This window comes from Abrus precatorius, unplaced genomic scaffold (assembly GCF_003935025.1).
Source record: "Abrus precatorius isolate BTA unplaced genomic scaffold, Abrus_2018 Scaffold3, whole genome shotgun sequence".
NCBI lineage: Eukaryota > Viridiplantae > Streptophyta > Magnoliopsida > Fabales > Fabaceae > Abrus > Abrus precatorius.
Window position 1 is genome coordinate 29,262,056 of NW_020874373.1, and position 118,228 is coordinate 29,380,283.

General features: G+C 31.0%; 12 protein-coding genes and 1 pseudogene across 20 annotated transcripts; 6 read left to right on the top strand and 7 right to left on the bottom strand.

Moving 5' to 3' along the window:
• Positions 1 to 410: 410 nt before the first annotated feature.
• On the top strand, positions 411 to 5,886 carry LOC113861818 (acyl-coenzyme A oxidase 4, peroxisomal). Of its 2 annotated transcripts, none has more exons than XM_027494862.1 (13): positions 411 to 603; positions 735 to 836; positions 981 to 1,087; positions 2,124 to 2,201; positions 2,294 to 2,417; positions 2,523 to 2,596; positions 2,681 to 2,740; positions 2,877 to 2,986; positions 3,342 to 3,501; positions 4,404 to 4,480; positions 4,563 to 4,734; positions 4,875 to 4,967; positions 5,613 to 5,886. In XM_027494862.1, exons 1-13 carry the CDS (start codon positions 585 to 587, stop codon positions 5,736 to 5,738), a joined length of 1,302 nt encoding a protein of 433 aa, XP_027350663.1. In that variant the 5' UTR covers positions 411 to 584; the 3' UTR covers positions 5,739 to 5,886. The 2 variants fall into 2 exon arrangements, with proteins under 2 accessions (XP_027350663.1, XP_027350664.1); XM_027494863.1 differs by having other exon boundaries at positions 536 to 593; positions 724 to 836; positions 5,613 to 5,807.
• A 656-nt stretch (positions 5,887 to 6,542) lies between these two features.
• On the bottom strand, positions 6,543 to 7,819 carry LOC113861820 (protein DOG1-like 4). The gene has a single exon (XM_027494864.1). It carries the CDS (start codon positions 7,293 to 7,295, stop codon positions 6,594 to 6,596), a length of 702 nt encoding a protein of 233 aa, XP_027350665.1. The 5' UTR covers positions 7,296 to 7,819; the 3' UTR covers positions 6,543 to 6,593.
• A 2,565-nt stretch (positions 7,820 to 10,384) lies between these two features.
• On the bottom strand, positions 10,385 to 16,814 carry LOC113861284 (phosphoinositide phosphatase SAC8). Of its 2 annotated transcripts, none has more exons than XM_027493997.1 (20): positions 16,485 to 16,814; positions 15,931 to 16,005; positions 15,520 to 15,647; positions 15,337 to 15,428; positions 15,177 to 15,234; positions 14,722 to 14,778; positions 14,502 to 14,533; positions 14,230 to 14,312; positions 14,040 to 14,146; positions 13,470 to 13,556; positions 13,288 to 13,365; positions 12,841 to 12,905; positions 12,579 to 12,689; positions 12,366 to 12,465; positions 12,120 to 12,228; positions 11,968 to 12,040; positions 11,793 to 11,886; positions 11,615 to 11,701; positions 10,793 to 10,859; positions 10,385 to 10,692 (listed from the first exon to the last, which is right to left on the bottom strand). In XM_027493997.1, exons 1-20 carry the CDS (start codon positions 16,642 to 16,644, stop codon positions 10,565 to 10,567), a joined length of 1,791 nt encoding a protein of 596 aa, XP_027349798.1. In that variant the 5' UTR covers positions 16,645 to 16,814; the 3' UTR covers positions 10,385 to 10,564. The 2 variants fall into 2 exon arrangements, with proteins under 2 accessions (XP_027349798.1, XP_027349799.1); XM_027493998.1 differs by having other exon boundaries at positions 12,579 to 12,677; positions 14,230 to 14,309; positions 14,490 to 14,533; positions 16,485 to 16,813.
• A 2,392-nt stretch (positions 16,815 to 19,206) lies between these two features.
• On the bottom strand, positions 19,207 to 24,027 carry LOC113860778 (beta-glucosidase 11-like). Its single transcript, XM_027493286.1, has 13 exons — positions 23,804 to 24,027; positions 23,604 to 23,673; positions 23,443 to 23,498; positions 23,183 to 23,258; positions 22,916 to 22,987; positions 22,715 to 22,802; positions 22,323 to 22,578; positions 22,060 to 22,175; positions 21,414 to 21,634; positions 20,757 to 20,788; positions 20,171 to 20,258; positions 19,940 to 20,030; positions 19,207 to 19,603 (listed from the first exon to the last, which is right to left on the bottom strand). Exons 1-13 carry the CDS (start codon positions 23,936 to 23,938, stop codon positions 19,384 to 19,386), a joined length of 1,521 nt encoding a protein of 506 aa, XP_027349087.1. The 5' UTR covers positions 23,939 to 24,027; the 3' UTR covers positions 19,207 to 19,383.
• A 1,333-nt stretch (positions 24,028 to 25,360) lies between these two features.
• LOC113862016 (beta-glucosidase 11-like) lies at positions 25,361 to 30,446 on the bottom strand. Its single transcript, XM_027495164.1, has 13 exons — positions 30,399 to 30,446; positions 29,262 to 29,349; positions 29,109 to 29,140; positions 28,736 to 28,811; positions 28,555 to 28,626; positions 28,361 to 28,448; positions 27,970 to 28,225; positions 27,460 to 27,575; positions 26,987 to 27,207; positions 26,289 to 26,320; positions 26,094 to 26,181; positions 25,874 to 25,964; positions 25,361 to 25,738 (listed from the first exon to the last, which is right to left on the bottom strand). Exons 4-13 carry the CDS (start codon positions 28,794 to 28,796, stop codon positions 25,483 to 25,485), a joined length of 1,281 nt encoding a protein of 426 aa, XP_027350965.1. The 5' UTR covers positions 28,797 to 28,811; positions 29,109 to 29,140; positions 29,262 to 29,349; positions 30,399 to 30,446; the 3' UTR covers positions 25,361 to 25,482.
• A 2,056-nt stretch (positions 30,447 to 32,502) lies between these two features.
• LOC113861917 lies at positions 32,503 to 37,385 on the bottom strand (annotated as a pseudogene).
• A 5,381-nt stretch (positions 37,386 to 42,766) lies between these two features.
• LOC113863049 (protein trichome birefringence-like 3) lies at positions 42,767 to 45,300 on the top strand. 3 transcript variants are annotated; one of them, XM_027496433.1, is made up of 7 exons: positions 42,904 to 43,026; positions 43,149 to 43,209; positions 43,311 to 43,398; positions 43,523 to 43,694; positions 43,904 to 44,103; positions 44,243 to 44,401; positions 44,698 to 45,300. In XM_027496433.1, the coding sequence occupies exons 2-7, from the start codon at positions 43,188 to 43,190 to the stop codon at positions 45,026 to 45,028; spliced, it is 972 nt and encodes a 323-aa protein (XP_027352234.1). In that variant the 5' UTR covers positions 42,904 to 43,026; positions 43,149 to 43,187; the 3' UTR covers positions 45,029 to 45,300. The 3 variants fall into 3 exon arrangements, with proteins under 3 accessions (XP_027352232.1, XP_027352233.1, XP_027352234.1); XM_027496431.1 differs by having other exon boundaries at positions 42,767 to 43,026; positions 43,149 to 43,398; XM_027496432.1 differs by having other exon boundaries at positions 42,767 to 43,026; positions 43,158 to 43,398.
• A 2,065-nt stretch (positions 45,301 to 47,365) lies between these two features.
• On the top strand, positions 47,366 to 50,854 carry LOC113863573. 2 transcript variants are annotated; one of them, XM_027497203.1, is made up of 5 exons: positions 47,366 to 47,463; positions 47,696 to 47,795; positions 50,223 to 50,284; positions 50,369 to 50,427; positions 50,518 to 50,854. In XM_027497203.1, the coding sequence occupies exons 2-5, from the start codon at positions 47,716 to 47,718 to the stop codon at positions 50,533 to 50,535; spliced, it is 219 nt and encodes a 72-aa protein (XP_027353004.1). In that variant the 5' UTR covers positions 47,366 to 47,463; positions 47,696 to 47,715; the 3' UTR covers positions 50,536 to 50,854. The 2 variants fall into 2 exon arrangements, with proteins under 2 accessions (XP_027353004.1, XP_027353005.1); XM_027497204.1 differs by having other exon boundaries at positions 47,383 to 47,795.
• Positions 50,855 to 53,815: 2,961 nt separating this feature from the next.
• LOC113863425 (protein SCO1 homolog 1, mitochondrial) lies at positions 53,816 to 57,117 on the top strand. Its single transcript, XM_027496997.1, has 7 exons — positions 53,816 to 53,954; positions 54,135 to 54,329; positions 54,448 to 54,538; positions 54,918 to 55,130; positions 55,607 to 55,696; positions 55,838 to 55,970; positions 56,753 to 57,117. The coding sequence occupies exons 1-7, from the start codon at positions 53,844 to 53,846 to the stop codon at positions 56,859 to 56,861; spliced, it is 942 nt and encodes a 313-aa protein (XP_027352798.1). The 5' UTR covers positions 53,816 to 53,843; the 3' UTR covers positions 56,862 to 57,117.
• Positions 57,118 to 66,967: 9,850 nt separating this feature from the next.
• Positions 66,968 to 73,427, top strand: LOC113861494 (chlorophyll synthase, chloroplastic). Its single transcript, XM_027494339.1, has 15 exons — positions 66,968 to 67,153; positions 67,382 to 67,426; positions 67,553 to 67,641; positions 68,725 to 68,812; positions 69,018 to 69,103; positions 69,198 to 69,284; positions 69,377 to 69,442; positions 69,530 to 69,613; positions 69,701 to 69,762; positions 70,346 to 70,421; positions 70,513 to 70,575; positions 70,701 to 70,782; positions 72,609 to 72,685; positions 72,826 to 72,873; positions 72,990 to 73,427. Exons 1-15 carry the CDS (start codon positions 67,036 to 67,038, stop codon positions 73,050 to 73,052), a joined length of 1,134 nt encoding a protein of 377 aa, XP_027350140.1. The 5' UTR covers positions 66,968 to 67,035; the 3' UTR covers positions 73,053 to 73,427.
• Positions 73,428 to 74,015: 588 nt separating this feature from the next.
• LOC113863465 (protein SLE1) lies at positions 74,016 to 74,488 on the bottom strand. Its single transcript, XM_027497057.1, has 2 exons — positions 74,371 to 74,488; positions 74,016 to 74,236 (listed from the first exon to the last, which is right to left on the bottom strand). Exons 1-2 carry the CDS (start codon positions 74,486 to 74,488, stop codon positions 74,016 to 74,018), a joined length of 339 nt encoding a protein of 112 aa, XP_027352858.1.
• A 10,976-nt stretch (positions 74,489 to 85,464) lies between these two features.
• On the top strand, positions 85,465 to 89,648 carry LOC113861834 (ERBB-3 BINDING PROTEIN 1). Of its 2 annotated transcripts, none has more exons than XM_027494896.1 (10): positions 85,465 to 85,642; positions 85,798 to 85,918; positions 86,107 to 86,191; positions 86,338 to 86,487; positions 86,592 to 86,745; positions 88,295 to 88,510; positions 88,590 to 88,726; positions 88,829 to 88,920; positions 89,023 to 89,202; positions 89,357 to 89,648. In XM_027494896.1, the coding sequence occupies exons 2-10, from the start codon at positions 85,828 to 85,830 to the stop codon at positions 89,434 to 89,436; spliced, it is 1,185 nt and encodes a 394-aa protein (XP_027350697.1). In that variant the 5' UTR covers positions 85,465 to 85,642; positions 85,798 to 85,827; the 3' UTR covers positions 89,437 to 89,648. The 2 variants fall into 2 exon arrangements, with proteins under 2 accessions (XP_027350697.1, XP_027350696.1); XM_027494895.1 differs by having other exon boundaries at positions 85,480 to 85,642; positions 85,801 to 85,918.
• A 2,786-nt stretch (positions 89,649 to 92,434) lies between these two features.
• LOC113860594 (importin-11) lies at positions 92,435 to 115,649 on the bottom strand. 3 transcript variants are annotated; one of them, XR_003503977.1, is made up of 24 exons: positions 115,338 to 115,649; positions 115,133 to 115,242; positions 114,894 to 114,966; positions 114,386 to 114,447; positions 113,826 to 113,967; positions 111,242 to 111,457; positions 111,041 to 111,107; positions 108,489 to 108,888; positions 105,025 to 105,172; positions 104,760 to 104,920; positions 103,743 to 103,842; positions 103,407 to 103,481; positions 103,159 to 103,293; positions 101,036 to 101,125; positions 98,676 to 98,858; positions 98,484 to 98,588; positions 97,651 to 97,809; positions 95,085 to 95,129; positions 94,749 to 94,970; positions 94,233 to 94,339; positions 94,100 to 94,156; positions 93,661 to 93,730; positions 93,321 to 93,565; positions 92,435 to 92,775 (listed from the first exon to the last, which is right to left on the bottom strand). XR_003503977.1 is itself a non-coding variant. In XM_027493014.1 (24 exons), exons 1-23 carry the CDS (start codon positions 115,476 to 115,478, stop codon positions 93,404 to 93,406), a joined length of 3,030 nt encoding a protein of 1,009 aa, XP_027348815.1. In that variant the 5' UTR covers positions 115,479 to 115,649; the 3' UTR covers positions 92,435 to 92,775; positions 93,400 to 93,403. The 3 variants fall into 3 exon arrangements, 1 of the variants encoding a protein (XP_027348815.1); XM_027493014.1 differs by having other exon boundaries at positions 93,400 to 93,565; XR_003503978.1 differs by lacking the exons at positions 114,386 to 114,447; positions 114,894 to 114,966; positions 115,133 to 115,242; positions 115,338 to 115,649 and having other exon boundaries at positions 111,242 to 111,431; positions 113,826 to 113,849.
• Between the last annotated feature and the right edge of the window lie 2,579 nt (positions 115,650 to 118,228).

Sequence of the window (118,228 nt, forward strand, 5' to 3'; positions counted from 1 at the left end):
GAAATTTCTTGATATTTTAATGATTGAATTTAGATATTTGAAATAGTGTATTTTGTGAAAAAAAAAAGTTTAAAATATTTTAATTCATTAAGAATTTTAGTAAAATAATTAAAGTGTATTTAGATGAATATTTTTAAAATTTGAGTTTATTTAATTTGATTTTATAGAATTAAATTTATTTTAAATTTATGTGACTTATATTTACTTTTTTTTCTTTAAAATAATTTTTAGTATAATTTTTTCAATACAATGCATAAATTATAATTTATTATATTTAATCAGACGTAAATTTAGAGTGAAAATTAATTTCAATTCAAACCTATAAAATGTATTAAAAAAAAATCACACTTCTACCAAATTAAAAGGACAAAAAATTGGAGTTAAATTAAAAAAAATTATTAATCTGTCATATCTTGGTGTAAGAAAAAACTGAAATGATGACCTGGGAAAGATAGATACAACTTTGGGTTGCGTTCATGTTTCCACTTCTTACTTTGATTTGATTTCTTCACACATCAAAACTGAAAACTGAAGTACTTGAGATTCTACCTCCAAACTTCAGGGTTTACCATTTCGCTTCCACCATGACTCGTCATATTCAAGGTCACTTCCTAATATCCAATTTTATTTTTGAGTTTCATTTTCAGATTCATCAAATAAATAATTCGATTTTGTCATATGATTTGAAAATGTTGTTACACTTTTATTTCTAACCTTTGATTCTCTCGTCACAGATAATAGCAATACCAAAATGCCTTCGTATTTTCATTTACCAGCACTCGATGTTTCTGTTGCATTTCCCCAAGCCACTCCAGCATCCATTTTTCCTCCTTGTGGTAAATAATTGACATTCATATTTATCACACATATTTAGCTTGTTAGAAACTCATTCAATTTTTAATCGATTCATTTTCATCTTATATTATTATTAGTAAGTAGTAGTCTTTTTAACTAGACGTGTGTTGAATTGGAAAGTGCAGCTTCCGATTATTTTCAATTCGATGATTTATTGACACCGGAGGAGCAGGCCATTAGGAGCAAAGTGAGAGAGTGCATGGAGAAAGAAATTGCTCCCATAATGACCCAGGCATTTCTTTTCTTCTTTTTTTTTATTGGTTTTTTTATAAAGAAATATTGGATATTGATCCTCCAACAATAAATATATGAACAAATGTACAATTTGATTTATGGAAGTTCTTATGTTGCTTTGATCCTTGAAAGCTTTATCCTTACAAATTCAATTATTTTAGATTTTAGTAGAATTAATTTTACATTGAAACACTAGTCATGGTGTGTAAAGGTGATTTTCATAGATTGACAATCAAATACTAAGAGGGTATTTGGAATAGTTTATGTACAACTTATAAAAATAGCTTGTGATTTTGAAGTTCTTATGTTGCTTTGATCCTTGAAAGTTTTTGTCCTTACAAATTCAATTGTTTTAGATTTTGGTAGAATTAATTTTACATTGAAACACTAGTCATGGTGTGAAAAGTTTATTTTGATATATTGTCAATCAAATACTAAGAGGGTATTTGGAAGAGTTTATGGACAACTTATAAAAAAAGCATGTGATTTTGAAGTTCTTATGTTGCTTTGATACTTGAAGGTTTTTATCCTTACAAATTCAATTGTTTTAGATTATAGTAGAATTAATTTTACATAGAAACACTAGTCATGGTGTAAAAAGTTGACAACGATGTATTGTCAATCAAATACTTAGAAGGTATTTGGAAGAGTTTATAGACAACTCATAAAAATAACTTGTGAATTTCACAAGCTCATTTTAGGTTATTTTAATAAATTTCATGATCAAATTTATGACATAAGCCCTGGTACAAAATGAGCTTATTGAATAAGCATTTAATTAAGCCTTATACCAAAATGTGTCCGTTCAAAGCAATACAAGATTTTTCAGAAAACAAATTGAATATTTACTCATATAATTAACATTGAAAGATCAATCTGATGTACAAGATTATGTAATCGTACATTGAGATGATCAAATATGATGTCTGATCTGTAATGGTACAAGATTAGTATATATAAAATGAAAAGATTCTCTAATGATGTTATCTTTTTCTTTTATTCTCTTGACACCCAATCTGATACCATTTTAGCAGTACTGGGAGAAGGCTGAATTCCCATTTCATGTTATTCCAAAGCTTGCAGCATTGCGTATTGCTGGTGGCACGATCAAGGTTATCTATTTACATATTTCCCTTAAATTTTGTTTTAGTTAGGCGTAAGGCATTGCAAATGAAGTTCTTAGCTAGCACTCACTGATTTTCAGGGTTATGGTTGTCCTGGTCTTTCTATAACTGCAAATGCTGTTGCTGCAGCAGAAGTTGCTAGAGTTGATGCTAGCTGTTCAACTTTCATTTTGGTCCATTCATCTTTGGCAATGCTCACTATTGGTAATCCTTTTATTGTTAATAATGAATATCTGAATGGTAATCGTTTTGCTAGTAGTTATTCATAGTTCTTGATATTTTATATTTTTTATTGGTCATCAAGTATAGCTTTATGTGGCTCTGAAGCTCAGAAGCAAAAGTATCTCCCTTCTTTGGCTCAGCTACAAACTATAGCATGTTGGGTAAATTGCCTTCCTTAGATTTGAAGGGCTTTTATCATTTTGCTGAAGTTCCACTTCTCAAAGAGGTTATTTTCCTTGCCTTAGGCTTTGACTGAACCTGACTATGGAAGTGATGCCAGTGGTTTGAAGACCACAGCAACAAAGGTTCTGTGCCTTATGTCTCCTATCTACCATTTGCTTTTGTAGCAATTAGCATTTTGCTTCTTTTTTACTTATTTTCACTCTGCTCAATTGTTCCATTGTTCAATAATGTATTCTTGCTTTACATTAAAAAGATCAGGTGGAAGGTGGTTGGATCCTTGAGGGCCAAAAGCGGTGGATAGGAAACAGTACATTTGCTGATGTGTTGGTTATCTTTGCTAGGAATACCACAACTAATCAAATAAATGGGTAAGCAATATGTGTACTTAGTGCTGTTACTGTTAAATACTTATATATAAGATGCCTATATGTGAACTATTAGCATTCCATCTGATCTAAGGTCCGTGGAGATCCAAACATCCATAAATTTCATTGACTGTCTCATACTCGGAAAGAAAATAGAAAGGGAATGAATGCAAAGGTTAACATCATTGACATAACACAAAAGTGAAGAATATAGGCTAGAAAACATTATGTTGAGACATTTAAAATTTTAGATTGTTTTTCGCATATATATTTTCTCATGTTTTATATTTTCTTGCTGCTCGTGTTCTGTTTCACAAGTACTCTATTTGTTTACACTTTTTTCCACCTATCATTTCAGATATATTGTTAAAAAGGATGCGCCTGGTTTAACAGTCACAAAAATAGAGAATAAAATTGGACTTAGGATCGTACAAAATGGAGACATAGTTTTGAGGAAAGTTTTTGTCCCTGATGATGACAGAATAGCAGGAGTCAATTCCTTTCAGGACACAAACAAGGTAAAATTAGTATGGTTCTTTCCTCTTCTATTCTTTCAATAATGAAATTTAATCTTTTCATTTCAAATGATAAATAAATGGTGCCATAAGTCTTGGTTGCTTATATAACTTCTATCACCTGATGAAGTGGATTTACATCTTCTACAGTCAGTTTTTCACTGCACCAAATCCAGTTTCAATCATAACCATCCATTATTATATTTATTATTTTTTAAATAAAAATTATTAATTTCAATGATTAAAATCCTCTTCGGTGATCATGTCATTGCATAGGATCCTTTTATTGGAGTAGAGCATTTGTCAATCTTGGTTCCTGTGTGCTTTCAGGGCCTGCTGCTGTGCTGTGCCTATGTACTAATCTGCATGCTTAGGTTATGAGAGATCAGCATTTGTCTCGTTCTACGGCTACCCATTTGTTACCAATGCATTAAAGCAAATGCTGTTCCATCTTGTTTAATATATCACTTTAATGCATGTTACATTTACGTGATCTTCCTTTACGGTAACATTTTCAAGTAAATATTGTCGTGTTTTGCTTTTGAAAACCAGAACAGTCTAATTTTTTTCTCCTTCACTTTGCTTTAGTGTATGTTAGTATGTTTTAGTTTTACTTATTTTGAAGAAATTACTGCTTAATCTTGCCAGCTTTTTGAAAGAGATTGTGAAAAATTAGTGAATATTTCTTAGAATTAATCTCCAACGAAACATGCACTTAGTCTATTATTCTCTTCCTACTCAAATTCTTGCTCTGATTTGAAGTGTTGGAGAGAGATTATATGGATGGTTTGATTTTTGTGATGTACATCAGACTGGTCAGAGATAAATTAAGTTTGCTATAACTTCTTTCTGTCTATACTCTATAATGTACATGTTCCTTATTTGTTTTAGTCATCTCAAAACAGGTACTTGCTGTTTCGCGTGTAATGGTTGCTTGGCAACCTATTGGTATATCAATGGGCATCTATGATATGTGTCATAGGTATTCTTAAATTACATGCTAGTAATATACTTTCAGTGTAAGCTTTCACTGCAAATCTTTCTGAATTGTGTGTGATTAAAAGGTATCTAAAAGAGAGGAAACAGTTTGGAGCACCATTAGCAGCTTTTCAAATAAGTCAACAGAAACTTGTTCAAATGCTCAGCAATGTTCAAGCAATGGTTCTTGTTGGTTGGCGCTTGTGCAAGTTGTATGAGACTGGTAAACTGACTCATGGTCATGCTAGCTTGGGGAAGGTTATTTCCTAACCTATTCATAAAATAAACAAAAAATAATCTCACCAAGTAATAAATGCTTTATGTAGGCTAATTTGTTATTATTATTATTGATTGTTGTAAGTAACTGATTGTAAAATAAATTGTCAATAATTTTTCAGTCATGGATCACCTTAAGGGCAAGAGAAACAGCTGCCTTGGGGCGAGAATTGCTTGGTGGCAACGGAATTTTGGGTGATTTTCTAGTGGCAAAGGTTCTCATGCCTATATCCTTATTTAAGATTTATTTTGTTGATCTTCCGATCTGGTCTAGATTGAAATGGGATAATTTTTAAATTGTTGTTTTTAGCACATATTATATTTACAAGGGATTCACCCAAAAATATAAAATTCCCAGGCCGAAAAATGAATGTTGTTACAATTAGTGAAGGATGTTGATGATGTGTACCCTTACTTCTAATAAAATATAGACCCAGCTAAACATGAAATCTATCACGATAATTGGAGATTTTGGATGGAGATGGAAATGGAAGGCCAATTGTACATATTAATGTTTCATTGATTTTTTGACACCATATAATTATTAAGATTTAGATCATGATCTCATGCAGATGGCTGCCCAAATCCTCAATTATGTCATGACATCATGCATCTACTGGTCCTTGTTGCTTTACTTGATTTTTTAGTGAAGGCTTTTGGTAGTTTATAACTAAATTAAAATATGAACATGCCGAATATAATTATTATTATTGTTACTATGTACAAAAAATATGTTTAATTATTACTAGACACCCGATTAACACCCTTTTTCTTGTTGTTGATATTGATACATAAATTGAGCTCAGTTTGGGCAATTTTGTTTTCTCTCATGTTTTCTGCTTTTCTTATCTAATTTGCAGGCATTCTGTGACTTGGAACCTATCTATACCTACGAAGGCACGTATGACATCAACACCTTGGTCACAGGCAGGGAAGTTACTGGTTTTGCCAGCTTTAAGGCGGTTACTCAAAGAAGCAGAATGTGAAAGTGTAAAATTTGTTTCTCTATAACCTATAAAGACTCGAATGGTTTATGTGTTTATATTATAATTAAGTAATAATCCCGAAGCATTCAATAATTATACAAATGTTGGCGTAGATAACAAGACAGTGAAATGAAATAATGATCTTTGGATAATCTTCTAGTCCACATGCACACTTTTTCTTTGTTGGATTACCTGTTTTCCACTTTGGATAACTTGTATATTCTGAATGTTTGAAACTGCTGCTTTAGCATTAGGCATTCTCCTGTTCTTGCTGTGTGAATGAACCGTTTGTGTGTGTTTTGGTAAGGACCAAAAAGAACCCATAGGGAGAAATTTCTTTGATGCAATGGCAAAGTGCTTGGGATATTGAAATAGTGATTTTAAGGTTCCACATTCTTGTACATCCAAGTTCTCTTCACTCATAAACATATATCACAAAAGAAAACAAAAAATAATTCTTAGGTATCTAATATAGCAACCAATTGAGATCTGAGGTAGCTGCTTGAATGGATATCATGGGGTGCTTGCCTCTATCTCACAGGTAGTGGTCTACTAAGAGTGATAAGAGCATGCATTGCATTATCTATAGATAAATAAAAGCATGCATTGCATGGCTTGATCTTGTTCAGCAATGCTCAACATGCTCATCAAAGAAACTTCAAGTGGAGATAAAATTACTGGCACACAATCAACAACCTTACCATCAAATCCTGAATATGAACATTGCCCAACTCACACCATCATCCATCGTCGTCAAGGCGAAGGCCTATCTATGTATACCATAACTCAAATCAGTTCCCAAAAAAGACAAACGAAAACCACCTTACATAAAAAGCCTTTAGATTCCCATGATTATTATTCACCCTGGCCTCCACTTTCAGCATCTTTATCCAAACCCCAAGACCTGATCCTGAGCTGAAGCTCAGCCACAGCAATCAAGACTGTGACAATCTGAGCTGGTCTCAGAATCTGCACAACTTTCAATGCTGTGTTTCTCCTCAAAGCATCTGCATTTGTCACCAGTCTCTCCAGTGTCTCCTTAAAAGAGCTTGGTAGTACTGCATCATCTTCTGCCATGAAGGACCTACTTAAACACACCCTTCCATAGTTTCTAGCCATGTCTACAAGCGGTGGAGCTGCAAAACTCTCATGAAGCTTAGCCAACTCATCATTGAGGGCTCTCTCTTTCACCTTTGTCTCATTGTTGAGCTGTCTCAACCTCTGCCTCTGCTCTTCTGACAAGTCCTCCAGAGCTGTGTTCACAACCTCAAATGCCATTCCAGGCTTGAACCCCCCCACCCAAAAAAACGTTCTTTCCAATGAACTGAACCATGTAGGTGAGAAAACAAGCAGAATATTTTGGTGGGCAATCCTTGATTTTTCTTCATAGTATTGACCATAGTGGCAGAGGACCCTGTTGATCAATTGTCTTATCTCAGCATCTTGATGCTCCTCAAGGTGTTGCTGAGCTGAGATAAGCTCATTAAGGTGGTCTCTTTGGCGCACCATCCACCCTTGGAGAAATGCTTCAAATGAAGCAACATTTGCATCAGTCATCTATGTATTCAGGGGTGAGTGACAGAGAGAGAATGTGTGTGGAGAGAATATGGTTGGTGATGGTGATTCTTATAGCATTTGCTTCAAAATGGTTATTAGGAAAATGGGTTTCTTGCAATTGGGTATGAGAAGTTTTTGGCTTTCTTAGGGTGGAAGCATTGGTGGGATAGTGCTTGGAAGTGAAGCCTAATGGGGAAAACAGAGTCATTTGGAGCAAAAACAGAGTGAGTTAAGGAAACAGAGATAATAGAAATAGTGGTGTGGGGACTTGTTTCGGTGCAATTTGTCGCCACATGCTTGGGTTTGAGGTAGGCGTCAATGCTAAAATTGTTGTAAAATGGAAAATGAGGGTAGAGGAGATGAACTGTGGTTGAGGATTTTGATGAGTTGTGGGGTTGGTTGTTCATGTGAAGGTGCTCAATTATGGTGGGGTGTTGGTATTTGGGATTTGGGCTTTGGATTCATACTTGTGTGAGATTAATCAATTGACATGGTGACACATGCAAACTCCATGCTACCTTATGATGCCGACTTTGTATACACTATTGGTTTCATGCCAAGTAAGACAGAGAAATTCTGAAATGGAGCCAAGTAAGATAGAGAATGAGAGAGGGAACCCTGCTTCGTTGTAATATATAGATTTATATCTCGCAAGTTGTGTGATATGAATAACTCATCTCACACTACTATACCACCAAGCAATTCACAATTTTTACTTTATGGAAATTTCAATCTGACACAGTTAAAAGTGAAATGTATTATCATTTTTCACATATTAAAAAATAAGAAAAATATCTTTATGGATCCAAAATTAGAGTAAAATTGGTAATATCATAAAATATCTTACATACGTTTTAAGCTTTTATATTTTTTACAAGATTTTAATTTAAAATTTTATACATTCGTCATTTTTGCTTCTTCTTATTAATGTAATATAATAAAAAAAATACATGACAATTTGTTAAATGTATCATTATTAAGAATTAAAAGTATTAAATTAAAACTAAAAAATTAAGATACTAAAATTAAAGTTTTATAATAATATAGAGACAATATAAGTGTACATCATTCAATGATTATGACTTTAACGATTGTTTTGTATGTTAATTCTGTATTTTGTTGGTGCACATCAGTTATGTGTTCGCATCACTGGAAAGCTCCAATACAGTTATAGCAGGGGAAGCAGTTTGGTGTTAGTGTTATATATCACAAGACATTCAAACTTTTTTGTTCAGCTAAAGTTACGATTCTAGTTACTTCCTTGGCGGTGACGCATGAAAATAATTAGTGGAGTAGAGCATTTCAAATGAAAATTTAGTAATAGTATAAAACTTTGTGCTTGTAGCCAGCTCTACGTCCCTTTTATCACATTCACAAGGACCATCTAATCAACTAAGATTCTCTGAAGAAAGTCTGTTTTATACTTTTCTCTGTGGCTAAGCATTGGTATAGGCGGTTGTCTCCCTCTTTCTCTTTTCCTTGTACAGTTACCGCCAGTTATAATCATAAAAAAATTAATAAACTCTCAAGTTAGTCTTTAAAATTAAATGAGTTAGATATTTCAATCTTTAGAATTTTTAGGAAAAGTTGAGTTTTTATTTTTTTAAAAAACCCATTCATTTTAATTAATTAATTTTATTTTTTACTGCATTTTATGTTAAAAAAAAAAAACTAAAGTAAATATTGTTTAATAAAATCAGATATTCATTTCATATAATTTTGAGGACTAGTTTAAAAGCTTATACATGGCTTTGTAGTGGAACAGCAAAAGTTTAGCACACTCTATACTGTATACAGTATCATCTTGCATTTGTAATAGGTTGATTCCACTCTTTGAACTTGTGATCCACTTAAGGCCTATTTGTATTACTTCCAAACTCCGTTTCTTGAAAGCAAAAATTATTCACTTCTTTCGCTTCCACCGAATGTGCATCATGAGCATGCATGAAATGATTTTCACCATAGATCTTACTTTGAAAAGTGTGCTGCATTGTCTCAATGGTAATCCAAACAAGTACTCGAACAGCAATTTAATTGCTGGACCCATGCATTGCGTAAATAATGGCATTCAGTAGATATTGAAGTCAAATGGCGTTACTAGTATCCTTCCAAGTCCTAATATGCGCAAAAGATAGACACGGAATTCACACCAATCAAGGAGTAGACATAAATGCAAGGGAGAAAAATGAAGAGAAAGGATGAAAATATTTGGCACTTACTGGCATATGGAGAGATAGTTAAGACTTACGAGATAAGATCAAAATATGCAAAGGCAGGAGTCAGTGAACATCTTCTATTTCTTCATTTTGGAGCCTCTTTTTATCTGTTGGCTTAATGTGGTTTGAGACTGGGCTATTCATGTTGGCTATTAGGTGGACAATTTGCATGATTGAGTATAAATGTCCTTTGTTCTCTGTTTTCCTTCTGTCCTTCCAGTTATTAAATTTTGAGAATGGTCATTTGCGATAAGATGTAGAATATAACTTATTTTATAATTAGAGAGCCTTTTGAAGAAATTATGAAATTATCATTTTTAGTTTATTTCTCTAAGTTTCTTGATGTAAGTTAATCAAAATAAGCTTTTTTTAAATCTCATTCTAACTAGCTTCATGATTAAATGTATACTATAAATCCCTATCTGATAAGAGTTCATTAAAATAAACAATTAATTAAACTATTTACTTAAATGTACCCTCATGCAAATCTGTGGACATTTAAAATGTAGCCAAACTCATTCATGCCTCATCCACACTATTTGATCATGACTATTGTATCGATTGAGTTGAAACGTTGAAGTAAATCTTTTACCAAAAAGATATTGTTAACCTCTTCCGTAGCCTCAGTTTAAGCACATAAAATAGTAAATTTTTATTTTTAAAAAAGTATTTTTCACACTTTTATAACTTTAATGTCATTAATAATTAAATATGTTCTTTCCCAATAAAACTTTACTAATTTTTAGTACTTAAACTCAAACTCTAAGCTGAAATTAACAAAACTCAAGAATACTACACACTTCATCATAGCCCCTTTGATCTTTGCAACTTTGAGAAATCATAATTTTTTATTATTTTTGCCAACAGCTGGCTAATTCAATAGACAGCTGAAATGCCATGGATTCCCCAACTGATATCAAGTTCATTGAAAACAACTACTTATCCGAAAACAAAATATTTAACATAAGCATCATATTTACAATCTCTACGGTGAGACCACACAAATTTATACGTTTTGTTCAAAGGGGTAATGAAAATTCATTGGTACTTGTGTCACAATAGACCACACAAACGGGGCCTTGAACAGAACTGCCTTCCATTAGCTTTAACTACTGCCATGACCCCAGCAGTTATTCCAGCAGAGAGTACAGAAGACACATAATGTTGCGCATTTCGTCCTGCTATAAAATAAACAAGAAAATTAAAATTTGAGGAACAAAAATAAAACAAAGCAAAGCATCAAGGACCCTGTATTCAGATGGGAGAAACACAATTATATACCTTGCTGAAGAGTGAAGGTTGTTGCTGTCAAACCTCCAATTATCAAAGCTGATGCCACAGGGAGGTACTGCATATTTACAGTTTTCCATAAGACAAGTCAATACCACTGAAAAGTTGTTTTATAAGCCATTTTAAAAGATGAAGAGTAATGTAATTTTCTGTCCACAAACAGCATTTAAAATTACATGTGCTAAATGGCTTATTAAGAATTGGTTTGGTGTTGGACATGTGTTAGGATCCAATTGCAAGGTATAGAACTTGAATTCCACATTAGATGTACGGGATTCTAGTGTGGAGTTTATAAGGCCTTGGACCGTCTACAATAGCTGGCTTTTGTAATGTGGTTTTCCTAAGCTTCTTGTCTTTATATGTATTCTTTCTATAGTTAATTATATACCAGGATGCATAATGCAACAGTTTTTGTTGTCATCAAATTAGAACTGCTCCCAAAAGATAAATGACCATCCCATTTATGCCAACCGTACAACAGAAACAATCATGCCTTTTCCAACTAGGTAGGACCAGCACATGAATCAAATGGTGTCATGATAACCATGATCTTCAGACTAAAACAACTTTTACATTAGTCCATCCTCCCCTCTCTGTATAGGTACTAAGGGAGAATAACTTGTCATCCTAGATGACAAGTTATCATTGGAAGCCAACCTATATATGATAGGACTTATTGATGAATTGGGGGTGGCTTGGCTCCCTTTTCTCTTAACCAAACCAAGGTTGGCTCATTTTGTTTTTTCAATTCAATACATGAATCAAATTGGGGGTTGGTAGAATATAGAAGGACTAGGCACTGATGCTACTCACCGTTAATGGTTCAAAGGTATTCAACTGGAGAGGAGAAGGAATGTTTCTGCTGACAGTATAGTTACCACTTATCAGATCCAGGGCATCCTGCAAAAGACATGAAACTTTTTAAGCACTTTGAGATTGAGCGCCCTTTATATAAATGAGTGGTAAGAATAGTGCACATAAATGAACTTGCCTGCCGAATCCCATCATGGAAGTTATTCAAGTAATATCGTGACATTGCACTCACCCCATCTTTGATTATTCCAGATATTGTTTGTTTTCCATATCTGCACCATATTTCCAAAATATACCAGCATCAAAGAAGGGAAACATAGGAACATAGGACTGCAGGACAAAAAATTTCACACCTAACTAAGTCCCCTTTGAGTGCATTAGTCCCAGCATACTCCATGCTTAACTCATCACCCTGCTCTGCCCACACTAAATAAAATAAATAGAGCTCAAATAAGCAGGGGAATAATTCATAAAGAGTGGAAGAAATTATCAAGAAATTTCATACATATTCTAAATTTTCCATATTCCTCTCCAAACATTGAAATGCACTCAGAGGAAGTAAGCACTCCAATCCTCTGCAACTGAAGATCTATTGACTTCTGGGCCAGATAACACTACAAACAGAGTAAAGATGGTCAAAACAAGTAGTCATGTAACAGGATATCTTCCATGTTTGTAAACAGTAGCATGATCAAACAAGGATTAAGAAAAGAACAAGTCCTAGCATTCAATTAAACCCTTCTCAACAAACCTGAGTAACATTTGTTCGATCAAGGGAATCAATGCAGTTTACTCTGATAACTCCTCTCTGCTCCTCTATTACATTTCCTTTTCTATCTATCAAGAAGTATCTGCTCAACTGAAACAGCAATGATTAAAAATCTGAATTATGGATATGCCAGCATACCTGGATTGTGGCAACTAGCTATTGAATTTGTATACAATACTTATATTTTTTAATTACCTTTGTTTTTCAAAATCCTCTGAGATTTGATCATAGAGGATTTTCAGATTATCAAAGTTTGAGCTCCCACAGTGATGATGGAAATCAAAAGGCACATATCTGCCATAATCCCTTTTATGTTGTAAGTTAAAAGAAAGAGGAAACATATGTCACAGAATAATCATATCAAACACACTGAAGCAGTTTAAGCTATGATACAACCAAAGCAAACTTCATGATTACATGGTTGTAAATAAGTGTACAAGGAAGTTTAAATTATCACCTCACATTTTCCTGATTTTTCATTTCAGCTGCATATGCTGCACTTAATTGACCTTCTTCACCATGCTACAAGAGTAAAATTAACAAGAAATTTCTCAAAATAATACAGACAAAATAACAAGCGCTTAAAAGGGGACATTGGTTTAGAGACTGGCTGATGATTAGAATATCCTCAAGGACATGCTAACTCAATTTCCCAACTAAAAATTTTAAGGATAAAAAAGGGGCGCTGGAAAAGAAAAAAATATTTAAACATGATCAGATGTAAAAATGACTCCAAAGCATCCAGCTTTTGAGGCCAAACTGAACCAAACACATTTTTACTCCATTATGAATCTCCAAAGCATCAAGAAGATGCTATGTATCTTTGGACTGGCAATAAACCTGAGAAATAAATTTGTGATAAATTCATTGCTAAAAGTAGGAAGAGAGCAGATAGAAACGTTACTTTATTAGTAAGATCAAGTGCTACTATCTCTCCATATCTTTGCATGAGATCATGGAAATGACGCTCCACAATCTTCGGCTGAAGTGGAAGGAGTGAGGGGGGAAAGTAGAAGAAACATCTATTAATATAAATCTCAAGATACACCATCAAAGAGCTAGCAGAATTGAGAGATAGAAGTATACTGTTTGCGCATGACTAATAACCCTAAGGTGCGGTTTATAGCTTAGATCAACAATCTGCTCCCACAGAAGAGGAATTGAACCTCGAACCTGCAAAACAATCAATTGGAGCACAAATCACAAACTGGGAGACCAAAATGTTGACATTTGCAGATAAAAGATGTTCTTGGAACTAGGATATCAAATGTTCATTAACCTCTCTCTCTCTCTTTATATAACCCTAAACGAGTTAAATTCCAGTTATTGCTTCATATTAAATCCATTGGATCACAAAACGTAGAGGAAGTAAGGAATAATTATCTCTAATTGAAACTAAGAGAAAATTAGTCAAATCTCCAAATACATAACTGTACTTTAAAAAAAAAAAGGTAGTGAATCTATATATCCTGCACACTATATATTATCTATGTTTGAAATTTAAAACTTGAGGAAAATACAGTAATCACAGTCCTTCAGCATGTTTGTCAACAGTACAAATTCTCAGAAACACAGACAACATGCTAGCAGAAACTGTGAGGAGAAACTATTGTAAGGAATTACTGGAAGATAATACTCATTAATGTATGATAGTACCTGTAATAATGAGGACCTGAACTCTTCAGTTTCAAGCAACTGTTCAGTCTCAATGAAATTAGCAGTGTCACCTTCAAGGTTAGCACCTCTTCTCCACATTCTTGTTCCTATATCACCATATTACCACATTTTAATGAGCTATTAGAAGCTTCTAAACTCTTGTTATAAGAAGCATCTATTGAAATTATACCTAGACGTCGTGTACATCTTCTTGAAAGTAAAGTTACTGTAGCATTTGAGTCTTTTAGCTTCAGCTCAGCTACTTGGAAGCTTACGCCCAGTTAAGGGAGAACATAAATGGCTTCTTAAAGTGAACACATACTTCATTTTCATAATTTTTTTTACTGACATTATATGGAGAGCATATGCACACACACACACACACACACACACACAAACAGATAAGGAGCACGGAGGGGGTGGGAGCAGAGGTAATTTAAAGTTTTAAACTTTAGGATATTGCCTTGCATGAGGGGCATGATGAACTGGTCAAGCTGCAACCATAAATATAGGTGTTAAGGAGAAAACCTCATGATTATATAAGAATGACAAGATGATGTTCATTAAATATTTGAAAAATACTTCCTTTTCTTTTCTATTTTTTTTTATAAGCATCCTTGTTTAAGTGAAATTAAAAGCATTTTTTCTTCGGCAAACAGGAAGAGCTTCCAAATTATCTAACCTTAAACTCAATAAGCTCCTCCAAAAGATGTTTGTTCCAGACAAATCGAGGGTCAGCCTGAAATACAAATGGAACAAGGAAATCTAAAACTTTTATCAAGTTTTTACTAATAATTGCACGAAATGGTGTCAACAGGATCAAGACTCAAGAGGCCTTTATTTGACCCTTCCCACTCTAGAAATAAAAGCATCAGAGAAATGGTCCAGAAAGGACTGAATATGACACACTGCAATGACAACATGGCAGAACTAATAAATAAAATAATGTATCAAAACATAGTAGTATATACATAGAGAGTGAAAGAAAATATACACGAGATTTTAGCTGAAATATATTCAATCCAGAATGTTGACAGAAGAATGCTTCAATCTCAATGAAGAAGTAAATTTCACATCACTTAACAATTGGATTTGATGACAATTATTCCTAGAAGATTAAGCGTTTTGTCAACTAACCTGCTTCCAGATTGGCTTATTCGTCCAGCCTTCTACTAATTTGCTTCTTCTTTGCAAGCTGGTGAACATGTAGAATTTATGAATGTCAACCTTGGAATGATATTAATATGATGTGACTATGATGATAATAAATCATCAGTTTAAAGACAGGGATTCTTACTTTAATGTAATATCTGTTTCATATGAATAGTACAAGCCTGGCGTTGACTCCACTGCTTTTAACAGAGTCATGAAGTAAGTCTCATCTTTTTTCTACAGAGAGTACACAGAAGATGTATTAAATGTGAATCACGTGTAGAATTTTAATGATACCTCAATGACTTCTGACTACATAAGTACTTACTTCTTGAGCAGTTGAAAACTTCAAAGCCTGATTACAGGCAAGTACTCTCATAGACATCAAGCGATATACTGGAAAACCAAGGAAACTTCCAACTTCTTTCCGAGAAGTTATTACAATAGCATAAGTTCCTGCACCAATGAACATATCATTGAGCCTCAACGAATATAAAGAAAGTCATGTTGTTAGAATAGGTGGTTACTAAAATGAAAAGAAAAAAAGAAGGTAACCGGTGCAAATGCATGGAAAAAAAAAAGCTATTCTCCAATTCAAAATACCAATGTTTTGCAAGAAATATACAGTAGTGCCATAGGGGAGGAAAATTTGTCACAAAACCGCAACGCATGAAAAGATCTTGGACAGTTTTATCATATGTGTAGACCACTTAAGATAAAAGCACATAAGCATATCTACCTACAACCAATCTTATTGTTCCCACCACACCATAAATTGTAGATTTCCTGGATGGACTTTCAGAGAATGTGTCACCTGCATAGAAAAATAATCATAAAAATATTTGTTACAATAAAATAGTCAATTTCGAATATGATGATAAAATTTGCAATACATGGAGCTGAAAATAAATAACCAAAGAAGAGCCAAACAAACCGCAGAATGTAAGAAACAGTAACTTTTGGCCATAACTGATTCATAGATATGTAAATGAACATATTCAGTATATAATATAACACACGATCTTCCCTTGCTTCCCAAAATACCATCCAACCAAAACTGACATCCACCAACACATTACACAGCACTAAATAACATCATGTTTGCAAATAAATGATCTCTTAAGATTTTGAAAATTCCCAGACCCAAAAAAATATTTCCACTTAAAAAAAAAACTAACTTTTCAATTCATTTGCTCTGAATAACAACAACAACATCAAGTTACAAACTTCACAGAAACTTCTTGCATTTTTCTATGCAACCAATCACAAAATAAAAAAAATAAAGGAAATTACCATCAAGTAAATTGATGCTGCCATCAAGACGGTTAATCCAGAAGCCTTGGTTGGGGGATTGATGGGATTTAATCACAAACTTGTCCTGAAACTCTTGCAGTTCCAGCTCATCGTAAAGTTTGAATCTTTCATGCGAACCCGAAGAGGATTCAATGTCCATTAACAAAGAATAGCAAAAACAAGACACCTCGTAAGAATTTAACAGGACAATACTAAAACCCAGATTTTCGCTATTGATAAGAAGATGAAGCCAAAGCAACGATGAGGAGGTCACAGGTAACAACACGCAAACACAATTTTGGTGACGCTTTTGAATTAAATTACCTCCATACCCCTCTACTACTAGCATAACCAAATCAACACTCAAATATTATAAACCAAAATTAAATATGTGCTTATAATAATAATGACAAAACTTTCGGGTATAACCGAACATAATAATGCAGAAAGAATAATTCTATCATATGGGAAATATTGTATATAAAGTTCAGACCTATTATTAATGAATAGGAAAGAAAAACAGAGGATTTTTTTTTTTTCTTTTTAGTTGAAGTTAATGGTTTTAAACACTTCAGCTTAAGTTAGAAAACTTTTACTATGTATAAAGATAAAAATGATAGTGTAACTTATGATGAGAAGCTTACTACAAAATTTTTTATTTTAATTGTTTAGTAGTTCATGCATAATTTTGCAGTTAGAATAGGAGTTTGAGTTTTTTCAGCTCATAGATTGTTCTCTTGTAGTATTGTTTGGGTTTGATTAGTTAATTATGTAACTCTGTTTTGGTGACGTGATTTTATTTTGTTTTTTTGACATTATCCATTATGTTTTATATGTAGTGTTTGTTTGATTTAAACCGTTGATTTTATCTTGTTATTCGCACTCCATTTAAAGTATGATAAGTCAAAATAGGCTTTTGAATGTTGACAAAATTAATCAATACATTCTTTAGTGATGTTGCCCGTATTTAATAAATACTTTATTTTATTCTAAAACTGTGTTTAAAATATTAACCAAAAAAAAAAAAACAGTGTTTAAAATCGTAGAGTACATTGTATTGTTTTTTTTCGAAAAAAAAAAACTTTATATTGTTCAGGCCTCTATTTTTTTATGACATATTAAACATATGTTAAATAAATAAATTTAAATTAACTTCATTATATTATGTCTTTAAATGCTCAATTATTGTTACCAAATTTGCGAATCAAGCAAAGAAACGTGAATATTATTTATTCAAAAACATATTAATAATTTTGATAAAAGTATCCTCCTGTCATTTAATTTGAAATTGATAATTAACATACCAAGAACCTAAAATGTTTGATTTGTTCATTTATTTTCACTTTCAATAAAAATCGAAAGTAAAAAAGAAAATATGTTAGGTTAGGTTTAAAAAAAATTCTTGAAAATATTTTTAAAATTCAACTTAAATTTGAAAATAAAAAAATCTTGTTTTCAACTTTTTATTTGAAAATAAGAAAAATAAAAATATGATTATATTATTGTAAATATTATTATTTTTAATTAGAATTTGTTATATTTATTGACTCACTTAGTTGCACAAATTCCTTTATCTTATTTGTAGTAAATAATTCTCTTCTTCTTCTTTTTTTATCTCTTCTTTATATTTGTTTCTCTTTATTCCTTCATTTCTCTCATTTTTCTTTTTTTGTTAAAATACACTGATAAAGTTTCTTAGAGTATGATTATTTATATTTAAAAAAAATCATTGTAAAATAAAAAATATACTTATTTCCAAAACTTATTTTCAAAAAATGAAAATAAAAAATAGAATAAAAATTACGAGCAATAATTATACTCTAAGAAACTTTATCAAGGAGAAAATCATAGCGTAATTAATTATTTTAATTTAATTCATTTAGGAAAAAAATTGTATCCAAACTCATTTATTTTAATTTTTTCGTTCAAGCGAAGCCATGAACATTCATCATTTTATAGTAATACAATCGTTTTGGTAAAAAAAATGTTATAATTAAGACTTCTATTAAAAGTACTTTTTACTAATCATGCAAAATAGACTTACTTAACTAGAAATACTAAAAAAAAAGATTTAAACATTTGAATTAAAATTCTCAATAAATTCAAGTTTTGTTATTTCAATCTATAATGTGTATTTTAAATTAAAATTGTTATTTATAAAATTTATTAATATAATCAAGATTTTATTTTAAACTACAATGATGAGAATGATGTAAATTAAAAGAAAAACATTGTAATTGAAGATACAATTTTTTTTAAAAAAATTCAAATAATTGATAGACTAATTAGAATTTTTATTTCAAATATTTAAAATAATTAGAAAAATTATTTTAATTTTGTTGAATAAATATTTGATATTTGATATTTTAGTGTTTTTTAAAAAAATATTAATTCAATATTTTATTTTAACACAATTTAATCATATCGTTACTTACAAAAGCTAAACTTCCATTATAATTTTTAAAGTGTAAATTATTTTAAATATATTTTTTAACTTGACTCGTATTAACCTGCTATTGATGTAAGTCAAACGGAGATTAAATTGGATTAGTCCAAACTGAAAACTCTATTAAAAATGAATGAGAACCACGGATATAAGTGCCATAATTAAAGTACATTAGATTCAATAGTTTATTGCAGTAAATTATATGAAAAATAATATTAAAATAAACTAAAACAAATTCATGAGAATAAGTTCTACAAAACGCAGTAATATAATTTTCAATTATGAGAATTTGTATGAAAGATTTCATACTCAACAATTTATAGTAGGGGCAGTTCAATAATTTGACTTTTGACATCTATGTGCTGTTATTCACATGTGTGGTAGCACAAAGTTGCAAATTATGACCCCCCCAAACAAGAAAAGGATCCAGAATTTCAACTTGTTCTGATTCCTTTATATGGCACTCTTCTCAATTTCTTTGGTGATCTTAGGGTTCAGGGGTTTCCTCTTTAGGAAATTTGAGTACCATTTGGCAGATAGTTTAGGCTGTCTCCTCAAGCTTGGATCTTTCATATCTACGTAATATAGGCCATAACTCGATTCATAGCCACCCATTAACTCGAATGCATCCAAGAAGGACCATACAAAATAGCCTTTTACATTTGATCCACTCCTTTCAGAAAAAAATGGGATGGGGAAAAGAGATCAAAGAAAAATCAAATATCATTCATGGAGCAATTGACACTTATTTTAAGGAAAATATTGACATCTGTCAAGAGGGTTAATTTAAAACAATTAAAAGCAGTAAATTTTTGCCCCCAAAAAATATATTTATTATATTTTGATTTCAGAAAAAATTTTACTATTTCAGATGCTTAAAATCAATTCAAAGAGCTAAATGTAAGAGAATCATTATTTTAAATAAAGTGCAGAGGTGTTATGTTAAGACATTATACTCTATTTGTATTGCTCACGCTTGAAAAATGAAAAGTAAGGTAGAGGTATATACCTTAGTGCATCAACCAAGCTAAGAATATATTGATGCAAGTACTTCACCCTTGGCCAGTCATTCAATGATGAATTATGAGGTGTTTGTTGGCCTGCAAAACTCCAAAGACTTATCATACAACTAGATCAAAGGAAGGTTGAATACATGATGATAAAAGAAATGTTAAGCTTTTGGAATGATGATTTCAAGGAGATACAAAGATCATATCATTATTTAAAAAAATTTCCATACCATTTTCATGTATGTAAATTGGAATATTGCCATAATTGTTCTTGAATGAGTCTAGCACTCCTTGGAAAATCCTGGGAGTAATTGGAATCTAAACCAACCAGCTGATTAGTGGAAAGTGTTCAGGCCTCATCTTTGAAAGAATAAAGAAATACCACCTCCATTCTTTTTTCTTCCAACACTAACAATTTTATTATGTTCATTTTTCATTGTCATTTGAGCAATTATTGCATTAGTGTTGAGGCCTCATCTTTGAAAAAATAAAGAAATACTACCTCCATTATTTTTTCTTCAACACTAACGAATTTATTATGTTCATTTTTCATTGTCATTTTATAAAACCAATGAGCAATTATTGCATTTTTATGATTTTACCCTTAATAATTAATGTTTGTTTGGTAGACGATAATAAATGAGATAATTAATATAATGGACAAAGGGTATAATAGATAGTTAAGCAATAACTTTTTATAAAGTTTAAAATAACAATCACTTTCTTAATTTCCTTTGCAAAATCTTAAATGTGGAACAAAAAAGAAAGGAGGGAGTACATAAAGATAGGAGCAGCACCATGTTCCTGCTATGTTACCTCATCTGTAGGTGTATCATTCTGAGTAACCTCTACAACCAGAAAGAACACTAATTAGCTATTTCAGTTCCACAAAATTGCATGAAGGTGGATGACACCACTGACTGATTTCACATAGTGAAGAACTAAACAAGTCTTCAGCAATGACAGGACACAATTATAAAATTTAGACAAGATTTGTTAACAATTGATGGCATGGATTATACCAGTTATAGAGAAAGATTTGAACTAGTAGAGGCAAGAAAAGAAAATGAAGTGGATGAATACCAAGAACAACTGGAATTTATATATTCATGTTTATTTATCTTTGTGTGAGACAAGATTGCAATACAGAAGAAATTCCATCAGGGTGTGTCAATGGAGCCACAGAAAGTTCATAAAATGTATTGGTAAGAGTCAAGAACGACACAAGACATTGATTTTCAATCAGATTTGCTGTCCCGAATCATTAGAAGATTTAAATATTTAATTAAAGAAACCATAAATTCCATGATCCAAAGGAAACAAAAATCACAAATATTTAAACAGTGTATCCATTTAAAGCCACCGTTGCTGAAAATAATATAGCATGTAAAGAGACATTTATGCATTAGTAACTTGTTGATGTCAAATTGATTATGCAAATAAACAAGGTCAGGGAAAATACTTCAAACATACTTTCAGTTTCCACTGACCAATCTGCCATATAATCTCTATCCTCCCTCTGTAGGCTGCCAGGACTGTTCTTAACATAAAATGAGTAGTAAAAGTTTATTCCTATGAAGTCAATTGAGCCCTTGACCAGATTTGATTCCTTTTGGGAGAAGGAAGGAAGCCTTGAGCCAGCATTCTTCTTCATTATATTGGGGTAATCTCCAAATGTAAAGGGATTCATAAACCTGCAATAAAAAATCATAGAAAAAAAGCCTAATGTAGCAATTAATGTAATTGAAAGTTGTGTCATCTATTTGATTGGGAGAAAATGTTGGATTTTTACGTAAATATCCGATAAGCAACATTGAATGAGATATAAAATCATTTGCAGCATTCATCAATGGTATAAAAACATCTATAGTCCCAGAGTTTAATCATTGTAATCACATTCTCTATGATTAACTTGCACGGTCCAGTGGAGTGTGTGTATTGTCATGCTTTAAGCTCAAAGGACTCTCATATGAAGGGACATGTTAGAGATATAAGTCTCAACAGTTTAATTACTTTTGTGTTTTAAAGATTCGGTCCTTTGCAATCCCAGGATGCAAATTTTTTTGAAGTTAACACTGAATAGACAATAGAGAGATAACATGGTCAGATTGTTACTTACCAACCAATTAAGAAGTCTTGGGCTCTTTGAGTGGCACTTACATCTTCACTAGTATTTGTTAATGGAACAAGACCAAAAGTAAGGAGGTTAAATCCAATATAGCCATGTTGCATGCCCTGCATTCAAAAAAGATTGTTTTCTAAACAAATGAAATGATGATTATTTTTGCTTCAAATGCTATTCTTCCTGATTATGTTTCTAAATGCGAAAAAAGGCCTTGTGAATGACCAAGTTGATTGGTTCATTTGGTAGATAATTTTTACCTGGTATTTCTTCCTATACAATCTAGCAGCTGCAGCATGTGCTAACAACATATGATGTGCTACCAAATATGGTTCAGTTGAGGAATTTCCTCTGGAGCAGTTAGTTATAAAGGAAGGAGAACACCGCTGAGGAGGTAACAGTCCTATATCATAGCCAAAAATTGCATACACATTGGGCTCATTCATAGTGGTCCAATACTTAACTCTGTCACCAAATTTTCTGAAGCACAGATCCGCGTATGTTGTAAAGTCTTTCCTACAAGTATACACATATAGATATGTTAATTACAATAAAAACCATGTATCAATTTTGTGCCACATGAATTCAGCATGATCTCCTATCTAGGACATAATGGTAACCAAACCAGAGATTAGAGGTTTGGGAACCATACACAATTCTTCGATTTACCCATCCTCCATATTCATCCTCGAGTGTTTGTGGTAGGTCCCAATGGAGTAATGTAACATGTGGTTGGATTCCTAAAAGATGAGGAAACATTAACAAAAATAAATATATATCAGCACATAACTTAGAAGAACAACTCCTAGGGGTCAATCAAACATTAAAAATAAAATCTAGTCTTCACAAGAACCATGGCTTATCAGTTCATTGATAAGGTTGTTGTAATATTGTACTCCCTTGGGATTCACTTGTCCTCTTCCATCTGGTAATGCATTAGAACAAAAGGGTCAGAACAGTAATGGAAATATCAGTTTGATCTAGGCAACTATATTCAAATGGAGTCACAGATTCATTGTCCTAAATCAAACTAAGTTCTGTGTCTAGTAAATATAACTTTTGATATTATTTTAAACATTGATTTAAGAATCTCTCACAAACAACATTTTGGTGATGTAACCTGGAATAACCCTTGACCATGATATGGAAAATCTATATGCATCGAAGCCCATGTTAGCCATGAGTTGGACATCTTCCTGCAGGAAATCAACGTCCGATATTTGTTCAGTGCAAATTACTTTTAGGTAAAGAACACCAATTTAAAGCCAGTCATGAATATAAATAAGAACCATTTTGTGTGCAACTGTGCATGCATATGAATACAAAAATTTTTTTTGGTTCTCTCTATATATAACTATATACTTCACACTCTACAGTCACCTTATATTTGTGATATTGATCACATGCAACATCTCCATCACCTGCATACATATTCCCTGAAAACATATGTCACTACTCAATTTCTTTTAACCAAATAATAGTAATAAAAAAATCATTAAAAAATAAACCATATTATATATGTGAGTAGAGGATAATAGTACCATTTCCAGCATGGGAGAAGGTATCCCATATGCTTGGCTTCCTCCCATCTTCATTTGCAGCACCTTCAACCTTTCACCCCAAAAATCCAATAAATATATAATTTAAAACATGTTCAGCAACATAATAGAAAGAACTAGGACATCGAACTGATTACTAGTGACACTCACATGAAATTGCAAGAGTAAAAAAGTAATAGAACCTGATAAGCTGAGGTTGATGCCCCAAACACGAAGTCAAGTGGGAACTCATCTCTGTGCAAGGAATGAACACCATTTAGAACTGTTACCAAAAGTAATTGTATTATAATAGCAAAAATCTTCAACAACATAATCATAATAGTGTATGTGTTTCTTCTTTCTGCCGTGTGCTGTTTGTGGACAATCAAGCACACATGTTATTGCTTTCTTTGGATTCAACGTTTATGCTTTTGAGTTTTTGTGAAATTGTTTGTATGGGTTGTTTCTGTATTTTCTATTGTATAGATGTCATTGTCTAGCTCTTCTACAGCATATCAAACACGACGTGTATTGATACTATGGCCACATGTCGAATCAAAGGGAAAATATTTATTTATAACTAAAGAGTCTTTTTAAACTGGCGTCTTCACGTTAATTAAAATTATTGTTAAAAAATTATTTAGATTTTCTTAATAAGTATTTAAACAATTTTATCAACATTAATTTTTAAAATTAATTTTAAATATATAAATAAAAATAATATTTTTTGTTAAATAATATTAATTATACTTTCGTATTTTAAATACAAAAAATATTTATTTTGAATAGAATATTAATCTTTAGGTATTAAAAAATACTCTTAAAATTAATATTGATATAAATATTTTTATATTTTAAAAGCGTTTTTGCCGTATTTAAATAATCAAAATTGTCTTTTTGACTTATGTACCTGATAGAAGAATTTTTATACAATATTAATATTATTTACAAAACACAATCAATATAATCAACAAATAATCGAATCTCTTGAGCACTTTTTTAGTTAAGTAGTCTCAGGTGTGAATACTTTTTATATATACAAAAAATTAATAATACTATATTGAGTTTAAAAAAATTTTAATAGGTGTTAAATTTAAATACTTATATTTGTTAATAATATTTTATAAAATATAAAATTAGCTAATATAACTGTTAAATTATCTTATATTATTTTTATTACCATGTGTATCAAAATTTACTTTGAAGCAAAATAGAACAAAAATAAATCAATATTAATTAAAAGTATGACATTAAATTAGTTTTAAAATTATGATTAATTTAATTATTGAGATCATAAAATATTGCTTTATTCTTTATTACTCAATTTAATTTTATTTATTTATTTTTATAACTTAAAGATTAAAAATAATCATTTTTTAATAATGTCAAATATTAAAATGAATGTTGTTTAATAATTTCATGACCTAAAATAATATTTTTTTAGTAATTTTAGAGATTAATTTGATGTATTACGTTGTATACTTAAACGTTACGCAATAACGCAAATACTTTGATTTTTTAAAGAAAAATTATTAATAATTAGATTATTATAAAGTCAGAGATAATAATTTGTTTCATTTAGAATCTACGGTATAAAAAAATTTTCGTGGTGTTTGGAGTACACATTAGTTAGATTATTGGCAGGAACAATTCTACTTGAATTTACACTTTCAATTCATATTTTTCATTCATTTTTTCTTCTTTTTTGTTTTCTGTTTAGGAGCATTAGAATCTCAATATTATATTAAACATTTGATTAGCAAGACAAATGCTTCAATCATCATAATATAGTATGACATGTACTTCACATCATGCTACTAAAAATCTAGTCAAGTTTAATAATATGATATCATAAACCATGTCCTTTAATTAATTCGTAACTTCATGCAGCCTTATGCAGCAAGGGAGAATGTGATAGCACAGGTGCATTCTTCTCAATTTCTGAGGTGAACTTCGGGTCCATAGACCTCCCCTTCAGAAAATTTGAGTACCATTCAGCAGAAAGCTTAGGTTGCCTCCTTAAGCTTGGATCATTCGTATCTATGTAATATAGGCCAAAACTTGATTCATATCCAGTCAGTAACTCAAATAAATCCAAGAAGGACCATACAAAATAACCTTTTACATTTGCTCCACTCCTTTCAATGTGTCATGAATAAAGGGGGGAAAAAAAAGGTAATAAGAGAAACGAAATAAAAATATGAATTAAAATCATAAAACAAACGACTATTGTAAATAAAATGGAGAGGTATCATGTTATGACATCAAAGTACCTCAGTGCATCAAGCATGCTACCAATATATTCATGCAAGTACTTCACTCTTGGCCAGTCATCCAATGATGAATTTCGAGATGTTTGTTGCCCTGTAAGGATCAAAGACTCACCATACAACTATATAATAGAAGGTTGAATTGATATGATGATTTCAGGCATGTCATCATAAAAGGTTTGCATACATTGTTTTGTGGGAGACAAGAGACTAAGAGCAATACCATTTTCATGTATGTAGATTGGAACATTTCCATAAGCATTCTTCAATGAGTCAAGCACCCTTAGCAAGCTCCAGGTTGTAATTGGGAACTGAACCACTCAACTGGTTAGTTGAAAGCACTGAAACTCTACCATAAGAAAATGTTCAAAAAGAGAATGAAAAAAGGAAGTGTTCCAAGTTCATTATGCTCTGTTACCTCATATGTAGATGTATCATTTTGAGGGAGGCCTACAATCATAAAGAACATTATTTAGCTGTCTCAGTTCCCCAAAATTAGGGGAAGGTGGGTGATATCACAGATTTATTTCATCTGTTTGAGTTTACTAAGTACCAGCTAAACAAGTCTTCACCAAAAACACGGAGTTTGAAAATTTGAACAGATTTGATCACATTTGATGACATGGATTAGAGGAAGATGAGAACTAATATAGGAGAGAAAAGAAAATGTAGTGGGTGAATATTAAGAACAATTAGAACTGATGTATTGAAATTTATGTTTGTATGAGACAAGAGTGAACACAGAAGGTCTACAGAAAGTATTAGCAACTGTCAGCAAGGGCAAGGGCAAGAGACATTCATTTTATTACAATCAGATGTGCTGTCTCAGAGAATTAGAAATTTAATAAATATCCAATATACCATAAATTTCATGATCCTAAGAATAGAAACCAAAAATCACAAATGTTGAACCACAATCTCATTGCCATTAAAACCACAGTAGCAACAAGTAAACTAGCATGAAAATCAGTCCATCAACGTACAAAAAGTATCTCTATTCATAAAGTTAAGGATGGGATATGACACAATAGAGAGACATTTATATATAGTCAAACATGTTAAAGTTCAATATAGTGGTTATGTAATCAAAACTTGAGGAAATGTCTTATAACATACTTTCAAATTCCACTGCCATATCTGCGGTGTAATGTCTATCCTCTATCTGCAGGCTGCCAGGACTGTTCTTAACAAAATATGTTACGTAAAAGTTTATTCCTAAGAAGTCAATGGAGCCCTTCACTACATTTGATTCCTTTTGGGTGAAAGAAGGAAGCCTCGAGCCAGCATTCTTTTTCATTATATCAGGGTAATCTCCAAAAGTGAAGGGATTAAGAAACCTGCCAAGACAATTCATTCAGAAACCAAGAGTATCTATCTATTTACAATCTATTTAGTAGCCCATGTACTTTTTATGCTTCAAGCTCAAAGGAATCTTGTTTGTGGTGAAATATTAGATACAAAAATCCCATATCTTAACAGTTTAAATTTTTGGTAGCGTTTGTCTTTTGCAATCCTCGAATGCCAAATAGGGTAGTGTCATTGTGTCAATAAACATTAGAGAGAGATATCATTACTAGATTATTACCTACCATCCGATACTGAAGTCTAGAACCCTTTGAGTGGCCCTTATGTCTTCACTAGTATTTGTTCGAGGAAGAAGACCATACGTAAGTAGATTAAACCCAATAAGGCCATGCTGCATTTCCTGTAATATTTAACATAAATTGTTTCCTGAACAAATGAAATAATTCCTAACAGCCAATCAATTTTCAAAATCACATCATAATGATCAACTTACATAGAATGCTGCATAATTATGTTACCCAATGCAAATAGAAAGGCCTAATGATAAGCTCTTCGAAAATAGAGGCTTATAAAAATAATTTACGACTCTCATGAGTTCTTTTTAGCTTATTTCAGTAAGTTTCTTCATATAGCTTATCAAAATAAGCTCTTTTCAGGTTTTGTCAATAAATTGCGTGGTCTAGTATATGGTATAAACTCCTTATTCAATAAGAACTTATTAAATAAATGCTTGATTATGTTTTTATCCAAATGCACCGAAAGTATAGTGGTACATGTGCCATAAATTATTTTACCAGGTATTTCTTCCTGTACAATCTAACAGCTGATGCATGTGCTAACAACATATGATGGGCTGCCAAATATGGCTCTGTTGAGGAATTTCCCCTGGAGCAGTTAACTTTAGCGGAAAGAGAACACCGCTGAGGAGGTAAGGTTCCCAAATCATAGCCTGCCATTGCATGCACATTGGCCTCATTCACTGTGATCCAATACTTAACTCTGTCACCAAATTCTCGGAAGCACACATTTGCATATGTGGTGAAGTCTTTCCTACAAGCATTCATATACAAATATGTCAATCAAAATAGAATCATTTCTCAATTTTATGCTAGGTGTATTCCCTATTATTTCCTATCTAGCACAAGATGGTGACACAATTAGATGCTTGAAGTTTGGGAACCGTACACAATTCTTTTACTAACCCATCCTCCATATTCATCCTCAAGTGTTTGTGGTAGGTCAAAATGGTGTAATGTAACATGTGGTTGGATTCCTACAAGATGAGGAAACATCAACAAAGATGAATATATATCAGCATATAACTTGGAAGAATCTCCCTTAGGTGTTAATTAAGAGGAAAATCTAGTCTTCACAAGAACCATGTCTTGTCAATTCATTGATAAGGTGGTTGTAATGTTGTAATCCCTTGGGATTCACTGGTCCTGTTCCATCTGGTAATCCACAGAAACAAGATGGTAAGAACAATAATTGAAACAATTTGAGCTAGGCAACTAAACTCTAACTTAGACTGATTTAAGAAATCTCCACAAGTGATCTCACCTGGAATAAGCCTTGACCATGATATGGAAAATCTATAGGCATCTAAGCCCATGTTGGCCATAAGTTGCACATCTTCCTGAAAGAAACCATGGTCTGGTATTTTCTTTGTGCAAAATAGTTTTAGGTAAAGATAGTCAATTCAAAGCCAACTTGTATATAAAAGATGCATCCTATGCATGCATATACCACAAACTCTAAGACAAAATTTAGCTCCATATTTGCTAATCAAAATTAGAGTTTTACTTTAGCAATTTGCAATAACATTAGACGTAAATGTTCTATTAAAACAGAACTCTAAATTTATTAGCAAACAGCACATAAGTTCTGTTCCAATATTTTTTGTTCTTTATGTATACACTACACAGTTACAGACCTTATATTTGTGATATTGATCGCATGCAATATCTCCATCACCTTCGAACATATTCCCTGAAAATATATTTTAGTGCTCAATTTTTTTAACAAAATATTTAAACACCCACAAAAAGAGAATACTTGATGTTAAGAAATGAGGTGTATTATAAACTTGAGCAGAGGATAATACCATTTCCAGCATGGGCAAACGTATCCCATATGCTTGGCTTCCTCCCATCCTCATTTGCCGCACCCTCAACCTTTTTTGATCCCCACAATGCCAGAAAGTAATACTTAAATCATGGTTTAATTGATTTGATTATTTCATTAATCTATTTGACATCATATGTGTATACATATACATAGATATAATTTTTTAATTTTCTTAAACATTGCCAGGATACAACTTGTTACACATTTCTAAAGGAGATGCATTATTCACCCATATCTATCCCAATTAGCCATCTATGGATTTATCGCATGGTTCTTTACATTCTTTTAACACACTTTTTCAAATATATTTTTAATTATTAATTAAAATTTATCAAAAACTACAGAAGTTATATAATTTTTAATAAATTTATACTAAGAGCATATTAAAAATAATACTTTAAAGAGTGTGTTCAGAGTTGATATTTCATCGCAAATAGAGAGGAGTTCTTTAGAGTCCTAAATTTAAAATATTAAGAACTTTTTTATTTCTATTTTTAACACAAATTTTATTTTTATTTTCTTCTTAAAAACAGTTTTCTTAAAATTATTATAAAATACAATTTTAGAAAATTATAAACCAAAACAGAAACAAACAAATTCTATTTTTTTTAATTCTTGTGCAAAACTTTAAACGGTAAAAGAGAAAGTATATTATACTCCTGAAGTACGTAGATATCTCCTTATACAAATATACACTGATCATAATTCTCGATTGACTTTTATTTATTTTTAATCCCTACAAAATGCAAAAATCATTTACCTTTAGTCTCTAGTAAGGAATTAAAAATACATTAGTTTTCTTAAATATGGGGATTAAAAAATAAAATTTAATTAAAGATCAAAACAAAATCAATCAATTTTAAAAAGCTAAAACATATTTAAATTTAATTTTTATAAAAATAAATAAATTGAATTATATGATAATTTGAAATTAATTATAATGTAAAAATGACTTACATTGAGAGTATATTGCAAATAAACTCTTAACACTTATTTCACAAAAATAAAAATAAAAAACCTAGTACAGTGAAATGCATAACAGTGAAAAGGAAGAAAGTGGAAGAAGAGAATAACAGTTGAGCAGAGGATGAAGAACCTGATAAGCTGAGGTTGATGCACCAAAGACAAAGTGAGGTGGGAACTCATCTCTCTGGAAGGTATGAGCAAAAAGGAGAGGCATATGCATTAGCAATACTATTACTATTTTAATGCTAAACACCTTCATAGTTTCATAGTTCTGCAGTTTCGGGGAAAATGGAAGTTTCAAATCAACCATGTTACAGGAAACCAAGGACCAGAAAGTTTCAATTAATTGATTGGATTAGACTGTTTACTAATTATACGAATTTTAATTTATTTAAGTGGCTGTCGCTGCTCTTTCTTTTTTAATTTTTTAATAAATTGTTAAACTGTTAAATGACTTTTTTAAGTGATTTCCTTTTTTTCTTAAGTGTGTATATAAAAATAAATAAACAGATAAATAATAAAAGAGTAACTTAAATGTATATATCACTTAATAATTTTTTAAGTAAATTTCTTCATGTAATTGTGAGTTTTTGGTGATTCTGTCTCTTAAAACTTTTACAAACAAATTGTTGAAGGAAATGGTAGACTGTGAGAAGAGGAGGAGAGGGTGAAATGATACAGTTTTGGTCACCCAACCACAAAAGTTAACAATATTATGACTCAAATCTTGATTCAACTAAATTATCCTACGTTTTCATAAAATCAAAAACTAATGGCTCTATTTAATCTTCCAACCTCACAGGGATTAATTTAAGAATTTACTCATAATTTTTCCTGTAATGTAAAATTTTTCAATCCAATCTTGAATAATTTTATATCATTTTTCACGTCGTGTAATTTATGTATAAAGATATTATCCAACATTTAATATTTATTTATATTTTACAAATATATACCTACTTAAATAAAATAATTTGATGAAGTAATTAATAATTTTATTTTCTTAATAAAAATTTATAAAATTGATATACATAATAAAAATCTTCAAACTAATAGTTAGTTGGTCAATTTTACATTTTCTAAAAAATTATCAAGTGATATAAGCAAACAAGTTTGAGACCTAATTTTTGTTAAAAATAATAATTAAAAAATAAAGTATTATATGAATTATAAAAATAAAAAGTTAGGAGTAAATATGTATTAGTGTGAATTAAAAATTATAAATATTTAATAAGACTAATAATTTTTTAATTTGTAATTATTTAATATTTGTAAAATAATTATTCTTTAAAGTAAGTTAAAGATAATTATATTATTATTATAAACCATAAATTATATTCATGTATTTAATATGTAAAAAAATAATAATATTTTTTTATTATTTTAAATCTTCTCCTCTTACTTCTAACCTGATTTTTTTTTTCTTTTAAATATGCATATAAAAATAAATAACAAATAAAATTGACATATGTATGTAAATTTTGACACCTATTATTAACATTTCTTCTGGCTATGACTAAGTTGTCAAGTCATGTGAAGATGTTGACATGATTTGGTTTCTGATATTTCCTTCTCACTCGTTGATGATTTGACCAATAGAAATAAAGGTATTCAATTATTGCAACATTTTGGGTTCCAATTTTTTTTTTACTTAAGATATTTCACAACCCTTGTGGAGCCAAACCAAAGCTCAACCATTGAACAAGACACATTTATTTAGTTTAGAGAGCCACCAGTTCATACCCTGTGTGGATAGGACACACAAAAAATGTTGATCATATTGAGAGAAAGCACTTTATGATAGAGACGGAATATGGAGCTTGTGCAAAGCAAGCGCAGTTGAAAGTTGAAAGCACTCTCCTGAGACAGTTTTATGCGTAAATTCCAACATTCAGAATTTTATCTTTCTCAATTGTTTATTTAATTTGTGAGTATCTTATAACGGAATGAGTAAATTGTAGACACACACACTATATATATATATGCACACACACACATACATGTACATATATAGAAGGGCTCATAAGATTGGATAATAGAAGCTTCTTTCATACAATATGATCTATATGCTTTTTCAAATATGTAGTTGCGATATTGATGACAGTCCCATAATCCAACAAACACCATAAACCTAGTATTTTTATTATTTTTTGTCTATTACATGCTAAGACAAAGTAGAAAAAATTATCACCCCAGAAGTTCAAGATCGGAAATTTTAACTTATTCATATTACTTTAAGTAGCATGATGCAGTATGGGAGATTGTGAAAGCAAAGGTGCATTCTTCCCAATTTCCTTGATGATCTTAGGGTCCATTGGCTTCTTGTTCAGAAAATTTGAGTACCATTCAGCAGAAAGCTTAGGTTGCCCATGTCTACGTAATATAGGCCAAAACTTGCTTCATATCCACTCATTATCTCGAATGCATCCAAAAAGGACCATATGAAGTACCCTTTTACATTTGATCCACTCCTTTCCATGGGTCATGCATATAGAAAAAGAAGGGAATAAAAAAATGAAAAAGAAAAAATTAACATCAAGAAAAAATTGACAAAGTGGAGAGATGTTAAGATATCATAGTACCTCAATGCATCAAGCATGCTCCCAATATATGCATGCATGTACTTCACCCTTGACCAGTCATCTAATGACGAATTTTGAGGTGTTTGTTGGCCTATAAATTATGCTCGAAGATTTAATATACAACTATATATAATAGAGGGTTAAGATTGTTGGTTTTGAAATGATGATTTAAGGGCCATACAAGATAGGTGTGTATATGCTGTTTTGAAGGAGATAAGAGACTGAGAGCCATACCATTTTCATGTATGTAAATTGGAAAATTTCCGTATTTTTTCAATGCGTCTAGCACCCCTTGCAAACTCCAGGTTGTAATTGGGATCTAAACAAGTAAAGCACTGAAGCTCCAACCCAAAGAAAATGACAAAAATAAAAAAGAAAAGAAAGAGGAATAGCACCATGTTCTTACCTCATATTTAGATGTTTCATTTTTGGTGAATCCTACAATCAGACTAAACATTAATTAGGTTTCTCAGCTCCTCAAAATCAGAGTAAGTTGGATGACTCCATTGACTGATTTCTCCTACTGAAGTTTAATAACTAAGTCTGCAGCAATAACAGTATAGGATTATAAAATTTAGACAGTATTTGGTGACATTTTGATTTAGTGACATGGACTAGAAGAGGATGCGAATTGATGAAGGTAAAAAACAACGTGAAGAGGCTGGATATCAAGAACAACTAGAACTTATATATTTGCATTTATGTTTTCTGAGACAAGAAACAAGATTGCATACAGAAGAAATTCCAATAGGGTGTGCCAATAAAACCAGAGAAGGTCTATAAAAAAAATTAGCAAGTGTTAGAAAATTTACAGAAAAAATTAAAAGAAACGAAAACCACAAATGTTAAACAATGTCTCATTAAAGTCACTGCTGCGGAAAATAAAATGGTCCATCTATGAACAACAAGTATCTCAGAATCATAAAGTCAAGGATGAGATGTCACAAAATAAAGAGACATTTATATGCAAATAACTTGTTTGAGCTCAATATAAAGTAGGTTAGCAAACAAAACCGTAGGAAATATCTTGTAACATACTTTCAAATTCCACCCCCAAATCTACCATGTAATTTTTATCCTCTATCTGCTGGCTGCCAAGACTGTTCTTAACATAAAATGTGAAGTAAAAGTTTATCCCTAAGAAGTCCATAGAGCCCTTGACAAGATTTGACTCCTTTTTGGTGAAGGAAGGAAGCCTTGAGCCAGCTCTCTTTTTCATTATATCAGGGTAATCTCCAAAAGTAAAGGGATTTAGAAACCTGCAAAGACAAATCATAGGAAAACCAAGAGTAGCTATTAATTTATAATTGGAAGCTAGACCATTTATTTGATTGAATAAATAGTGTTGGATTCTTCTGACAATATCCTTTAATTCAGTAGAATTAGAGTTATAAAGTCATTATCGAGCATTCATCACGATGATATTAATTAAAACATCAAGTAGTCAAGAGTTTGATCCCGGTCAACACATTTTTCACAATTTAACTTACTTTCATGGTAAATTAGACTGTTTATTGTCCACGCTTCAAGTTTTGAGGACTCTTAAGGACAATTTAAAGATACAAGGTTAAATTAAAAAATTTGTCCCTGTATTTGACACTATTTTTTGCTTTAGTCCCCACATTAAAAAACTATATTTGGGGCCCTACATGAAAAAATGTTTACCAATCTGTCCCTACCATTTCCCAAAGTTATAATGGTGTTGGATTATGATGAGTTGGCTAACGTTTTTCCCTACATGGCTTCATGAAATATTGATCTCAGCAGAGACGGTGAACAACTCAATAAAATCTAATACCATCATATCGTTAGCAAACAATCGGGTTTGTTTTGTAATTTTTTTGGTGTAGGGACTAAAATGTGGAGTTTCTTTCCTATAAGAACTAACGCAAAAAAGGGCATAGCATTGTTACAAACCATTAAAGAGAAATGAGAAATTGATGGAAGCAAACAAATAAGACGAACATTGTTATTGAACAGGTAATAATAGGCGAAAGAATTATCCTCCAAGGGTTTCCCCTTCACACAGAGTTTCCCTTTCTTAATACTTTTCTAATCTTCTTAATTTATCTTACTCAGACCTACTGTCCCCTGACTAACTAACTAACTATTCTTTCCATTCCTAACTACTTTTTTCAGTCCCTTCTACCTAAGGTATATATATATATATATAGGAACCAAATATTGAACTTAACCATGATATAAAAATCAATATCTTCATTTAGCCGTACAAATTCTTTGCAGAGTTGGTCCTTTGCAATCCCAGAAAGCTAATAAACATGAAAGAGAGATATCATTACCAGATCATTACTTACCACTCAATATTGAAGTCTCGAGCCCTTTGAGTGGCACTTATGTCTTCACTAGTATTTTCTCCAGGAATATAACCAAAAGTAAGTAGATTAAACCCAATAAAGCCATGCTGCATGTCCTGCATTTAGCATGGATTGTTTTCTAAACAAATCAACAATTTCTTATCACCAATCAAAATGACACCATCATGATAAACTTATATGCTATCCCTCATAAATAATTATGTACCAAATGCAAATTAGAGGTCTAATCTAATGACTAACAAAGTAGAGTGTTGCATATGCCAAACATTATTCTACCTTGTATTTCTTCTTGTATAATCTAACAGCTGATGCATGTGCTAGCAGCATATGATGGGCTGCCAAATATGGCTCAATTGAGGAATTTCCCCTAGAGCAGTTATTGTAGGAAGGAGAACACCGCTGAGGTGGCATGATTCCTGAGCCATAGCCTTCTGTTGCATACACATTGGCCTCCTTCACTGTGGTCCAATACTTAACTCTGTCACCGAATTCTCTACAACACACATCTGCATATGTCGTGAAGTCTTTCCTACAGAGCATTCATATAAAAATATGTTGATCACAATAAATTATTTTCACATTTGTGCAGTGTGCATTTCCTATGATCTCTTATCTCGGACAAGATGGTAACAGAATTGAAAACTAGAATATTGGGAACCATACACAATTCTTCGACTAACCCATCCTCCATATTCATCCTCTAGTGTTTGTGGTAGGTCAAAATGGTGTAATGTAATATGTGCTTGGATTCCTACAAGATGAAGAAACATCAACAAAAATAAATATATATTGGCATGTAAGTCATAAGAACCTCTCTTAAGTATTAATCATATTTTAAATGGAAAATCTAGTCTTCATAACAACCATGACTTATCAATTCATTGATAAGGTTGTTGTAATATCGTAATCCCTTGGGATTCACTGGTCCTTTTCAATCTGGACATACATTGGAACAAAATGGTCAGAACAGCATCTGTCATAACTGCTTGGTCTAAGCAATTATATTCAAATGGAGTCAGAGATTAAACATAACAAAATCAAACCTTAGTGTATGTCAAGTACGAGTAATTTTTTGACATTATGTTAAGACATTACTTTAAGAATCTCTCCCAAACAACATTTTGGTGATCTTACCAGGAATAAGCCTTGACCATGATATGGAAAATCTATAGGCATCTAAACTCATATTTGCCATTAATTGGACATCTTCCTGCAGGAAATAAAGGTATAAAGAACATCAATATAAAGCCAATAGAGTATATAAGATGCATCTTGTGTGCATGCATGTATATGCCATTTTTGGTTCTCTCTCTCTCTCTATATATATATACTACAAAGTCACATACCTTATATTTGTGATATTGATCACTTGCAATATCTCCATCACCTTCGTACGTATTCCCTGAAAATATGTTTTAGTATTCAATTCTTTTAACAAATAATGACGTATTTAAGGGGGAAAAAATTGATGTCAACAAGAAATGTGAGTAGAGGATTGTACCATTTCCAGCATGGGCAAATGTATCCCATGTGCTTGGCTTCCTTCCATCCTCATTTGCCGCACCTTCACCCTTTCACATCATCACAATTCCAGTATAAAATTTTTTACACTATCATCTAATTAAATAACACTAGAAATAATATAATTTTTAAAATCGATTTTATAAGAATAAACCAATTTCAATAATATAAAGGATATAAAAGTTGCATTCCAATTAACTCCTTAACAAAAAGAGCAGTATGCTTGATTTAGTTTATATTTAAAAAAAGGCAAATCTTAAGCAGTATTCTTAAAAATTAAAAATAAAAAACTATCAAAAATATTATTAACGTACTTATTTTCATAATTATTAATATATCCCAACAAAATTTTTATAATTTTTTAATTCCTTAATGTTGGCAAAATTCTTAAAATAATAATGACTTATTTATTTCTCTCGGAAAGTTAAAAGTTAAAGAAAATAAAGGATTATTTATTTAAAACAAATCGAAGCAAGCCATGCAAATGAAAATGAAGCGTATACTAGTGAAAAGGTGGAATAGCAAAATAGTAGGAATGGAAAGAAAGAGAAGAACCTGATAAGCTGAGGTTGATGCACCAAAGACAAAGTTATGAGGGAACTCATCTTTGGTGAAAGAATAAGCAATTGGAAGAAGTAATTGTATGATAAGAACAAAGAGCTTCAATAACAAAGCCATAGTCTATCTCTATACTTCTGCTTTCAGCTGTGTTGTGTTTATGGAAACCAAGCAATGAAGCATACATGCATGTACCCTTAACACCTTTTAAGTGTTCCACGTTTGTGTTTTTGTCTCTTTGATGTTTCCAACTTGAAACTCAGTGAGCTACTTTATTATATTCAGGTTAGAATTTAGATGCAACGTTTCAGTTCATGAAGAGCTTCTCAAACATGACGTCTATGATGCTACGTGTTGGTCGAAAGGAAACAAAATGTTTACTATTTTCATTAATCATAAGTTCTGCATATATTGGGAGTTTTGTTTTTAAATAAAATATAATATTTAGTATAAAAAATTCTTCTAAATACAAAGAATATATAAACAATTGCTCTTAAATTTTATTTGTTTATTTATTTTTGTTATACTCTCTTCCAAATAGTTAAACTTTTTTATCAGGTATGTTTGAGAGTAATATTTTAGAAGGAAAAAGAGTGAAGAACGTGTTTTTTTATTTAAATTTAAAAAATTGTATATTATTTATGATAATAAATATATAATTAATATATTAAATTTATGTCAATATATTAATTTTATATATATTTATTTTAAAAAATAGTAATTTCAAATATATTTATTTAAAATATAAAGTTTTCTTTCATCTCTCCTCTAAAAATTTCATTTCTAAACAATCCTTTATGCAATGAAGATAATGATTACACATGCAATTGAAGTTTTTAATTTTTTGGGTTTATCTTGCTATTATTTTTTAAAAAATAATTATAAATTTTGTTAATGTTTTCTTTTATTGTTTTCCCTAAATTGTTTACTATTTGTGGTCTGAGAGTTAATGTTCAAAAAGAAATAGAAGAGAAAATAAGATTCAGATAGAAAGTAACACTTTTTTACAGTTTTTATAAATTTTTTAAAATTTTATAGATTCGTGTTTTAAAATTTTTTAAATTAGAGAATTTTTTATCAACGTTCTTTTTTATATTCTTTTCTTTATTCTTTCTTCAAACTTTTTTCCTTTTCATCCAAACTCCAAGTAGTTGGAAATTTTATTTTACTTTCTTTTGGAATTCCCATTGCCTGTGGTTTTATTTTATTTTCAATTTTTTATATTAAAATGGTTCTTTTATATTACTTTTTTTACTTTGGTCTTTTCCATTTTTTTCTGATTATATAATTCAAATAGTAGAGCTAAAGACTCCATTTTCTTGTATAATGGGTTCGAATGTGATCTTGGAAGAGTCGTTTGCTTGTATCACACATAGAACTAATACTTATCTGTTTCATTTTCTATGTTGAATGGGGTGAGGAGAAATGAACTTCGAATAACACTTTTATTTAGTAAGAAAAATTACACATGGTTATCCAACAAGGTTATAGAGTGTTAAATGGAAAGTCAGGTAAATATTTTTTATTAAATTAAAATATTATAATATTTATAAAATAAAAAAATATGACATTAATAATAAAATAAAAAATGTTACACATATATAATATAAATTGAGTAGTTAAATTTTTAAAAAAAATATTAAAAATTATTTGTAATAAAAAAGTAACTATTATATTTTAAAAGGTGTTTTTATCCAATTGTTATATAACTGATCATCTTCAATGGTAATAAATGTTGAATTTTAAAATGATAATAAGAGAAAAAATTTGATTATAGAGATTAAAGAAAAATGTTAAAAAGAACTTGTAGATATTAAAAAATGACTCTATAAGAAATAGTTGTATAGAAAAATTATTGGAGTGATACCTATTAAAAAAATGACAAAAAATTGATTAAAGTAGTTTAGATATGTATAAAAAAGCTTGCTAAAAATCTATGAGAAGAGTGAATTGAGTGACTTTTAACCTTTTGAAAAATAGTAAGAAGGGTTAAGAAAAACTTTAGAATAAACTATTAAAAGCAATTTTATAATAAATAAAAGAGATTTTTATTTTTTGTAAAATATATTTTATTTTATTTATTATTGTTACTTCTAGTTACAAAATCACCATTTTCATTCTGCTATATAATTTTAAATATTTATATAAGAAAAATTAACAATATTCTTTTTACTATCACTGTTTTTTAGAAAATTAACCAAAATATGAAAAGTTAAATTTAAACTAAAAGTTATTAAGTTAATTGAATTATTCAACTAGCTAATTAATAGAAAACAAAATAGAAAGAATATGTTTAGTTAAATCATACAATTACATATAAATAGTTAAAAATAGAATTTAGTAATCACATAATGATGTGTCAATCATCTGATGACAAATTAATAAGTCTGTACAAGCATCATAGTTCTATATTAAATCAGATTATTTTAAAAAAAATGGTTGGTAGACACTGAACATTTAAAGAGATAAAGAAATAGAAGAAATAAAGGTAAAAATAAAATAAAATAATGTGATAAGATTTACAGAAATATGAAAAATGTTAAATAAGTGTTGATACTTTTCGGTATTTAATACTTTAAAATGATAATTTTAAGGTGTAATTTTTGTTTTCTCTGGGTCAGTTTTTTTATCTAGTTTCACTGTTGCAACTTGCTGAACAAATAGGTACAACGTGAATCCAGTCTTCTTCGGCCCTATTAGTAGCTTCTTCAAGATTCACATTGATCAAGCAAGAAAAAAGTACAACGTAATTTTTTTATTTACATTTTGACCCAAAAAGAAGTATTTCGATCTTCATCCACAATAAATAAATATATATGACTAATTTTCTATCTTCTAAATAAGGTTAAGATTGAAAGCAAAGAAAGTTAGAAGGAAATTTGTGTTACCTACAAATGGAAAATTGACGTAATGGCTTTAGGTCAAATCCATTTTTCAAGCAACAGCATAATCAAAATTGAAAATTCCCTGAAAATGCAAGTGGTGAACTTCTTTATTCATTATACCCAATTATATTAATGAGTCTGATGTTGATGCGGGATTACAGCGGAGGTTTCAATTGCTTAATGATTATTTGTGATTGGTTTTGTGCATTTTCAACTTCAATGCTTTAGGGTCACCCCAATGACGTTTTGTTGATTGATAAAGGATTGTATTATGATAATTATATTAACACTTTGGTGGTTGTTAATTTAAGGATGTTTAGCTAAGGTCAATTTTCAGTTGTACGGTCTGATTAGGTTAGTACAACCACTGTGTTTATTAAGTTGTAATGTCCATTTCCACATTGGAAACTTTTCTAAGCCCATATCAATGGTGGTTTTCACTAGTCTAATTTCCACGTTGTGAGAGCCTGCAATAAGGTTAGTTCATTGCTGCATTGCTACTTCTCTGGAATATTTTCTCATGTTTTGCTCTCCAACTTTCCCACATAAACAGCTCACCCTTCACACCCCACTTTGTTAAACCATGATCCTCATAATTACTTGCCCCTGAAAATGAATAATTTTCCTATGTGACATGTTGTGTATACTTGATTAGACCTATAGAATAGGATGGCATGCATGTTACTACTCATATTATATACAAGGACTAATGTTTCTTGTCAATGACTTCACCCATCTTGATTGGTTTTGACACGTGTGGTAAATGCTTAGATCAGCACAAGGAAACAAACTGATGGCTATGGCATGGGACATTAGTGAAAGAAATTAATATATTGTGACTTCATCATTGTTGAAATTTATTAATAGAAGCATTCTGAGTATGCCAATCAATTATTATTTTCAGATATGATACAATAATTTAACGATCCCTCAATTTCAAAGTGAAAGATTTATCTAATAATGGTTATTTGAAAAATCACTAAATCATGTACAGAAACAAATTCTTGTTCCAATTGGATTAAATTCAGTAAGTTACCCTCCCATGCTAAGTTTCAAGTACATTCAAACCATGTATCTCACCTACTTTCAGTCTCGTACGCAATTCAACCCTCAACCATATATTTCTTTTTAAGAGCTTTACTTAATTTATTCCCCCTTTGTTTATTTGCTTTCTTTTCATTCCCTTTTCTCTTTGCTTCTAATTTCATATTAAATTGAATCAATTGTGTCACTAACTCTTTTAATTATATTTTCCCCTCTCTCTGTCTCAATTAAAGTACATTTGAACTATCTCTCCCTTGTTTGCATAAACGTAAAGTTCTTAAGAAATCATATAAATTTACGTAGAGTAACACAAATAGCAATTTCTACTAAAAAAGAAAACACAAGGCCTTTTTCTACCCATAATTTCTAGCTTCTATTGACGTCCAAATCTAGCTAGCAAGGATTTGGAAGAAAGAGAATGGCAAAAAGGTGAGGAGGAACAATTTTTCAAGATTCATCTAAGGAATACAAAAAGACAAACGGGCATACAGGAAAAAAAGAGAGGTAAGGAAGAAAGTTGCCCATGCAACTAATAGTTGCTATCAGAAAGAAAAGGGTAAGTTGAGTATTGAAATAAGAACATATTGGAAGCTATCATGTCCCACTCAATATTGGAACAACCATGCACAAATTGCAAAGATCGATATATATTGTGTATAGAGCAAGAACAAGATTGCTGGACCTATTCTATGCTAGAGAGAAGGGTATGTTTAGGTAGTGAGGAATCACATCCAAACATGGTTTTGTGATCTTAAAATTCTTGTTTGGTAGCCCTTTGAGTGAGAGCAACATTTAATTGCTGCTCATGATTCCTCCTTTTAAATGGAGAACATTAGAGAATCATGATTAATTAGGTGTATAGTTCACGCAAATACCTTAACGACTTGATATAATGTCATTAATGATAAAAACTTTAGACAACGACTTCCTTAAAAAAATATATACCCATACAATTGCACTTTAAAAGATAACCTTTTTAATAAACAAATTCAAATGTATAAATCTAACTCAAATTGTCCCTTATATGAATCCAGATGTTTGCACAGAATTTTTTAATACAAATTGTATACGTTACAAACACTAGCTAGTAAGGGATTTGTTGAACACCTTCACTATATATATTCATTTGAGCCCTATATAATTCTCAATCCATATAAAAAAAAAATAGTGAAAAAAAAAAGTGGAGTAAGAAACAATCTAGTTCAATAATCATTTGGGATAAAAATATGCTAAATGGTGTGAACAGAACTGTTGAATATTCAAAAAGTCATAAGAGACAGAAAGACAGAAACTTAACAAGAATAGTATATTTCCCACCTGAGGAATATTATACAGGGTCTACGTGACAATGTATAAACTACTAAGCATGATGTGTGGCTACATCGATAGATTTCTCTACATAGACAAAGTATGAGGTGTCAAAGATGTTAGCCTTTCAACTCATTCCTTAACCTCCAGTATCTTTTAGCATTTTTTAGTCTTGCCAAAGTATACTATGCTTTAACTTCACTCCTACTCAAAAATGCATAAAACCTCCCCCTCTAAATCCTTTCTACAATGTCCTCATCATTCTGTTGCACTGTGCACTTGTTCATTATCTCTTTCTTCCCACCATTGAGCTTCTCTCATCTCCTTCCTCATGATCCCTTCAGGAATAATGAAGCCGCCCAGAGGAAAGCTGCCTCTACCCATCATTATCATCACAACATGTGTTCTTGTCTTTGTAGCTATCTTGTATGCAGAGAGACTCAGCTTCCTTTCTTCCAAGTCTATTTTCAAGTTCAAAACATGTCCTAGAAAAAACACCAATACCAACACCAAACCAAAGTCTAGTAAGTTAATTAGACCTTCACAAATGCTACTATACAACTATCTCACTTTATCTCATCTTTGCCTTTTATGTTTCATTGTAACCAATTTGATTCTAATGCAATGATGTCTCTTGTCATGATAGTCCCAGCAGGTGATAAGAAGGTTGATGAGGAGGTTGTAAATGCATCATGGATTGATGACAGGTTTGATTTTGACCCTGAAGAGTGCAATGTTGCAAATGGTAAATGGGTGTTTAACCATTCAATAAAGCCGCTCTACTCTGACATAAGCTGTCCATATATAGATAGACAATTTTCTTGTGTCAAGAATGGGAGAACAGATTCTGACTACCGCCATTGGGAGTGGCAGCCAGAAGATTGTACCTTGCCACGGTAAGTTTCACACTCCATGTGCCATTTAAGGTTGCATAACTTCTTTTTAAGTATATCTATTTTTGGCCAGAAATAAGTATTATAGCTGAAATAACACATATTCCAAAATGACTATGTTTTGCAGTTTCAATCCAGAACTGGCCCTCAAAAAGCTTCAAGGGAAAAGGTTGCTCTTTGTAGGGGATTCGCTGCAAAGAAACCAGTGGGAATCTTTTGTCTGCTTGGTAGAATGGGTCATACCACAAGAGCAGAAATCTATGCAACTTGGGAGAGTTCATTCTGTCTTCAAAGCCAAGGTATTGATACATTGAATACATGGTCAAAGATGTAAACTCAATCATCTATTAACTTAATCATTGGCTCTTAATCATGTAATTGACAAAAATACAACAAATTTTTTTACTGTCTCACAATTCTTTTAAACACAACATATTAAACTGTTTGACATAAGCTACTACTCACTTGAACATTCAAGCTCACTTTTTTCGTATTTGGTCTGTCATAGGAATACAATGCTACAGTAGAATTCTATTGGGCCCCATATCTTGTGGAGTCCAACACTGACATCAATATCATAGGAGATACAAAGAAAAGGATAATAAAAGTGGATGCTATTGCTGAGAGAGCCAAAAACTGGACAGGAGTGGATATCCTTGTTTTCAACACCTATGTATGGTGGATGAGTGGTGTAAGGATTAAAGCACTGTAAGCTTTCTTTGGTACCTATATGATTTAAACTACTCCATAATAAGTCAGAAATTATAGGTGTCATTCATCATTTATTGTTCATAACAAACATTAAAAGGAAGAAACTGTGTGTGACATATAGTGTTGTAAATTTCAGATGGGGTTCGTTTCGCAATGGTGAAGAAGGGTATGAAGAATTTGACACCCCAATTGCTTACAAGTTAGCTTTGAAGACATGGGCCAACTGGATCGACTCAACTATCAATCCAAACAAAACCCGGGTCTTTTTCACAACTATGTCACCAACACACACAAGGTCCCTTCTCTTAAGAAAACATTAAGTTCAGCTTGCTATAGCAACTTAAGGTTTAAGCCAAGTACATGTTTAGTTAAGCTTATTTTGAAGTAATAATTGCCTATTTCTTTTAGTTTTGTTTTAGAAAAGAACAATTATTTCTTTAAATCTAAGGTGAACTTTTTTAACCATTTAGCATTTATAGACATGTGATAACCCAAGCAGTTCCTTGCTTTATAAACTTGAAAATTTGTTAAGAACTGTGTGTATGAGCAAAATGCTTAAGATTCTAACAAGTCAAATATTTTATTTCTCAGAAGTCAAGACTGGGGCAACATGGAAGGTGTGAAATGCTTCAATGAGACAAAGCCAGTGAGGAAAAAGAAGCACTGGGGAACAGGTTCTGATAAGGGCATTATGAGTGTGGTGGCCAAAGTGGTGAAGAAAATGAAAGTTCCTGTGACTTTCATCAACATAACACAAATATCAGAGTACAGAATTGATGGACATTCCTCAGTTTACACTGAAACTGGAGGGAAATTGTTAACTGAAGAGGAAAGGGCTGATCCACAAAATGCAGATTGCATACACTGGTGTTTGCCTGGAGTTCCAGATACATGGAATCAAATATTTTTTGCTATGCTATAACAAATACCTTGCACAAAGATCCATGCCTTTTCTTTCCCTTTTTTTACTCTCTTCTGACATGAAGATGTCAATTATTTTGCTTGTGTACATTCATCTTGAAATGCCATTTGTGTGATATAAAAATACACGCATTGTAACTATTGACACATTAGACACCATTGATGCACCTAAAGGGTCACATTGTACCTTGTCGCATTGATGCATACATAGTCATTTTCCAAAGCCAAGTTCTGTTTTCACAATGAGTGTCACTTGTGCAAGTGATATTAAGGCACAGAAATTTCATGACTTATTATGACCAAAAGTTGTCTTGAAATAAAAAGCATTTCCATTTTCTTCTTTTCTTTCAAGTCTTAAATATCTTGTCGAAATCACTTTTTGTTGATCAAACCTGGGCATGATTTGTGCCTAAAGTTGAGTACTGTTGTTTTTAATTGCTCAATGTACAGTTGACCAAAATCATTGAAACTAAAAAACTTTGTTAAAAAAGAATTTACTATTTAAATGATCTTACAAAACAAGAGATGATGGGATGGAAAATTTCTTATCCTCCTACATAATTGTGGAGCAACAATTTGAAATTGAAAAACAAAAACATTTTCACAATTCAAACTTCCATTTTAGAGAAAATGCACTTCAACTTTTAACATACTAATTATCATTCGTTATTGATCATTGAGTATATATATTTCTTATGAGTAGAGATCAGGTTAATTAGAAGTAATTCTTCTGACAAGAGTTACTCAACTTAATAACTCTTTATAAATACTGAATTTTGTCAATTTAATTATTTAATTATAATTTCTTTTAATAGATCAAACGTAAGAAAACCTTATACAAATAAAAAACTGATTAAGAATTCATTGAGTAACTTTATTTTAACATTTAATATACAATTTTAAATTATAAAGAAATATTAATTATAAAATTACATATCTATAAATATCTAATTCATCTCAAATTTGATATGCATAATTTACATAAACATATAACCTTATTCAACTGTTGGATTAATACAATTTAATGATTATGAGGAGTTATTAAGCAGAGTCCTAAAGTAACTTGACCCCTACTCATTTCTTATATTTAATATGCTTATAAAAATTTTGTAATTTAAATTTTGACATTTTACATTAAACTTTACTAATAATTTACTAACATTGTTACTATCGTTAATTAATTATCTATTTTTATTATTATTTCATGTATATATACTTATAAAACAAAAATAGTAAATATATAATTTGTTCTCTTGGAAGTACCATTTTATTTATTTTGTCTTTAAAAAATTTACTTTATACAATTTAGTCCTTAAATACGTTAACTTACTTACATTATGCTTATTCTCTCTCACAAATGTAAGCAAAATGTTAACAAAATTAGCATACCTGAGGATCAAATTATTCATATTTATACTTTCGCAGATCATTTAAATTTTTAAAAAGACCAAAATATGAGTAAATTAACATATTGATGACTAAATTATATAGAACAAAATTTTTTAAAATAAAAAAATAATGTATATTTCAAAGATCAATTTATGAATTTACTCTAAAATAAAATATGTTCAAAATTCTCAAATTGGCATATACTCGTTGATAATTTATTTTCGTAAAATGGTTTTCAAACATTCTTTAAAAAGCCCTTTTTAGTGTACCCTTTATTATGAGTACGTGTTAGTCTTATTAATGAGTATTTTTAAAATGCTAATTAAAATTTAATGAATAAAAAATCTATGATAACATATGTTGATATAATTTTTCATATATTTTTATTTTTATTTTTTTTAATCAATGTGAGCTTGTATTTTGTATTTATTAAAATTAATTTAGGACTCGCCAATCAGGGTGTTTTACTTCGTAGTTGGTACTGAGTCATCATCAGGTCATATTACCAAATTGGATCAGAGTCTTGTATAATTTTATTATTTTGTTTATGAAAGAATCTTGCATAAATTTTAAATAATATTATTTTTTTTAAACTTTAAACTATATTAATGTGATTGTAGTAATTGCATTGCACTCTTGTTTTGGTAGAGTTTATGAACTCATTTGCAGGAATAATTTATAACTTTTTAAATTTATCGTAATAAATTTAATAAAACCAATTCTTCTTAATTTATTCAAATAATTTTATAATTAAATTTATGATATAAAATATTATTTTAAAATTCATTAAATAAGCATTTAATTAACGTGTTTATCCAAAGATAGATAGATACCCTTTATCATTTTACACATTTTAGCGTCTTAAATTACAGTTTTAGCACTCAATATTTGATTTTTATTTTTTTTTATTTACAGTGTTATGGTTTCAGGAATATAAACGAAAATCAACCCAACGTTTTGCACTTCGCCGCCTTTTTCTGATTCCAGACGCTTCTTCTATTGTTCCCCATTTCACAATCTCTCACTTTAATCCTTTTTCCGATTTAGGTTTGCAATTTGTACCCAATTTTATTTTATTCTTCTAATTCTCAGCTCTCGATTTCTTGTTCTGAAACCCTAATTTGTGTTCTGGTTCTCCTTTTATTTCGCCAGATAGAAAAAACATAGGATTAGAAAAATATAAAATAGGGATTATCGATAACTACGTGAAAATTTCAAAACTTTTAGCTTAAACGTTTAAGGGTCCCTTTTTTTTTGGTAATATTTGAATCGTTTACAGTTTGAAGTTGAGAAACAAACATGGCCGGGGGTGCGAATTTCATGAACAGGGTTATCTCGTACGTGGTGAATGAGGTGGTTGTCAATGGTCTTGCCAACAGGTACGCGGTGCTTCCATTTTTAATTTTCTTTTTCTAAAATTTTGCTTTTGATCTATGCATGAGAGAGTCAATTTTTTTAGTTTTTTAAGTCTCTCCAGAACAACATGTTTGCATTGGAATTTTAAGAGGTTTGCTGCATGAGCACATATATACTTACGATAATTGGTGTTACGGGTTTCATTATATTAGTTTTGCCGATGGTTTTTAGAAAATTTGTGTTAGATGCAATGTGGATATGACTCGTGCTTGTGTGTTTGACTAGAGCAAATATTAATTTTCGAAGATTGTTATTGTTGTTTTCTTTGATTTCCTACACACTGTTTTTGGATAGAGGAATCAGGCAAGGGGATAAAGAAAAATATGGAAAATGGAAATTTTGTGTAACTTGAATGAACCATATCCATGCCTGCATAAAAACTCCCCTTAGGATGACCTAGCTTTAGTAGTACATTGATCAGTGGAATTCATGAATTGACTGTCTGTCCATTTCTATGTTTCAAAAATATTCACTAATTACAGAAAAACTTGACATCTGGTGCGTGAAGATTATAGGGTTTATTATATACATGTTTTGCACTGGGAAATCCGAGGCCAGGCTAATTTGCACTGGAAAAATCTTTGGAGCTAGCTTCTTGCTTTACAGTCAAGGGTGGTTCAATATCATATTTATAATAAGATTTGATACCATCTTAAGTTTAGGCTTGAAACTAACTAAACCTCAAAAACTAGATTATATGGTGAGATTGCTTTAGTGACTTTTAACATTATATTTTTCCAAATAAATTGTATCAATTTAAGTTATTTAATTTATAAGGTATCACTTTAAGTCAACAAGAATTATACTTTACTCCTTTTCTTGAAAAATATAACTCTTCAATTTTAATGTCACATTGGATGGGCATTAGCTTGCCTGGAATGACCTGAACTCTGACCCAGATATTAACTGGGTTTTTGGTTTACCTTTATCAGAATTGAACCCAATCAGCTTCAAGCTAGACTGGGTTATGGTCACCCCTAATGCCAATGATGCAGAGATGACTGCAAGAATTGACATCCATAGGACTGAGGGGTTGAACATTTTTCCTTCGATTTTAATGTCTTATTTGCATAAGTTTTTAATGTATTATTTAATTTTAACTGTTTTGTATAAACTTTCCAGCTGGCCTTTTTTCCTTTATATTAATCATGTCAAACTTTATTGCTCAGTGCCTATAAAAGTTTGTTGTCTAGCCAAGTCTTGATCACATTATATTATGAATTTTTGAGCCCTTGCCTGATTCTGGTAGTAATTTCCATTACCAATGATGACTCTATAGGCTTGTAAGGATCCCATAAGTGACTACGAGAATTAACTTGGGAACTTTGATTTTATTAATTTTATAAAGAGGTTCTTGATCAAGATTCAAGAAGATTTGCTTCTCCATTTGTTAAGCGTTTATGCTGAGTGATGTTTCCCGTGAAAGCATTTATATGAGTACAATTATATGTAATTATGTATGCCATCAATCCATTCAAAATCAAGACTAGGGCTTGTTTGATTCTATTTTTTCTCTCTTGTTTTTAAAAATTATCATCTCATGGAAATATTTTTTTCAGAATTATTTTCAGAATAAAAATATTAAAAAATTTGTTTTATAAATTTTGTTTTGAAAACTAGTTTTTAAAGATCAAGGATACCCTTTTCTTCTGAATGGTTTTTCCATTCTCCCCAACATCTTTTTCTCCTCAGAGATATTCAGAAGGGAAATCTCCTCATAGGAGCCTATGTTGTTCAAGGCAAAGATCCTAATCCCACTCAAAGTATAAATCCCCTTCCAACATGGAATGCTTTGTCCATTCCACGGAACATCTTTTTCACAATGAACACCCCCTTCCCATCGATTGCCCTCTCAAGTGCAGTGGCATTGTTAAGACTTTGCCCAAAGGCTACCTCAGGCCTCAATAATTTTGGAAACCTTTGTTGGCAGCTGCGGTGGCAGTGGCGGTTATAGGGTGGCAAATGGGATGGGAGAGGGGAAGGTACTGGTTGGGTTTGAGGTGGGAGGAGAGAAATAGAAACAACTAAAGCGTGCTCTCAATTTTTCAATCTAAAAATGATTGTGGAAGACAAGTTTTCAAAATAATCATATTAAAAAATGCACTCCACAATAATTTTTTTTTTGTTTTGGTTTTAAAAAGAGAAAAAAATTTGTTTTAGAGAATAGCAATCATCCAGCCCTCTAGTAGTCTCCATGATGTCCTTCAATTATTTCCCTTACTATTCCAAATCAAGTACTCGGATTTTTATAACATGGGTGCGTGTGCATTCAATATCCAATGTTTTCCTGCTTTTGAATTATCCAATTAAGATTAAACAAAATTCATTCACTGTTGTAGTTTATGTTTTCTTTCATTCGCTCAAGTAAACATTTCATTGTTGTTTTACAGCCCTGCATTTCAGAGGTTTGCAGTGAGGACATCAAAAAGAATTGAAGATATTTCAAGCAAAGGTAGTAGTAGCAAAGTAATTGTCTCTTGATACTTAATTGACCGCATGAACAAATCAGTTTCACTCCTGTTATATATTCTGGCAGCTGTTCAGAAGAAGCAGGAGCTAGCTGAGCAGATAAAGGACATCTCCAAAAATATGGAGGTTGTATGCTGTCAATATTATGCTAAATCAGCTACTGACAATGTGATGATCATCTTTTTAACTATACTTTTTCTCTTTTGCTGCTTCCAGTCTTTCAAAAACCAGTAATTTGGGTATTCTTTTTCTACATTGCTGAAGATATGAAGTCCAAACTCTCTTTGCCCAAGATGTTTCAGGAGACAAGCCCGGATGTATGTAAATTTCTTTTGTAATAATTTATTTTGGTTCTTATCTGGTAATCTCAAAGTTGGGATGGTAGTGGCTTCTTAGATTTTGTTTGGTGAACTGATAACAGGACTAGGATATTAGTCATATTTATGACACTGATACCATGTCACAAAATATCAGTCTGCTTTTTATTTGAAACCGTTGAAGACTGATTATTACAAAATAATACAATTGTTATATTCACTTTACCCGTCTAGTGAATCCTATGTGAATGGGACTGTTGTAAATCATTTTATGGTGAATGTGTTGTTCGAGCTATAGTGACACTGAAATATGTCCAAGAGTTGTAGTTGTAGCGGCTGTTGCGAATGGCTGGGTGAGAGTGCTGATTTCGGATCCAATTTATCCCATCAATTTGACCAACTCTGCTTGTGTAGATGTTCAATTATTTACATAAGAAGTATGCAATTTATAATTTATTAATATAACTGTGTCATAATTTATTTATTTTCCCCCCTTTGTATACTTATTGGAATTTTTTACTAGGCAACGCAAAAATGGTTGGACAACACGGCCAAAAAATTATCCACATTTTATTTGTTTCATCCTCTTTTAAGGGATTACTTTGTTGGTGGAACACCTTTCCTAATTATTATCTTTTGTCTCAAAAAATTATATTTAATTTATTGAGACTAATAAAAAATATTAAAATGTTATAAATTTATATTATATTTGAAAAATATTTTTTAGTATTAAATAATTAAATTGATGTTTAATATATTAAATGAATGAATTCATATATGAGTAATGAGCAAGTATTTTGTTAACAAAATTTACAATACATGAGGCCATGCAAAGAATTTAGCAATTAATATATATAAAATGGGAGTGTTTTTATAATTAAGCTTAAAAAATATTGATATATACATACTATGTGTTAAAAAAAATATTTAAAATATATAAAAAAAGGAGGGAGAGTATTATATACTTTTTTTTTTACAATAAAGTGAAAAATAAGAAAGCATTGTTATCCGAAAGAGAGAGAAGTGCGTAATGAAATGAGTATTGTGATAAAAAAAAAATTATGTGTTAAAAGATATATAAATAACATGTTGAAGCAAGTTTTTAAAAAGTCAAAAAATCTAATTTTTTTATTGATAAAAAATCTCATTTTTATATGAAGGTCAAAATACAAAATTATTAACATAGACAATAAACTATCTAATTATAAGCAGTAATCAGTAATGTGAACTTCAAAGATATCATAATAAAAGATATGCTAAAAATTGATTTAGTAAAGTTGAAGTTATATATATATATATATATATGAGTACTTTTTATACTTCTCTTTGTATAGAAAAAAAAGTTATAAGAAATTCCCAAGTGCATTTAGTATGAAAATGGCTTTAACATAAAAAAAATCAGTTCCTAAAAAGTAATTTGATGTGTCTAGGGGGAAAATGGAGGTGTATTACGTAAATATCTTTTATGCTCCATATATCAAAGATATTCTCATGCAAAAAATAAGAAGTTAGAGAGCATTGCACCAAAAATATTTTCAAAATCAATCTTTTTCAACTATTATTTTTTTCCTGTAGATTTTTTTATTTTGTAAAAAAAAGTCATTGTTTGCTTAAAAAGATAATATGGGAAACACTAAGAGTTTGTTTATTTCTGTTTTTTTTATTTTTAAAAACAATTTTTAAGAAAAAACCAAAAATAAAAACTTATGTTAATAAATTATTTTTTTATTTTTAAAAAGAAAAAATTGTTTTTAAAAACCAAGCTCTTGTTGAAAATTTTTTATTTCTCAACTATTTTTAGAGTCTGATTTTATTTTATTTTATTTTATTTTACCTAAGGAGACATTATTGAAAAATAATACCTGGAGTTTTTTTTTAAGTCAGCAAAGGCTGATATAAAAACGTAGTCTTTACATTTGGGGAAGAAACAATATAAACTTCTATATAGCTTTTTTTTTTTTTTTTTTTTACGATATCCATGTATTGCATGTTACTGAATTAAAATTCTAAAAAAAGGAAAATTCAACATTGGTGTTCTAATTATTTCATGACATAACATTAAAGGGGAGAAACAAGCTTTATTTTATCAAGTGATTTGGAAGTTTGACAGTGAAATGCCATAGCTACCCAAGTAACGTGACTTTATTGTGAAGTAGCATGTCCCTACGATGAGTTCTAAGAAAAGAAAATAAATGAAAGAAAAAGTTTGAATTGAAAGAAGAATAAGAAGAGAAAAAATTGAAAGTTAAATTTTTTAAGTAAACAAAAAATATTTTTTATTTGTATTTTTTTATTCTTTTTCATCATATTCAAACAAATTATTAAAGCATAGGATGCATTGGGATATGCATAATTTAATGCAAACCGAGTTGGCCACATATTTTGATAAAATATATAATTTTAATTATTATCTGTATTTAAGTCACGAAACTTTAAAAGTGAAAATTTTAAAAAACATATAATATAGTATAAAATAAAATATCTCTGTATAAATTTATTAAGAATTTCATTAACCTCTCTTTATAGATGAGTTTAAACATTCATAAATAAAAAAATTGAATAATAAAATACATATTTTATATGTTATAAAAAAAAATATCCTGAACCTTTAGGGCTGGGGTTAACATTTTATATGTTATAAAAATATATATACAATTAAATATATTGTGATATTGGATGGATTGGAGCAATTGGAAACATAAATTTAATTTATATTAAAGATATATCAAATTTAGAGTCCATTTCAGCCTTTCTTATATATATATATATATATATATATAGTATGTTCGTTCTTCAAATTAAAAAAAATCTGAAAAGAAAATCAGTTATTTAATTATTTAGAAAACTTACTTTGAAATGCTTACAAAAAACTATAAGTATCTCTTAAAATAAAATATACCATTAATAATTCAACCAAATGAAAAATAACTTATATTTTTTGTATGAAATTTCAAAAAAAATTGTCTTTCACATAACCTGAATTAAATATTTATTTTTAAAAACTCTTAATATATAAAAAATACTATAAACTTTGTCATGAAATTTATTAAAAAAAGTTATTTAAATAAATTAAATCAAAAGGCTTATTATAAAAATAAATTAAAAATTAGATGTTGTATAAAATGCAACTTGAAGAAACATCAATTTCCAAATATAAAACCCCGTGTCCTTGATCTCATTAAAGGGTTTAAGGTTACGGTTTTTGCGAAGCAGAGAGTTCATCTAATGGCGTCCATCATATCCACCAAAGCCAACCACTTTCGCTATTCCTTTCGCCTTCTTCGTTATTGCAGACCATTCTCTCCTCTTCTTCAACCACCCCATCACCGTCACCTGGTTCACTTCTCTTTCCTTCATTATTTACCTAAAAGAAAAAAAATCATTTTTTTTTTTTGTTTTTTTAGATGCAGTTTCCACATAATGTTCATTGCTTTGACTGATTCTCATTCTTCTTCTTCCATTTCAATTGGGTTGGTTCCAATTTTCATTATGTATAGCTTTCTATTGAATTAACAGGTTGGGAATCAAGGTTTTGGTAATGGGTCTTTGGCGCTGTTTCGGAGGTTTCTATCTGGTGTTGCTTCTGATACTGTTAATAAAGAAAACCCATCATCAGATCAATCTGCAAAAGTTGGTTCTGGCCAAGGAAAAGAGTCTGGAGGAGAAGAACGGGATCAGAAAAGTGATGAAGGAAAACCTGTTCGTGGAGGGGTGTGTATCTAAAGTTTTTGTTAGCAATTTAGTTGTTCTTTTTCCTTGAGAATTTTCAGTTAGTGTAAATTTTGATATAAGTTAGACTTGTGAGCTGATTTGTCATAGTGTCTTGCAGCCTGTTTCTTGGTTGAGCTTTCTTCTTCTGGTTCTCACTGGGGCTGGATTGGTATTCTACTATGACAGGGAAAAGAAACGACATATTGAAGGTAGATTACTATGGTGAGTTGAGTATTTTGTGGTTAACATGTAGTTGTGTCTTTGTAATTGCATGTTCATTCGGATTCTAATTTCTAAGTCTCGGCTGAGTGATTGTTTGCTTAATTTATCAAATGAATTTTTAAGGGATTCCTAGAAAAAGAAACTATGGCATGATTCCTTGTGTATTTTATATAGCCTTATAAGAGTCAAATCTAGCTCGAGGATGTACTATATGTATTCTGCCATATTTTTGTTTCTTACGGGTTGTTGGAAACAAATTGGATCAAATAGCATTAGCTCCAATTCCTGTTGCATTTCAATTTGATTCTGATGTATCATATGGATATTTTGTTCTTCCATTATATTGATTTGACATTTTTTCTGTAGAAATACATAATGCTTCAGAGGCTGTTAAGCAGGGACCTTCTGCAGGAAGAGCTGCGATTGGGGGTCCATTTCACCTTGTCAACCATCACGGGAAACGTGTAACTGAAAAGGATTTTGTGGGACAATGGACTTTGTTGTATTTTGGCTTTACTCACTGCCCAGATATCTGTCCAGAAGAACTACAGAAGTTAGTAGCTGCTGTTGATAAAATAAGTAAGTTTTTACAGGTGATTTGTTGTTGTTGGTATATGGTGTGTTTTTCATACTTGTCAGAGCAAGATATGCTCTATTTCTCATCATAGTAGTCAATGAACTCATGCAATTTAACTACCATAAGAGGTCCGAAATAGTGAAATTCATGAGAGGTACGTGTCAGGTTTATTCTTAATGGCAATGATGATTAAAATGAAATTTCAAATCCTGCCTTGACAAATTGATTTAACCTATGGAGGACCTTTTTCTCCTCAAGTCCATGGCAACTAAGCCAACACCTATACATGTAGGGGTGTATATAGTGGGTACCCTAGTTTATTATGAGAGTGAGAAGAGTGACTTTTGACAGTTGTATGTTGCATCAGCTGTAAGATTTAAAGACTGCTTGAGAAGGTGAATTACAGTTTGATTTTAACTTTTGAACTTGATATAATGTATTAATGGTAATCATATCCATGTCTATTGGTTCCCTGCAGAGCAGAAAGCTGGAATGGAACTTGTGCCAGTTTTTATCTCTGTAGATCCTGAGAGGGATACTGTTGAACAAGTGGGTGAATATGTCAAAGGTGCTGGCATCATACTTCTGAACTTTCTTTTATCTGTTGTGTTTGTTCCTTTTTTTTTTTTGACAGGGGGCAGGGGGTTGATATGCAGATTAGACATTTTTGCTTAATTCTATGGTCGTTGTGTTAATTTGTATTTTTCAGAATTTCATCCTAAATTAATTGGATTAACTGGTAGCCCGGAAGAGATAAAGAATGTTGCCCGTGCATATCGCGTTTATTACATGAAGACAGCAGAGGAAGACTCAGATTATCTTGTTGATCACTCCATAGTTATGTAAGTATTTTAATTTCTGCTTCATGCATGCTACATTCTGGTTCCCCACTTGTTTTCAGTGGTGTGTTAGCAGTTTGTCTCTGTCATTAATCATTGAAATTTGTAAATGACCTAATCTTTGAAATATTTCTATGGAAACGATGAAAGTAATGATTGCGTAGGTAACGACCATAATACTCATCAGGACAGAGTATTATGCATACATGCACGCACTAATGTATATCCATCTTATTTGGAACTTTTAAACGTCTGGCCATCAGAAAAGTTCTTAATAACTTTGTCTGAATTAAATTGATAGAATATTTAAATGATTCTAATAAATTTCTATTTAAATTTTAGTTGTTTGTGTTATCATACCAGATAGAGGAATTTCTGCTATTAAGAAATACTAACAACACTTTTTTAATTATTAGTTGAAATTTATTGAAAATCACAAGTCATGTTTGTCCCACTTTTAATTTAATGATTCTCACTATACTTTTGTAATTTTTAATAAATTCAACCAATAAATGACAGTATGTTAGAAAGAGTGTGTTCTAACACACCTCTTTTGGCTATTTGTTAAGCAATTAGCGTGGATAGTGAGATACTTCCATTTTTCTTTTTACCCCTCTACATTGATTTTTTATTTTTTGTGAATATGCTCATACATTTTCCTTGTTATCTGTGCATATGTGATTGTATATATTTTTGCATCTGCCACATTATATAGCTCTCAAAGGATTATACTCGTTGAATAATGAATGCTAATTTGAATTTCATAATATGGTAATTCTTTCCAGATACTTGATGAGTCCTGATATGGAATTTGTAAAGTTTTTCGGCAAGAACAATGATGTTGACTCACTTGCTGATGGAGTAATTAAAGAGGTAAAGCAGTATAAGAAATAATCGGCACACCAGTGCTATTGATACCCCCCATTTCTTCCTTGTGGAAAAAAAATTGTCAGAGTTTTGGCTTTATGGTAGTAAACTAAATCAGCGAGTCTGAATTTACTTCTGAAGGCTAGTTCCTTTTTAGGCGATTCTGAAGATTTGAGTCTTATGGGCAATTTAATTGGTGTCAATTGTTTCATTGGTTAGAAACTTTAGTATCATGCTTCAAAAAATTTTGGGGATATGTTGTTATTTGTGTGGATTTTAACATGTAACGTTATTACAATTTCCATCTTCAACATTTCCTTGTGGCATCTAAATAAGGAAAAATACTGCGGTATCGTTTTAATTGTTGCACTCTCCATTAGTCTTCTGCATGAATTTCTCTACTTCGGTTTAAATGTGAGCTAGTTCACGCATTTAGGACAATCTAAATTAGTTTAAAATATAATAAATAATTTTGTTAATACTGTTATGTATATGCAATATACATTTATTAATTAATTTAGCTGCTATTATTATTATTTTATTTTACAAGACATCTAATATATTTCCTTTTAATAATTTAAAACTTAAATAATTTTTATAATTTTTAAAAATTTGCTTTGAGAATATAAATACTCAATTATTGCACTAAAAATTTGAGAGCGAATTTCTCTCCTCGAATAGTACTAATGTTGGAATGACTTGGGCTTTAATGGGTGCCATGCCCAATCACATTCTGAGATTTCCCTTTGCTTCAAGAGAATGAGTTAGGAAAACATGGATCAACCTCGTTGACGTTTTAAATATCAAACAATTGTAAAACTGTAGACCTTGGTATCATAAACCATCGAAATAGGCCAGACAATGAAGATTCGGAGGCAAGGAAGCAATAATCCCAAATTGTTTATATAGCATGTTTCAACTAAACAATATGAAGAATCTAGGGTAAATATTAAAGTCATAATTCTGTGAAAAAAATTTGCAACAGAACAAGTTACATATAGAAATTTAAGCATTTATTGATCCCATACCGTCTCTCGGAATTCCAACCGAATGTGAGGAACATTTGTTTTGTGAATGTCATAAACATTTGGCCCTCTCTTGTAATACTCCTTACCAATCCAATGTGACTGACACAAGAAAAAATATCAGTTGAGTGCAAATTTAAACAAAAATATGCATCCATTTATTTGATACCAGTACCTCATTATATATTATCCTTCCAGTAGTTTCCCAGTTTGCATTCAGCCTCTATTATTTTCAGTTTCATCATTATAACTAAATTAATATTGTGAATAAGTACCTTGCAGTTATGAACAATTAGGTTCACTAATCCATATTCTCTCCTATGTATATAACTGGTTACAGAAGTTTATTTTCTTTATCTTTTTCTAATCCATGTAATTCTGTTAAAATTTCTTTATTTTAAAACTCAAATAAGAAATGCTGAAGGAGAATGGACTACAGTGCACCAGGATGATGGCATGAAATATTGATAATGGTCATGTTCTTTGCCAACATGTGGTACTTTCCCATTTGCCTCTTAAGTTGGACCAGTGTATCTTTAAATAAAATTTTACATGACAAGTAACATTCATGAAGAAATTTTCTTAGCTTTACAACTTCTACCATTCCAACTTTCCAAGGACAGGTGCTGCCTTGTTGAACATTAGAGATAATAACTGAATAATACCAAAGTCCACATTCAATTTTCGTAGTACTTGAACATTACAAGGACAGTAGGTAATTTACAGCTGCAAAAGATTTGGTTTTGAAGAAACAAACAGCATTACCTAACCCACACCCCCAGTGGGCTTGTGGGGATCTTCAGAGGAAAAAGAAAACAGCTGTCTTGGGGATAGAGGATTATCAATCACAGGAGCAATGTCAAGATTAGTTTACCTTCAAGACATTTGAGAAACCTGATTGATAAACTGAATTATGGGCAATCTCACAAATATAACATGCACTCAACTTCCATACCTATAGAGGAAGAGGTGTCTTGATTGTTAGTATTGTCTATTTACAAGCCATGTAGTGTGAGAGAGAGACAGAAAGATTACAGAAGCAGCTATTCTATACTCTTCAACCAATGGTTCCTTTGTTAAGTGAATTTGGAGTGGATCATCAGTAGAAAGGGAAACATTCAAACCCCTCAAAAAGAACGTTGGTGAAGGATTACGATGGTAATCTAGGAACAGGGAAATACATACTTAAGGGGATCTAGGTTGAGGAAAGATGTAAGCAATGAATAGAATATATACAGTAACAATCTTAATACTAACAGTGACAGAATATTTAACTTGTGCTAGATAGTATATACAAGGAAGAAGAGACCCAACCACTTAATTTTCCTTTTTGTTTTCCCATTATCAGCCAATAGAGTTTTCTTTGGTGGTGCAGTGAATAGCTACCCAAATATTGAGTCACAAGCATGAAGTTCTTTGGTAGAACAAGTTACAGATCTCGTTTAAGGTGTAAAGATTTGCATAACAATAATAGACATAGTATGAATATGCCGGATTGAATATGTTAGTCCACTGAGTCGGGGTTGGAATGTGTTTTGTTGGTCTGTTTTTCAGGTTTGCTTTCATCATCCACCAAATCCAACCCAACAACCTAAAAATAGAAAAAGAAAAATAAATAGGTGGCACTGAATACTATCTTGCACAAGAAAAGGAAAGAAAATTTAATAGAACATGATCTATTTTGATCTATAACTAGAATATGATTGATCAAATATGTACAGCATTAAATCTTTTTTATTTTTTGTTGGGGCAGGAGGGGAAGACCTTAAGAATTTAGAATCACTAAGCAAAGCTAGCAGCAAAATTCTACTTTGGCAATGCATGTTTTTAGTCTTTACACTCATTTACTTGTTTAATAAAATGTATTAGGTCATAGAATACAATCCCTACCATCAGCACAAGTAACCAGAAACTCCTATCTTCCTAAAATATCAAAAGAGATTGAAATTGTACCACACCTGTTTCAAGAAAACATGTAGCTGAGGATGTGAGTCAGGATCCACAGTAACCTCAAAAAGTGGAATGAAAATATTGTCAAAGATATTCGGGAATGAGGTCACAGTTAAGGATATTCTTTAATCCGCACTAAGATTGATTGAGAATCAACATATTTATTACATTAAAATTGTTACTTTTAAATACTTAAACATACAAAAGTTAAAACTATCATTAATAATATTTTTATTTAAGTTTATGCAACTTGAATAATTTCTTTCTCCGACGGTACAACTCTATAAAATTACTAAATAGAGCCTACAATTTTATCTCCCAAACTAACTAGTTTATTGCTGAAGATGATTATAAAATGCTAGTCCCATGTGTTTTGGTTTAGGAACGCATCTTATAGAAAAGAAAAATGTTGTCATGTGTGCATCAACTTATGCAACTCTAACGATGAAATGAAAGAAGGAACTGTTGCTTATTTTAAGAAATAATTTAAAAAAATTTCATTAAGTATGCTCTAATTAAAGAATATGCATGTGAACATATCTGGTTCTAAATTATCTTAAATTATATACAGGCCCAATTTAGAGGTGCAATCGCTTAGGGTCCAAGCTTAAAAGAGGACCCAAAGTAAAAATTGTGTCCTACTTTTACTCGAAAAAAATTTCAGCTCTTACAGTTTGCAGTTAGAAAAAATAGAAAAACAAAAAAAACTTTTCAATTTCTCGCGCCTCACTTGCTATAAATGTAGTTGACTCATTGACCTTTATAGACTCAAAACTTCATTTAATTTTAAAATTTTACTATTTTTAACATTAAATCTCATGGAGAATTTTAGTTTTTTTTCAAAAAAAATTAAATAGTTACTAAGTTTGTCAAATTTACAAATTGTTATTTAAATATTTTAATCAATTATAAAAAAAAATTTACGGTCCCAATGACTATATCATCAACTGAAAGAAGTTTTTTAAAGTTAAAGTTAATCAAAACCTACCAAGGTCATCAATGTTACAAGAACCGTTGAATGGTCTTACAATTTTATCAATCTATAAAGAATTTTTAAAAAACATTAATGTTAATGTTATCATGGATATTTTGCATCTCATAATGCTCGTAAAACTCATTTTTTATGATTTTCTATGTTTTTATAGTTAATTATAACATAAGAGTTGGTTGAATGAAAGAATATTTTTTTTATAATTTTATTAGAAAAATTAAAGTTACTTAAGAAAAAGTATTATTTTAATAAAATTATTAATATATTATTTTATTTTATTTATTACATTTTATAATTTTTTTAAAGGGCTCTAATTTTTTATTTTGTCTAGAGTCTCAAAAAGTCAAGAACGCCCTTGATTATATAATGCTTGAATTCAAATTGGTTTAACCCAACAATTTTATATCTGTTAAAATGTTAGCTTTATTTGCCTCGTAACTAAAACAAGAAAATCAAATTAGTTTTTTTTGGAGTGATTGACGTTATTCCTTATGTTATCTATTTTATTAAAATATAGTAGATTCTAAGCCAAATAATCTTGTTGCAGGACCATGAATCTAATTTCACGTGGGTATATGATAAATAATATTTTAGTTTTTTTTTAATTTTATTAACTAAATTTGTTAATAAACTATAATTTTGATTCTTATAATACACTTAAGAATATAATTTACTAAAATATTCTGCCTAAAAAATAAAGAGTGTACTTTTACAAAACATAACATGGGTGCTTAGCAAATAATTAATGTAGTCATGGACCACTATGTATCTTGACTTTATCTGTTTTTGGTTAGTGCTAGAGGCATTATTATGCATCAAAACAAACAAATAACATTTAAAATCTTATAAAGTATCAAAGATATATTTTTTTAAAAATTTACTCATAGCGTGTTTGGCCATTGTAGCAGGATCTCTTTACTAGCTTGTTGGGATTTCAAACCAATATTGTTTTTGTTTGTTAACAGGAAAAGAACCTCGAAGTTGAAGTCCACAACCATATATTGTTGTTTATGCCAACTAAAAGGCCTTAATATATATATATATATATATATATATATATATATATATATATATATATAGAGAGAGAGAGAGAGAGAGAGAGAGAGAGAGAGAGAGAGCAAAGAGTTCCAATTTGATGCTTTTATAACTCTTTGTCGTGACAGAACAAGTTGCATTTCTCCAAAGTGGGTTAGTAAATTTTATAATTTTCTTCCCTTAGAATATATTGTAAGATTCCTTTGAACAAGAAGTATATGTCACATTTGAGAGTGAAGTCAATAAACATAAATTAAATGTAAAAGTTATAATTAATAGTATAAAAATAAACGTTAACGTGAAATTAAATATGTACTTCATTATGTTACCAGTACAAAGAGAATATTAGTTATAAAATAGCATTTGAAAGTAAATTTGCTTAAAAGTCCCTTAATTGATTAGTTTAGTGATAAAGTTAGAGGACATAAAATATAAGAAAAAAATCACAAGCATATCTCCTTCCCTAATCCCTACTCACTCACTTGGATAAAAATAAAAAAGGAAGGTGATTTTATCACAATTTATTTATTTTAAGAGGGAGAAGATCCTCTGTATGATCTACATGATATAATAGGTTATGTATAAATTTTGTATTTATTTTACTAGTTTTTATATATCACATTTATTTAATGTCTATTGAGAAAAAATATAAAATGTACATACGACTTTGTTAAGTAAAATTTTAATATGAGAAAAATAATTTCTTTTCTAAAGTTGAGTGTAGTTAATTTTAAATTATTGAATGTAATTAAATTTTTTGTTTGTTAATAAATTTATATTAAAAAAATGTATTTTTAATTAAAAATGAAAAAATCAGTGATATTATACTTAACGGTCAAATCAATAAATCATAATTATAACACTTTACTTTTTAAATTATGAAAATAAATAATAATATGTTGTAAACTAATCGAACAAGTCAATTCTTCATTGAAAACGAGTAATGTAAATATTTAAAAATTATGAGCCAAAAGGATAAATTGGTTCTTATCCAAAACGGATATTTTCAATATGTGAGAAATCAAAATTTTTTTCAGTCAAACATATTTATAATTAATTTAAACAGTAAAAGAATCATAATCTAAAGTGCAAAATTTAAATTGTATATAAAAACATACTTTTACAAACTATCAATAAAATATATATATATATATATATATATATATATAATTTAGAATACGTAATTACAAAGCCATCATGAGCAAAATTTTTAAGAGCAGTTATGATTCATGTCTAAACGCTGAGAGTTTAATCCTAATCATCATTTTTGTTCCTAAAATATTTTGTAAGGATGAGTTCTTTCCTCATAATTAAAACATAAATAACAAATATATTTTAATAAATATGTAAATTTATTTACATCTTTGTATGCAAGGATGAATACATTAATTTCTATGAAAACACCTATATTGAACTCAATTAAAACACCATGTCATTAATTATGAGCCCATCACATCATCACTCTTACATATATCAATAACATATCCAATTCACTTCATTTTTTACTAAACAATTTCCCATATAATATGATCACATTTTATAGTTGCTTCTAACATTTCATGAGGTCTTACACAGTAGGTGAATAGTTGCCGGTTAACCCATTTATACGGATACAACATACACACTTATAGGGCCCCTTAGCAAAAGTATAGTCAGAAGTGTTAGTCAGGAAACGAGTGTGTAACCATATGGTGCATTCACATTTTTATAAATTGTGCACCCTTAGCGAATGTTATCCATCACCCTACATTTCTCCCAGACTTTCATAATCAGCTCCATATTCCATACTCTCAATTATCACTGTGGCTATTCAAACTAATTCCTTTCTCATCAATCCATACATCATTCGCAGATCAGCATGTTACAATACACGTATTATGACCATATAATTCAATGTATTACGATACATACATTATAAATACACCTGTCGATGTATCATAATACCTATATCATAATCACATCAATTAATTAGCTACAACTCACGTACTGTAAGTAAACATCTCATAACTCTACAATCTCATCAAAGTTTCACACTTCCCAGATTCAATTCCGTTCAAATATTTTCAAAATAATGCATATCATACATATATTTTTTATACATATTGTTCATCATTTAACTCATTTTCAAAATATACTTAACTTTCAATCAAATTCAATAACCACACTATCATGCAATTTACACCTATAGTCTAACTATCAATCAATCAATTTTGTCAGAGGTCAGATACCTCTAGACTCAATCCAAATCAGATATTATAACCAATCATATTTCATATTATCTCAAAATAACCAATTACCATTAACTGAACCTCCTAAGATAGAGAAATATACATCATTAACCTATCGTAATACTTAGAATTATCACAATAGAAACGAACACTACTGAGGTTTCAAGAATACAAATATGGCTACATTCTAATGATGGAATTGAACTCTCCTTACCTCGATATAAAGATCTTGAAAGAGTTTGATGAAGAGGATCCTTTAAAATAAGAGTACTCCCTAAACAACACGAGATAACCTTTCAAAATAGAACTTCGTGAGAAATGAACAGGATACTCAAACTTAAACATCAGAGGAACTTACTAAGGATTACTTAGATTAGGCGTCCAATCTTGGATTTGACTAACAATCGGAGTTTGGAGGAGATTTTTCTAAGAAAAGAGAGTGAGAATCTAGAGAAAATGAGAGAAATCGAAACGGGGATTAAATGAAATGAAATATCTCACTCTGAAAATTCCTTAAATAACCCTCAACTCTCGCGCTTTTGCTTGAGATAGGAGTACCTCGCCTGGGCGAGCTGTGCAGACAATGGCTCCTTACGCATTTTTTGATATTTTTACTTGAACGAGACCCTTCTCACTTGAGCAAGGGAGTATCTAGAGAGTTCTAAATTTTCTTGCGACTCCTTACCTGGGCAAACTCTATCTCGCCTGAGTAAAGTGACAGTTGAGGCGACTTGATTTGTTCTCGCTTGGGCGAGGTTGATCTCACTTGAGCGAGAATGCTTTAGAAAGGAATGGTCCTAAGCATTTAATTTTGCCTGAACAAGGTAGATCTCGCTTGAGCGAGATTCTCCTGCACTAGAACTTTATTAAACACTTAAAATCCTCCTTAATACCTTCCAACATTATCTAGCATCAATTAATAATCTATCACTAACGCCATCTAAAAATGAGGGTGTTATAATAGTTAGGATTGAAAATACCTTTTCTTAATGATCCATCAATTAAAAAGAGGAAGTTAGTGTATGAATAATAGATTACTTTGTTGGAAGAAGGGGAAAAGCCGTGTTAAAAAATGCCAAAATAAATCATATGTCAATTTAATTCCCATATATATACATATAAATAATGAGGGTGAAAAAGACCTTCATGATTAGCCAATGCAAACATATATGTTATTCTCTCTTTAAAAAAAATAATCTTTTTAAGTCAATTTATTTTTTTACATAATAGTTATTTTACAATTTTAAGATAAAATTAATATTTTCTTTCACTCTACCTTAAAGTAATTTTATTTTAAATTTTTTTTCTTCTATATTTATTTATTACATAAACAAATTTTAAAATAGATATAAAAAAAATTTAATATACATTGTTTAGTTCTTGTGTCACATCCTTAATAACTATTTTTTAAAGATAAAAAATAACAAACATGGCCTGAAACCTTTATAAAATACAACTTTATCATTTATATATATTTTTATTTAAATTAGTTATATAAAACTTAAGAAAAATATTATAAATAATTTTAAAGTTTAAATATAATTTAAATGTTTATATATTTGTGAATTTTAATCTTAGTTTTTCAAAATTAATTTTAATTTGTCCAAATTAAACTCTTTTAATCCTTAATGATAACGTGATTAATTAAAATATTATTATCAGTCAAATTTTTGAGTTAATGGCGAATATTATCAAATTCTTTCAATTTTACAAAGCTATTCTCGGTACCATGAGTTTGATGATTCATTGTGATTACCAAATGTAGTAACACTTTTTTTATTGCCCTCTTAGTTATTATTGTTAATGATCTCATTTATTAAGAGATTCCTAGACTAATCATGTTAGGGCATTATTATTTGGTGTTGGTCTTTAATTAAGGGCACTAAATTTAAGCATCATGATAGAAGTCCACTTCCTCATGCTGCTCTGTTTTACCCTTTTTCCATATTTTTAACTCATGATCAACTCAGACTTTTCTTAATATTTTTTTTCTTAATTATAGTCCTTATAGATTTATCTTCTTAAAAAATAATTTCTATTATCATTTAACGATGATAAGTAAGTAACATATATCTAGTAATGCAGCTTCAACATCACATTATATCTTTAGATGTTTCAATATTATTTGATATTTCTAAATGCATATCATGTTATTCTAAATAGTGATAGAAATTATTTAAAATGGTTTAAAAGTTATAAAGATTAAAATTAATTAAATAATATTTTAAAAATAAAACTCAATTTAACTATATTTATAAGAATTTAAAATTATATTTTATTTAATTCTAAAAATTATTATAGTATACATGTCTTATTTATCGATATTTTTATGTCATAATTGATGTCAAAAGATTTATTTTTAAAATCTAAATTTTGTTATAGAAGATGAAATTAATATTAAATATTTTACAAAATTGGCACCAGGTTACAACCCATTTAAACTAGATTACACAACTTAAATTTGACTTCAATCTAATATATTACTCTTGCTGATTTATTGATTGAACTAGTTATTGAATGAGTTTAACAACATTGTTTATGCTGAACTTTATAAAGATTTAACAAGGAATTTGTTTGTAATAATTTTTTGAATTAAAATTGTGTGCTAGATAAAGTAAATACATGTGACAGTTAGAGTAATTTTTAGTGAAAAATGTTTAAGAATAAGTAACTTTTACATAGTAAATTTTAGAGTTAAAATTATTAATATGAATGAGAGAGAGGACTGTATTAAAAAGAAAGAATCTCTCAAAATGTTATTAAAAATGTAATTTAAAATTTTGAGAGATTATTTAATAATATATTTTCATTAAAAAACTAAATTTGGGGTAAATAATATTGTTTAGGAATCAAACTTACTATTTCCTTTATTATATTTAAACTCTTATATTGTAGTCTATCACTACCACCAAAAAGATCGATAACCAGTGTCTCTGTGTGTTTCTGTGGCAACTTCAAGCTCATAATCTTCAATGGCTTCCCTAATCAACATGGTTTCGATTCCGCCAAGAATATTGTCAACCACACACACGAGGATCCCTTCACTTCAAGCTCGACCTGTTTTGCCTCCCCTTTCTCTCTCTATTTCTCGTAGGTTGACTTAAAACAGCTCTTTCTGGTTGCTCTTAGAGTGAACTCTTGTGTGTTCAGAACACCCTTTTGGGTTTTCTTTTGTTTTCCCATATCCAATGTGCGCACTAGACATGCTTCTTCATAGTTTCTCAGCTACCAACATGGTTAAAATTGCAGCTTTTATGCTTTTTTATGACTCTTGTTTCAATGGGTTTGAAATTATTGGTGTTTGTATGGACATTACAGGGAGAAGATTATCCATTAGAGCCGCAGAAACTGATACTAATGAAGGTGGTTTTGGGTTTTATCTATGTTTTCATGTTGTTGTTCATTTCCCAATATTTTTGTATTTATCACAAAAGGGTAACTTTTTTCTTTGTGTTTTTTTTATTCTTATTGGGTGGGGTGTATGAGCAGTTCAATCTCAGGCACCAGATACAGCACCATCTAAAGATGGTTCAAGCTTCAATCAGCTTCTTGGTATTAAAGGAGCTGCCCAAGAAACAGTGAGTCTACCTCAACTGTATTGCAGTTTATTTCCTTTCTATGATGTAGATTTGTTGTGTGGATCATGAAAATTGATAACAATTTTCATTATGGCATGAAATGGTCATAATCAGATATTATCTGTCAGGCAGTGACAAAATTGGACGGTATTGTAGATCCAGGAGTTGCAGGATGAGTGTGGGATTTTTTGAGTCACTTAAATTTGATAAGTTGTGGGAATGAAATACTGTGAATTATTGTAGAGAAAATTTGCTTAACCTGCACATAGAATCTGAACTGAGGTATATTTATGACGCTGTGCTGCCTTGTACTGGATTCCTGTCATGTCCAACATAGAACCCAAACGATACGTTTGTGTGTGTGTGTAAACTTCATTTATAGCAAATCATGACTCGCCCAAAGACTTATATATAACTCTACGAAGTGATTGAGTAAAAACAATTCACGGGAAAATTACAGTCACACTCCCTGAGGTTTAATGAAATTTCATTTGATACCCCTCTTTGTTTAAATCCTACACAAGCATCCTTTAATTTATGTAACAACATAACATTACATGCCCTTCTTAATTACAAAATCCACTGTTAATTTTTTTATGCAATTATATGAATCAGGGGAGATCAAAGTAATGTAAAAAAAGAGAGGGGTAGCCGATGAAATTTTGTTGAATTTCAAGGAGTGTGAATGCAATTTGTAAGATAAGATTGAACTGTTTGAATGATTGAAAAAGGGTGTTTTCTTGTGCAACTAAAATTGTGAACCATGTGTCCTTGGTAAACAAACTGATATGAATCTGAAATACTGGATTGCTGATTGAACTGCCATATAGGAAATTATCTTCACTTCATATTGTTATTTGTAAACTCTTCCAAACCTGTGTACTGCACAACTTAATCTGAATATGTGTCTTTAACAATCCACCAATGGTTTAATTCTGAGACACACCGTAAGCTTAACTTTGGTTCTGGATTACTAACAATTACATCTGCAAGTTTACTGCAATAGTAAAATACTGCAGTTGTCAGATAACTGTTTTTGAAAATATTTGTATTTGATAATTAATTGATTATTATGTTTCACAGAATAAATGGAAGATTCGTCTTCAACTTACAAAGCCTGTCACTTGGCCTCCATTAGTTTGGGGAGTAGTTTGTGGTGCTGCTGCTTCTGGTACCAAATTTTCTATCAGTTAGCATAACATTAAAACATGATATGCATAGTCACCAAATGTTTGGTCCTGCATTTACTGTGATATTGTTTAGAAATGTTTAATGTTTTGTATTTAATTCTCCATCCTTCATGGTATACAATACAATTATATATTTGATTTGAGACAACTCCTCAATGTTTTCAACCTACAATGATTTCTGGGCAGGAAATTTTCATTGGAATATTGAGGATGTTGCTAAATCAATAGTGTGCATGACTATGTCTGGCCCATTCCTGACAGGTTACACACAGGTAATATTCTTTTCTTGATATCAGATTCTGCCAACTGCTACTAGTGGGAGTATCACTGACATAACTTTGAATTATTGGGATGTTATATTCTTAGACTCTGAATGATTGGTATGACCGAGAAATTGATGCAATAAATGAACCTTATAGACCAATTCCTTCTGGGGCAATTTCTGAGAATGAGGTATAGTGTAAATCTGAGACTTAGATGTCTTTTCCTGTTTTCACGTGTTTATTTTTACTTCTATTGTTTCACTTTTTGCTCAAATCCTGCAGGTAATCACTCAAATATGGGTGCTTCTGTTAGGAGGTCTTGCCCTGGCAGGTTTATTGGACGTATGGGTGGGTACAGTACACAAGTCTCATGATCTATCACTTCTGAGTGTAAATTATCAGAATCTTGATTGGTGAAAATATTCTCCTATGCAGGCAGGGCATGATTTCCCTATAGTATTTTACCTTGCAGTGGGTGGATCCTTGCTGTCATATATATATTCTGCACCTCCTTTAAAGGTAGTGTTTTAAAATTTCATTTTCTTTATATTTTCTTTTCCCTTTGCCTACGATGATCATTTGACTAAGTTCTACATTTCTTTCTAGTTAAAACAAAATGGATGGATTGGAAACTTTGCCCTTGGAGCAAGTTACATTAGTTTGCCATGGTGTGGTACCTTCTACTTTGATTAACTCTAATTACTATGGATTTAAGCTGTTATCCTGGTTGTGTACATGTAGTTTAGTTAGGTATTTGATATTTTTTTTTCTATCTTCTCAGATAATGAGTTGCTAAACAAGAATGGTGCTTAGCATTCATATGCAAGATCCACTAGAGAGGGCAATGAATTTTTTTATAAAGAAATATTTTTTACGTAATATAATAAACATTATTAAGAGGGTGAGCCTTGACACAACAATAAAGTTGCAGCCTACCTGAAGATCACAGATTCATGCACCAGGTCGGAGCCTCATGCATTGGGATGCCCTTTTATACTGCAATAACGAAACCTTTTCCCACTTGATGGAGTCAGCTACATGGAGCCCTTTTTATAATATGATAAAAATAGTTGCTTTTGGATAATATTTATTTCTGGAATGTGACAACTATTGCAATAAAAATATAACCGGGGTAACCCTACATATCATCAACAGGGAATTGTGATTAAACTGATCATGTTTGATTTGCTTGAGTTCTATTTTCTAGATTTGCACTTTATTTAACAGTCTTAACCGATTTCTTACTGACAGGTGGGCTGGTCAGGCTTTGTTTGGGACTCTTACACCAGACATAATTGTTCTCACCCTCCTATACAGCATAGCTGGAGTATGTAGTATATGCTACATGACATATTGTTACAATAACATGTGAAATGATACCTTAGACTAGTCATTAATGTTGTTGTATCACATTGCAGTTGGGAATTGCTATTGTCAATGACTTCAAAAGCATCGAAGGGGATAGAGCTCTAGGGCTTCAGGTCTACTGTATTAACCTTTGCCTTTCAATTACAGTAACCTGGAATTTTTGTTTTAGAAACTCTAATTATTCAAAGTCATTGATGTAGCTTCTGCTGACTTTTCTATTGCAACCTTGTTTGAGTAGTCTCTTCCAGTTGCTTTTGGTGCTGAAACTGCAAAATGGATATGTGTTGGCGCTATTGACATTACACAATTATCTGTAGCTGGTAAATTTTGATCCCTCTAATGTATACTAATAATTACTCTACATTCTATAAGCTTTTACGGTTTTACAAGGTACTATAACAATGCAGTTGGAAAATTGTCACTATATTAACTTAATGGTTATCCTTATCCTTGTTTATTACTTGTGGATTACTGATGTTTTGACTTTTGCTTTTATCTTTTTGTCTAAATCAGAGTTGTACTAGGTTATAACCTTGTACTTTGTAAGGTTCTTTCTAAATTGGGTCTTAAAAAATTCAAGAACCGGTTATCATAAATTGCCTCTGATGCATTGAAGTTACACTGTTGGTATAAGCATGACTGTTGTCATTTCAACCGGCGTTAATTTTATTCTTCATATCTTTCTAACTAATAATTGATGATTGTATAATATCATAGTACAATTTTTTAGACTAATCTTTCTAGTCTGAGATAGTAAGTGTTAAACATTTTAGTCCTTAAAATTTTAAAGATGTCAAACTTTTGCCTTCGTCCATCATTTTAGTCTTTCGAGTCACATGCTATCAACACACAACACAATAACAGAATATTGACATATCAAAAAATGTGACATGTCAGATTGATTTGTTGCAAAAATGTTGTATATGGTATAGCATATGTTTTTATTTTATTTTAGTCTCTGAAACACTCATAAGACATTTTAATTTTTAGTTTTTAAAATCTTTTACCTACCTATCATTCTTCTTCTTCATTCTCCCTTGTCAAAAACTACCATTGTTGGTTATCATCTGCATTCTCTGTCAGCTACTTCGCTGTTGACATCCACCACCCAAAACTTTGACCATTTTACATGCCAACTTCACTAGTTCAGCTACTTCGCTGTTGACATCCAACACCCAAAACTTTGACCATTTAAATGCCAACTTCACTAGTTGTCTTCCAAGACACATCTATTCCAACATTGTCCACATTGATTTTTTCAACAACAATCTTAATAGAATAGTACCAACTTCCACTAATCATGCTTGATAGACTAAAAATCTTGAATATGTTGTCCAATGGACTCAAAGGTGACGTACCCTCTTCCACTGGAGACTTGATCTTGGCTTTAAATTTGTTTTCGGGATTTATTCCAGATTCCATTTTTCTTATACCTGGTTTGGTTCACTTAGATCTAAGTTCAAATAAACTCAATGAAAGTGGTTGGTTGAAGAGATGAGTGGTTCTTCCGGTTCTCGACAATAGAAATTCCAATGGCAACCGCAAGTGGCGTAGTTTATGGAACTTGGGTTTGTGGCAGTGGCATTGGAGGAAGGCATGAATTCACTACAATTGTCTAAGGCGTGACCACCTAAGTTAGCAAGCATTCATTGTAGTTGACCGAAATTTGGCGGTTAGTAGTAGCCATGGGATGGTGTTAGTGAGTGGAAACAAAGAAAAAGGAAAGAAAGCGACAAGGAAAGAAGAAAAGAGTGAAGAAAGGACAAGAAAAGAGAAAGAGAGTTTAAGACGACAGGACATAATTGGATGAGAAGAGGGCAATAAGGTTGGAGAAGTGTTAGATGACAACAACAAAATTATCGGTGGGAAACGCAAAGGTGACCAGCGGTGATAGTTTTCGGGCAAGAGAAAATGAAGAATGAAAAGTTTCAAGAATCGAAAACTAAAATACCTAATGAGTGCAATATCAAAAAAATATATACTATATATAACATCACGTAATTAAAATCATACATGAGGACAAAAACGATGGACAAAAACAAAAGTAAAATATAGTTTCTTGAATTCTGGTAAAGCAATATTTTTCATTAGTGCAAAATGGATTACATTCAAATGCAAAGAATTTCACTTGCATTTATTGTTGCAGGATATCTACTCGGGGCTGGTAAACCGTATTATGCATTGGCTTTACTTGCCTTAATAATTCCTCAAGTCGTTTTTCAGGTAAAGTACACAATTACAATTTACGCACATTGAAAATTTGTTTATAATGATGTGACAATTTTTTTTAGGACATACTAAACTGTTTTTTCTATCTAAATTTATGGTGGCATCTCACTTGTTCTTATCATTTTATTTTGCAGTTCCAGTACTTCCTCAAGGACCCTGTGAAATATGATGTTAAATATCAGGTATAATTGACTATATAAATTTTGCTTCGAAGCTTTATAACAAAATAGAGCAAGGGCAAATGGCCCATGTCTATCAAGAATAGAACAACTTTTTATTCATGTTCTTGTGTTTTCAGGCTAGTGCACAGCCATTTCTGGTGCTTGGTCTGTTGGTTACTGCTCTAGCAACTAGCCACTGATATTTTACGTGCAAAAGTTACTAAAAGGGATAATTCATAGAATAAAAACGAAAAAGGGTGCCACTGGTGAGAAAGGGTGGGGCTTTTGTTAGGTACCCGACATTCAAGTAATGTAACTTTAGGAACCAAGGCTTGTCCAGCCCAGTATTGTGCTGCTTTTTTTTTTCTCATCTTTTGCATTATCTCTTCTCTTATACACTTATTCAAGTTTTGATTATGAGTCTAGGTTGAGAAGAGTTTCTTTTTAGGATGCTTTAAAAGACAATGAATTGTACAAAATGTGGACACATACATTTCCCTTCCATGGTTTTATAGACATATACATTACCCATCTTTGATTTGAGATCAAGACTTAAAAAACTGTTGTGATTTTTCAATCCGCTTCATCCACTCTACTCCTTATCGAAGGTACTTGTCATTGCTTTCATTAAAGCATTCATTTAAAAATTACAATCCACCACTTATAGCAGGTATTTGTTTTTCCTTTCATGTTACATGTCATTGAGTATTCATTCATCACATTTATAGAATTTATTACACAACACAAAACATGGCCTAAACGTGTAAAATACCGTACGTACGGCGTTTCGATTTTGTGTTTGTTTCCATTTAATATTTATCTTCCTTGTTCCATATATTCTAATAAGGCCACTCAAAAAAACTTGGAACTTAAAATGTATAAAGAGAAGATCATTATATAAGGGAAAGGGAAAGTACCATTACTAAACATCTTCCTTAAAGGAAGAGACTAACAAGGTTCCAAAACCTGAAACACTTGACATTACTAACAAACAACAGCATCAAAACATAATTTTTTACGGTACTAGTCTCCTACATATATTCACAACTTACATCAACTACAAGAAAAACACTACTACTAGCATTATTTCATTACTTGTCTCCTACATATATTCACCAGTACTCCTACATCAACAACTACAAAAACACAATGCCCCATATTTTTTAGTGATTCCTAAACTTAGACTCATCTATGTCTATGCCTTCCTCTTCAGCACGCTCTCCACCAGACTTGTCCATAGTGCTAAGCCCTCCTTTGCGTCCCATCTCTTGGTACCCTTCTCTCCCCATCTGTTCCTTCCTTGTTTGGCCTCCTTTTGTCCCCATCTCGTGATACCCTTCTGACCCTAGCTGCTGCTTCCTTGTCTGCCCTCCACGGCTCCTTCCTACACATCATAAAACACATCAAAGAAAACCATAAAATGCATTGCTTCAATGATAAAAAAAATGGGTTAATCATCATAATGTTTGTTCTTAAGATTGAATGAGAAAGAGGGGTTGCATTGCATTGCATCCATGCCTTCAGCAAGGTGTTCTTGAGCTTCAAGACTCTTCCCACCAGTGCCTCCAGGAACCACAGTTTCACCATGCTTTGCTCTCTCATCAAGTTCTTCACGGTTTTGTTGCTGCGATGCCATGTTACTAAAACCTTTTATTCTTCTTGCAAGCACTTTCTTGCTCTGCAAGCAAACTGAATGACAATGATTACTAGGAGTGTTAATAGTTTCAGCCAAGAGAAACACTTGACGATTTCCCACACAAGTGAAAGAAGAAAGGTTCATCTTTTTATAGAGTGAAAAAATATGCATGTAATTAAAGTAGTAAACTAATGCAGAGTAATAAATATAGCTATAAGAAAAGGCTAGATTATTAAGGAAACTTAAGTGTAGGCATGCATGCATGGACACGTGCAAGAGACACGGCTAAAGGTGAAAGAGGACACGCATGTAGGTGCCACTGTTAAAATAGCATATCATGACAAGTGCAATCGGTTGCGGTGGTCATCGAGTTTTGCCTATAAATAAAATTGTGCATAATAATTTGTTTTATGTGATTTATAATTTATTAGATAACAATCAACATATTTAAGCGATTTAAGAATGAAGGAAGTAAATGTGATTGCAGCAAATGCAAAATCTGTGATGATAGCAAGAAGCTGCTCAAATATATGCATTCACTACCACATAATAATTCAAAGGATTTTACTAAACACAAAGAATATGACAGAGGAGATGTTACAGGGGAATTTACTTGTTTTTATTGGTTAATAAACTATTTTAATATTTATTTAATTATTTAAAAATTTTGATTAAAATTTTCTTTTATCAATATTTACCTATATGTTCGATTTTAATCTTTCAATTTTTAATTACATAATTTTTAAATTTTATTTAATTATGATGATTCCGTTAAATATTTATTTAATCATTAACAGTGTTTATTAAATTATATTGTGATGATCCTACTTGACAAATATAATTGCACCTTTGTTCTTTTAACTCTCATGTTTGTTCAATTTTGATCTCCTTTTTGTTTTTTTCAAAAAGCATGTGTGTAGCTGAACGAAAGAGATGATTAAACCTTTGTTCAATTTTGATCTCCGTTAGATGTTTTTTTGTTTTTTTTTTCAAAAACATCTTCCTTGTCTTCCAACCTCATCACATTCCTCTTCCTTTATCTTATTATCCTCTCTTTTTGCACCATTGCCAAAACAATTTTGCTCATGTCACTCCCTTCATCAATCGAGATCCCTCTCTCTGGACACTCCTTTCATGTCTCTACCTTGCCAAAAATGTCAACTTTCTCCTGTTCGAACCCTTCACTCAGGACTCTAATCTCATTGTCAATGACAAAATCTGAGGTGGTTTGTTCTTGCACTAGGAAAAGGGGTTATCATCGTCGTTGGAAGATGATAGGGATTAGGATAACAAAAAAGAGAAGAATAAGAAGGTTGATATCGGGAACAGCCAAGAGAAAGAGAAGGGCATGGATTTACAATTCTTTAAAAAGAGGTTCAAGGTGGGTAATTCTTTAAAATAGCGCAATTAAAAATTGAGAGATTAAAATTGAACATTTATGTAAGTATGAAGACAAAAATGTAATTAAGAAAAATATTTTAAATCATCATATTCAATTATTATTACAGATGTGGGATCGTTCATTCACGGTCCTAAGATATGCTATGGTTTACGTCTTCTTTTGAAAGTTTGGGGAAAATATGAATATGAAGAAACTAATGCTTCTAATACAGTACCGGGAAATATGTTTAAGCTTAAAATTAATTATTATATTGTGGGAAGTTATTCTTTTTTGTTTGCTGTTTCTTAGATTTCTTACGGTGGTAAGATTAACTTTTACACAGCATGACCATACTTTTTCATATAATATTTTATCATAATTTTCATCATTAGATATGGAAATACATAATGACAATTCCATCAAACACATTAAGCTGAAATTTGCCCACGATCAATTCAATGCATTTCACTTCAATGAGGTTAGTAATAAACTTATAGTGCAGCTATAACTACTCTATATATCCATAAAAACCTTGTTTGAAGGTGCTTCTGCTTATCATTCATCACCTTTTGCGTGCATCACTCTTACACCCTCTTTTTTTTTTTTTTTTCCCTTTTATTTGACACGTGTTGCTATCAATACTACATGATAATGATATTATGCAAGTCTAACTTTTTTTTTCCGTAATGGGTATGATCAGGAACCATGACCAATTAGTAAATCTATTCAAGCAAATAATATAGAGATCCTTGACAAATTGACAACACTGTTGATAGCCTTCAATGCAGCAACAAACACTGATACAGGAAAGTCCTTGTTCATGATGTTTCTGGTTTTGACCATGGTTCTACACTCCTTCTTAGCCATCATTGGGAAAATGTTTCTGACACATGACACAAAATTTCTTCTAAGCATAACATGCGCCATGCTTGTGCTGGGAAGTGCAGCTTCAGTTCTGGCTTTGAGCTTCATCTCAACCACCATTGCTTGGATCAATTTGGCACTACAGGTTGGAATGTTCACATTGGTTGCACATGATTATGCTGTTTTTCAGAGGATAAAGAATTGGATTAAGGGTCGCATCACTTGTGGCTAAGGTTGCTGCCTCTCTAGAGAATGCACAGCATCCCTGCTAGATTCCTTTCACACTGTCAGGGTTCTTAGTTCTTCTTCGCTTTGTGGTGGTTATGCTTATATTTGTTTTAATGTGAGTTTGGAATCTTGGTTCATCAAGAATCTGCCTCCTTTTTAGTTCTCTCTGGAGTTTTCTTTTCTTACATCTCTTTTTTCTATGATTCGTGGAGTTAACAATGCCAAAAATATTCCTTTTTCTGTCCCTTTTATTGTTATGGTAAGAATTTGAAGACAAAAGGGTTAATTTTGATATACCACTGACATCCTAAGATAAATAAATCTGGGATCATATTTGGTTACCTTCGAAATTCATTGCGTTGTTCCTTTAGAATAAGTGGCACTATTTGGTGTACGAGGTTATGTGCATATGGTTAACTTTTCCCTTGTCTACCTCATAATCACATTTCTCTCTCAAGTATAATCCGTCTGTTTTTAAGCTTCGGAAGTTGAAACTCTTTTGTCGATCACAAAGGCTTCTTTTACTTCAACAAGAGGTTATGTGTCAATGCTACTTTGACTAGGAAGTATTCTGAATGAAAGTCCTCAAGGTTTTATTGACGAAAAAATTAGAAAAAGATGCAAAAAATTAAAACCTTTAAACTTGGACGCGTAATTAATATTTTGAATAATATATAACATCGAGTTTAAAATTATAGGTGCAGTATATTAGTGGAATATATTTGTAATTAGTAAAATATTTTTGAAATTGCTCAGAAATTACTTTTTAGGCTACGATGCCTTAAAATGATTTTTCTTTTTTATATATTTTTCTATATTAGTTTATTTATTTTTTATATTTAAAAAAAGAAATCGGTCAGGCCATCTTACTGCTTAACTTATTTAAAACTTAATTTATTTAATTAACAGACTTAATTTAAATTTTTTAAAATATTTAATTAATTAAATAGGTTAAGTTTGTGTTTAAAAAAAATCTATTAAGTCTATTAAAATAATTGATTTTAAATTTATAAAATTTATAATAATATATTAAATGATTTTATATAGAAATTATAATATAATATATTAAATTAATTAAATTTTAAAATAATAAAATTTTTAATTAAAATTTTTAATTTTTTTATTAGAGTTGAAGAATGTTTCAATTACATATATAGATAAAGCTCTACTTGCTAGAATTTTTTGTATATCTTATTAGCATAACATAAATTTATATTGTGTTATCTCGATTATGTTTATCACTAATTTGTTTCATTTCATGTCATTCATATTTATCTACAATTTTACGCACTTGTTTATATTATATTATTTTTTAATAATTTATTTAGATATAAATTTTATGACTTTTAAAAATATATTTATTTAGATAGTTTAATAATCTATTAAATATTTTAATATAAAATAAGTTATTAAAAAGACTAATAGGATAAATCAAACTTTTAAGTAGTTATATTAGACTTAATAAAAAATCTATAACATATAATAGACTAAATTTAAAATTATTAAATAAGTTAAATTTATTTATATAAAGTCTAACCTATTTCAATTCCTATTCATGTTAGCTTTATGAAAATGATCTTCGTGTACATGCAACATTAGAATAGCAATGCATGTATTCACGGCTTTGGACAAATGTAATGAAACAAAGTTATTTCACAAAACTCCATACAATATCCAATAAGAAAAAGGAAGCTTGCTTACTACGTCAAAATACAATGTTTTTATTATGAAACTAGGATTGAATAAATATAAGTATTTTTATTCAAGTAACTTTAAACAAAAATTAAGTGGCTTATTATTTAAGTTTTAACTTTGAAATACCAACAAGCATACAAAAATATTTTAATTGTAATTGAATAAATGAATCATAAATTTATGTGGTTTATTTTTAAAAATAAGCGATTAAAGTTTATTATTTTATAACCATAAATTATTGCGAGAAAGATAAAAAATAAAAAGTAATTTAATGTGTATACGTAATAATATAATCATAAATAAATTTATAGGGTTTGTCTTTTTCTTTCAATCTAACTTATTTAAAGTATTGATTTTAAACTTTAAATTAAAAATAAATAAAATAAATTTAATATACACTTTACATGCATACACATATATATAACTCGACAAGTAGAAAAAAATGATAAAAATTTGACACTGTAACATCAAATATTTTTTATTAAATGAAACTAAAAATTCCAAAAACACATAAGAAAATTAATTCAAAGACTTGAATACAAATGTCAAGAGCATCTAATTTCAAATAATGATACAAAGAAATAGAAACTTGATCTAAATAGGCATAAAGCATAAGATCATGAAAACTTATTCTAGAAAGTTTATTAGCATATTAATTTGTTATCCTACAAATAGACAAATCTCAAATACTAAATGGATTACAAAATGAAAAATGGATGAAGATTATTTTGAATATTCAAAACCAAATTAAGAGTATTCTTAGAGTTAGTTCATATAATTTGTAGAATTAGCTTTGAAGTAGCTAAACAAGAAGAGAGTAGAAACTATCAACATTCAACTTGAATTGGCAATAATTACGAGAAGTCCATCTAACCAAAATCGGCTTCCTAACAAGCTTAGGAAGAGCACTGAAACATCCCTTGAATTAAAAATTATATAATTAGCATAAATAAGAATTTTGTAAACCAGAATTTTAGGTTGAACAAAAGATTCTTCAAAAATAAAAGAATTTTGATCTTTTCATAAATGCTAAGTAATGATATCAAACAAAATATTCCTACTAAGAAAGTTATTCCTTTTCTGCTTAATTAAATCACAAAACAACCAATCAATAAGACCCAAACTAAAATTAAAATTCTTGTATATACTAATGATTTCATTACAAATAAAAATAAGAATTAATTGAGTTTATATTACATAATTAAAAATACTTATAATACAAACTTAGCAAAAGTAATCTTATTTGTTAAAGATATAATTTATTTTTTTAAAAGACAATTTTTCTTAATCTTATGAACAATGAAAGTAATTTTTTTCTTAGATTGATTATGTTGCTTAATAGAAATTCCTAAATAAATTCTAAAAGTGCTAAATAAATTTTATGCTCAAAGTACCACTAATAGAATTCATAAGAGCACTATTAATATTCTTAGAAAAGAACAAAAAAAGATTTGTCTTTATTAATCTTTTACCTAGAAGTTAAACTGAATTGATACAGAACAATTTTAATATAGTGATGAAATAATATTAGCAAAATCAGAATTTAAACTAAAGGATATCAATATTAAAATTTTATCTAAGTTTATCATAAACTTTTTAATAAAAGAGCATGAAAGTCGTTAGACCTAAAAAATTTAAAATTAGCAATATTAATGAGGAGACTTTAACCTCTCCATGGTCAATTCATAGTATGATATATCTTTACACTGTCTCCAAAGAAGAGGAAACGAATATTGGCTGATTAAAGAGAACTCAATTTAATTGAGACTATATTGGAAAAAGTTTGGATCGGAGTGGAGGAAGCAATGGAAGCTATATCTGCCATAGCTGGATCGATCGTGGCACCATTCAAGGAAAGAACAACAAAGAATTGAGTAAGAAGAAAACTTAGAATGAATAACTATTATCTGTATCATAAAAATATATCAGTAGTTTATATATATAATGAAAAGTTACTACAAATTATAATAGAAATAATAACATATTTTAACAATAATTAAACTATATTTTGTATTGTTGTAATATATTACTAGATTTCTTACAAATAATTTTCAAAATGAAAAAACAGTTCCAGGTAAAACAGTAAATATTTTCAAAGATTGATGAGTGATGGTGAATAGAAAGAGATCAATTAACGATGATCTACTGATCTCTTTCCTCTCTCTCTCTGTAACAGTAAGGTAAAGTAAAAGCGTATTAAACGTTTAGTACTTTGGTTCATTTGAGGGAATCAAGTGGACAAACTAGTTTGAGTCTTATACTACTTTTTCATACCAACGACTTTGCCCCACCATCCTACTTAGTTAAACCAGAGAGAGAGAGAGAGCGCGCTTTAGAATTTTAGCTAACCAATATTAAGGTTTTGTTTGGTTTGATTTTTGGTTAAAAAACATTTAAAAAAGAAAATTGATTGTAAAACAATGTTAAAAAATAATTTATGCTTAGCTAGAATATATTTTAAAAGTGAATTTAAAAGGATTATTGATCTTGCATGGATAATATAAGTTAAAAAGTTTGGATTTGACGGGTCATACGAGAATCAATTTAAATATTCACTTTAAAAGTTAAAATTGTTCATTCATCTCAAAATCAAGTTTTCTTAGGGTAGAATTTATTTTGGAAAGGAAAATTTCAAACCAAACACATTTATTAATTTATAAACTTAATTTTAAAAAATCTCAATTTTACAAAATGAATTTTAATTAAAATCAAGTTTGAATTAAATTTATCTTTGTTTAAATCTTTTAATTGATTGTAATAAAACTTTGTATAAAAATAAATACACGAATCATAAAATTTTTATAGTCTACTTTTCAAATTTTCCAAGCATACAGTTAATTAATGCAAGACACATTTTAAAAATTAAAACTAACTCAATTTAATTTGCTGCTCATGCGTGACAATGATAGTAATATGAATTGTATATATTTTATATAGAAAGATGCACAAGAACACAAAACATGGATCAAACATACAAAACGATCTCTTCTTTGATAATAGATGGGCTCTATCCATAAAGTCACATGCGTAGAGGTGAATGTGGCAATTCAGATATAATGTTACCAATTTTAAGTCACTTAAATTATTTGCTTCTATACAGTTTGCAGCCATCAAAGTTTGGATGTTATTAGGTTTCAATAAATTTTTCTTTTCCAAATTTTCTTTTAAAGTAGCAATTAATTTGACACCAATGGTTATTAACACTTGCTCACTAGATTCTGGCCCCTTCAACAGAAAAGTGTTATCTCATAAAATTGTATATTAGATTGAAGGTTTAGGCTTTAATTACCTTGATGTTTACCCTATTAATCACATTAATATTAGAATCTCCCTATCTCTATCTTGCTTTGACTCTTTCCCTCTCATTCTACCTATTAAATAATGCCAAGTCAAGTTTATAAATGCTACGTTTAAGATTAGCCACAATAAAGTAACTAATATACTACCATTTTACGTCTTCTTTTGAATAATGAACAATTAACAATCGCAAAATTTGAAAAAGGAAGTATGATTTTGAGGATATTTAGAAATTAAGTTTGAAAACTCGCAGACTATTATATTAAGAGAAGTACTTTTTTTTTTTTATTTTATAATTGCTGCAAGAGATTGTAAGGTTTCCTATAATGGTTTTTAATCCAAACTTTATTCCTGTTCTAAGACAGCGTTGTAAAGGTTTTGCCATAAGATAAATTTGTACACTGCAAGACCACACCTTTTTATTTAAGACAAAATTATTCAGTATCATAAAAATATCAGTTAAAATATTTAAAATAGTTTTTACCAAAATATTATTAATATATTTTTATTATAGTTTTTAATAAATTTACAACATCATATTAAATTTCTTTCGTTTTCTAATTTCTTAATCATTATCTTAAAGACACTCACTAGCAAGCCTTTATTTAATCATTTTTTCAAAATATATACTAAATTAGAAACATGGTCATCAAATCTTTAGTTCAAATTTTTATATATTCGATAGCAAACTGTGGACTATGTTAATCATTTTCGAAGAAAAGAAACATACATAACAATGGCCTATTATTTTTCCTTCTCTCTCTCTCTGTGTGCATGAGAGGAATAAAATACGTATAAAACGGAATCGTTTAGTACGTACTTCACTTCACTTTGAAATCAAGTAGAAAATAGAACAAACTAAGGGCTGCTCAGATTTATAGATACCTCATCATGGCTTCATCAACGAACCACCCTCATTCCCTCAACCAAAACCATTCCTTCTCAGCTCAGAAAGTTATCAAGTTAATAAATAAGTTTTGTTTTTTATTTTTTCTTTATTGTTTGAAGCTGCTTTTAGTTACCCTTGATTCAATTTTACATGCTTCACCTTTTAATAATATCTGGGTTTTGTATAAGATTCAGCATTAATTAGCTTGTAAAGCTGTACTATAATTGTACTATGTGTTACATTTTTCCTCCTTAATGAATGTGATTACGGACCTAGTGGTTAACCTATAGGAATCCTATGTCAGATTTCATTAATACAATCAAGGCAAACAGCAAGGTTGAGAATTTGTTAAGGTTATTTGCCAGGCTATGATAGGAAGGTCTTTGCTCAAGAAACATGACAAGCTAATGATGTTTCTGGTTTTGAAAATTGCCATTTACTCCTTCTTGGTGATCATTGGAACAGTAATTCAGATTTATAACAGAAGCTTTCTTACAGTCATAATTTGTACCATGCTTAAGTGTTGCTTCAGTTATGGCTTTGAATATGCTGGTCCTAAAAGAACCTCAGGGTTATTGCCTCTCTAGAGAGAAAGCTGTGTTCATGCCAAACTCTGTTCACACAGTGTGTTAGAGTTTCTCAATTGTGCTATGTTTTGTATCCTTAATGCATGATTTGCTTTATTTTAATTTGAGTTTGGATTCTAAATAGAAATAAGAATGCAAAGTGTATTCCAGTCAAAAAATAGTGATAAATACAGTTAATTTTGTTCCACCGTTAAACATTTCCTAAAGACGAGTCTAATCATTATCATAGGTAATTAAAGTTGATAGAAAAATGAAGATAAATTTTTTGAAAGCTAACCTCCATTTGTGATTTTTTTTTTTTTTATGTTTAAATAATTAGCAGTACTTTTTTTAAATCTTATCTCCAATTTATTGTCATGATTATTGTCTGAATATGTAACTGCACGTCTGTTTATACTCTAACACACAAATTCTAAATATCATAAGGACACTAATTAAACAATAAAAAATAAACAAACTCTTAAAACATTTTTACTGGGATTTTTAATAAAATAAATAATTTAATGAATTCTTAACCAATATCTTTAAAAATAGTTAGTAAGACTCATTTTTTAATGGGTTGTCCTCCACCAAATTAACCATTGAGGTTTATAATTAGCTGAATTCAAATTTTCGCTTTTCAAAATTGGTTTTGCATTAACTACTTTCAAATTATAATAAATTCTTGCAGCAAATAAATCTGGACTCACAATTGATATAATTAGACGCCTTTAAAAATCTATTGCTTTGTTTTATTTTAGAATGTACTATGTAGTTTGTATTTGTGTGTTTTGATATCAAGAACGTATTTAATCATGTTTTTAAAGTTTATAACTTAACTTCTTTTTCATGAGTTTCAAAAACAAATAGGCTAATGTAAATCGGAATGCTATTTATTCTACAATACATATATTAATAATAAGAGGAGAAAGAAATACTACCGAATACATAAATCAATATAGAAGATTATTAACAATATAATTTCTTTCATTAAAAGATATGCATGTTCTAAACTATTTATTTATTTTTAACCAATGCAAAAATAAAATAAAATATTTTTAGTCAATATTTTTTTTTTTATCTTGTTCGAATACTAATGAAATAAATAAAAAATTTGTTTTTATTAAAGATCAAAATGATTTCTTTTATCTTTTTTTTTTTTAACATTGTTTAGAGCTGTATATATTAAAAGGGTTCAATATCAATATTTTGCGTTCAGAAATATAAAAAAACAAATAGGTAATATTAAAGAAAGCAAGCCCTTTGATTTCATAACTTACTTTATTAGTACAATTATTTGTACGATTCTTATTACATGCCTTTCTTTTAACTGTTTACATATAGGTTACAAACTTAAAATGTCAATATTTATTTTATTTGTCTTCAACTTACTATATATCTATCAATATTTTAAAAATTTTACTTAAAACATATTCTCAATTAATTATAAATTATTACGTTATTAAAATTTATTAGTTTTTATATTAATTACTTTTAAAGTCATATTTATGATCATCATTAATTAGTTAATAATGTAAAAATATTTATATTAATAATATATTAAAGTAATTATATTTTAAAACTAAGGATTATGAGAACAAAATTTGCAAAAAGAATGCATTGGAGAAGCTTTAGTGGGATTTTTTAGTGTAATAATAGAATCCAGTTGATGAAATTTATAAAATGCATATATGAAAATAGTCTAAAGATAAAAATAATATAAGACTCTTATTACTATAGTGTCACAATATTTTTTTTATTTATTCAAAAAATTTATTGTTAATAATATATTTGGTCAATTATATTATATCTGTTGGCTTTCAATGCTCTGAAGAGTAATTTTATAAATGAATTAAAATAAAAGATTATCTCTCCTGTGATAATGTACAGCAATACTAGTTATATTTGTAAAGCAATATAATTAAATAAATAAAACTAGAAATACTAGTTATTATTATATATATAATAAAAAAAGGTGCCTAAAGGGCAATGTACAGCAATATAAATAAAATAAATAAAATAAAAGTGGAAGAGAGAGAGCAGAAAGAAAAACCCTACGGCCAAGTTTGTATTTTTGCAACGAAAATGAAAAATCCTATATAAGCCAAAGCCTATCTCTGTGGCTGTAACCCTAATTGCACCGAGCCACCTATTGGGTCTACACTCTTTCTTCATTTCATTTCTAAAACCCTTTCTCTTCTTCATACCCTTCAACCAAATCCAACCTCTTCACTGTGAGTGATTCTACAAAAACCTTCAATTTCACAACTTTTCATCTGGGTCTTCCTTGCTTCTCTGTTATTAATTTCCTTGCACTACCCAATTGGATAAAGATTTGATTTTTACTTTTTTTTTCATTTTTTAATTATTTCAACTTGGGGATTTTCAGAAGTGACAGGGACTTAAGAGTCGAGCTACCATGTCGGATGATGAAAGGGAGGAGAAGGAGTTGGATCTCTCTTCTCCTGAAGTTGTCACCAAATATAAGACTGCAGCTGAGATCGTTAACAGTGTGTTTCTCACTCTCTTAATCTCTTTGTAATCTCAATTTCTCTTTTGGGGCTTTTATCATTTCATATGTTGGATACAATGTTTTAATGGAATCTATTTGAAGTTCATTGTTCTTTTTTGTTTATTTACAGTTTCATTTGTGAGTAAGAATTCAAATTGTGTGTGTTTTTTTTTAATGATTTTACAGAGGCCTTGAAGTTGGTCATTTCAGAATGTAAACCGAAGGCAAAAATTGTGGACATTTGTGAAAAGGGGGATTCTTATATTAGAGAGTAAGTTTATATAATCCTGTAAATAAGTTTACATTTCAATGGAAGGAACATTGTTTGTGATATCTTTTTTATATATATATGCAATTGGCTACTCTGTGTGTGCGTGTGTTTAGATGCTTACAGGGTATTTTTATTTGTGTGTAAAGGCAAACTGGTAATGTGTACAAGAATGTGAAGAGGAAGATTGAGAGGGGTGTTGCTTTTCCAACATGCATATCTGTGAACAACACAGTCTGCCATTTCTCTCCACTAGCCAGTGATGAGACAGTGTTGGAAGAAGGTGATATATTGAAAATGTAAGATTTTCAGAGCATAATTTTATGATAAGTGATGGTAGAATGGTCTTGGTGTTTTTAGCTATTGCTGAAAGGTTGATGGTAGTTTCTTTTCGTGGTTACAGTGATATGGCTTGTCATATAGATGGTTTCATTGCTGCCGTGGCTCACACCCATGTTCTTCAGGAAGGTCCTGTTACAGGAAGGGCAGCTGATGTCATTGCTGCTGCAAACACTGCTGCTGAGGTGGCCTTGAGGCTTGTAAGGCCAGGAAAGAAGGTAATCAATTGTAAGAATTTCTTTTTGTCTTTATCTGTGTGTTTTTATAACGTTAATTGATTTGGATTTTATTACGTGTCTATTTTCTTAACCTTATCTTTAGTGGATGGGTTTAAGGTTGTACATATTTGCTATTATATAACAAGTCTTTATAAGCAATTTAGCCTAGAAATATTGGAGAGAAATTAGGTTGCTTTATATGTATTGTCTGAAGGAATGTTTTGCCTTAGTGCCTTGTGGATTTTGATCTCTAAAGGATGAAAACTGTTTTGAGCCACGGATAAACTCCGATGAAGCTTATTGTCATAGTTACACTGATAGAGGTCATTTATGGTTTTTCTTGTCCTGTTGTGCCAGTTAAGCACATCATTCATGATAGCATTATCAAAGCTATCATGAATTTTCTTTTGTAGAAAACTTGACTTGTTTTTGGTTCCGATTGAAATTATTAAAATACAATCAGCTGGATATATCTTGTTTCTTTCCAGTTTTCCACTTTCTCTTAATTTGGTTTGTAATATATTGTAATTTGATTAGCTGATCTCTATATGATGAAGACATTGTCGGCTATGGATACACTCCAATGATGCCTTTTTCTGTCATAGTTACACTGATGGAGAATTGTTCTTCCTCTGTTCCACCCTTTATTATTTTACCTGCATGATGAACGTGATCATCCACTGTCATCAAATACTTGAGTTGTCTTTTTCTTATGATGAAATCATTGTAAAAATCTTAATTGGATGTATGAGGTTTTCTTCCATATTCTCTCATTCTTTTAAAACTTTGATTTGTAATATTATATTATAAATTTGATGAGCTGATCTCTATATGATGAAGATTTCATAGGCTATGGATAAACTCCTATCCTATGATGCCTGTTTTTGTCATAGTTACACTGATGGAGAATCATTCATCCTCTGTTTCATTTTTATCTATCATCTGTCTGTAATCCCTTAATTTGCACATTAGTGTTGGAGTAATTTGCAAATCTTGTTAGCTTTGTCAATGCATATCTGGACTGATGCTTGTAGTACACGACAAAGCTATAATATTGGGCTATTGGCAACTTTGCCGAGGTGATCAGTACCACATTGGTTCCCTCTTTTCCCTGTTGCCGAAACCAAACATGGCTGATTAGCTTCATGGTTGTGCTGATTTATATAGTTGGTACACTTGTCTAATAGCCGAAATAGTACTATGTTTAAACCATTGATCTCTTTGTATGAAGAAAAGATGAACCATTAGTTTGATTGAAGTAATATTTTATTATTTTTCATGTCGGATTGAATACACTAGCATTTGTAAACCTTTAGTAATGGCAACTTTGCCGAGGTAATTAATGGTATATTGGTTCCCTCCTTTCCCTGTTGCCTAAATTAAAATAAGCTGGAAATTATTTTATGATTATGCTGAATTATGTATTGTCAGCATGTTTGTCTATTTTAGCCAGCACAGTATTAAAATTTGTGCATATGTATAATATAAATGACCCTATTTTTAGCAGTGGGTACTAATTGTTTTTCATCAATTTTTCTTTTTTCCACAGAACAAGGATGTAACTGATGCAATTCAAAAGGTTGCTGCTGCCTATGATTGTAAAATTGTTGAGGGTGTTCTTAGCCACCAAATGAAGCAGTTTGTTATTGACGGGAATAAAGTTGTGCTTAGTTTGTCTAATCCGGACACAAGGGTTGATGAGGCAGAATTTGAGGAAAATGAAATCTATGCTATTGATATAGTAACCAGCACAGGGGATGGCAAGGTAGGTTAGTTATACTAGTATATTATCTACTATGATACAGCTTATGAATTATCAAGAGTAAGTTTTTACTTTCTTGCAGCCTAAGCTGTTGGATGAGAAGCAGACTACTATTTATAAAAGGGCTGTTGACAAGAATTATCACTTGAAGATGAAAGCATCTAGGTTCATTTTCAGTGAAATAGGCCAAAAGTTTCCAATCATGCCATTCTCTGCAAGGTGACTAGATGACTTCCATGTTTTTAATACCGTCTAGCTGGTGTTCTATTTCAATATCTTTTCATTCTTCTCTGAATGTTGTTCCTTTTTCTTTTATAATAGGGCTTTGGAAGAGAAAAGAGCTCGTCTCGGTTTAGTGGAATGTGTCAACCATGAGCTCTTGCAGCCATATCCTGTTCTGCATGAAAAGCCTGGTAAAATATTTTGGCTAGTAGCCTGATTTAGAACCCCCCCCCCCCGGGTTGGTGTTGGATTTATGTGAGCCTTTCTGTATGCATTAACATTTGTTTTTTCAGGTGATTTTGTTGCACACATCAAATTCACTGTCTTGCTAATGCCAAATGGATCTGATCGAATCACATCTCATCCTCTCCAAGAGTTACAGCCCACAAAAACTATAGATGATCCTGATATTAAGGCCTGGCTTGCCTTGGGTACAAAGACAAAGAAGAAGGGTGGTGGAAAGAAGAAAAAAGGTAAACTGGAATACCAAGTTGCTGTTTTATTATGAATTTTTGTGTAGCATCATGTTATTCTGTTTCATAGAGCTGCATGATCTGCATATGTTAAGTTTCAATGTTCCTTGTGGTGTCAATTGGGCTCACAAACAATGCTTGGTTGTTTGTATAGGTAAGAAAGGGGACAAAGCAGATGAGTCAGCTGAAGCTGAGCCTATGGACTCAACAAACGGGGCCACACCCCAAGATTGAGTTAACATACCCCTTTCTTTTCCCCATCAAAAGGCTTTTCATTTCATTTTCAACACCCTTTTCAATTTTGGTACATTGTTCACCAAATTGTATTTTGCTTGGATATGAATTTTAGTATAGTGTTCAGACATCGATTCTAATAGCAATTTTCATATGCATATTCGACGCATATATCAACTTCTAGAAAGTAAAAATGGTTGCTTGGAAATGTTTCGTTCTTGGCCTTTAAACGCATAAATCTGTTTGTGGAATCTATATCACTAGCGGCAAATGTGTGCAAGTTTAATGGTGTAATATATATAGAAATGGATGCAAAAATAAAGATAGCAATAAGATAATTATGCAAGGCTCTCTAGACATTTTAATTATACATATTTTGATAAGAAACTAAACAAGATAACTTGCATGTCATTTGCCACCAAAAGCTACCTTTTAATGATAAGATTTTATTATTTTACATTTTAGATGAAAAAAGGAAAAATTGATAGCATTGTATTTCTATAAGTCAATTTAAATTGGATTAGTTTTTATGATAAATTTAGTTATATTATCATTTGTCTTCTAATCTTTCAACAATTTACTCCCTAAATTCAGACAGTTTTCTTATGCACAATTATAACGCAATTTTGTAGATAAGGTAACTCTTATATTTCTATTGATCCCTTAAACTAGATATTAAATCCAAAATAAAACTAACAATAAAATAAAATGATGCTAAGTACCATTAGTTACATTAGGTCGTTTAGCTGAAAAATGAAGCCTTATGAGAGTTTATTGCGTGTTGAAAGTAATATATTCAACCCATTCCAAACATAATACACGATGAACTGGAAAAAAGAAAACTATATTTGAACCCATGAGTTGTGTGGAGAGGATATCTTTTTAGCTTATGCTAGTTTGAAGAGAATAATTAGTGGCTAAATTAGAGAATAAAATGAATTGGAAAAAGAATGTTGGGATAATGAAGTATAAATGGTTACATTATTAGAGAAAAGGTTAAGAAATAGAGTTGAGAAATGATTTTTAAAAAACAATTATCTTCATCAGTTCTTAATAGCATTGGCATGTCATGAGATGAACGTATGGAGGAACGATGCGAAAGAAGAAAATAATAATGTGTTTATGTGGCTTAAAATAAGGAACAAATAGATAAATTGGATGGTAAAGGAATTAGTAAAAGTGGAAAAGAAAAAGGAATTTAACTCGAAAATAACATAAAGTGGATCAAAATGTCATTGGCGTAAAATTCTCATGATCTTGATGCAGGGAAAAAAAGACCCTACTGGATTGTCATGATCATATGCAAAGATAATGGATGTAATTATGATAGAAAAAGGTTAAAATAAACCAAGTAGTGCATTTTAGTGTGTCATGTTTGGAAGAATTAATTTTGAAGAATATCGACAATACGACTTCTAGTTAAATTCAAGATAAGATTATCTAAAGACAATTTTCTGTAAAACTATAGCATGGAATAAAAACAATTTATAGTTGTGAAATCGTTTAAACTCAAGTTATTTTAAGAAAGTTGAAGAATCTTAATGATTATATTAAATGTAAAAGTCAAAAGAGACATGAATGTGCAGAACATTAATTATTAATTAGTTTAAGGTGTTTCTATTATATGGTATTGAATCTCCTCCACGTATAGAGTGGATCTCAATGGTAAACCTTTGTGTTTGTACTTTGTATATAGCTTCTATGTTTTTTTTATGTAACTTCCTTTATAAAAACAAAACTTATTTTCATGTCGGTACTCTCAACCAAAATATCAACATGCTTCGGACTAACATTCATGAGAATCTTATTCGTTACAATCCCTTAACCTAACCAGTAGTAGCAAAAAAAAAAAAAAAGGTATTTCCACTTTTAACTTGAATTAAAATATTTCATAAATTAAATTTACTTTAAATTAAGATTGAATACACCATTATTTTTTCACTTTACATACTTTTTCACGATAAATCAATAATTACTGTGATTATCTCGTTTGAAAAGTGGCTAGTAACTTGAGCAATTAAAGAAACAACTAAAATTTATCTGAGTGAAAGAGAGTGATTTTTATGTCACAATTTAGCTTGAATTCACTTGGAGATTTTAAATATACGCATGATGTGATGATTTATATACTATTTTTCATATAACCCACCTAAGTTAACCAATTGATGTGATGATTTATATACTATTTTTCATATAACCCACTTAAGTTAACCAATTGCCATAAAATCACTCATTTAGTTAACTATTTAGCAGTTAAAATATTTAATATTAAAAGCCAAACAAACCTAACTCCTAAAATTTAATTCAAGAAAGAGTATCCAAACTCTATAAAAATTATCCAAGCCACCTAATATTAGATAACATAATATGCTTTAATGCAAGGCTAAATGGGAAGATGAAGGAGAGGATAATTTTTTTTATTTTCAATAAATATATTTAAAATTAATACACAAGAAACGCTGATAAAACACTTTTAACATACTCTTAACTATTGATTATAAATTATTAAAAAAATATAAAAATCATATTAATTTCACTATTACTATTAAATTAATATTTCTCTCTTTTATAATTTTCAATAAATTTTAAGTAATAGCTGTGATAAAAAAAAAGTATTACAGACAGCTAGCATTCTTCAACATCTACAGGTAAAACTAAATATATTCTGATACTATATTAAAATAAACTAAACTCACTCTCAAAAGTCAGTTAAAAAAGAGAATTCTTCAAGTTTTCAAAAAAATATTATAACCATATTCCTGACAAATTGAAACATCTTAACATTTACTTATTATAAGTGTCTATTATTACCACTTTCATCTGTCAATCGTCACTCATTATTTTTTAGAAAAATATCCCTATTATTAATATAGTTAAGAGCAAAGAAATGATATTTTAAATAAAAATCGCTCAAATGGAAGTAACAATAGATGCACGCAAACTTATCATTATAATCAACTTTATCCCTTGGTTTGAAGTAGCACTGTTGTTTGAGGAACGCCAGAAAGAGTGTCGTGCATATAAAGATTACCCAAGGTAAAACCTGCAATTCATAAAACTTTCGGTAAAATTTGCACTATCCATCCGAATGTGTGCAAAACAGCATTACAAGCATTTCATGTTTCCTGTCAATCTGAGCAGAGTAAATGAACACTATGGACTCGATGCTGCTCCTTTTTATATATAGTAAAGGAACAGCATCCTATTTACTGAGTTTCACGCTGCCAACAGGCATAGACAAATTAAAATGATTATAATGGGAAAAAAACATGGCCTAGAAACAATTCTAAACAAGTGTGTCAAAAATCACCAGTCCAAGTAATAAGCTTCAATATCATCCTGGAAAAAAGAGAATGGCAAGGTTAGATGCAACTAAAAAAGTCATTTGACTACAATTATCAATAAAAACAACTTTCAAACAAGATAATCACAGTAATATCAATCAACATAATTTTCATTTTGATCTGTCATTGAAATGTCTTTAGGTCAGATAAAACTATAATGGGAAAATGGAAGGGGGAGAAGAAAAAATGGAAACTGGAAACTAGAAACAAATAACCAGTCCATTAAGGCAATCCTTTTGAACAATTTAAGATCATCATCATCATCATCATGTTCAACAGGGTCATCTCCATTGTTCTCGGAAGTTACAGTTCATAGGTTTGTGTATCACTCTGGATGACTGACCCAGTCATCAACCTTGTGTCACACCACGCTAGGGTTGATGAAAATAGATAACGGCTTATATTATTTCAGAAAAGGTAACACAATAGGGAATTGATGGGTGGGGAAAAGGGCATGTTAAAATAAACTTAGTGAAAGAAAAGGGGGGTTGAAGCAAATAGAAAAACAAAGTAGATCGACATAAAAAGAAGGATATATACCCTATAAGTATCAATCTATGAACACAAAAACTGAGCCTGCACATAGCACCACCAGATCAAATGAATTAAAATGTCACACCCCGTCATGGCATCTTTAATGCTTGCTTCAATTGTGCAAATGCAGATGGATGCATGCTGCTCATTGCAGCATTAAATGATTCTCCATGAATAGCAGCACATGTTTGTAGATTTTCTCTCACACAATCCTCAAGACATAGCTGATTGATACGGTCTGAAAATTTGATCTAGAGACAAAATAAAATTTTTTTAACTTCCATTGTTATATAATTGTATACCATTCCAAAATGGAAAGTTCATTAGGCCTTTGTAGATCTGTTACCTGTCTTTTTCTGAATTCTTTACTAGGAATAGTGCCCTCATCAGGGGATGTACTGGAGCTCATGTCACCACTGTTATTGAAAATAGACATAAAGAAATATGTTAGTAAAACATGTCTAAATGTCAAATAAAACCAAGGATAACCCCCTTTTTAAAGTTTATAAACTCTTAAGTTGCCTTCAGACAAAGGTCATCGGGAATAAGTAGAGTAATAAATATATACAAAACAGTCAAATAAGAGGCCTAGAATGAACCAATTGTCCCAAAAGCTTAAACCATTAGATGAAAATACATGAATTGTATTCTATTATATCTCTAATATCAGTAAACAAAATACAAAAAAAGGCAGATCCTGACCAAGATTCAGCCCAAGTCCTAACTACTCTGAATGAGGTGACCAAAAGAGACTCTATTATAATTTATAAGCACAAAAAGCTAACCTGGACTCTTCCTCAGCTAAGTCATCATTTCTGCCCAAAATTACACTAGTGCAAACACTGCACATCAAACAATACATGGGTCATTTGCTCATTATTTTTGTTATCAATGTATAATAAATAAAGGTAATAGTACCTCAAAATTTGATCGAGTTTGTCAAGTACTTGAGGCAGCCTTAATGTCAGAATTATTGAGAGGGCTAAGCCAATTGTCTTCTTCTGGATGGAAGAAACATTATCCACCTGGGAAAAGTTGTACACAAATTCACAATAAAGGTTATTAAATAGGTCAAAATAATAGGCAAATTTACACATTACAGATATTGATGTTAGCAAATGATGCAAATCCTAAAGCCTATTTCAAAGGATAAAGGATATCATATAGCTTCTTCCAGGCACGGGCAAACGTTTAACCCCCCCCCCCCCCCCCAAGGTCATAGGGTATCAAATGAGGCTGACTGGTGAATTTAAACCAGACCATGATGCTGTTGCACTTCCTTTCCAGAATTAGGTATATTTCACAACTATAAATTAGTTTACAGTTGTAGTGTACTAAATAATGCAACCCATAGGTTTGTCAAAGTACAGACAAGATAAAAATATGCAATATATTTAGAACCAAACACTGTTTCTAAAGCATAACCACAGCAACCTTATCAACCCAAATGTCAACCAGACAAAGAAGTATATTTTCTTGAACTGGGATAGATGCTGTCTGAAGCAGTAGAGAAGTTGATGGATCAGATGCTAGTTGGGCAAGTGAATTTGTATTCATCACCAAAAGCCTAGCCAGGATTGCAGCAGCATATGCTTTAACAGATGCTTTAGAAGGGTCGCGATCATCTCCTCCGCCAAAACATATTACAATTAATTTCTGGAGACAAGGAAAAAAATTCAAGGGCTTTAAAACATATCTCTAGCATGTGAAAAATTAGTTGAAAACAGTTTAATTTACGATTATATCTTGCAAGCATATAACTAAACTTACTTGTAATGTACTGCTAATAAATTGTGGCACCTCTGTGGGGAAACACTGTAAAGAATCAAAATCAAATTAAAAAAATAAAACATCCTACTAATGAAAATTTAGATAGAATTTTGACTGAAAACAAAGCACTTACCTATTGGCTTAAATCAAGAACTAAATCATAATGATGTTAGAAGTTGTTAAGGTGTCCTACATTGGTTAGAAATAAAGCCGGCATACTCCTTTTAAGGGTTAGGGTAGTCTTTCTTCTATGAACTAGCTTTTGGGAGTGAGTTAGACATAAGTTTCTTAAAATGCTATCAAAGCCTATCCAGTTTGAATGTTGAGCTACCCACAAATGTCTTGTTAGATTCCACCCGTGCAAATGTTCAATCTTATAAATTTCAAGCACCAAATGTCCAGTCCTGAGCGTAAGGGAGATGTATTAAGATGTCCCACATTGATTATGAATAGAGTCAGTATACTCCTTATAAAAAGAGAGCGAGTTAGACCTAAGTTTCTTAACAGAAGTTATTAGGGTTATTGGTTCTTTGTATCGTTAATATGCTTGGCTTGTACCAACAGTATTGGTAATTGACCTAGTTAGCAGTATAAGTAAGGATAATAAGCCAAGGTATTTTATTACATTATATTTCATAGAGAGATATAATGTACTTCCTCCGGTCTTATTTATAAGAAACAAAAGATTAAAACACAATGATCAAGAAAAATAATAAATTCAATTACATTTTTTATAAATATAAATTTTATTCCAAAAATACCCACGATATTAAATGATGTAGTTGGTATAGTCTTTTCCTCATAAACATACATTTAACAATAAAAGAAAGGTATAAAAGAAATTCAGCAATTAATACATCTCAAATATATCATGTTTCTTATAATTAGGACCAAGAAAAAACTCACTTTTGTTTTCTATAAAAAGAATCAAATGGAGTAATATTTAAGGGTGTTTTGTGATTGTAAAATACCTATAAGCTGAAAAAAAAAAGTTCACTACGACTAGGTACCCTATAATAGTGAATGCATAGTTGTTAATCTCGGATAGCGGGGTGTGGCAGACAACCCTCAAAACGCTATCGCGAGATAGCACATAACGGGATTGCCGCTATTTTAAAGTTTTTCATATGAATATAAAGTATATACATATGTAGATAATTATGTATATAATAATGCTAAACAAAAATGCATAAATAGCATAACATAACAGAGGTAGGACTGTAGAATCATAGAATAGAGAGAATAAAGGAAGTGACTTTTGTTAAAGAAGTCATCCTAATGAGTGACTCTGCTGGATTGGAGATTGTTGCAAAGCAGCAACGAGATATAGATGGGAGGAGGGAGTGTCGACCAGAGAAGGGGGAGAAGAAAAACAGTGGAGGGAAAGCGGGGTTTCGTCATGTGTCTCTAGTTGCAAGGCAGAAGAGCATTTGAGATGAGAGGAAAGGGTGTCGAAGAGATAAGGAAAGAAAAAAACTCAGGGAAAAGTGGGGTTAGGTCTGAAAAATGAGAAGACTATTTTGCCCTTAAAAAACCTAAAAATTGTGTCATTATAAGGGCAAAAAGGGAAATCAGCTTATGACTTAAATATGAAAAGACATTTTTACCCTTAAAAAAGCCTAAACTTCTTTCACTTTGAGGGTAGAAAGGGAAAGTTAATATCTTTCCCTGTGATGGCACTTGTTGCGCCGCGAAAGGCCGTGATTTGGCCTGCAAATACAGCTGCCATTAGTCACAAAACACACCGCTATCGATACGCAACACCGCAATCTCACGCATTTGACAACTATGAGTGAATGTTAAACTTTAAAGGAAAAAAAAAAAGTAAGAGTTGAAAAAATGAGAATGCTAAGATAAATGTTTGGTTACATAAGAAAGGAGAGGATGAGAAATAATTGCATACGGAAGAATAATAGAGAAACAACTGTCAGAGAAAAGATGACAAATAATTGATTAAGATAATTTAGACTTGTGCAAAAAAGGCCATTGTCAGCATTAGTGAGAAAAATCGATGACATAAATTTGAATCCCATGAAAAGAGGTAGGGAGGGAGATACTAGAAGAATTTCAGAAAAAAATATTAAAAGAGATTTAGCAATAAATAATATCTTAGAGAGTATGACTTTGACCGACTGAATATTGTTGTGTGATTCATGTGGCTAATCTCATTTAGTGAAATAAAGCTTGTTGTATACCCTTATAAAGAGTAATACTGCAATATACTCTTTTTAATACAATCCTAATTATTATCCAAAATCAAAAAAGTTAGGTAGGTCTTACTCTTAATTTAATGATTCTTTCTCATACTTCTATAGTTTACAATAAATTTTAGCCAATAACTAAATGTTAAAAACACTGTATTAAAGAACATGTTCTTAGCACTCCACTCTTATAAATAATATACACAATGCTACTACTGTTTATCATTTTTATCTCTTCCTTTTTCACCCTAACCTATAAGGCTATAACTCTAAACAGGATGCATTATATTCCAATAGCCCAGTAGTTCATACCATCAATTACTGTTAAGTTTGGAATGCCAATTTACAAGTAGGGAATAACATACCTGTATTAAGATATCAACTACAGGAAGAACTGAAAGTAGACCTTTGTCATTGACATTTCCCACAACTAAATCAAGAATTTTAGCAATATTTGTTGCATGCACGCTCAAAAAGTCATTTCCACCCAAAATTATGTAATCTTCAATTATGTTCACCGCAACCTGTACTTCAGATAAAGAGAATCAACATAAATAAATAACAAAGATATTAAAATAAGGTCAAATGTCAACAAAAACTAGCTGTAGGGGTGGGCACTAACTAAACCAGCAAGAATATGTAACAGTAATGGTTATAAGCCTGACAAAGTTATTAAGCCACCAAGTACAGCACGAAGCAGAGGGATGCCATAGGCTAAATTTTTTATACCTCCATCTAATCAAGAACTGAATGATTACATATTTTTCACAATGTGCTGCACATGATAGGAGTTGAGAAGTCTGGAAACCATCTGAAAGAAAATTACATTGATTTGACTGCCATATATATTACTAAGTCCCCTGTTAGTGTCTTTAACCTAACAGAATTAGTTCCAACGTAAGAGACTTAACTATGCTATCTAACCAATTCTTATAAACGAACCAATGATCTTAAAATTTTAGAAATGGTGGCAGGTAAGGGATGATGGGAATTTGAATATAAAGAATTTATTATCATTAATTCAAATATTATGCACATCATGTAAACACAAGTACATGTAATGGTTGCAATCCAACAATCATGCACACTAAACTTCTACAAGACTACTTGATCCTAGTGTCACAGACACTATCTTTCTCTTAAATACATAGAGCACAAGTTAATGGAAAAATTACTAGAGTATGGAGCAAAGTCTAACCTGTAAATGGTCAAAGTTTCTTTCCATAATCTCCACAAGACGTGGAAAATATTGCAACAATTGAGGCACCATTGATGGTGCTTGGGAAAGTGTGGCCTCCCATAACTGAAAGGTTATGCAATTGAAATTTCATGACATATTCTCCCACAATAAAGTACCATCTAATTAGTAAAAGCAAGACAGAAGGATTACCAGCATGCTATCTTCCAGAAGATTGATTTCATCTGGACTATTAATATCAATCCCATTCTCCAGAATTGGTAGCAGTATATTGTAGCAAATGGGTGACTGGTAACCAAGTGCAACCACAAAATTTCTCATAGCAACAAGAAGCTGAATCCGCAGCAGACTTTCACCAGAAGATTCCTCCCAGACCTTGCCATAACAAAAGCAATAGAGAGAGGACAGACAAATTCAATTTTGCTTAATTTGGGATTAACTATATAACTACTCTGCGATGCTATCATTATCACTTACAGGGTAAAAACTAAACAAGAATGTGACAGACACAGTATATTTATATTTACTCTGCCATCTAAAACCAATTATTCTAACTCCTTTGGCAAGTGATGCAGGTAACCTAGAATCAGTTGAATCATAAAAGTTAAATAAAAATCATCATACTGCTTAGAGAGCTTTCTTGCTTGAGTTCCTGCAGCAATATAAATTATGATTTGGTCCCATTCATCAAGTTGCTGAGGAGACAATCCATTTGCAACCAGAATTGCTTTGAATTGCTGTTAGTGGATTAGATTTTAGGTAAAATATCATCTGATCCAAACATAAAAATAAATTGCTATTCAGTTTGAATTGGTTGCAGAGAGAGAGAGAAGAAAAGAAACTCTGTTAGGAGTTTTTAAGTATATTCTTGAGAGATTGTTTAGATCAGTTATAGAGATATAAATAGTTGGAGTTGAGTGCTTAAGAGATTCTGTAACTAACTAATAAAAACAGAAAAACCAATACAAAACTAATACCAATAAAATACAAAACTAACTAAACTAATACAACCAAGTTGTATACTCTAATATCCATTATTAAAAAATTTATAGAAATAATTCTCCTATCCTTTGACGCCTTGATTTGAAACTAAAATTTCTCTTTCTTCATCCTTAATACATCTAACTTGATCCAAATTTTTAAATTTTCTTTCTCTACTTTTTGCAAGCTTATAAATCTCTTTTTCACCATACTTTATTCCAAAATCTTTATAGAAACTTTCATAAGCCTTAGAATGTGCTTTATTCATTGCTTTTCTTGTCTCATTTCTTGCATTTCAATACTTTGTCCAATTTTCAGTATTATTGCATGTATGCAAAATTTAAAAAAACATCATTTTCTCTCTAATCTTCTTTTACACATTTTCATTTCACCGCCATGATTCCTTATCTATTGATCCAAAACCTCTAAATTCACCTAAAGTTCTCTTGACAACTTTCCTAACCTTCATAGTCATTTTGCCCCAAATATTGTTAGCACTACCTTGTGCAACTCAGTTACTCTCTTCTACTAACTGCTTCTGAAAGTTTAACTATTTCTTACCTTTAAGTAACCATCACTTAATTTTTAGAACAATAAATTGTCGACTTCTATGTTTATCAGTCTTAAAATGAACATTAAGGACCAAGAACTTATGTTGTATATTAAAGTTCTCTCTTGGAATCACTTTACAATCCTTATAAATTTCTTTGTTTAGATTCTTCACCAAAAAAAAATAAAAATTTGCAACCTTGAAACTATGCTCTTAAATGTGATAAGATGTTTCACCCTCTTCTTAAGATAGTCTTAAAATCGTAGGATATTGAGAAATCAAGAATAGATTGTCTTTTATTTAACTCTCTAAAACTAAAACCATCATGAACCTTTGTTAATTATCTTGCCTAATAACCAACATGTTTATTAAAGTCTCCATCTATGAAAGACTTCTTGATTTGTAGAATGTCTTAGATCAACCTCTATAAATCCTCTCAAAACTTTGCTTTCAAAAAAGCTTCCGAGCCAACTTGTGGAGCATAAACATTAGTGATATTAATAGTATATTGTGCAAATAATAACTTCAAGGACATGATCTCATCTCTAATCTTTCTAATTTCTACTACATTGGTTTTCTAAGTATTATCCCCAATTATGCCTACTTTGTTCTTTCCCTTAACTTTTCCTGTGTACCAAAGTTTAAAACTTGTAATATCAAGCTCCTTAACCTTCTTTCCAGCCCATTTTGTTTCTTGAAGGCACATGATGGTAATCTTTCTACAATCTATGTCCACCACTTCCAATGACTTTCTAGTCTAAGTACCAATATTTCATAAATCAAACCACAACACGTGTTCATGGACTAACTTCTTACCCACATTCATCCACCCAAACAGAGCATTAAACTGACTTGGTGTATTTAGTCATGCCATACCTATTTTCTAGTAAAGAAACTGATTCACAATTTACTGAAAATGAAAAACAAAATGCACCTTTCTTATCCTGTGAACCTAACCAAGTATTAATTAAAACAAAGCTCAGTAGACAATTGAAAAAAGACAGGATTATTCTTATGTTACCTTCTGAAAAAATTGCACCAGCTTGTTAGCAAATGGAATAACTTCACTAACATGTCCGATAAGGGTAGAGATTAGATTCAAAACCTGAACCTGAAGAAATATTTAAAGAACAATATGAGCTACAATTCATTAAGAGAATCAAACATGAAAGAAAATTCAGTTTCAGATTGTGTAATTTACACAATATAAGTTTGATCTTGCCATTAATCCTAGATAAGTATTACAAAAAGAAAAAAAAAGAAATACAAGAATCCCCAAAAGAATAGTTCCCAGCTGGATGCAATGTTATCAATGGCAAATTGCGAGTCATGGCAGAAAGCTAAAAAGCTGCCATAAAATTATGGCAGATGCCATGGCAGCTTATGGCGGAAACATCATGGCCAAAATAAAATAATGTAATATATATACAAACATATATATAAAAGAACAAAAAAAACACTGCAGAATGTGATATAAAACCAAAAAACTAACTACATATGTCAAAATCAAGAATATAATTGATAGAAAATCATCAAATAATATCACATGCCTCATAACTAGATCTCATACTAATATAATAGCCTAACTGCCCTTGAAGAATTTGATTTAGCTTGTTGTTAGGCTATGTTAAGGAAAACTGCTGCTAAAACCAAGGCAGCAGTGTTAGAATAAAAAATGGACAAAAAACAGAGAAGGGAAACTCAAAAAAGAAAATGAGAAGAAAATCTGGAAAGAGAAGTTGACACAAAAAAATGGAGAGAAGGGACAAGAAACGTGGGCAAGGAAAAAGAAAAATAGAATGAACGAGAATAAAACAAAAACAGCAACAAAAAAACCTGCTCACAGGAAAATGAGGTTGCTCAAGCTCGTGGTTGCTGGAACTTTGGAAGCAAGGAAGGTGAGAGAGAAAGCTGTAATTGAGACTTATAATAGAGGTTAACAAGGTTGAAAGACTAAAGTTTAGGGTTTTTTATGTTGGGATAGTGAGGAACTAGGTCAAATCAGCAAACCTCAGTTTTTTTTTTTTTGGGGGGCAGATTCCCAAAATTTCCGCCATGACCGCCATGCAATAACAGCTACCTGCTATGACCCACCATTGTAAACCTGCCATGACTTGACATATGTATGGCAGATTGTTAAGAAGCCACCACCGTTTTCAATCATGCTGCCATTTGATACATTGGCTGGATGCAGATACTTTTGTGTACCATCACATAAAATGTAATGAACAATTGTAGTAAAAGGTGCACTCAGGTGATGCCTCTTCAGTGATGCACACATTACAAGTGTCTTGAACAAGATGCTAGCCTTTAGCAACAATCTGATAATAACTGATAATATATGCCCCAAGAAACTGGGCATTTACCTTGCTAATTAATATGCTGAAAGGGATCAAATAGTCAGTAATGACATCCATTTCAGATACATGGATCAAACAATGTCATTGGGATCAACCAACAACAAAGTTTCCAGTAAAACCATTTTAAGCAAGGTCTAGTTTGTTATACCCAGTACAAACAGGAAACAGGCTTAAGAGAAATGGACACAGAACTTGACGTGGTTTAACCTACAATGAACTGTGACCTAATATCTAAATCCGTCCAAGGGCAAAACAAAGAGAGTTCACTATGATCAATGCAAATTTTCAAGTAATAGACTACTAGCCACTTAGCACACAAACTGTAATTAATCCCAATAGACCTAATCCCTCACTAATGTTGAGGTTTTACAACCTTAGTACAAGATTTCGTGCCCTACACAACACAACCCTCTGCTTCCACCACAAATGTCCTTGACTCCCTGCAAATTGCATGCAAGATCACAATTCAGGCTTTTTAGGTGAATCACGTTACAGGCTAGGTCCATCATTAAATACAAGCCATTTTATAGCAATTATTCCCCTTGTTTGTACTATCCTCATCATCAACAATTACTGAAGTCAGCACTCCCCAATTTGGAGGGAAACAAATATGAGTTTGAAGGTTAAAGGTTTCCTCCCACATTTTATCCCCTCCTCGAATTTTAAACTCCAAACCAAGGAGAATTATTCCCTTCAGTACCTTGCATTACACCTTTCCAAACTGTGTCTAAAAGAATTTATTTTTTCATAGTAAAGGAAAACATTCCCTGGCAGTTGATTTTACCTTTGAGTCAAATTCCTGAACTTCCTCAAACAACTTAAAACATGAGTCCCAACAGATAGGAAGAAGATCAACAAACTCCCTCTCTGAAAAGTTTGCATCTTCAACATGTAAACATAGGGATCGACAGGCTGCCAGCTAAAAAAATTATGCTCATGGTTAGTTCAAAATGATGATAATGAGGAACAGATATGTTGAATTGACAGAGAAATATATGCAATCTAATAGGACTACATGGCTATGTAACATACCCGGACAGATAAATCTTTGCCCTGTAACAATCTGATTAAAGCACAGTATACAGGCCTTTTTGTATCATCTTTCACCTGTGAAGAGTAGAAAAGACTTAACATGGTGAATAGAAATGACTTTTCTTAATTGAAGGGTTTAAGACAGATTAAGAGAATAACTAGTTATTTTACTGGCATATACCTTTATTACACCTCCATAGAAATTATTTAATCTGTATAGGTTTTGAATTTCAAAATACTTAGGACATGAAAGAAAGCATTTCATCAAATCTTTAGTAAAATTATTGAACTACGAAAATTTAAGCTTATTCACATAGCAACTCAATAATTATATACCTCAGAAACCCACTGCCCTAAAATTACAGCAACTTTACGATGAATGATGCCTAAATTTGGATTTTCATTTGAGAGTTCAAGTGATAGAGCACCATTAAACCTGCAACCAATGTTAAGAAGGAATGAGTAGTCAAAGTACTTTATCCTCAGGTAACAGCTTAACAAAATAAAGGTCTAATATCAATACTACTTTATCAACTATAAAGTTAAACTGGGTCAATGAAGAGACATTAATATGAACCATCAAATTAGTTAACTCTAATTATTTGTTGCATCGTCAAGGGTGTATATCCTCACCTTTGATTTTGTTATTGGATAGAAATGTTTTTGTGGTTTTCAGACCATGGACATTTAGCAGTAATTATTTCAGACATGCAAAGAGACTAGACAGCCAAGTTTATAGGAGTTCCATTTTCTGTATCTTTTTCCCCTCCCTTTTTGTTTTTGTTGAGAATTTATTATCCCCCAATTTAATGATTATTTTATTATCTACAATTTTACAATTACCAGAAATTGGATAATAGTGAACAAACATGCACATTAAAAAAGGGATCTTAAGAAACTTTCTTTATTTGCTTATATGAATAGCAGGTGCACGAAAACATCCCCAAGGAGTAGTAATTTGTATTAGCAAAGGCAGCATAATTGAGAAACAACTGATACAAAAACTATGCCACAAAACTATAATGATTTTTGTTGAGAATTTATTATCCCCCCAATTTAATGATTATGTTATTACCTACAATTTTACAATTACCAAAAATTGGATAATAATAAACATACATGCACATTTAAAAAGGGATCTTAAGAAACTTTCTTTATTTGCTTATATGAATAGCAGGTGCACAAAAACATCCCCAAGGAGTAGCAATTTGTATTAGCAAAGGCAGCATAATTGAGAAACAACTGAAACAAAAAAATATGCAACAAAAATATAATGATCTTCAATCTTTTAGGAATAATAAGATCCAAATATGGAGAAGTAATGTAAGAATAGCGTAGTAGCTTTGAACTCACCAGTCTTTAAAGCTCAGGTAGTTTGAGAGCTCATAATAAACATAAGCTGCAGCACCATATGTAGCATCTTTAAGAAGCAATGCAGGAGCAATTTCTGTTACTGAAGTTGGACAATTATTCATACTCTCATGAAGAAGAGAAACCACAACAGGACCTAACAACTAAAAATAACACATCCATATTAATCTATAGTCAACATAGTCAATGATTGAAATATCTAAACAAGAGAAAATACAAGATAACCTGATGCTTAAACGTCACCTACTTGGCTATTAGTTTCAAACAACACGATGTACAAAGCTTCAGCACATGGTCTCAATTTTTCTGTCCACTGAACCATATCCTGCTCATGGTGAAAAGACTCCGGGTTGCGGTACCACTCCTCCAAATCACTTGCTGTCAGAACAAAATACCTGTTGGATAATAAAGACTGTTTATTTAGGATGGCAAGTCTCAACGCAAATAACAATCATCTAGCTGAATCACAGAAGCTCATCGATGTTCAAAATATAAGAAAAAAGAAAGTTTAATTTGATCTTTTATAATCAGCGAATTTCAAAACTTACATTAACACTTTAAGATATCTGCTCGCAGCTCAGTCAATTATGTGCATATACAGGCCATGAGCATATACTCAAATGAGAGAAAAATTCATGAACTTCACTTGCTATAACAGATTCTCCATAACCTGGAGTTGAAAGCAACGACTTTGGTTTTGCAATGCAGATTGCCCCTATTTTGCATCAATATCATAACATTCTTGGCAGCAATAGACTAGACAAACACTTTCAGCTCAAGAGACTCCCAAGTATGCTATTTCCTATGGTGTTCAAAGTATATTTGATAGGGTAAATTACTGTTTACCCCCCTCAAATTTTACACTTTTTCAACTCACTCCCAATTTACTTTGGACCAAAGTAAAACTATTAACTTTTCTGTCAAAGTTCACATTGATTACTCTTTTATGTCACTTAACCCATTTTTACTTTAGATCAGAGTAAAATTGTTAATTTTTTGTGAACTCAACCTCCCTCCACTTTAGACCAAAGTGAAACAAATAAGTTTCATTAATGCTGATGTTAGTTGTGTGAAAGCCTATTTTTTGATGCGAAAAATTATCTTAAATTAAGCGAGACCAATTTTTCTCAGGTATCTAAATGATATGATTATCCATTTTTTGTGGGAAAAAATGGATGATTCTATAACTTTGGTGGGATCAAAGGTGAGATCTAGAAGCGTAAAAATGTTTATTCCCCTACAGTTATATTTACCCATCCAGCTTAAGAGATTAATTAACAACCAACTTATATATGATGCAAAAATTAATGCCAGCAAGTTTAAGGAATCAACTTAGACGAATATCAAGGACAATAGCTCACATTTGCCACACAAAAGACATGTTGCATACTTCAATAGCTCACATTTGCCAAACAAAAGACATGTTGCATACTTCAATAGGTGCTGACATCTTCTGTTATTATTAGTTAGGGTCAAGATGTCCTACATTGGCTTATAAGGTTTAAGCAAACCTCCTCCTATGAGCTAGCTTTTGAAAGTGAACGAAGCTTAATTTGTTAATATTGTATTAAAGCCTATCCAATTTGAATGTTAAGCTACCCACAAATGTCCAATCCTGGATGTGAAGAGTATGTCAAGATGTCCCACATAAGCTAAGAATAAAGTCAGGATACTTCTTATATGGTTTGAACAAACCTCTTCCTATAAGCTATTGAGAGTGAGTTAGGCATAGTTTTCTAATAGTTAACAAAACATCACAAACAACCTTTCATAGGACCACGCCTGCCACTCCAAATGTTGTGAGGACCATTCTAATTATGAGTGCTTCTAAACCAAGACAAACTCCCTTCCGCAAACTAGAGTCAACATGTCTCGTGAATGAGTGAAATATCGAATTCTGTTTTTTTTTTCTTTAATTCATAAAAACAATGTTCACCTAATTTTCATCATAAAAATAATACTCATCATATCTGCCCATCTTCCTTGAGGGGTTGTTCAACAATTAACTTATATTTATTGAAAAAACACATGGTAGTAGGTTTAAGGAAACAATATATGTCACACTATTAATATGTTTTACATTGACTAGAATTATGACTAAAATATTATTTGATAAACTTTTAGAAGCAAGTTAAGTCTGATTCATTTCTAACATGGTATGAGCCTATCCTATCTTAATGTTGGATCACTCACACATATCCAATTTTGTAATGTTTACACGGCAAATGTTGAGTTCTAAGCATGAAGGTGTGTTAAGATGACTCATATTAGTTAGGAATATGGCCAGAATATTTTGTATAAGACTTGAGTAATTCAGAAATTTAAGCTAACTTTTAGGAGTGAGTAAAACCTGATCTATGTCTAATACACACTGTAGACAAGTCAATACAACATCATAGAGTATGATGGACAGTTGTTAACATCTACCACATGGATACATTGCATCTTCCAATAGATAGTAGATGCTAATGTCTTCCGTTACTATTAGTCAGTAGTCTCACAAACAACCATGAGGATCATTTACTATTTGTCAGTGAAGTGTCACAAGCAACCTTTTATAGAAGAGTATGAATGCATTGTGGCCCATTCTAATTATGTATGCTTCTGCCAACCAAGACAAACGACCTTCTACAAATTAGAGTTTCCATGTCTCCTTTAAACAAGAGAAATGTTAATCTCCAGATGATTTTTTTTTTCACAAAAGTGTTGTTCACCCAATTTTCATCGTAAAAGCATTCTTAAGTGATACAAAATATAAAGTATTTTCTGCATGCCTCCTTGCGCAGGATTCAACACTATTTCTGCTAGAAATAAGAATTTCATGTAACTAACATTAACATTTACATTACTCCACAGTAGAGGAGGGTTAAGTGACACAAGAATGTTTCCAGAGTTAACTTTGCTAGAAAAGTTCATAATTTCAATTTAATCCAAAGTAAAGTTATGTGACACAAAATAGTTGCAGGGAGTAGGTTGAAAAAGTGCAAACTAGAGGGAGTTTAACTGTATCTTGCCCTACTTAATAAGATTATTTATGGTCCAATACTACAGGAGATTACTTTTTGAACTACATTTTTTCATCATTTGCACTTGCCCCTTTTAACGTCACTTTCAGAATTTAATTTTGAAAGGGTATTTAATACGTTCCAAAAACTAATTCCTAAAGTTATTTACAAATTACCTCTAGAACTTAATTTTCGGAACTGATTTTATACCTTCCAAAAACTAAATTCCAAAAGTCTTAAAACACACTTCCAAAACATGAATTCTGAAAGTCACAATAAAAAGGTTCATGCAAATAGAAAAAAAATGTAATGTAAATAGAATCCCCTAGACTAAATTGTCCAGGTATTGATTATTCTGATTCCATCTATTTGGTCTCCCTATCCATGTCAATTTAACCTAGTTATTCTAAAACAATTTTGACCCTCCTTGATAACTGTAGAAATAGAGATGATTTAAAACATACACACAAATCACCCAATCCAGGAGAAAGGAACCTCTGAAAAACAACTACTAAACGAGGGATCTCTTTCACTGATTGGAAGATAAACCGAAGAAGCTCAGGACAACTCTTTTTTTTTTTTTTTAAATGACTATTAGAATAAAACTTTCATTTAAAAACGTAACATTACTTTAGTCCTAACTCAGCTGAAAAAAAGACAAATACAAGTAAATAAACAAGCCAAGAAGGGGTTGCAAAGTGAGTACCTTGTAATCAATACATTACACAAGTGGACAATCCTTTCATTGGGAAGAAGGGAAGTTAAAACACCACCAACTGCATTGGAAATGTTTTTCTTCATCAGCTCTAGCGTAACTCCATTTTCATCCATCACCCGACCAGTAAGACTTGGCTTGTATTCCTTACATTCCAGAATATTCTTAATCATTACCATACATTGAATGAGAAATTGCTCAAATGACAACAAATTTGGCTCAGGATCTGTTATCCTATTCAAACAGAAGTCCATGACTGATGAAAGCACAAATTTATCACCAAATGAGTAAGGATGTCGTCCATGAAAGGCAACTAAAATTTTCATCAATTTGGTACATGCCCTCTTTACAATGTCGCAAAATTTAGGATATTGCTTCTGAAAAGATGAATCTGCAAACAACCAAGATAATCTTGTAAGACTACAAGGAAGAAATAAGTAAACATTTTATGCACAAGAAAAGGCACATAAAGTAGACAAATATTTACTTTTTCATGCACTAAACATGAGAACTAGATATTTTAGATTGTTGTGTGACGAGGGAAGGAAATATTAACACGTGTAAATGTTGAAATTTCTAGCAAGGCATCAAACTATATAGCATATAGCTACTGTTTATTACTTGCAAAACTAGGGGAAAACAAAATCTAATGTACTCAAATCCTAAGCACAGAAAGCTAAAGATAAAACACAATAAACATGATGATATATGTCAAAAATACAAAGTTTACAAAGCCATAGTCAAAGATTGAAGAAAACGTAGTATATTGTATATTACTCATTGTGCTTTACAAAAACATCATTTTAAGGATCATTCACTCCTTATTTAATCTTTTCCTGTAAATCCACCATCTGCCTCTGTATTCTTATTTTTGCCATATTAATTTATTCTCCATTGTTGCTTCACAATGTAACATCCTACCATGGAGCAGCACTGGTTTTGAAGCTGTTGGGGAGAATTTTCCTTTGAATTTGACAGGCACTTCACAATCGCAAATTATGCCAAACATTTTTCTTCATTTCATCAAGCCCACTTGACTACTACATGTAACATCCCTATTATGGTAGTTAAAATGGGGAGTTGAATCGTAAAATTGCACATTAAGATTTTGGAAGGCAGAACAACTCAGATCACAGCAAAAATCGTTCCCAGGTGAAATCAGGATTTAAATCATAAAATCAGGATTTCACACCGATCTCATGAAATTCTGGATTTGGATCTGGATCTCAGCCTAATTTGTTCATAACCCAATGGATATGGCCCAATTTTGAATGACCCAACTTATATTTTTGATAAAACCTTAGTCCGGACCTCCTAAACTTAGTTGCTCCTCCTTCTTTCCTTTCTTCCTCGAAGCCTATACAACATTGGTGACCGACAATGTGCAACCTGGTTTGCAGCCAACCATGACTCTATCATCACAATCATCTGCTCCAATCTTGCTCTGTTCTGCTTTTTGATTTTCTTCTCATCTTGCTCTGTTTTTCTTGTTCAAGTCTGAAAATGGGTTCAAACACAGGTGCCAGTCAAAGCTCAGGTGGTGGCAGTTCTGGGTATGTCCCAACTGCTACTGACAGCTCCACTACTGCTGGCTCTTCAAGTTTATTTAAGTGCTTTTAGTGATTTAATGTTTTCTTTTTTCAATTTATGCTAATTTATATGCATAATATGAATTTATATGCATGTATATATGATTTTTGTAAAATCTTATGATTTGATTTACGATTTTCCATTTTTACTCCCCTATACAATTTTAAGTAAAATCCTGATTTTAACTACCTTGATCCCTACTAATCTCCTCATCACTTGATAGAATAGGTTTAAGATACTTAATCACCCAGTTTGCAGAATGATGTGTTAACCAATTTTTTACCCTTAAAACAATGCTAACCTGTCTCCTACTGAACTTGCATTCTATATACTCCATCAAAAAAACTTCTTGAAAATTCCAAAGCTTCTCTCCAAAACTCAAGTTTGGAGTTTTCTCCTCTTGACCACTAACTAGGATTATATCATCCAGCATCTGGCAAAATTATGCATTGCAGAATTAACTCGTGTGTGCGACATTCAATCCTAAGTGTAGACTCCATCAGTCTGTTGTACAAATCTTCCATTACTCCTCCATGAGTTTGTGTACCAATTACATGAAAATTAATCCATGCCACATTTGGATCATCAGAATCCCAGTTAAAAATATAGAGGAACAAGTCTAAATTACACATTATTATTCTACAAAACTTGACATATTAAATATTATATTTTATGTAACACACCATGGAGGAATGACTTTGATAAGAACTGTGGGAGAACCACATCACAAAAGCTAGCTATTGTAGTCTGAGAGCCTAAGGCCATATAAATTCCACACTAGAATCCCATACTTCCAATGTGGGACTCAAGTCCCATACAATGCAATAGGATTCTAAAGGACTCTTGTTAGGAACTATTGGATTCTAAATGTTTTCATCAACTTCAATTACTTAGTTTTTTGCACCAAATTGACACAGGGATAAACACACATGCACTAGAAATAGAAGTCTCACAGTATGGAAGGAATGATTGAATGGCACTTAAGAGCCCAGGTGAGACTTCCTTGACTGGCCGAACCTCCTACAAAACAGTAATAAAATGCCTGGTAACTTAACATTGGAATTGATTAGTTTGAAGAGTATAAAAAGGGTACTATAGTCTCCATGACACCGAAATCATCATGGAGAACAGAAACAAGATGGATAGATAATTACCTGAAAACACTTTGAATCGCTTTGAAATCCAGAAATAACTAATTGCCGTACAATCTTTGAACATAACAACCATCTCTCACATGTAAGATAAAGTTCATGATGCTGATCTTCAGCATTTAAATTATAGCTTTGAGAAAGAGCTGAGAAACCATGCAGTATTGTCTGCACATCACTTTGCCAAAGGCGCCAGCTATAATCAAAGAAATGGGATGATATCTGCCAAATGAAATGGTTGAATATATTTTCTATTATTTAAGCTATGCACAGGAATCTTCTTTTATTCTAGAAAAATCATATCAATCAGATGCAATAAATCGGAGGGGGGCGGATTAAAAAAAATGGAATATGATATAAACCCCAACAGAACCTAGATGATAGACCATATGCACTTCACAAGGCTACATAAGAGCAACCATTTGTATTTGGAAAAAAAAAAAAAAATATATATATATATATATATAGTACCAAGTACCAAACATAAAAAGATAAATATGAAGGACTTAAATGCATACCACCCTGGCTCTATCATTCTGAAATAACAATTATCCTTGGTTATGTTAGTACCACTATCACCATTACCACCATTGATTACTGCTACCCCCCCCCCCTTGTGTGACCATTGTTTCATTTGTGTATAAATTTATTACTCAAACCTAACACAATTTTACTCAGGACTACCCTTAATTTAAGGTATTAAAATAGAATTGAAATTCAACTTAGAATTATAATTCTAGATTCTAATTCTCGGGACAACCCAAATATAAGAATTACGATTCGGAACTAATTCCAATTTTGGAATCACAATTTTGAACTACAATTCTAATTTCATATGTCAAACAAACCCTAATAATTTCTTCTTTGAATAATTAGGAGAATTATTAGAAAGATTCATCAGGAGGATTTATAATTAGTATTAAAAAAGCTCATCCAAACATAATAAATGTCCTCTTTGGGTAAACTTCAAGAAAAACCCTTATAGAAGAAAAAATCTGTATAAAAAATGAACAAAATTTCTTCTATAAGTTAGAAATAATTTATACTTCTCTATTTTTTGAGAAGTTCTGGAAAGCTCTCTCTCATTCAGCTTTTCTAAAATTTTTAACAAGATAAGTTGTTTTTAACTTATGGAATAAGTTTTATTTGTTATTTATACTAATTTTTTTCTTTTAGAAGAACTACTCTAGAAGTTCACCCAAAGGAGACCAAAGTATAATGAGAGTACTTTATATAGACTTAAATAAGTAACTAATCCCTGAAAATATCATGATTTTTGTTTTAATTCCTATAAAAATTTTATTTGATTTTAGTTAAAATGGAATAAAAATTTTATAGGGACTAATACCAAAATCATGATATTTTTAGGGAAGAATAACCTTATTTAACCCTAAAATATATTATGAAAAAAAAAAAACCAATCCAAACACGTGAAGAGTCTAGGTGTTTCATGTATTTGAGGGCATGTGCTAGGGCATTTCAGCTCAGGCTTGTGGGAATTGCCCAAGTTGGAGGGGCACAACGTGTAGAGGAGAGGAGCTTTCAGTTTGAGAAAGTCAAAGCGATGGCAGGACAGCAATAGATGGTAGCTCAAAAGGCAAGGAAGGCTGCTGGAAGAATGAATCAGCAGTGGAGACAAAAACTGGAAAGAGAATAGGACTGCCTCTCGTCAAACTCCAGATACCATGTTAAAGGAAAGAGAAAACATGAAACATATGACAGAATCCACGCGTCTAAATTACATGGTTATGAAACAGTGTAATATTTACAAGAATCAATACCCCAATTACTGAGATGACAACATCTAGTTCTCCTATTAACATATATTTCAACAAGAACATTTACAGGATAAAACAAGCTAAGCTTCAATAAACAAAAGACAATCAAGAAAGTATGAGCAGTAACAAACTTAAGTTGCCAAAGGCGTTAAATGTTTTTATCTAGCTAATAACTTATCCTGCAGAAGGGATTATATTAGTTATTAAAATTCTTCTCAGTCCACCACAATCAATTAAAAAACACCAATTTAGTGGTTGAAATTCAAGAATGATCCACAAAGGCAATGAGTCACACTGTGAGTTGAGTGATATGCATCCCTCCAGAACAAAAAAACAGTTTAAGCTACCCTTATAGGCCTTAACTACTAGATAGTTAGGACACAACCTTTTAACGGAGAGTGGCGATAGTGCCTCCTCAAAAGTTTATTGTATTGAGCCATAGAGCCTTCAAATACCTATATTTAAGTTTCCAACAACTCACCAATAGAACATCCTCGCTATCCTTGTAAGAACAATATATAAGTTAAAACATAATATTAAAACTGTAAACAATGCATTTTTGTGTGACTCTGGATATATATCTTTAGCTAAGATTTCTTCATTACGCTGACAGCAAGTCTGTTTAAACAAGTCCTCTTTTGCTAGAAGTTTTTTTCTAAAACCAAGAAAGACAAGATTACTATTGGGGCATGCATGTTATTCAGATAATGACAGTAGATATTTTTTAAGTTTTCAGCATACAGCATAAAGGCAAAGATTTAAACAAATTAAAGCAAGAGAAAAAAAAAAAACAAGAACAGTAGAAACTGCACCTCTGCATAGTTGCGTTGGTCCAATGTAAGGCGTTTTGTGGACAACTCCTTTAAGGTCCTAAATAGAATCAAAAAGATTCGGTGGGAGGCAAGAACATCTGCTGATTGAAGTTGTTGTGACAAAACCAAAAAGATGTCTGACCTGAGAAGTCATTAAATTGGCATATCAACATATAGGACTTGCTTCATGAAGAATGTTAAAATCAAAAAGAAAAAGAATGCATAGAACCCAAAGATGAAGATAGCTTATAACATCTATGCAGCAAAAAAACATGCATGTTGACAATGCATCACAAAGAAAAACCAAAAATTGAAGAAAAAAATTGTGCAAATATTAAGAATGTATAAAACAAGAATTTAGACAAAACATTTTGAAGATATGACTTGAGTATGAGATTAAAACCATATATTCCCATTGAATTAGAGTTCACTAAGATAAATAGTGAACCAAAAAGTTCAGAGAAAGAAAGAGGAGGGAGGGGTGAAATTTCAACTGCAGTATTGTAGAATGGACACAGTAAATATTCTTGGAAAGCAAAGAAATAAATATCAAAAAGTACCATTCTTTGGGATAATCAATGCGAGCAATTTTGGAGATAAGCACTGCCAACATCAGAGCTATCTACATTTAAAAAATGACAGGAATTATAATAAGTAAATATTTACAGCTTATTAAAATTCACAAGCATAGCCAATAAAAATAAAATAAAATGCTAAAAGCCTTCAATATGCAAGCAGGGATGAAGAACAACTATCATTTACCATGAAGTCTAACCAAAACCGTGACAAACTAACTAAAATCATAAATTGACAAGGCTCATTACAATGAAAAGAGAACAACTTGGATGAAATCTATGCAAATTGAACAGAATGGGTTATGAATCAATCAACTCATGACTGAATGAGAACAATTCTAGGATCGAAGTAACTAATTAGCTTGGCATTGAAGTTGTAGTAACAAGATAGGACTCTAAACAGAATCACAAACAAGACCTCCAAGCATAAAATCACTAACGAGCACTATCAGATGCATACAATACATTTACTCAGATTAAAAAAAAAAGACACCTGATCATTCTCTTCTCTCAGGTGCATCAACAACTTCTGCCTCAGATGCATTTTCTCCTCATTGCCAATTCCCCTGAACAAAAGGAAGAAAATTAACCATTAAAGGCCACATTACAATCAACACGCCGTTGCATGTTTGGTTCAGCTTGGTTTTTACACAAAAACAGTTTCGCAGCTGAACTATAAAAAGTAAAAAGTCTCAGAAGCACTCACTAACGACCAAATTCAGAATCGCTTACCAGGAATCGCGGCGATGGCGCCAATAGCGATTGATGCTGTTCTTGAAATATACGGTGGCCATCATTCGCACATCCGCCTGCGACGCCAAATCCTTGGCCATAATCACTTCCTGCAGTTCCGTTCACCAAAATGAAAAGCTCAAAAGAGAACAAAAAAGCACAATACAAACTTCATCAGAACCCTAAGAGAGAGATAGAGAGGTACGAGGAGGCAGGAGCAGAAGCCAGGCCTGGACTCCAATTGAGCAAGGGTATCCTCTGCAGGGCCACGTAGGCGGTGATCGGCGCTCATGGAATTCGCGAGCAACGAGTACATCACTGCCACGTCGGAGGCTGAAACCGCCATCGGCGAGGATGGTCGAATAGAACTCTTTGGTTTGTGCAAGATTTGACAGTGAAATCGATGTTAAGTGGAAGTAGGATTCTTGCAGCTAATAATAACTGCAAATGAAAATGGAAGATATATGTATATATATATATATATATATATATAAATATTTATATATATATATATATATATATATATATATATATATATATATATATATAGTGTGTGTGTGTGTGTGTGTCTGTGTGTGTGTGTGTGAGAGAGAGAGAGAGAGAGAGGCAGGGAAGAGTGTTGTTTGTGTTCGAGAGAAAGAGAGTCTCAGTGTAAGGGAGGGTTGAGAGCATTGAGCAGAGAAGGAAAAGGGCGTGTAGATCCTAATGCCATTAATATAGCCACATCAATTGTTATTTGTTATTTATTTAAAAATAAGAATATTTATTTTAATTTTTGTATAAACAAAATTTATAACATTTTAAGGAAAAAACTAATTGTTTTACTTTATACTTTTAAATTTTTATAAATAAAGATAAAATATTAAAGGTTTAGAGTAAAAAGGTGGGGGATAATTATGAAAAATGTCAGGTGCAAAAGTAAAAGTACTTTTAACTCTGAGCTGAAAATTTGAGACACTGCTTGAATAATGTTTGTTAAATTTGGCAAAGGCACATATCATCAGTATTCAGTGACACTTACCAGCAGAGGTATTCAGATGGAGTTTGTTAAAATCCTAATTATCTTCATATCTGTTGACATTTGAAGCTGCTTCCTTTGCTGGTAATGTAGAATTATGTGGAGCTCCTTTGAGAAAAAATTGTAGTCATGCAGTGCACAGCCTGTCAATGTCACCACCCACCTGGCGGCATGCAATTGATTGGAAAATGTTGAAAGCAAAAACATCCTTTTGTTATGGTTTACCTCAAATCAAAGAGTTTGCTTATCAAAATGAATAGAATACCTATCATAATATTCACTCTGCTTATCAAGTGTTACCAATAGGAAGACCTATCACAATCTTTAATTCTTTAAAGGCGATAGTAGGATCAAAAAACCAACAACCAACACTCTAATATTATGTTTCATCCATACATATTTATTAAGCTAATATAAAGTTAAAATATAACTAATTGATATCAATATTTAGTTAATTAAACATGTGGAAGCACATTACTTTTATGTCTAATAATTATTTTTAATGTTCTCATATTAAATAAAATATACTGATTTATTTGCTTCTAAACTTTGGTAAGAACTATTATTAATACACTTTATTTACTATAACATTGTTAAAGATAATTTTTTAAATATAAAAAAAAAATATTTACTCTCACATGTATGGTATGAATAAAATAAACCAATTATTAAAAGCAATTAGTTACATGTTAATTTTGCTATAGACCGGATAAATATACACAAATAAGACATAACATATAATGTAAGTTACAAAATTATTAATCATGTTACCATCTTTAAAAGCAAGGTAAATAGCTTTGCAACAATGCTAACCAAATATAGTAGTCCACAAAATTACGTATAGTTGAATAGTTTGCTATGTAAGCTTCAAAGATTATTAATTGGCCTATTAATTTCTTGTGCTTACGCAAATTATCTTACAGTAAGTTGAGACAAAATGGAGAGTAAAAAGGTAAAGATGCATCTTTCACATCCATGGGTCTTTAAGGTAAGAATGTCATTATGGTTGATATTGTTGGCCAATATTATAGCCCATACAATCTTAGTTGAAGGTCAAATTTATTTAATTAATATATCTAGTCTCTATATATTTTAGTACGAGAACTGTTACAAACATATTTTTTATATATTTTTTAATATACTTTTAATCATAGATTAAAATTTATTTAAAATTAAAAAGTATAATAAAGAATAATTAACTTAGAAATGAAAATCATTAAATTAAAAATAAGATTCACATTATTTTTTAAATTGTTGATAAATTTAAATTAATAATTAAAAGTATGTTAAATAATATGTTACTTGTATTTTTCATTTGAGTTTATTTCTTCCTAAAATTGCACTTGAGTAACATTTTATAAGCTTATTAATGATTAAATCTATATTTTGTGAGTTAAACTAGATTATACTTAAAAGATAATTAGCTCTCCGTCGTAGAAGTCTAGTGACGAGGTTTTAAGGGAGGCATGTGTTTAAGCATTGGTCAAGTCTTAAAAACTTGTATGTATTTTGATTGAGAATTTTAAATCACTTTACTTAGATGTAGTTAAAGCAAAATAGTTAATAAGATTTAAATATGCTTTCTCACTCATATTTGTAGGAATTTAAGGATGAGTCACTTGCGAACATGTTACATGCCTAATTAATTATTATTATTAGTTAAAATCATAATTTTTTATTTATTTATAATCAAAAAAGAATGTTAATAACACACTCTTTAGTATATACATATATATATATAATCATTAGTTAAAATTTATTCAAAAGTATAAAAATTATGTCAATCTTACTATTCTTCCATTATGAGAATGCTAGATATATATTCTAAAATTAAAATTGACTGAAGATGATACCTAAATTAATTATTTTACTTTTTATCCAAGTTTTTGTTATTTTTATTCTAAATTTTCTTATTACTTTATACTAGTATTAGTTTTTGTATTTTTTTTATAAATATTTACTTTTATATTTATAAAAATTATTTTATTTTTTCTAAAATTTAAAATTTAATTTTAAGTCTTATTTCTTAATTTTATATTTGTTAATATATATTAATGATTAATATTTAATTTTTTATA

Excerpts from the sequence above, each read along its gene's own strand:
- LOC113862016 (XM_027495164.1), bottom strand. The coding sequence starts at position 28,796 with ATGGCCAACATGGGCTTAGATGCCTATAGATTTTCCATATCATGGTCA. Across the intron at positions 28,627-28,735 it reads ATGGTCAAGGCTTATTCCAG|ATGGAACAGGACCAGTGAAT; the intron begins GTGAGATCACTT and ends GTGGATTACCAG. Across the intron at positions 26,182-26,288 it reads ATGATACATCTACATATGAG|TTCCCAATTACAACCTGGAG; the intron begins GTAACAGAGCAT and ends TGAGTGGTTCAG.
- LOC113861820 (XM_027494864.1), bottom strand. The coding sequence starts at position 7,295 with ATGACTGATGCAAATGTTGCTTCATTTGAAGCATTTCTCCAAGGGTGG.
- LOC113861834 (XM_027494896.1), top strand. The coding sequence starts at position 85,828 with ATGTCGGATGATGAAAGGGAGGAGAAGGAGTTGGATCTCTCTTCTCCT. Across the intron at positions 86,192-86,337 it reads GGGGATTCTTATATTAGAGA|GCAAACTGGTAATGTGTACA; the intron begins GTAAGTTTATAT and ends TTGTGTGTAAAG. Across the intron at positions 88,727-88,828 it reads ATCATGCCATTCTCTGCAAG|GGCTTTGGAAGAGAAAAGAG; the intron begins GTGACTAGATGA and ends CTTTTATAATAG.
- LOC113860778 (XM_027493286.1), bottom strand. The coding sequence starts at position 23,938 with ATGATTATGTTGTTGAAGATTTTTGCTATTATAATACAATTACTTTTG. Across the intron at positions 23,499-23,603 it reads CTTCTCCCATGCTGGAAATG|GGAATATGTATGCAGGTGAT; the intron begins GTACTATTATCC and ends ATATGTTTTCAG. Across the intron at positions 20,259-20,756 it reads ATGATACACCTACAGATGAG|ATTCCAATTACTCCCAGGAT; the intron begins GTAACATAGCAG and ends TGGTTGGTTTAG.
- LOC113861494 (XM_027494339.1), top strand. The coding sequence starts at position 67,036 with ATGGCTTCCCTAATCAACATGGTTTCGATTCCGCCAAGAATATTGTCA. Across the intron at positions 69,443-69,529 it reads CAGGTTTATTGGACGTATGG|GCAGGGCATGATTTCCCTAT; the intron begins GTGGGTACAGTA and ends TCTCCTATGCAG. Across the intron at positions 69,763-70,345 it reads AGTTACATTAGTTTGCCATG|GTGGGCTGGTCAGGCTTTGT; the intron begins GTGTGGTACCTT and ends TCTTACTGACAG.
- LOC113863573 (XM_027497203.1), top strand. The coding sequence starts at position 47,716 with ATGGCCGGGGGTGCGAATTTCATGAACAGGGTTATCTCGTACGTGGTG. Across the intron at positions 47,796-50,222 it reads GTCAATGGTCTTGCCAACAG|CCCTGCATTTCAGAGGTTTG; the intron begins GTACGCGGTGCT and ends GTTGTTTTACAG. Across the intron at positions 50,285-50,368 it reads TGAAGATATTTCAAGCAAAG|CTGTTCAGAAGAAGCAGGAG; the intron begins GTAGTAGTAGCA and ends ATATTCTGGCAG.
- LOC113861284 (XM_027493997.1), bottom strand. The coding sequence starts at position 16,644 with ATGGACATTGAATCCTCTTCGGGTTCGCATGAAAGATTCAAACTTTAC. Across the intron at positions 15,429-15,519 it reads AGTTTTCAACTGCTCAAGAA|AAAAAAGATGAGACTTACTT; the intron begins GTAAGTACTTAT and ends TACTCTCTGTAG. Across the intron at positions 14,313-14,501 it reads ATCATGCCCCTCATGCAAGG|AAGCTTCCAAGTAGCTGAGC; the intron begins CAATATCCTAAA and ends TTAACTGGGCGT.
- LOC113861818 (XM_027494862.1), top strand. Across the intron at positions 1,088-2,123 it reads TTGCTCCCATAATGACCCAG|TACTGGGAGAAGGCTGAATT; the intron begins GCATTTCTTTTC and ends CCATTTTAGCAG. Across the intron at positions 2,741-2,876 it reads TGAAGACCACAGCAACAAAG|GTGGAAGGTGGTTGGATCCT; the intron begins GTTCTGTGCCTT and ends TAAAAAGATCAG.
- LOC113863425 (XM_027496997.1), top strand. The coding sequence starts at position 53,844 with ATGGCGTCCATCATATCCACCAAAGCCAACCACTTTCGCTATTCCTTT. Across the intron at positions 55,131-55,606 it reads AGCTGCTGTTGATAAAATAA|AGCAGAAAGCTGGAATGGAA; the intron begins GTAAGTTTTTAC and ends GGTTCCCTGCAG. Across the intron at positions 55,697-55,837 it reads AGTGGGTGAATATGTCAAAG|AATTTCATCCTAAATTAATT; the intron begins GTGCTGGCATCA and ends TGTATTTTTCAG.
- LOC113863465 (XM_027497057.1), bottom strand. The coding sequence starts at position 74,488 with ATGGCATCGCAGCAACAAAACCGTGAAGAACTTGATGAGAGAGCAAAG. Across the intron at positions 74,237-74,370 it reads TCAAGAACACCTTGCTGAAG|GAAGGAGCCGTGGAGGGCAG; the intron begins GCATGGATGCAA and ends TATGATGTGTAG.
- LOC113863049 (XM_027496431.1), top strand. The coding sequence starts at position 42,834 with ATGATCCCTTCAGGAATAATGAAGCCGCCCAGAGGAAAGCTGCCTCTA. Across the intron at positions 43,399-43,522 it reads GAAGATTGTACCTTGCCACG|TTTCAATCCAGAACTGGCCC; the intron begins GTAAGTTTCACA and ends TATGTTTTGCAG. Across the intron at positions 44,402-44,697 it reads ATGTCACCAACACACACAAG|AAGTCAAGACTGGGGCAACA; the intron begins GTCCCTTCTCTT and ends TTTATTTCTCAG.
- LOC113860594 (XM_027493014.1), bottom strand. The coding sequence starts at position 115,478 with ATGGCGGTTTCAGCCTCCGACGTGGCAGTGATGTACTCGTTGCTCGCG. Across the intron at positions 114,967-115,132 it reads CGCCATCGCCGCGATTCCTG|GGGAATTGGCAATGAGGAGA; the intron begins GTAAGCGATTCT and ends CCTTTTGTTCAG. Across the intron at positions 113,968-114,385 it reads ATTGATTATCCCAAAGAATG|GTCAGACATCTTTTTGGTTT; the intron begins GTACTTTTTGAT and ends ATGACTTCTCAG.